At 40.6% G+C, this 144,179-nt stretch overlaps 1 protein-coding gene, 1 long non-coding RNA gene and 1 pseudogene across 24 annotated transcripts; 1 reads left to right on the top strand and 2 right to left on the bottom strand.

Moving 5' to 3' along the window:
• Positions 1 to 8,100: 8,100 nt before the first annotated feature.
• LOC309633778 (NUT family member 2F-like) lies at positions 8,101 to 15,667 on the bottom strand (the record flags this gene model as incomplete). The annotated part of the gene is made up of 7 exons (XM_082403037.1): positions 8,101 to 8,895; positions 9,417 to 9,533; positions 9,935 to 10,315; positions 10,724 to 10,856; positions 11,904 to 12,032; positions 12,983 to 13,697; positions 15,652 to 15,667. 7 exons carry the CDS (start codon positions 15,665 to 15,667, stop codon positions 8,101 to 8,103), a joined length of 2,286 nt encoding a protein of 761 aa, XP_082259163.1.
• A 27,743-nt stretch (positions 15,668 to 43,410) lies between these two features.
• Positions 43,411 to 143,855, top strand: LOC309634345 (nocturnin pseudogene; annotated as a pseudogene). 22 transcript variants are annotated; one of them, XR_014249562.1, is made up of 10 exons: positions 53,187 to 54,067; positions 58,828 to 58,884; positions 76,352 to 76,421; positions 82,574 to 82,689; positions 88,851 to 88,942; positions 90,405 to 90,917; positions 127,696 to 127,806; positions 128,120 to 128,302; positions 140,718 to 140,911; positions 141,963 to 143,855. The product of XR_014249562.1 is annotated as a nocturnin pseudogene (transcript). The 22 variants fall into 22 exon arrangements; XR_014249557.1 differs by lacking the exons at positions 53,187 to 54,067; positions 76,352 to 76,421 and adding an exon at positions 43,417 to 43,549; XR_014249561.1 differs by lacking the exon at positions 76,352 to 76,421.
• On the bottom strand, positions 49,315 to 58,614 carry LOC309634356. Its single transcript, XR_014248013.1, has 3 exons — positions 58,177 to 58,614; positions 55,371 to 55,462; positions 49,315 to 50,487 (listed from the first exon to the last, which is right to left on the bottom strand). It is a non-coding gene; the product is annotated as an uncharacterized lncRNA (long non-coding RNA).
• Positions 143,856 to 144,179: the final 324 nt, after the last annotated feature.

Raw genomic sequence — 144,179 nt, 5'->3', positions numbered from 1 at the left:
CTGTATGAATTCTTTACATGCTTTGGATATTAACCCCTCCCCTTATTGGATAGATGATTTGCAAATATTTTCTCCTATTCACTAGGTTGCCTTTTCACTCTATTGATGGTTTCCTTTGCTGTGCAGAAGCTATGTAGTTTGATGTACTTCTACTTGTTTATTTTTGCTTTAGTTGCCTTTGCTTTTGGTGTCAAATCCCAAAAAGAAAAAAGAAATCATTGACAAGATTGATGTTAAGGAGCTTACTGCCTATGTTTTATTCTAGGAGTTTTTATGGTTTCAGGTCTTACATTCAAGTCTTTAATCCATTTTGAGTTGAATTTGTGTATGGTGTAAGATACTGGTCCAGTTTCATTTTTTGTATGTGGCTGTCCAGTTTTCCTAACACCATTTATTGAAGAGACTGTCCTTTATCTATTGTATACTCTTGGCTCCTTTGTTGTAAATTCATTGACCATATATGAATGGGTTTATTTCTGGGCTCTCTATCTTTTTCATTGATATGTGTCTCCCTTTATACCAATACCATACTGTTTTGATTACTATAGCTTTGTAATATAGTTTGAAATCAGGGAGCATGCATTTTCCAGCTTTCTTCTTCTTTCTCAAGATTTTCAGGGCCTTTTGTGGTTCCATACAAATTTTAGAATTGTTTGTTCTGTTTCTGTGAAAAATGTCACTGGAATTTTGATTGAGTTTTATTGAATCTGTAGATTGTTTGGGGAGTATGGACATTTTAATAATATCAATTCTTCCAATACATGAGCATGGGGTATCTTTGTGTCTTCTTCAATTTATTTCATCAATGCCTTGTAGTTTCAGTGTACAGGTCTTTCACTTCCTTGGTTAAATTTATTCTTATTTTATTCTTTATGATACAATTGTAAATGGGATTGTTTTCTTAACTTCTCTTTTGGTTAGTTTGTTATTAGTGTGTAGAAATGTGACATACTTCTGTATAATGATTTTATATCCTGCAAATTTACTCAATTCATTTATTAGTTCTGACAGTTTTTCGATGGAGTCTTTAGGGTTTTCTATATATTGTGTCATGTCATCTGCAAATAGTAACAGTTTTACTTCTTTCTTCCCAGTTTGGATGCCTTTTATTTCTTTTCCTTGCATAATTGCCCTGGCTAGGACTTTAGTGGTCGTCTTTGTCTTGTTTCTGATCTTAGAGGAAAAGCTTTCAGCTTTTCACTGTTGAATATGATGTTATTTGTGGGCTTGTCATATATGGTCTTTATTATGTTGAGGTATGCTCCCTCTATACCCACTTCATTGAGAGTTTGTATAATAAATTGATGTTGAGTTTTCTCAAAAGTCTTTCTGCATCTATTGAGAGGAGCATATGATTTTCATTCTTCAAGTTGTTAATGTGGTATATCACATTGATTGATTTGCAGATATTGAACCATCCTTGCATCCTAGGAATAAATCTCACTGGATCATGTTAGATGACCATTTTACTGTATGGAGGAATTTGTTGTTTACTCTCCACGTGTTTGTGAATTTTCCAGTTTTCTTTTTGTAATCAATTTCTAGTTTCATACCATTGTAGTCAGAAAAGGAGCTTGATATAATTTAAATCTTCTTCAATTTGTTAAGATTTGGTTTTCGCTTTACATATGATCTATCCTGGAGAATGTTCCATGTGTACTTGAGAAGAATGTATATTCTGTTGCTTTTGGATGGAATGTTATATATATATGTTAAATCCATCTGATCTAACATGTCATTTAAAGCCAATCTTTCTTTATTGATTTTCTGTGTGGATGATATATCCGTTGATGTAATACGATACTCAAGTCCCATACTATTATGGTATTGCTATTTCTCCTTTAAGGCCTATTAATATTTGCTTTATTTATTTAGGTGCTCCTATGTTGGATGCATAAATATTTACAAATGTTATATACTCTTATTGGATTGACCCTTTTATCCATATGTAATGTCCTTCTTTGTCTCTTGTTACAGTCTTTGTTTTAAAGTCTATTTTTTCTGATATAATTATAGATAGCTACCCCAGCTTTCTTTTGGTTTCCATTTGCATGGAATATCTTTTTCCATCCCTTCAATTTCAATCTGTGTGTGTCTTTAGCTGTGAAATGAGTTTCTTATAGGCCACATATAGATGGGTCTTCTTTTTTAATCTATTCAGCCACCCTATGTCTTTTGATTGAAGCCTTTAGTCCATTTACATTTAAAATAATTATTGATAAGTATGTATTTATTGCCATCTTGTTAATTGTTTTCTGGCTATTTTGTGATTTCTCTGTTCCTTTCTTCTCTTGCTCTCTTCCTTAGTGGCTTAATGACTTTCTTTAGTTGTATGTTTAGATTCCTTTCTTGTTATCTTTTGTGCATCTACTCTAGGTGTTTGCTTGGTGGTTACCATGAAGCTCACATTTAACAACTTATATTTTTAACAGTCTATTTTAAGTTGATAACAACTTAAGTTTGAATGCATTCTATAGGTCAAAGTTTTTACTCCTCCCTCCTCACATTTTATGTTTTTGATGACATATTTTACATGTTTTTATGTTGTATATCGCTTAACTAATTATTTTAATTATAAGTCTTTTTACGAGTTTTGTCTTTTAACCTTCTTACAGCTTTATAATTCATTAATCCACTACCTTTACTATATACACTTACCTTTACTGGTGAGATTTATACTTTCATGTGTTTTCTTGTTACTAATTAGCGGCCTTTCATTTCAGCTTAAAGAAGTTCTTTTAACAATTCTTGTAAGGCTGAGTTAGTGGTGATGAACTCCTTTAACGTTTAGTCATCTGGAAAACTCTTTTATCTCTCCTTCAGTTCTGAATATAACTGGGTGAAGTATTTGCTGGGTGAAGTATTCTTGGTTGGAAAGATTTTTCTTTCAGCACTTTGAATATATTGTGCCACTCCCTTCTGAGCTGTAACATATCTGCTAAAAAATCTGATGATAGTCTTATGGAAGTTCTTTTGTATGTAACAAGTTGTACTTCTCTTGGTGATTTTAAGATTCCCTTGTTATCTTTAACTTTGACATTTTAATTTTAATATTTCTTGGTATGGATCTCTTTAGGTTGATCTGCTTTGGAGCTCTCTGGGCTTCCTGTATCTGGATGTCTGTTTCTTTCCCCAGGTTAGGAACAGTTTTCAGATATTATTTCTACAAATGTTTTCTGCCCCTTTTTCTCTTCTCCTTCTGGAGTTCCTATAAGGTGAATGTTATTCCATTTGATGTGCCATAAATCCCTTAAGCTATACTAATTATTTTCATTCTTTTTTCTTCCTTATTCTCTGATTGGATGAGTTCCTCTGACCTGTCTTTGAGTTCACCTATTCTTTCTTGTGCTTCATCTACTGTATTTCTAAGTTCAGTTATTGCGTTCTCCAGTTCTGTGACTTCTATTTGGAACTTTCTTATATCTTCTATTTCTTTGTTGAAGTTCTCACTGTTTTCATCCATTTTCCTTCTGAGTTCAGTGAGCACTTTTATGACCATAACTTTGAACTCTTTATCAAGTAAATTACTTATGTTCATTTCATTAAGATTTTTTCCTGAGGTTTTATCTTGTTCTTTTTTTGGAGTATAGTCCTCTCTTTCTTCATTTTGCTTGACTCTCTGTGTTGGTTTCTACGCATTAAGTGAAATAGTCACATCTCCCAGTCTTGAAGAGCTGTGTGACAGATGAACCTTGTCATTTAACGCTGTCTACTCTTGGTTGTCTCTCAAAACTTTGTGATTGTCTAAGCAGTTTATTTTTAATAGACTTGGCACACCCTCCCAGCAGTTGAGGGTTTGCCAAGACCAGTGAGCATCCCAAACTGGAGGATCTCAGTCAGCACCTAGATTCAGGTTGATAGGAAGCCAGACAATTTGGTAACAGCTTTTAAAGAATACAAATATATTCAGTCCTGTGAGATTGCAAGTGTAAGCCTTGCTGGGCCCCAGAAGCAAGTAATCTGAAGATATTCCCTGGGGAGCAGTCACAAGAAAACAGGGCTTCAGATAAGTGTACAAGCTCCATTCTGGGAGATACCAGTGAACTGCAGTAAGGCAGAGTGAGGGTGGAAAGATGGTACCCCCAGCCTACCTTCCTTGAGAGCACATCCGTAGCCTCTAGATGTGTGCTGAACCTGAAGCCTGCTCTTAAGTCTTGTCCCTACTAGCAAATAGGCCTTTTTCATGTAAAGGCTGGGACTGTGTCTCAGTCTGATGTGTAGTGGTACATCCTGGGGGTGGTATCCTGCCAAGAACTGTCTCTCCAATTGTTACAGTCCCATGGGATGCAGAAAAGAGATCCCTCCTGGCCTCCAGAGCCAGGTGATCAAGGAGCATCCCCTGAGTGGAGGCCACAAAAGTGGGATCTCCCGTCTTGGAGATTCTGGCTCTCTGGAGCACATCAGAAGGAAAGTGTGAAGATGATGCTTACTGGCTGGAGTGAGGCGGTGGGAAGAGTGCAAAGATGACACCATCTGAATGAAGGGGAAAAGGGAAAAGAAAAAAAGAAAAAGAAGAAGAAGAAAAAAATATATATATAGCAAGACAGAGGAAGAGCAGGGAAGAAGGAGCCAGCTGGCTGGAGCACAAAGTTGTCACCTGCAGGAAAGGAAAAAGGGGGAAAAAGATGGCACCTTTCAGCTTTATCAAGGCAGAGAGAGAGCAGGAAGATGGCACCCGCCAGCCTCTGTCCCTGGGGAGTATTCCAGCAGGCCCCTGTTCCTCAGATTAATGCTTTAAAATTGGGAAGCGAGTCTCTTTCACAAAAAGTCAGAGTGCTTTTCAAAGGGCTGCTTCTGCACTTGGCCCTGGGGCAGGTGAGTCTGTGCACAGGCCCTTTAAGAGCTGTTCCTCAGTCCACCACAGCCCTGTGGGTCTCATGGGATGTGCCTTGTTGGTCTTCAAAGTCAGATGTTTTGGGGGTCTATCTCTCAGGTGCCAGCCTTAAAAGTTGGAGTGCCCAGTGTGGGGTCCAAACCCTTCACCTCTCAGGGAGAAGCTCCAGGTTTTGAGCTCCTTCCTGATTGTGTGTCTCCACACCAGGGATGGGATTTATGGAAAAATTGTGTCTCAGCCTTTCCTACCTGTTTTGATGTGGTTTCCCTCTGGTTTTCCTGATGTGAAGGGGTTGCTCCACCATCTTTTAGTTTTTTTCAGAGGAAAGTTTTCCATATGTAGCTGTAGATTTGGTGCGTTTGTGGGAGGAGGTGGGTTCAGGATCTTCCTATGTTGCCACCTTGAACTGGAACCTATTTACTACGTTTTAAATTTTGGTTTTCAATCGGTCAGTTTGTTACTAGTATATGGAAATATGATCAATGTTGTGTATTAATGTTTACGTATAGATCTTATATTCTGAGATCCTGCTACAGCAATTTATTATAATTTATTATGAGTTTTCTTATACATTCCTTGGAATTTTCTATGTAGACAATTATGTCATCTGTAAATAATGACAATTATATTTCTTCTTTTCTAATATGTATGCCTCTGTTTTCCTTTTCTTGCTGCACTACACTAACTAGAATCTAAAGTACTACATTGAAAACTAAGAGATGAGAGTGGACATTCTAACCTTGTTTTTGAACTCAGGGAAAAACATTCATTCTTTCACCATGTCATGTGATGTTAGAAGTAGGTTTTTTGTAGATGTTCTTTATTAGGTTGAGGTAGTGACCTTCTATTCCTAGTTTTCTGAGCATTTTTAATATGAATGGGTGTTGAATTTCGTTAACTGCCTTTTCTGTATTAATTGGTGTGACAGTATGTGTTCCTTTAGACTCAATATGGTAGATTACATTGATGATTTTTTACCATTGAACCAGGCTTGCATCCCTGGAATAAATTCCACTTGGTCATAGTCTGTTATTCATGTGGATTCTGATGGTAGGTATTCTTGTGGATTTCTTCTAGTAGGGTAAATTACGGTTCCCCAAAAAGGTCCGTGTTTAACCCCTCCTATGACAATATGTGAATGTCACCTTGTATGGAAAAAAGGACTTTGCAGCTGTGACCAAGCAAAAAATCTTGAGATGAAGAGATTATCATAAATTTTCTGGATGGGCTATATATAAACACAAAGATTTGTATAGGAGGGACACAGGAAGAGTCAGAGTTGGAGAGACCATGTGATGAGGGAAGCAGAGATTAAAGTGATGCACTTTGAAGATGGAAGAATGGACTAATTCCAAGGAATGCAGGCAGCCTCTAGAAGACAGAAAGGGAAAGGAAACAGATTCTCCTGTAGGGCTTCAAAAGGAACAAGCCCTGAGACACCTTGACTAATAGACTACTGAGCTGCAAAAACTTTCTTTCACAAAGGGTCAAGGAGGGCTGGGAGCACATATGTGCTGCCCACCTGGACAGAGGAGGACCTGTGAGGCTGACCTACAGATTAGTGGAGGTGGAGAGACATGAGCCCCTTTCTTCTCCAAGCTCTTTGCAGGGTCCAGCAGAGAGCCATGCCACCTGTGGAAGCCTGCGGCCCCAGTTTCGCATGCTGATGGTGTAGGGGTCATGTTCAGGGAGTCCCTGTTGTCCTAACCCCCGCCTGGGTCCTGGGGAAGGAATCAGAACTCAGAACCGGGAGAAGAGCCTTTGGCCAGCAGGGAAGGGGGGTGAGGCCCGGGGCAGGTCTACAAAAGATCAGAGCATCTGAGTGCTTTAGGAGGAAGGGGCTTCAGAGGTGGGCCAGCACAGGCTGTGACGGAAGCTAAGCAGACTGGGAGGGGGGGCAGTTCGGGGAGACAGCAGGGGTCTGCTCCCTGCCCCTCATTGTTTGCTCGTCTCACCCTTATGAGCGGGTCATTTCCCCTGCTCTGATGATTCGAAGTCTCTGCCGGCACCCGCAGGACGGTGACTGAGGCCTCCACACTCCTCAGCATGGATCCCAGCTCCCACCCAGATCTGGGGCCGCAGACACCTCTCCCCCACCCCTGCTGCCCCTGTGAGCAAGCTGTTCTTGTGAAACACGGTCATAGTTTGTCAGGAGGAACTGTTTTCTATGGGAATACAAATCAGTGTTGATACCAATACACACACATGTCCAGCCATGGGTGGAAAGGGAAGGGACAGTAGTTCTGGGGTGTCTTTGCACACCCCTAGGCCCCTAAGGCCAGTCCCCACAGCCACAGCCAGATGGGTCCTCCTCCCTCAGTTGAAAGAGATGCTGCTGCACAGAAATCCCACAAGTTCCACAAAGGGGCCCAACTGTCGTTTCCCTTAGACACACCTGTAACAGGTGCCCCATGAATTTCCCCGCGCCCATTCCCCTCGTTGCATCCTCACTGGGATTAAGAGGTAGCTGCCTCAACCACTCTCCACATTGCAATAATCCCAGTGGGACTAGAGAACGCTCCCGCTATGACGAGGCAGACAGTCCTGTCCCCATGGCCAAGACTTTTCCTCTCTGGTCAGGCCACCCACACAGGAAACCCTGGATGAGCGGAGGGTCACCCCAGCGCCATCGCCTGGCCACTTCAGGGAAGCAGAGAGCAGCTCCATAAAGACAAGGGCCGTCTCCAGGCTCCGTCCTAGAAACTGGTTAGTGTCCAGAGGGCTGAGAGGCACAAAAGCAGCTCTCCCTCCCCAGACGGTTCAGGGATGCAGAAGATGCTACAGATGCCCCAGAAGGCCCCTAGCCAAGCAGGCTTTAGAGAAGGGGATGATGAGGGGGTCCCTGGGGAAAGTGAGAGCTATGCGTTCCCAGGGGCAGGCTGAGGAGTCCTTGTCTATGTGGAGGAAAGGTTTGGCCACCTGTAGATCCATAGCTCCTGTGACCTCCCTCACCCTTCCTTCCTCTCAGGTTCGCTCTCTATGGAGCAGCTCAACACGAAGAAGATGACAGTGGCCTGAGAGCATTTCCCACCAAAACTATCTTTATTCACAATTTACATACATCACTCCAAAGGTCCTGCCCACACCCACCTCCCCCACCTCCCTAACCCCCCACAATCGCACTTCCCCTCCCCGCCCTGCTGGTCCTGCCCTCCCTCCCTTCCCCCCACATCCTCCAGGATCAGCACTGGGGTGAGGAGGAGCCCCTAGGCTCCCCTGGGGGCCGCCCTGGGGGGCTCGCCCTGGAGGGCCGGCCCGGCTGTTCCCTACTGGCTGCAGTGCTTCCTCTTCTTCTTCCTCCTCTTCCCTGTGACAAAAGTGTCACGCTTTCTCTTTCTCGGCTGTGAGGGGCGAGCCAGCCCCAGAGCCAAGGCTGGCCTCGCAGAGACCCCGTGGCCAGCCCCGGGGATGGACAGCTTCTCAGCAGCGGCTGGGCGCCCACACAGAGCCCGCTTCCTCGACTTGGGAGCGGCTGGTGGAGCTGGGCTGGGGCCTCTTCTCTGAGGGGAGGGGTCCTGGGGAGCTCTCTGGGCCCCCCAACCTCCAGGGGAGGCCAGGCCTGAGGCAGGGGCAGGACTCTGGGACAGCCAGCAAGGCAGCAGGCTCTGCGGGGAGGCAAAGAGGAAGGCCAGGCTGGGGAGCTCCTCCTCGTCCTCACTGGACGCGTCCCTGGGCCCTCGGGCCTCCCGAACAGGAGACGCCTCTCTGAGAACAGACGCATCCCTGGGTCCCAGTAGAGGGCCAGTGTGCCTTTGACCCTGGGGAGGGGAGGGCCGTCCGGCAAGGAATGGAGAGACCTCCTGACGTCCTCGAGAGGGAACAAAGACTTTGGGCCCGAACGGGCCAGTGTCTGCTCGGATGGGCCTATGAAGAGCCTCAAAATCAATCTCTGGTGGGCAGGCTTCATCACTGACCCCTCGATGGCGGTCTTGGTCGTGCCTCTGGGCACCTTGGCCGGCGTGGGACTCAGATGGACTTGAGCCCATTCCGGGTGCACTGTGGCTCGGGGCTGCCGGCCCACCCTCGTCCTCTTTCAAGGCCAGGAGTCGTTTCTGCACCAGCTGGTAGGAGGGAGGAGGACAGTGACGGCTCCACGCGCACGTGTGAGAGGAGGAGCACTGGGCAGTGGGACAATGGCCCTGGGGGGGAGGAGGGGACGGGTGACCCCAGGACTAGACTCCAAATACAGACACGGTGGCATTCCTGCCATCCTCCTGCACCTTATTCCCAGCTGTGTGTCCTTCCCTCCACTCCCGGCTCCCCATCCTCTCCTTCCTATCACCCTGCACTGTACCCACCCCAGAGAGGGCCCTTCCCCATGCCAGGTCTCCGAGGTAGGGAAGGGATGGACAGAGCCATGTGGGCCTCCTGTTCTGGGGCCCTAGCTCTCGCCTGCTCACTGGGGTCCCTCCGTGCCCTGGTCTTCCTGGGTGTCCCTTGTCTCCCCTGTTCTACCTGCGATCCCTCCCTCCTCTGGCTCCCCTGGGCCACCTGGTTTCCCCTGTCCCCTGGATCACCTGGGGTCCCCCCTCCCCTGGAGTCCCCTGGCTCCCTAAGTGTCCCTCTCCCTCCCCTGGCTCACTTCTTCAGGGGTGAGTCCTTCCTCCTGCTCCAGCTCCTCAGCAAGGGCCAAGAGATCCAGCTGTGGGTCTGGGGAAAGCAATTCTGCCAGGAATCGAGGGTGAATGACTGCCTCCACCTTGGACAGAAAGAAGAGGCTGTGAGCATCCTTGGCCAGGAGTGGCCTGTGACACAAGAAGACCAGGAGGGAAAGTGAAAAGCAGAGACCCACCCCCACTCTCCTCCACAAGGCGGGGATGGTCAGCACACACACAAACACACACACACACACATACACACATGCACATACACAGTCACACACAAAAGAGCACATATACAGATGCACATAAACAGACACAAAGGCATACACACAGACACAAACATATACACACATACACCTGCGTAAACCTCCCCTAACACCAGGCTCAGGAACAAGGAGCTGAGCTTAAGTCCCATCGGCCTGAGCAGAACCCAGATCTTGGGTGCTGAGAGTTCCATGCCCTGGCATCTTGTAGACCCCAGGTTCCAAGCCCAGCCTACCATGGTGACAAAGTCTTCCTGGGAACACAGCTTGTCAATGTAGCTCAAGAGACCCGGGTCCAAGTAGGTGCTGTCCTCTTCCTGCTTCAGCTCATTTCCATCCTCTCCACATTCTGCATCTGATTCGCCAGTGGCTGAGTGGACGGGCCCCACCAGCGCCTCCATGATGTCCACATACTCCCTCACAGCCTCAGGGGGAATCTCCTTGGGCGCCTTGGGCTCCGGGGTCCGCTGGGATCTGTGTGGCTTCGGGTGCGAGGGCTGGGCCCTGGGGCCGCACATCCTGGGAGCACAGGCTGAGGCAGAGCAGGAGGAAGGGAAGGAAGGTGAGGGACTCCCGGTCCACCTCCTGACCACCGACCGCACGTTGGTGAGGGCATTGTTTGGGGGACATTGATGTGGGTGTGGGAGGGGCCAGGACCATCTGAAGCCTCATGCACAGTTGGAGAGGGGAGGTTAGGGGGTCATCTAAGAGAGTCACAAGTAAGGAAGTGGGGAACCTCCAATTTTCTAGGGGTCTCCCCATCAAGCCCACTACTTAGGCAGACTTCGTGTGGGGTCCTTTGACAGGGAGGTGTGAGAGGAGTTACAAAACTGACCAAGTCAATACCCCGTAGTGACAAAGGGCAGCTGAGACCCCACCCCCCCAACCCCCACCTCGGTGGCTGTTTTGGTTGAAAGACCAATGCCCCTGTCTTGAAAGAAAAGGATCCACATGGGGACGGTGGCCAAGCCTAGGCCCCTGTTACCTGTGCCTTCAGCTCCAGTGGGAAGCTGGGTGCCTGGCTGAAGGCGCACTTTCGGGGCTGGGGGCCCCCGAGGATCCAGCTTCGGTGGGGCTGGAGGAGGCAGGTCCTGCGCGCACTGCCTCCACTGCAAATGCTGAATGTGCGTCTCCTCCTCGGCCGCAAATTCCATGAACCTGGGGGGTGACGGAGGCACAGGCCACCCTGAGAAAAAGGCCTGGGTTCTGGAGCCCAACAAAGGCAGCCAAGAATGAGACACTGGGAGAGGATGTGCCTTGGGGCCGTCAAGGCCCTGTGAGGTGCTGTCCACAGCAGAGAGCTGCTCCTGGAAGTGATAACAAGATCTGGGACCCTTCCTGCCTCACCAGCACTGGAGGGCATTCAACAGCATAGACCCAGGTCGCTGAATTGAACCAGGTCAACGGGACACATGGCTGACCCAGGGGGCACCCTCCTCATGCCCCCCATCCCCATCCAGAACCACATGAAGGGCTGACAGCCAGAGGCTGGAACAGGCATGTGTTCCCCACAGGGGTCCTTGCCCGAATCCAGGACCCTGGGCTGGGAATGAGAGTCCTGGAAGATAAACCTGGAGACAGGGCCCAGGAGAGGCTGGACGATGTGGATGCTGAGCTTAGAGGAGAGGCCTTCCTTTCCTCTGAGAGGCACTCGTTTGTTTGCTTTTGTTTCTTAAACCAAGGGGATTACCATGGAGCAAACACTGGAAGGGCCGGAGACCCTTGGGCTGACGACAGCTGGCTTCCCCAGCTTCTTCAGGGATTCCAGGGTACCCACTTAGGCCACTTTTCATAAGGAGAGGGGGTCCCAAATCTATGTCAGTGGCCGCCAGCCACCCACCACTAAGGAAGCAGCAGGCTGGCGGGTGGAGCTCTTTCCCCGGCCCAGCCCATATGGCCAGAGTTGGACCCCTACTGGACTCACAGCTTCACCCTGCCCCGTCCTAAGACCTTCATATCAAGGCAAGGGTAGGTCAAAATCAGGGGAAGGCAGAGCTCCTGGTGGAGGAAGGACAGAAGTCTCAAACTCTCAAGGTGAGGGAGGGGTTTCTGGAGGACAGTAGGGCCCCTGGGCTGCGGGGACCCTGTGCTGGGTGACAGCCCTTCTCCTCTGTCCTCTCTGATGAGCACCCTCATGGCCAGACCCTGCCCTCACCCACTCGCCTCACCCTCCACGCAGCCCCTGGGCCCAGGACGCTGACTCACTTTTCCGCCATCTTGTAGTAGATCATCCGGTCAAGGTTGCTTATGCGCCGCCATTCCTGCACGGCCCTCCACAGTCCCTCCTCCTGCGTCATGCTGGGCTTCAGGCGGGCCAGGGATCGAAGCACTGGGCTGTAAGCCCTCGGGGTCAGTGTCTGGGCACAGCCCAGCCCCCACCTGCCTGACCCCACCCGACAATGTGGACCACACATCACTCAACACAGCATGACTGAGCAACAGGAGGTGAGAGGCGGGTGTCTGGGAGGGCAAAGACAAGCCTTCCCAGCCACTGCTGTCACCGCCTCACACTCACTCAAGGATGACCATCCACTCCCAGGCTAGAGCTGAGACATTTTGCCTTGGGGAGCTCTTTTCCTCTTCAAGGCTGCATTTTCATCATAAAAATCACTATCATCAATGAGGCGTGGCATGTGCCAAGCAATCTGCTAACACTTCATAGATTAGCCCAAGGCGTCTTCGGCACAGTCCTCTGAGTGAAGTGTAATTGTCCCCTTTTTACGAGGGACCGGAGGTTTAGGATGGAAATGCCTGCCAGGCTCACAAGTCTAGTGGGAGAGAGCCCACGCCCTTAGGAGAGCTCTACCATCACCCTGTTCCTCGTGGAATTCTCCACAACGAAGTGGAGGCATGCATAAAGCGCCCTCCTGGGCCCCGCGCTCCTCCCCCTCCTCTGAAGTGACCTCCCCTGGCCATGTACGCTCAAGTCCTGTATGAAGGACACGGCACCACAGGACAGTGCGGCATCCACTCCTTGGCTCCTCACCTTACACCACGACCCTCTCTGACTGCAAGTCTTCAGTCCAGATTACCATGAGAATCATGGAAGAGCAAGCTGGCCAGACTCACAGGGTGGTGGGGCCCGTTGAGATAGGGCACATTTCAGTCCTGATGTCACGGACTGGCAGGCCCACCCATGTGACCGACAATGTGCCTTCTCAGCATGGACATCGCCCTCACACCTTCCTTCCAGTATCCCTAGAAAGCTAACGTGCGAGTCCATCCCCAGTTCCTCTTTATCTAAAAGCTCCCATAAGCTCAGGACCCCCTGAGCGTTCACTCACATGAGAAAGCAGGAAAAAGCTTCTGCATCAGGACTCCGGTGAAAGTGTCTCCGGGCCAGGGGCTTGAGGTGTTGCCAACGTCGGAAGTTACTGTACACGCTCTGGGTGTTAGAGGAGCCATCCTGCGAGGCGTTGGACTGGTTGGTGGCCAGGCGGCCCTCCCTGGAAGTGCCATGTGGCCATGGCCCAGAGTTCACTGGGCGAATGATAGGGGCCAGCTGGGCAGCTGGTGGTGGAGCTTGAGGAGGAAAGCCTGGGGTCCAGCCTCCCTTGCCAGCCTGACTAACTCCAACAGCTGGAGCAGTCACAACGGTCCCCATCACAGGGGTTGCTATGAATACGGGTGCAGGACATGCAGCACTCCTGCTGAGGGCCCCTGGAGCGCTCCAGTTGAGGGGGGCCTGAGTAACGACAAAGGTCTGAGTCTGGGGGGCCTCCACTGGCCTCCCTTGTGACCTGACTTGGACAGTGAGGTTGCAAGCCCCAGGGGCACTGGGGCCATGGCCACCATTAACCACCAAAGGCGTCCTGGGGAAAGCTGGCAGCAGCAGGCTGCTGCCAGGAGGGAATGCTGGGGTGATGGGACGTGGCAGGTGCTGCTGCCAGGGTGGCCGGTGCCGGGCGCCAGGAATGGGTGGAGGGAAGGGCACTGCCGTGAAAGTAGACAAGGAGGCACCGGGGTTCATGGTCACATCCGTTCCCAGCACTGGACATGCTGTTGAGGCAAAGGAAAGGAGTGAATGGAGGAGGAGAATGGGCAAGTGGGACCGAGGCTTTCTGTGGCATCAGAGTGTACATCTCCACAGGTCAGGGACACTTGGACAAGGGAAACTGTGCAGCGTGCAAATGTCTTCAAGTGATTTTCATGCCCTGACCTCCAGTTGAGCATTATTCCACTGGCGACCCCGTGCCCATCCACCAAGGTCCCTGAACCCTGTCTGCCGAGAAGAAATCGCCTCAGCAAGCACTGACTTGGAGAGCCTCCCTAAGGCACCCCCTGGCACCTAAGCCTCACAGGCTGTCTCCCAAGACCTGGAACTGGGTGGACATCCGCTCTGTGAGAAATGCCCCTCAGCCGGCGTACTAGCAGGTAGGGACCTTCTCCAAGGTAAGTTCTAGGCCCCCAAAGGCCCTTTGTGGACAGGCACTGTGTAAAATATTGGGGCCCCACCTCCTCCTCAGTCCTCCTTTTCCTGATGCTCAGTAGAAATCCCCTCTTTCTTTCCTAGCCTCACAAAACAAAACAAAATGCTGGAAAATATCTCTCTAATGGAATCTTGATACAAACCCTTAACACTGGCCCAGAATGCACCTGCATCTCAGAACAACCCACAGCAGACATGTAACATGGGCCAGGTCCTGCCACCCCCTCCCCAGTGCCCAGAGTCACTGTCATCACTCAGGAGTTCTGTTCCTAGGAGGCGGTGCGGGTTGGGGGGGGTCTGAGAAGTAGGTGCGTGTCCCTTAGATTCTGTCATTTCACAGCCAGTGATGGCTGCAGAGGATTAAACAAGGGCCAAAGAATTGTCATGTTACATTGGTCGTGGGAGTACAGACCGCCTGTGGTCCTTCCCCTTCCAGCTCCCAATAATGGAAAGACAATCTAAGAAGCAGGCATAAGCCAGGTGCCATGGCGATCAAGTTGTCTGGAACACATCCTTGTTCAGGAGAACAAGGTACACACCACGGTGCACCTAATTAATTAGAACAGGTGTCATAGGACGTTTAATAATAACACAGAAGATCGTCTTCCTGCCCCTGGGCTACACTCCTTCCCCCTTTAAAAGAGGAAGCAGCCTTCACAGACAATCCACCCATAACAACCCCACTCCACATCTGTCCCCTGTCCATGAAGGAGTGACATGAAATATGAACAAACTCTTCCTCTCAAGGCAGCCTGAGAGTCCACCATGAGATATGGGACGAGATGAAGTAGGTCTGAAGTACTGCGATTCCACAAAAGCAAGAACAATTCAGAGCAACTCAGGAATCTGAGCCCTCTCTTGGCTGAAGTTACACGGTTGCCCATCCCCTGTTGAATCCCAAGCAACAGTTGCCTGAACTGAGAAGTGAGCTCTGGGCTGGGAGGAGTGGACGAGGTGTGGGCTGCGGCAGTTAGAGTAACCTCCTGCCTAGCTCTCGGAGAGGACACTTCACTGCAGGTGTGGCCACACACAGCCCCACTGAATAGTTTTCTCACCAAGACCATCTCTCCCCACGGCCCCCTTAGATACAGTATGCTCCTGTTCAAATGCCTTAGAAAGATATGGTGAGGCAAGCTTCAGGTGTCTCAGGAACACAAGACACGTCTAGGCTTTCCTCATGACCCTCCCTGTGTCACCACCAGGACATCACACACATCCTTACACACACGTTTCAAAGTGGCTTGTCTCCCTTCTAGAAAAAATCAACCTGCCTGCTGCCATCCTTTCTCCATAGCCAGGGCAATTCCTCTTGATCCACCTCCAATGACCCCTCCTCCTCAGTGCAGTCTCAGGTTTCTTCAGGCTCCCCAGTCTCCCCAGGTGAAATGTCCTCGTGTGTCCAGGGCTCTCTTCTCCCTCTACTTCAGTCCAACTGTGTGCCCACCGTGAAGTGTCACGTGTGAACCCGAAGGATGTGAGGGATGGCAGGGTCTCTGAGAACACACCCCCAGCCTATAGGCTTACCTCCTTCTGAAGCCATCCTGCAGGCTTGGGCACGGACTACTGCTGCCTGGTAGCCTCAATGAGAAAAGTCAAGACCAGGACCCAGAGAGTGACCTGCTTCAGCAGACGCTCAGGATCCAAGTGAAGGAGGGGCAGGTTTGAATCTAAACATTCTGCAGTGAGGGAGGGGCAGAGGGCACGTGGGTCTGGGTAGGGTGGGGGTGGGGAGACATTCCACGAGGGCTCTGGCAGGTAGGCAAGAACCGGAAGTTCCTTCCACCTCACACAGTGGCAACACAATTGGCGTGTGCCTCTTTATGCAGTTTATAAACTGTTTTTTTGATTCAAGGCACCGAGGTTGGACTTGATGTTCCCTTCCTTTCACTTCTTTTTCCATCAACCTAGTTTTGTGTCCCTCAACACACTCTGCTTCCTACCTGGCTCTTGACTTACTTCAACAGAGACTAGACTTTCTGAACAAAATTCAGAACTGTTAGTCTGATAAACACTTGGGTATTTATGGCCACATGGAACTGAGTATTTGAAATTAGGATTGTCTCAGCAGATCCAGTGTCTTTGACTGCTGTATGTACATCACTCCTAAGGGAGTGGTCCTTGTGCTCCAACCAACATCCAGCAGGACCAGCCTTACTAATGATCCTTTGTGCTGGAAAGCCCCCGTCCATCAAAAAACCGTCATGCAGCCCCCATGTCCAAGACCAGAATTCACTAAATGTCTTTCTCATAGTATTCCATGGTTGTAAAAGATTTAGTTTTTTACCTTTTAAATGATTTTAGTGTAATATTTTAAGCGAGTAACACCTTCTCATGGTTCAAAATTAAATTGTGCAAAATGGAATATGCAGTGGCGAGTCCTCCTCCCACCTCTTTCCCGTGTCAACCCAATCCTCTTTCCCGGAGGAAACCAGTGTTATCTCTTTCATTAAAATCTTCCCAGAGATACGTCATGCAACTAAAAACGAAGGCAATCTGTTTTCAGTTTTTAAAATGCCTTCATTTTTTTTTCTAGTTGAAAATTCATATATGTTCCTATATATCTGAGGATATTTCCAATGATTGTCTTTGTACGGGTATCGTGGCTCCTCTGTTTCTGCACTAGATTCCTAGAACAACAATTTCTAGTCTCTTACATTTCAAAGACCTGAAAGAATAGGGTGGCTTGATCTAGTAAAGAAAAGTAACAAATGCCTAACTGAATTTGACTTTTGAATTTCACATAAACAATGAATTCATTTTTAGTACAACTTTGTCCCATGCAACATTTTGGACATAGTTTTACTGCAAATTCTTTCCCTGTTTATCTGAAATTTATGTTTAACTCGAAATCTGTATTTTATCTGGCAACACTACCAAAAAATTAGAACATACTAAGCTATTATCAGTTACTCATCCTTATGAGAAAGAGAACTTGGAGTGACGAGACTCAAGTGTGCATCTTGGCTCCAACAGAAAACACAACTGTAAACATACACAAAATCTGCAGGCTCTTTGGATGAAATGGATTTGGAAGAGCCATCATATAGCACTGAACATCTTGGCTTAGTAGGGGTAAGGACAGAAGTAAGGAACAAGAAGGCAGAAAATCTTCTTCTCTTTCCTTATGTTAAAGGGACTAAACATCCTAGAGCCCTGGTTTTTCTAGGTGTTAAAAGTCCACTACCCATGAGATGGATGTGCACCTTGACACAATGCCAAGAGTTTATCCACCAGTGTCCAATCCCCATTCAGACAAGCCCACTTGCATCTAAATCCTAGCCTGCAAGCCCTGCTTACAAGTTTGTTAATTTCCTGTCTGCATTACATACACTTGCTCTTTAGAATCTAGGCTCATCGTTGCATATGGCCCCATCTGCATGGGAATCATGGTAGCATTCCTTTTACAAAACTTGTCTGATTATTATTTTCATATTGAGAATCCATGTCAGTCAGTTTACCACTATCAAAATGATATGAAAGAGTATTCGTGGTTTGTGTTGTGAGAAGAGAGGACTGTTAGGAAACTTGTCAAGGGAGATGAAGGCTGAAAACCTCAGAGGATGGCAACCAAATCTCTTGCGAGACGAGATTCTCTCACTGCTGTAGCTGCAGTAGAACTCCAACTGATTGTGGGGTGTTGGGGAAGGAAACAGAGGTTTAGAAGGACTGTTCCACAGTGTGAAAAAGACTCCTGTTGGTGCTTAAGAAGTTCCTTGCCCCTTGTCAGGAAAAATTGACTCAGAAGAAGATGAGAAGATAAGGTGAGAATATTTCAAGCAACAGCATGGTGAACTTTATATCTAAAGAAACTCCTGTCGGGGACTGAAAAAAAAATAAACAGTTTGGGAATATCGCTCAGTACTGGAGCTTTTACAATGAAGGAAAACTCATATGATTTTCAACCAATAACTTCATACTAGAGGGATGGTGAGGCAAAATATTGTACCCAGGCACTCGAGAAAGGCAGGCTTCCTTGTTGCTTCCTCCCTTTGTTCAGTCATTCAACCAATTATTTACAAGATTCTCACTCATAATTCTGATACAGTATTTGAAGGACTCTTCTCAAGGCCACTGATACAAAAATTGCACTGTGCAAAAATTAGCCAGTCCCAATTCTGCAATCACTTTTGTAATACTTCAAAATCCTACACCCCAGAGACAGAGATAATCAAATTAGCCCAAATGTAATTTGGGAAGAGTAGTCACAGAAGGGAGTATCTAAAAGTCCTTTGGATCATGATCTCTGACTATTCCTGCACAGAGGCTGCGGGCAGGCATTGACTACTGAGAAAAAACATCTCTGGACATGCATCACAAGCCTCAGAAGACAGTTCATCTTCCACTCAATCACGAAACGTTAAAGAAATGAAGAGATACCATGTTTGTGTCTTGTGGAGTTTTCAAGTCTGTGCACTTGGAGGCGCTTAGTGCTGTTAGACGTGAGGGGTCTTCAGAGGCATCCTGTTGAGTGAGAAATGCTCTAATCTTGCAATTGACCAGAAAGAGGATCTGATGATTGAAGTTTCTTTGGGAAGTATTACAAAGTCAGGTCAGTAAGTTGATCCTGCTACTATTTTTGTTGTTGTTGTTGTTTTTAATGCCAACTGAAAGTCTGCAAGATATTACAAAAAAGGAGGGAGGGAAAGGAAAATTGTTCCCATACTACCTGCTGTGTTGAAATTGGCCCAGATTGTCCACTCTCTCTCAAAGTTATTAAAAAAAAAAAAAACCGTACAAAGGAAACACCTGTGAATCAACATTTATTGAAAAACCTCCATGTATTAAATACACTGAGAAAAAATATTCTAGTAGAGTAAATACGTTTGGAAAAACTCTAGGAATGGAGTCAGGAGACAGTATCTTAAGAGTGTTTCCCAGGTCTGAATTCTTTGCTAGAATTGTTCTTTAGCGGAAACTTCAGGCTTGCTAGGAAAAAGGACCTACTGTTTTTTGAAAGGCATAAAGAAGAACCAAGGAACTGCAGTCCAAAGGGCATGAAAGCACTTGCCCCAATTTGAGGCTACTGTGCTTAGAGTGGAGCTCTCCAGAACTCTTTGTAGCTAAGTGCATGGGTTTCAGGTGTGCAATAGAAAAATCACGAGTGCACATCTCACAAGAGCTGGTTTTAAGAAGACACCGTCACGAAGGTTCCCGGCGAGGAGCGTCGCCAGAGATGCTGCGTAGCGTGCCCGACCCTGCATTTCTCTCCTCTCCTGCAGAGACCTCCTGGAACAGATCCCCGCATGCCCCGCGCCTGCACGCCTGCGCACGCCTGCGCACGCCCACTGGGGCGGGGCTCTCAGGCACGTGGACCGCCGTCCTCCAACAGCTCCTGGCGTCTGTTGGGGCAGTTGGCTCGGCTCCAGAAGACAGGAGCGCATGCGCGAGCGCGGAGGTTGGGGCCCCAACGGCTGTCCAGCGGGGGCGGGGCCTGTCATGGCCGCCTCTGGAGTCAATTCTAGGAACCCTGAGGTAAGGGGTACGGGGACTTTTCACCCCTCAGGTGTCACCGCTCTGCGCTGGTGTTCACCCTGTGGGTTATTTGTGCCCTTGTCCGTGTAAGGAGACTCCCCACAATGTGGATTCACGCCCCCATAGAGCTCGATTCCCTTGAGGGGTTTACCCCAGGGTTATTGGCACCACTGGGGAGCCGGCTGCATGAAGGGTTCAGTGATTGCGGGGCCTACGGTGGGGGGTAAGTAGTGTGTGTGAGCTATTAAACAGGTGCCGATCTAGGCTGCGCGTTCTGAAGAGTCCAAAAGCTAGAGGGACGTTCTTGCGAGTTGAAAACCCTCATCTGATTCCAAAGGTGTAGCTCAGGTGATTGGAAAATGAGTGAAGATCGAAGGAACACACTCATGGTTTCACTAGTGTCTTCCTTCTTATCATAAAAACATCAATCAACACTTATGTCCAAACTGCATTCTTTTGTCAGTGATGGGAGCAACTTTGCTGAATGTGGTAATAAACATGTATTTGTAGTCTGATGTCAAATCATGATTGATTTGCAAGCATAGATGGGGTCTGTACATATTTAATTGGTTGGTGGGAATCTGATATGTAGTCAAAGGTGTGGGTTGGTTTTGTCTGTGGATGTTTGTGTCTGAAGGGAGGTCATGCCTGTGTTTTTGTGAGAGTGTGTAAGAGTGAGTGTTGTACTTGGAGGGTGTTGAGATGTGACGCAGGCATACTCAAGGAGTTGGTGGTTAGGTGTTTGTAATTAGGTGTTTGGGGAATATGTTTACATGTGTTTTTATCACCCATGAATTTGGGGATTTATGTGTGTCTAATGGTGGATTTGGAAGGATTATCTGCATATGCATAAGGGTAATGTCAGGAAAAGTAGTGGTGTATATTACTTTGGGTGTCCAGTCTGTTTATTTTGTATATTTGGGGAATGTAGGATGATCATTTGTGTATTCAGGGCACGTTGTATGGTTATGGGATGTTTGTGTGGGTGCATTTTCAGGAGCTGTCTATGTATATTCGGATGTGTAGAGGGCAAGTCTGTGACTATTTTCTGGGACTGGTGGATGTTGTATATGTAGGTATGTTGTGTTTGTATGATTCTGTATTCTGCAAGATGGCAGAGTTAATTCTGTGTGAGAGGTTGGGAATGTGGGGTTATGTATATGCCAGTAGTGTGGTACTGTATGTGTATTTGGAACAAAGGGCATATAGGGTGATATTATTGCATATTTGTAGTGTTCTGGGTAACTGTGGTTCTATTTGGGACTTGTGGAGAGTTATGTGTTAAATGAGTTTGTGTGTGTATTCAAGGGGCATGGCCACTTGGAGGAATATTTGCTGAGGCTGTGCATTTGTAATTTTCAGTAGGAGCCTCTTAAGCGTATGTATTTTGGGAAGTGAGTATATGTATATCTGATAAAGAGGTGGGGTTCTATGTTTCTACAGGGAAGTTGGACAATTGCATTTCTATATATTAGAAATATGTGATACGGGTATTTGTGAGTATTTGCATATGTGTGAGCTGGCTCCTAATAGCTAGGGATAATTTGATATACGGAAGTTGTTTCATAAATGGTTTGCTGGAGACACTTGCATGTATCTTACTTGTGTATTCTAATCTGTGTGTGTGTCCATCATCAGGTTCATGCATTATCAAAGTTTGTTCATAAGGTATGGAGTTGTTAGGAGTATTCAAAGTGTATTTCTTTGGAGAATGCTAGGGTGTTTATACATGTGTTTGGTAGGAGTAAGAGGTGGTCTGTCTATATATTCAGGGTGAGGGTAGAAATATATATATATAAACACCCCCCCACACATATACAGTTTATATGTTGGGGTAGTGGTGGGAAGCTTGTATTCTGGAGAGGTAGCATAACGTATAGTGTTTGGGAGGGGATCTGTATGTTCAGGGCTTGGGAATATTTGCATGTGTGTGTCCATAGGTGTGTGAGAATTGTGTATGTATATTAGTAAGACTGCAGAGGTTGTCGGTGTTTTTCTGTTTTGAGTGTGTCTGAGCATTTGGGGTGTATAGTCATGAGTAGTTTGTGGGTGTGTGTATTTGTGATTTGTGAGTATATCAGGAGGCTTAGAGTCCTCTATGTGTCTATTTCCAAATGTAATGCCTGAAGAATTTAGTGGTGTTGCTTGTATGTGTGTTCTCAGTATTAGTGAGGTGGACTTATATGTACAGTTGACCCTTGAACAACACACGTTTGAACCACACGGGTCCACTTCTAGTGGATTTTTTTTCCAGTAAATACTACAGGACTACTACACGATCCATGGATGCAGAACCACTGCATGGAGGGTTGGCGACCTAACCCCCAAGCTGTTCAAGGGTCAGCTGTATTTGATAAGAATAGGTTATTTGTGGCTGTGTGTGTTTTTGAGTTCCTGGGGCTTCTGGGGTATGTATTCTGGGGGATGTGAGAGTTTAGTTTGTGTGTTTGGAAACCAGTAGACGGTGTAGGTTATGTGTGTATGCAGGAATCCTGGAGTATATGTATTTTAGGGCTGTGGGACTGCATATGGGTCTTTTTTGGGTTGCACATGAGACAGTTGTGTACTTGGTGAGCCTGTGTGTTTAGGTACTCAGTGTGTACATCTGGATGGCATATTGGTTGCACATGTTTGTTTTCAGGCCCATGTTGTGTGTGTATATATAGTTGTGAGAGTGGAATGTGAATATTCAGGGTGAGTAAGGTTTCGTCTGTAAAAATTTAGGTAGTAAGAGGTGGTCTGTTTGTGTATTTATTCAGGGTGAGGGTAGAAATGTACGTGTGTGTTCAGGATATATATATATATATGTATATGTACAAACACATATGTATATGTGGTATCCTTTTGGTTATATATCTGTGATGGGAGTTGAGGGTTCTACTTGGGGTGTAAGTGGATTGTGTGCACAAATTCATAGGTAAAGGTATGGGATGTGCTGGAACTTGTTCATACTATCTTGGGATAGTCAATGGTGCATATCTCTTCCCAGCTCTGTGTTCAGTGATGGCAAGTGGGTAGCTTGCGATTGGTCATGCTGGGAATATTTATACCACGTAGATAGCATAAGTGAAGTCTTTCCCACCTTTCTCGGAGAGTTTTTTAGCACTTACCAGCACACCACTGTTGTGCGTGTTTGGATGTATGTATGTATGAAGCAAGAATATTTGGGCATCGGTGGGTACGTATGGGACACCCATGTGAATTGTGAGTGGGGCATCTGGGGCTATGGGCCCCTGTATATGTGTATTGACCCTGGTAATTGTGAATCATTGCATTGCTCCTATCAGGTTGGTCTGTTCTTTAGGGCCAAAGAATCCCCATAAATGTTGTTGATTCCCAGTAGAAATCATGCAGATGGATACAGGGGTGTCTGTACCTTAGGCAGGTGGACACTCCTTCAGCATTTGGGTGGTCCTAGCATCTGGGTCCCTAGAAGGGGGGGCCTGGTGGACAGATGGCCATGCAGAGCAGAACCTTCACAGGTGTGTTGTTGGCGTGACAGGCAGCAGTCAGAAAGTCACGGGGCTTCCTGGATAGGAGGTCAGATGACCAAGGGCTCTACCAGGAAAATACCCTGAGAATCAGTTGGACAGCTACAGGCGTTACTGGCTCTTCTGGGGCACAGCTGACGTGCAAGAACACCCTCCACATGGGGTCCAGAGCCACGTGTCCCTGAGCCCAACTGCCCCAGGGTGGTGGGAACTGTTGCGTTTCAGGCTGGTCAACTGTATCACTAGGTCTCAACCAACCTGTCTCCGTGGAAACCTAAGTCCTCAGGGATAGGCAGGACCTCTAGGGAGCAGTGAGCTGACAAGGACAGAGGTGAGGAGGCTTTGTCCCTGAGGGAGAGTTGGGAACTGAGACCTGGAGAGCCTGGGGAGTCCCACTTTGAGGAGATATGACTCTGATGTTCCCAAACCCTTTAGACATGTTCTCTGTTCTTTTCTGAAGGCTCATGATGCTTCCAGCAGTGGGAAGCTTATCTCAGTTTCATGTTTCTCTGATAGTATGAACTGACCCTTTTATTCACTATTCCACATCGAGCTGCAAACCCATCAGATGGAACCATGTGATCATTGTGGCCACCAGCTGACCCCACAGCCACCTTGTGCCTCCCTTGGACCCACCCAGGAATTTCTGAGCCTTCTTTATGGTGAGTCTTGTGGCCTTTTCTCCCTCATTGTGAATCCTCCTGCCAATAAAACATGCTGTGAATGTTAACAAAAGGAAACCTCAACTAGAATTGGAGTCTGGAAGGCCCGTAGAGGGAGCTCTCATGCCGTGTCACTCATCATCAATTACCCCAACAGGAAGAGGTCATTTACTGACCCCAAACAGGAAGTGCAACCACTTTACTACCCCAGCTGGAGGAGGGAAGACTTCCTTCCCGGCCAGCAACAAGAAATAGAAAATAGAAATAGCTAACAGAAAATTCCACAGTTCAGCCAATGAGAAGCCATTGTCACCTGAAGTTTCACTTTCCTCCAGTGAACTTTCATTTTTTCCCTTGATGATGACTTTCTTTCCTTGTCCCACCCTCTTTACTTTAAAAGCCTTCTGGGACTTCCCTGGTGGTCCAGGGGCTAAGACTCTGCTCCTCCAGTGCACGGGGCATGGGTTCGATCCCTGGTCAGGGAACTAAGATTTCCACATGCCATGTGGCGTGGCCAAAAAACAAAAAGCCTTCCATGTTGTGTAACCCGTTGGAGTATCTCCCTTTCTATCAGATGAGATGCTGCCTGATTCATGAATCGTTTAATAAAGCAAATTTATTCAAAATTCAAAGTAAATCTTCAAATTTACTCAGTTAAATTTTGTTTTTTAATACATTGGTGGCATTCAGAGGTGGCCACTAACAGTTGAATATGTATCCCTCCGGAAATGTTCTGTATAAAAATATGTATGTGCACTTTTCTAAAATCCACTCTTATGATTCCTCTTGCTAACAGGATGATTTTATGATTAAATGCTTATCTTTTTAAAAGGAAAAAGATAAATATATTGGTGGCAGTGATGGGATCTGAAGCAAATTTCTGATAACATTTGGGACAAGGAGAAACAGGTGTGGTGCCCACAACTCCTTTGAGTTCACTGTCTTTCTTGCCATTCCTGAAGGTTGTTGGTAAGCTCCTCTTGGTTTGAGCTCCATTCTCTTTGATTGAGTTTGTGCTCGCAGTCTAACTGGCTTTCCTTTACAGGACAGGTCAGTTTGGCTGGTAGAGGATTCTCCCTGAGGCCAAACCCCTAGCCTTTCAGAGGGAAATTCCCAGGACACAGTAACATCTCTTGGTTATTGCCAGTAAATTTTTGAGTGGTAAAGCCTAGCCCCTAATTTTGTTCCCTGGATTCCACATTGGGCACTGCTGGCAGTGTAGTCTGCACTTCCCCATCTGTTTGGCATCAGCCCTCAGTTTCCATGCTTGGAACTGTTGGTGGCGGCTATAGTTCTCCATTTTGTTAGGCATCAGTTTGCAGTCCCCATTCCTTGGGATTTGCTGGTTGGATCTTTTTCCTCAGTCCAGGGATCCCTGGGAATTGGTGGTGGTGCATACCAGGCCTTCTTTTGGCCAGGACATAGTAACATCTCTTTGTTACTGCTGATATATTAAGGCGCAGTTCTTTTGTGTGTTCTTTTGGGTTGACAAAGGCTAGCTAAGGAAATGAGATCCTTTATCACCAAAGAGTTGAGAATGCCGGCTTCTGGCACACCTGCTTATTTTATATTTGAGAACTATGGTCCTGGAGGCTGTAGATATTTAGAAAGATGGCAAAATTATACTAATATTGATCTAGAATTACAGTGGTCATCGTGGGGAATGTTCCAGTTAGACAAGATTGTTCATTTAAGGAAAACACTAGAGAGCAAGGGTTCCCAAATTGGACAGGGAGAATGAGATGCCTGCTTTAATTGGTATGTAAAAGTTTACAGAAGGTTTCAAGATTCCAAAATAGCTTCGTTTAGAGACTTAGAACAAAAAGCTAATGAAAAATTAAAGAGACAAAAGGTACCTGAAACAAAAGACCATAGGACAGATGTGACTGCAGAATTAACTCCTACTGTCCCCCCCTTTCCTTTTTCACCTGAGTACTCTTGTTTTACTCATTTTCTGTCTGAAATACTTTTCTATTCCCAAGAGAATATTTAACAATTGCCATTTAAAGTAAAACTAGCTGAGGTTGCAGGTGAGCCCCCTCAGGTGTCCTTTACCCTTTGGTCAAAGACTGAACTGAGAGCTATAGTCAAAGAATTCTCTAAACCTAGGGAGGAACCCCCAACATTTTTTGAAGAATTTAGAGTCACTGTCACGGCCTATGTCCCCAAACTGCTAGATCTTTATCCACTTGTACACATGTTGGTAGGACTGGGGGAAGCCCCAGAATGGACGCGGGAAGCAAAATGACATAATCCCTAGGATGATATTCAAGATCCTCAACCTAAAAAGGCTTGCAGAATAACAACTAACCTTTTATAAGCTATTCCTAAAATCTTCCCTGCTCACACTTGGTCTATTATTAATTGGCCTAATAATGATTGGCCTGTTATTCACTCATACAAACAAAAGAGGGGTGAATCTGTGGAAGACTTTCGAGCCAGTTTGTAGGGTCTCTTTTTACAGCATTTGGGGTTGCAAGCAATAAAAAGGCCACTCAGCCTACTTTAACTGCCCTCTTTGTAAATGGATTATCTTCTGAGATTAGTGGATTGATAAAAGGGCAGAAAATAGGCTGGGAGGCTGTAGGCCTGACTGAACTCCTGACTATAGCTGAGCATTTTGAAAGGACCTTGGAGCAAGATCACAAACAGAAATCCACCAAGCTCATAGCCTTACAGTTACAACAGCTCTAAGGCAAGAGACACAAAATAACACCTAGGCCTCCCCCATTACAACCTCCTAGGGGTCCATGATCAATTCGATGACCCAAAGTTAATGTTTCATTTGTAATCAGTGAGGACACTGGACAAAAAGGTGTCCTGAAAGGTCCTATGCAAACTCTTCACAAATGCTCTCATATCTGTCTCAAAGGGACGGCCCCCCCATGACCCTCTCCCCTAGTTGGCAGAACTCCAGAGGTTCTCTGGTAAACTATTACCAGCAATTACCTTAAACAGCCCAGAGGAAAATAGAATGAAAATTGATGAAAAACTGCCAAATTTTAGTTGATACTGGAGCTATGCTTTCTACTTTAAACCCCACTCTCATATTTTACTTTGAAATCTACATTAAACCCTAACCCTAACTGTAAACATAATTACCTAACCCTTTAACACCCTATCCCTAGCCCTAACCAGAGCTGTGCTTTCTACTCTAAATCCCACCCTCAAAGAACAACAGGTCCCTCTGAGTCAAGAGGATGTTTCCATAGTGGGAGTACCTAATAAAGTTCAGAGAGAATTTTTATCTCAACCAAGATTCCTTTTTGCTATGCAATATAGCCCCAGTTAATCTATTCGGTAGAAATCTCTTTTCTAACTTAAAAGGGCCAGTACATTTTGCCTCCAGTGGAGATCTCACCTTAAAGTTTCCTGATCAACCTGAACCTGATTATTTATGTTCCTTACAATCTGTCCTGGACATAAAAGAGGAAGTTCAGCACAAGTTCTCTAATTTGGTGGAGATGTCTGCAAATTTGGGGGCTACTTCTGACAGTGTTAACATCAGAAGAATAAAAAAATGCAAACCTATAAAGATTCAGATAGGTGTAGCTAAACCTCTCCCTAGGTTTCCTCAACAACTATTAAAGCCTGCGGTCATACAAGGTCTCACACCTATTGTAGAAGACTTAATTTCCCGGGAGATAGTCATTCCTGTACTCGTCCCTGCAGCATGCCAATCTTGCCTGGTTGGAAACCTGGCAGGATGGCGATTTGTCCAGGACTTGGGAGCTGTTAATAAAAATAGTTATTCCCTGTTTTCCTGTTGTTCCAAACCTAGCCACCCTTCTGTCACAAGTTTCAACTGACTTGGAATGGTTTACTGTTGGAGACCTTTGTTCACCTTTCTTCAGCATCCCGGAGACCCAACAGCCAATATCTATATGCCTTTACTTGGAACAATCAACAATATACCTGCACTTTTATGCCTCAAGGGTTCACTGGGACCCCTTCTTTTTTCTCCCAAGTACTTCACCAAGATTTAAGTACCCTCTAGTTCCCTGAGAAATCAACCTTTTTACCATATGGAGATAACCTCCTGCTGTACTCAGCTACTGTAAAGATTCCATAAGGCATTCATAAAAGATTCCATTTATTTCCTGCAACAGTTAGCTGAGAAAGAACACAAAGGAAAAATTACAATTATCTCTAGATACTGTTCATTACCTAGGACATAATCTAAGCACTGAAGGAATTCAGCTATCTCCAGAGAGAATTAGGCTGATACAGGAACTTCCTAGACTCACAACTAAGTGCTAGCATTGTGGATTTCTAGGTTTAGCTGGTTATTGCAAGCTCTGGGTTCCAAATTTTTCTCTGTTACCTCTTCCACTCTATGAACTTATTAAAGATTTAGTCCCTGAATCCTTTGCTTGGGAAGATAAACATAAGCAGGCTTTTATAAGGCTAAAACAAGCAGTGCAAGAGCTGCCTGCCTTAGGGTTACCCAAATGATCAGGTTCAGGTTGATCCGGAAACTTTAAGGTGAGATCTCCACTGGAGGCAAAATATATTAGCCCTTTTAAGTTAGCAAAGAGATCTCTACCTAATAGATTAACTTTAGGTTATGCAGAACCTTTTACTTGATTTGTGCATGAATGGCATAATCAGGCGCCGCGGAACTATGTGAGCATGGTAGTAAACATAGGCCTTTTGCCTATTATAGCATGCAACTTGAGTCAGTTGCTTATGCCTATCTCAGTTGTCTTAAGGTTATAGCCACAACTGCAAATTTAGTGGAAGCCTTGGCAGATTTGACTCTAGAAAATGAAGTTTATTTGCAAACTCCACACATTGTCCACAGTCTTCTTAACTCTGAATTGACAACGTTTCACTGCAAGTGTCACTAGATTCACTTCCTGTGAAATCCTGCTTTCACCACCTAATCTTTATCTTAAACTTTACAACGTTCTCAATCCTGCTACACTACTACCTCTGTCTCACAAAGGTGAGGACCATGACTGCAAGGTAACAAGTGTCCCATGGGAATTCCCTGGTAGGCCATTGCTTAGGACTCCAAGCTTCCACTGCAGGGAGCGTGGGTTCGATCTCTGGTCGAGGAACTAAGATCCCACAAGCCACGTGGTGCAGCCGAAAACAAAAACAAACACAAAACACAAAAACAAAACAAACAAACAGAAAACAATGTCCCATTTTGTGACACCGTGTCCTGAGTAAAGATGTTACCAAGTCCAAGCTTGCTGTGCTTGCCGCACGACAGGCCAATAAGTCGGAGATGAGGTGTTGAGGCAAGGAATATGACTTTATTCGGAAAGCCAGCAGACCGAGAAGATGGCGGACTAAAGTCTCAAAATAACCATCTTATCGGGGTTTGGATGCCAGTTTCTTTTATAGCACAGAGATGGGGAGGAGATGAGGAGGTAAAGTAAAAGGGCCATCAGTTTTGCGAATATCCCCTGGAATGGCCAGCCTCAGGGAGGGGATGTGTTAATTTCTTCTTAATTGCAGCCATCCACAGGTGGGCAGATTCCGTATGTTTCCCTGAACAAAGGCACTTTGGTTTAACATTCAGGCAGAGGAACAGGGTTCCCCGAGGCAGGCCATTATGTACAGACAGTATCCTTTTAGTGAACAAAAGCAGCAGAAGGCAAAAGTTAAAGTCAAAGAAACAGATCCAACGTGTAGTCAGATTTGGCTCCTCCCTGTTCCAATTCCCTACTGTCAATGTCCATTCCACAGTCTTGTGGAAAAAGGGGTGACGGCCCTTCTAATTGCTTCGTCAGATGGAACTTTCCGGGAGTGTCCACCATCGGTGCCAGTGTTCCAAACGTTGTTTTTTTTGTTGTTGTTCCTCTCTGGAAAGTGTCTCCTTTACACCTGTAGCCTTAAAAAAATATTCTCAGCCTAAAAGTTGAGAGTTACGATCTATTTGACGGGAATTTTGAGAGCTTCAAGCCTGGGAAGCAGCGTCTCAAGTTAAGGAATTTAGCAGTTTTCTATGTATGGGAAGATGCAAGAGTCTGGGCTCACTGAAATCATTCATTTGATATGTACCTCAGCTACCCGGGGCCTGTATCCTATATTCTCATATCCTGAGTTTCGTCAGGGCTCACCGGCTCACGTTGGAGGGCTGCAATCGCTAATGACTGATGTGTCAGGCAATATTCCATTTCTCAGATCCTCTCGTCTTGGTCAGGATTTTGACCAATATTTGGGAGACATTTCAGGATCAAATTTTGTCCCACGGTGCTGGGAGGCTCATCCCAGGTCAGGGGAGAATGCTTGATATGCCACTCCAGGTGCTAGTTTTTGGATTAGGCCCTATTGATCATTAAAGATCCTCTGGATCCTCTATCTAATTATGATCCAGGAGACATTTTCCCTTGTTGCTTCCTCCCATACCTAGAATCACACTATTACAATTATTTTATGTTATAAATGTGATCTATTTCCTCAAGATGTTTAGCCATAGACGTATTGTTGGAGGCCTGGTTACATACTGGGTACTGTACGAGACACCAATCTTATAAAATAGACAGGATATAAGTAATGCAGCTAGTAACGTTAACAAAGACACAGTGCAGCAGGGAGACACAAAGAGCAAACAATCTGGAAACAAAGAACAATGATCAGTATAACTACTTGTAATCCAGTTGCAATAGCGAGCGACCAGAGGTACCATAACTGAGTTAGTGAGCCATCCGCTGTTTCAGTGTACCAGCAGTGCATACTTAGACATGCACGGCTTAATCTTTGAGACAAGCATACGCTACTGGCAGGATCAACCAGGTAGAGAGAAAAAGATAAATGTTTCAATTCTGCTTACAAGGGTAAAATTTAACAAATTACTGTAAGTCATAATTAGTTTCAGGGGAGGGTTTTGCTTACACCTGGAAAACACAGATTTAAAACAGTCATTTTTCAGATAGAAACCATAAAAATTATAACCATAGTCACCAGTTTACCCAGTCATGTGCAACTAATCGTTTTTGTTAACAGCTTTATGAAGCCATCAGGTTTCCCATTAGAATTCTTCAAGATCTTACCCGGTTCACCTTTATGGTCTGAAAACCAGAAACTTGTATTTATCCAAAGGTCCCTTCTATAAATCTTCTTGAAGAGGAAGTATTTTTGCAAAGGCATCAGAGTGATACCATAACTGTGTACAATGACGAAAGACTTAAGAAGGCACTTTTTTTGGGGGGGGGTGTAATCCAGATTTTATTGCTTATTATGTCATTCCATACAACTTTAGGTAAACACGTTGAGAAAATATACTGGGAGTATTAAACAGATGATGGCAATATTGATGAAAATGTTCAAGTGTTTTACATAAGGTAGTAAGAGGCACCGCTGCCACCATCACCACGCCCCCCCCCGAAATTTGTACATTTCGTATAAAAAGAGTAAAAATAGTTCATTGGCATTTAACTAGCATTATTCTTTGTAATCTATGAACCACGATATGCCTGAATAATTTCAGAATCTTCAGAGCAAAACAAAGCATTTTCTTCCACTAGCAGACATAGCAGTTTCAGTTTCTTTAAAAAACAAGCAAACAAATCAGCACAACAAAAACTATACACACAACCCCAAAACAAAAAAGTTGGCATATTCCAGTGGTCCGGAATTTTGACGTTTCTATCGCATTAATTCAAGAAATAAAATGTGATTCAGCATTTTAAAATGAAACAAGCTTCTTCACCATAGTTATACTTACTTTATAATTGAAACGATTTAACTGAAGCCAATGTTAACCCAGCAAAAACCATGGCTATAACTCAAACTGCTCTTTTGATAAAGAAACTTCTTTAAAAGTTAACTATTCTTTAAAAACTCAGACCCGAGCTGCACAGGTGTAATTGAGGAACCAACAACTGACTCTTCCAGAAACCACAGCAGCAGTTCTAAGTGTTTTTGAAGCTGGGGAGTATATACAGAATCACTGTAAACGGCACATACGCATCAGTAACTTCCTGCTAAAACAGCATTTGAAAGACTTCTATGTCTATTTTTACAAAGATGAGTGGGCTGAGACATACATTTGGCTACTTGAAAAGAAACAAAGAGAAGGCACGTTTAAATCGGATTACGATGCAATTGACAAAGTAATGTGGTTGCTGCGGTGACATGCAGCACTTTCCGATAATAAAGAGAATTCTGACTGGTAACATTTTACCAGGGCATACCAAATTTTAGGAACTCCATATAATCTGTAGAATACCTGTATCATTTGGCATACAATATAACCTAAGAAGATTTATTGCTTATTTGACAACACTTCCCGTGTAATTCAACATACCAAGTCAACCTAATTAGTTAATATCTCTCTTTGGGGTGTTTCAGGGGCCCTTTGAAGCACCCCAAAGTTAGCTAGAGCTCAAAGGAACTTCATTATAATTTGATTTGGGAAGTTTTGTCCGAAAAATAAGAAAAGGGTTTAAAACTGTCAGATAGGATCACATATCACTGTGAAACAATAGTTATTCAGTTAGCCAAAGTAACAATAAAAGATTTCAAAGGCAAGTACAGAACAGATCTCTTAAAAGGTAGAAAAACTTAAAATCTGGTATCAAAGGCAGTCCAAAATCTTAAGAAACCTTGTCTTCTTAACAGAGAGAAAAGCGAAATTCAAGTTTTGCACCAGCTTACTTTTAAAATTTATTGACTCAATTAAACTTATTTTAAACTTAGTCAATCCTGACCACGTACAGAACTCTTTTATTCAGGGTCCACTTTCCATAAAACTTCTGTCACTTATTTTAGCACAATTCTGACTTTCAAGTGGTCAAATATCTGGAGAGACTAATTTTAGATAGACTTTCCTAAAGGATAAGTATTTTTAAAAGTTCACCTAAATCTCTTATTTCATTTGCATTTTCTTTCCTTAAAAGTTTCTTCACATCAGGTTATTTCCTTGCTGACAAATTTGCAATAGATATAACAAGATTTTATTTAGCTTATAGTAAACCTAGGCACAATAAAAGTATTATACTTAATGTTGATGACTCTAACAGCATGTCTATATTAATTAGATCAACAAACGAACGTTAATACCAGGTCTTAATTAATACTGAATATTTCCCAGTTCACATGAACCTGAAGCTCATTTAGCTCAATTTCTCTTGTATTTAGAATAGTTTGGTTTGTAAGTGCTCACTTTTCTATAAGCCAATTAAATAGAGCTCAGCCACAAATCCACCTCAGCAATGTTATCCAAAGACAAAGACACATACAAGGACACAAACATACAGAGACGTCATAGTTGTCATTTCCAAATTTCAGCACGGAGTCAGGTACAGCCATGTGAAACCCATCAGTTTACAAAAAGAGTTTGGATTCAAATTAGGTTTCTGACAGATGGAAAAAATCAAACTCACCTGTCTAGATGGCTGAATTTTTACAGAAAAGACACTTAGGTTTTTTATTTATCCTTGATAAGTCAATTTCTAAATTACTTTACCCTCTTTTAAAAAGATGCATTTTAAAAAGATGGCAGAGATGAGGGTTCCTGAGAAGACCAGAAAGGACATTTGCATCTCAAAGATACAGGCAAGTTTTTCCTAGGATGACTTTGTTTCCCCTTTGTTTAATATTTACAAGCCTCTTAAGATAAACAGGGAGGGTTTGGGGAGTGGTATCTATTGGAGAGTCAATCAACTCGTTCCCCACTGTCAAAGTTCCCTGGGGCTCCTGTGGGGAAATTAGAATGGGGCGCCTCAAGTCCAAGGGCGTCGCCTGGCCTCTTATAGGTTGTCAGCACAAGGGAAATTGCCCTGCTGTGGAAGTGGCTCCCGGTCCAAATTGGGTGGCCTGTGGAGTCTTAGATGGTGATAACTAAATCCGGCTCCTGTGCTCTGGGGGTTAACACAGAAACTTCTATTTGATCCCCATGGGTAGGGGAAACAGGAGGTGGTGAATATGATGGCGGCATGGGGGGAGGGTGGGCAGTTGGAACAACTGCCGGTGCAGCTTGCTGTTTTGCAAAACACTTGTAACTGCGAGATCCTATAAAAGTTGAGTGAGCCATTCAGGGGCTACCGCCCTTCTGATCCTGTATTTTGGGTCCGCACCCTCTTACGATAGTATATCATGTGTTTCTTAGTCATAGGCTCAGGGCTATGTTTCACCCATTTATCTAATATAGGCCCCAAAGGGCTCTCCTTCAGGGTAGATGGAGTATTTCCCATTGTGTACACCAAAACGCAAAAGACGCAAGCAAACTCTGGCATCAGTGCACACCAAACCAAGACCAAAACCAACGAACCAGTTCCCAAATCGGTTCTGAGGGGGTGTAGTGCTGTAGAGAGCAGCCGTCTGGTCCAGAAGCCCACAGGCAGCTAGGAGGAGCTGTGTTAGTCCAAAGGCTCCAGGACACATAGTCCATTCTCAGCCCAGAAAGAGCAGCCAGGGGGAACCAGTGGGAGGGCTTGACTAATTGACCTTTGTGCCTGCTATAAAGCTTATTATTTAGCTCTTCACCAGTAAAATGTGAAGGGTTTGTACGTGGCTGCATAAATAGGTCTACGAATGATGGACAAGTGTGGTATTTGTTGCCTCCGAAGTGTGAAGAGACCTAAGTAAGACGAGTTGGGCTTGCTATAGTGTGTTGGGGAGCGGAATAGTTAACAGCTGAGGTTTAGCTGCAAGAGGAACTTCCTGGCTTTTAAAGGATCAGTTAATGCCCAGAAATTTAACAGTTGTGGACAGTCCTTGAATTTTCTGTGAGGCAGTAGCCCACCTGGATGTTATAGATGGGTCACCAACCATGTTAGGGCCTCGTGCACCAATCTCCTGAGGGGCTCTGGATTAGAACATCAGTATAGTGCCAGACGGTGCAAGGGGACACCAGGTCTTGCCAGCAAAGACTGTGGGCAATAGCTGGACTGTTAAAATAGTCAGTAGGCAGACGGGTTAAAACATACTGGGTGCCTTCTGCAGTAAAAGTAGACTGCAGCTGGGACTCCTCAATAACTGGTACTGAATAGAACATAATAGCTAGATTGTCACAGCAAAGTAATTCCCTGGAGCCCTTTGGATATCCTTAATTAACTGGACAGTGTTGGAAATGGGAGCCTTAATAGTGGGGATCAGCATTGATATTTCCGTAGTTGCTTATAAGGCGCCACTCATTAATAGCAGGCTTTAATAGCAGCCAAATGGGGGAATTGAAAAGGAGAAATGGTGTGTTTAATGACTTCTTCTTGTCCTAAATTTTGAATTTTGGGCTGCAATCCCACAGCCCCCTGTCATACATGTTATTGGGGGATATTTGCTGTCTTAGGTGGCAGTCGTATGGGCTCCCAATATTCAGCTTCCACCAGGAAGACCAGGGATTTGGGTTTGTTCCAAATGGCGTTGCGGTACATCAAGGCATCCGTAGCTGTAACGGGAAAGGGTAGGGCCAAAGGAGCTACCACCACTACAAGATTTTTAATAAAGATTGTTTCAGTAGTGACAGTCAATGGAAGCTGAATGCTTTCCACTCCCCTGACTATTATGCGTTGTAATCTAACGTGTGGCCCTTGCTTATAATTGGAGGGTTTCCGAGGAAGCACTGTAATTTGAGCTCCAGTTGTCAATGAGAGCCATGAGAAAAGTTGTTTATGTGTGTCCCAAGGATAATTAGAGAAGTATATGGGCAGTTGTCCCAGAGGAGGGCCACGCTCCAGGGATCTGCCAGGTCCCTAAGGCAGAGGCCTTGGCAGAGGTCAGGGTACAGGATTCGGAGAGGTGACAGCTGCCCATCACTCCAGTCTGCTGAAGAGTCTGTAACGCCTGAGCAAAAATTTCTACCTTGTGCTTGGGCTGTCCCAGGGTTATGTCATTAGGGACCCCGATCTCCAGAGCTGCCAATACAGGGAGGTCTGTTAGTCATCCCATGAAGGATGGAGCTGGGTGAAGCACCACCCCTTGGTGGAGACCAGTAAGGGTCCCAGAAGTCCCTATATCCCTTAAGGGTCCTCTGTTGGGTTCCTGGCTGATGGGGCAGCGGGGCCCATGTGCCTTTACTGGCAAGCGAGATTTGGGGCTTCAGAAAAATTATCTTTCTCATATCTAGCTACAACATGGATGCAGTCCAATGCCTGTTGTACTGTATCTGACGTTTCTTTGAATTGTAACAGCATGGCTTTATAATTAGGGGGAACACAGTTCTCCCCCTTCCCTTGGAGAAATGTTTTCTAGAAAAATTTGCATTTCTATCATGGTGTAGTTACATGTCTCTGTTTCTTGTTCATGCTGGTCATCCGATGTTTTGGTGCAGTGGATGGTGACAGGGAATACCTGGAAGGGAGTTTTCCTCTTCCCTGACTCATATGCTGCCACTTCCCGTTTAGGGTGTCCCAGTCAGCCTCGGTGGGGTCAAGGGATGATTTGCAACAGCAGCAAGAATTGCAGCAACATAGGAGGCACTTACCTCAGCGGCATTTGCCCGCTTGGGGTGCCATGATGCCCCCGGTAGAGCTGCCTCTGTCATGGGTTAGGGCTGTGTGGGGAACTCATGGATGTATGTTTGGGGTATAGGATGGTTTGGGGTAATAGTAAAGCTGTGTAGAGACTGTGTATGTGTGATCTGGGGAGAGATGAGGGGCCTGAGTGCCTTTATGAGTGTACGGTTAGTGTAGCACAGTGCGGCTGGGTGGTGGGGCTGGTTCTGGGTGTTTTGAGGCTCAGTGTGCAGGCATTTGAGAAGAGGTAGGGGTATGCATTTTAATGTTTTGTGTGTTGGATCTGTGTGTATTCAGAGTATAGGGGTTATACATATGCTCATCCTGTAGGGTAAGAGTTTAGGGAGTGTATTTTTTTTTTTTTTTTTTTTTTTTAAATTATTTATTTATTTATTTTGGCTGTGCTGGGTCTTCGCTTCTGTGAGAGGGCTCTCTCCAGTTGCGGAGAGCGGGGGCCACTCCTCACTGCGGTGCGCGGGCCTCTCACCACCGCGGCCTCCCCCGTTGCGGAGCACAGGCTCCAGACGCACAGGCCCAGCAGTCGTGGCCCACGGGCCCAGTCGCTCCGCGGCACGTGGGATCCTCCCAGACCAGGGCCCGAACCCGCGTCCCCTGCATCGGCAGGCAGACTCTCAACCACTGCGCCACCAGGGAAGCCCCAGGGAGTGTATTTTTGGTGTGGAGGAATTTGCAGAGACTGGGTTTGTCAGTGTAAATTGGGGTTGCTAGCTGTGTGTGTATAATCAGGGGATGTGACAGAGGCTGTTTATAGTATCTCAAGAGGGAGATGGGTGTATGTTTGTATTGGGGGTGTGAGTTCATCATGTGTTGTGGGGGGAGTATTTAGGAGAAGGTTGGAAACATTGTGTCTCTCTGATGGTATTTTGTGTTTGTCTCAGCTTCTGAGGCATTGTACATACGTGGATGTTCACAGCTGTGGGGGGACTGTATGTGTTATATTTGGATTTTGGGGATTGTGTCTTATATTAAGAAGTATGTGAGTTTGGTTTGGATGTATTTGGCTATTGTTGAAGGGTTTGTGTGTTTGCATTGGGGGGTTATATGGGGTTGGGTGGATTTTTGTGGGATATGAGGATTTAGGTGTTTGATTATCGGGGGCCGTTGGGGGTGTGTTTTTGTATTCAAGACTGTGGCTGTGATTTTATTGGGGTTTGTAGTGCATGTATACTGGAGCAGGAGGGTTCTGGGCACACAGGCATCTGCTTATAGGTAGGGAGTTTGTGTGTTTGAGGATGTTTGGAGCTCTGTGGGGCTGTGTGATGGTGGCACAGGTGACTGTGGGCAGGTGGAGTGTGTGTTGGGCTGGAAGGGAAACTCGAGGGCATGTTGGTGACTGTGAGGTGCCCATGTGAACTCCCACGTGGACTGACCTTTGTTCCTTCTGACCTTCTATGGCTTGTACCCATCCTGATCTTCTGTGGCAGCTACTCCCCTGGAATGGTCAGCAATACTCTGCTCATTCTTAGCCAGATGAGTCAGGAAATGTCACTTCCTCTGGCAGCTGGATGTGTCTCTTGCAAGTGAGTGGTCCTGGAGTCCAGGGTGCAGGACTGGTGGACAGATGCAGAGTGAGGCTGATTCCCATTCCCCCATGAGCCCTCTCCTCAGTGAGGTGGCCAGGAGGTCAGGGCTGTATCTCCAGAGGGTCAGACATGGCCAGTCCTCTCTAGAATGTGCTGGAGGGGCCAACTCATTGAACGGACCCTGCCAAGAGATAAACAGACCCCGAGGACAGTTCCTAAGGGAGAAGTCTATACCTACCCATCTTCCACTTTCTCCTTTGGATGGCCTCTACCACAAGGTAAAAGCTAAGCCCCCTCACACGGCCCTTCTTGGCCTGGTCTTACTGACCGGCCAGTCTCTCCCCACATCCTGGCTCACTCTGGGCCCTCAGGTGATACCATCATGAGGCCCCCCTGCATGTCAGTTCTCACCTCCTTACCTTGGCCCATGCTGCCCTTGCTGTTTGTCCTGCTCTTCCTCCCCCAAGGCTGTGAGTCACCTTCTCCAGGTGGGAAGGATCCACTGAAAATGCAAATTTGGGTAATTACTGCATCACCTGAGTCTCTAGCACGTGCCAGGCACTATGACGCTTGCCAAATCCATAAAAACCCCACAAAGCGGATGTGCTATTAGTTGCACTTTGCAGGTGATGAAGCTGAGGTTCAGAGGTGAGCAACCATGACCAAGTACCCTGTATGTACCAGAATATCAATCAGACTGGTCAACGTATCCAATAAAGCCAAACATTAGTCTGATCAGGACGCCTAGATGCCAGGCTGTAAAGGCGCAAAATATGTCCCAGCAAGAGAAGGAGCAGTGCCAAGTACCCCAGCAAAGAAGCAGAGTTCATATCCTGCTTTCTTAATCAAAATAGCTGCAGATCAACCCACAGTTTCCTAGTCTGTTAATAGGAGGAAAATACCAATGTGCGTTGTCCTATAAAACTACCTTAAAATAATATGTATGATCCCGAGTGCTTTGGTAATGATCCCAAATCATCATCATGAAGTTGGGATACTTCTTCAAACACTGCAAGTCTTACACACTGGCATATAGAATCTGTCAAGTCAGTTCTTTGGGTAATGATGGTAGATAGAAGTGGCCCAGAAGGACAGAAGACAGATAATAGAGCAGAAACTATTTGTCCAGAGGTGACAATGGGTCATAGCCAAGGTTCAAGCATTACTAGGGAGGTGGTGAAAATAGTAATGGGCATAGAGTGTAATAAGTCAAGGATATCTAAGGTAGTTTCCAATGAAAGTTTGTGAAAGACATATAACTAAAAAGATAATAGGCTGGGAGGTGAAATAGTACAAAACATTTGATATATTTTTTACAAGGATAAAAGAAGATAGAAATGAACATTAAAGAAGTAGGTCAAATAGAAAAACTGTAAGATGGTAATAACCTCACAATATGATGAGGCAACTTAGATTTATTTTGTTTAAATAAATTGGTAGCCTATATTTAGAGTAGTTTTAAGTTTAAAGAGAATTTGAGCAGAGTATAGAGTTCCCATACACCCCCTCACATCTATTCCCCAAACCAAAGTTTCCCCTATTATTAACGTCTTGCATTAGTGTGGGGCATTTTTTACAATTGATGAGCCAAAGTTCATACATTCCTATTAACTAATATCCATAGTTTACATTACAGTTTACTCTGTTGCATATCCTATGGGTTTTGACGAATGTATGACAAGCATTGACCATTACAGTATCATACAGAATAGTTTAAGTGCCCTACCTTTTCCAGGATGTCATATAGCTGAAATCATACAGTATGTATCCATTTCAGTTTGGCCTCTTTCATTTAGCAATATGTGTTTAGGGTTCCTCCATGTCTCTTCCATTTAGTACTCTTATAGCTCAAGCTGCCATAACATAATACTATAGGCTTGGTGACTTTAACAACTCACAGTTCTAGAGGCTTGGAAGTCTAAGATCACGGTGCTGGCCAATTCAGTGCCTGGTGAGGGCTCTCTTCCTGGCTTGCAGACAACTGTCTTTTCACTGTGTCCTCACATGGTGGAGAGAGACAGAAAAAACTCTCTGGTTTCCTCTTACAGGGGCACTAATAGAGCCTAATCCTCATGACATCATTTAATCTAATTACCTGCCAAAGGCATCATCTCCAAATACCATCACTTTGTTAGAGCTTGAATATATGAATTTTGTGGGGACAGAATTCAGTTGATAGCCTCATTCTTCTAACAGTATAAAATATGACGAATAAAGAAAGCTCATCATTAAATTATCTCTTTTCTAGAGTTTCTGTCCCCATGTAGTTATCAACTCCTGGGTAAGATAGCCTAGGAAAGCAAAATTTTAAAAAACACATGAACAAGTTTTGTTGAATCTCAAAATGATTTGAAGGCAAGAAACAGTGTTTGAGAGAAAATTGGGGAACCTTACTTGCATAAGAAAAGGTGATATTCCTGTTCAGAGTTGAATGCCATTTTGGAGCCAGTCAAGCCAGGCTGAGGAAGCACATTCTAAGCAGAAGCAATAAAAATTGTGTGCAAAGAGCCAGGCTTGTTCTAGAAATTAAACAAGCCCCACTGTGAATGTGGAAGAGTGAATGAAGGGATGAGAAGCAGGATAGGTGAATGGAAACTAGGTTACAGAGGCCTATGAGTACAGATGGGCATATGCATGTAAGAACACTACTCATGGCAGGGAAAGAACCACCTGGATGTATCAGAAGGAACAAGTTCTTAACACTCACAAAGGGAAAAAAAAAAAAGAAAGCCTGGTCTTCCCAGCTAGAATGGAAAACTGTTTAATACATGAGTATTCAGAATAGTTTTCAATCCTGAAATGTGGGGAAAAACTTAACATGGTCTAAACATTACTTGGGTTCCACCTAAAAAGCTTAAAAGCAAGACTCAGAAGGATAAAATTATTTTTAAGTAATTTAACTGCATCCCAGAACAAAGTTCAAGAATATGTACAGAAACACTAAAATATTTAGCACCAGAAAAGGAAAATCTACAGTGACTGTCATCCAATAAAAAAATTACCAGGTATATCAAGAAGCAGGAATATAGAACCACAATGAAGGGAAAAAACAACCTAATTAAAACTGACCCAGAAATAGAAAAATTAAAGCATTAGTAGACAACAAAACTAAAGTAGATATTATAATTATATTTCATATTTTCAAGAAGCTACAGGAGGGATTGGACATGTAAAGGAAGGTATTTTTTATAAAAGCAAATCAAAGTTTTAGAGATTAAAACTAAAATAGCTGAGATTAAAAGTACATTGGATAGAATTAACAGTAGATTAGACATTGCAGAAAAGAATTAGTTAACTGAACAAAAAGCAATATACATTATTCAAAATAAACACACAAAGAAAAGAAAAAAAACTTTAAAAAGATATGAATATCAAGAGAATGGGAAGTCAAGTCATAGATGGGGAGAAAAAATTTGTAAAAGACAAATCAGATAAAGGATTGGTATGAAGATATACAAAGAACACTTACTGCTTACCACTAAAAAAAGAGGACAACCTGATTAAAAGTGGACAAAAAATCTAAACTGACACCACAGTAAAGAAGATATAAAATATCAAATAGGCATATGACAAGATGCTCAACACCTTATGTGTTTGGAGAACTGCAAATTAAAACAACAATGAGAAACCACTATGCAGCTATGAAGAGGACAAAAATTCAGAACCCTGACAACACCAAATGCTGGTGAGGATGCAGAGCAATAGGAACCCTCATGATCGCTGTAGGGAATGCAAAATGGTACAGACTCTTTGGAAGACAGTTTGGCAGTTTAATAAAAGAGTAAATATACATTTACCATAAAATGCAGCAATCAAGCTCTTTGGTATATACCCCAAAGAGCTGAAAATTTACGTCCATACAAAAGCCTGCACATGAATGATTGTGGCAGCTTTGTTCATAATTGCCAAAAATTAGAGGCAACCAAGGTGCCCTTCCATAGATGGATGGATTAAAAACAAACAAACAAACAAACAAAAACCTGTTCCACATTCATACAATGGAATATTATTCAGCAATAAAAGGAAATAAACTACCCATGAAAAGACATGGAGGAACTTAAATGCATATTACTAGGTGAAATAAACCAATCTGAAAGGGCTACGTACTGTATAATTCTTAACTATATGATATTTTAGAAGGCAAAGCTATGGAGACCGTAAAAAGATCAGTGGTTGTTGGGGGTTTGGGAGGAGGAAGGGAAGAGTAGGTTGAATAGGTGGAACCCAGGGGATTCTTAGGTCAGTAAAAGTATTCTGTGTGATATTACAGTGGTGGATACATGTTGTATTAGTCAGAATTCTCCAAAGAAGCAGAACCTATAGAATACATGCATGTGTTTGTAACAGGGAATTAGCTCTTATGATAATGGAAGCTGAGAAATCCCACAGTCTGCCATCTGTAAGCTGGAGACCCCAGAAAGCTAGTGATATAATTCAATCCTAGTCCAGTGGCCTGAGAACCAGGGGAGGTGGTGATATAAATTCCAGTCTGAGGTCAGGAGAAGATGAACTATCTCACCTCACACCATGAGGCAGGAAAAAGGGGCAAATTCTTCCCTCCCCCAGCTCTTGTTCTATTCAAGCCCTCAACAGACTGGATGATGTCCACCCACATTGGGGGGGGGCAATCAACTTTACTGAGTCCACCAATTTCAATGCTAATTTCACCTGGAAATTCCCTCACAAAATATACCCAGAAATAATTGTTAATCTGGGTCCCCCATAGCCAGTTAAGTTGACACATGAAACTAATCATCACAAGTCGACCCTGTGTCAACATGACACCCATATGCATCTCCTCAAATCTTACTTAATCCCCAAATAAGACAATAACAAGGTCTTAATTCCACTTAATATGATACAACAATTCTGAGTCCAATCAAAATACACTAACCCTATCCCCAAAAGAGGAGGTAAATCCTTGTGATATAACTTAAAGTACTATAATGTAAAATTAAGAGTACTTACCATATTATGATATAAAATCAATACAACTCATGTTACATAATAAGGGAATATGAGAGAGAAAAAACAAATACACACTTAACACAAATATATTCATAGCAAAAAAAAATGGTGTACTCATGACAATTACAGTCCTGGTTTCTGTAAGTGGTCAGTTATAGCTGGTCTTTGTAACTACTTTCTTCTACCCATTCTGTATTCTTTCTATCTTCAGCAAGCACCTCAGCAGATCGTGGTTCTTCCCTGGTGGGTGACCAAATCCTTCCTTCTTGAATAGTCTGGGTCATTAGTAGCCCTGCCTAGACTGGGTTGTTGTAGTTTTCCACTGAGCTTAATCAAAGAACATGGTAATACTAAGGGATGCCTTAAGCGATCTACTATATCCAGATACACTTTTCCTTACTTCCGTGTGGAAGAGTAGTCCGCAAGCAGTATCCTTGTATCAACAAACACTTTCCTTTCCTTCTTTGTCTGTTGATTCAGAGGCATGAGGAGCCCAAGGTAGCTGGGTGTTAGTCTTAACTCCCAGTTCTTTGGAATCATTGCTGTGTCTCCTGGTAGAAGCATTTTCCCCTTTGGAACTCAGACCAGCAGAGCATAAGGTCACAGGAACAAAAAGCAAAAATTTGATAGTGGGTCACTAGGGATAATACTGAAGAGTTGAAAATAACTCTTCTCATTTTTGTCCCTTAAAATTCCTGGACCCGAGAATCCTAGCTATGGAAGAAAGAAGACCATATATTGGACTCCAATTCAGAGCATATACAACCCTCTGGAGAACCTTGCCCTGGGACAAGCAGAGGTATTGTCACATAGGCAGCCCTGTAACTGAGTCTTCAGAAGGCCATTCCACCATTCTATCCAGCCTGCTGCTTCAGGTAAGACTAGTGAATTCCAAGGGCCCATTGCCTCACTTCATCTGCTGTGAAATGTATTCCTTGATCTTGAGCAATGCTTGCAGAATCCCATGACAATGATAAGTCATTCTGTAAGATCATGGATGGTAGTTACGCAGAAGTGACGTATGCAGGAAAGGCAAATCTGTACCCAGAGCAAATGTCTATTCCAATAAGAACAAAATACTGCCCCTTGCACAATGAAAGCTGTCCAGTGTCATCAGTCTGCCACTGACTAGCTGGCTGATCACCCGGGGAATAACACCATATTGAGGGCCCACTGTTGGTCTCTGCTGCTGGTTGATTCTTTTTGATTGGGAATTCAGTAGTGGCTGTAGCCAGGTCAGCCTTGATGAGTGGAAGTCGATATTGCTGAGCCCATGCGTAACCTGCGTCCCTGTCACCATGGCCACTTTGTTGATGAGCCCATTGGGCAATGACAGGGGTGGCTGGGGAAAGAGGCTGACTGGTCTCCACAGAACAGGTCATCCTATCTACTTGAGAATTAAAATCCTCCTCTGCTGAGATCACCCTTTGATGATGAGCATTCACATGAGACACAAATATCTTCATGTTTTTCAACTATTCAGAGAAATCTGTTCACATACCTCTTCCCCAATTTTCTTTATGACCAACTTTCCAGTCATGCTTTTTTCAATTCCTGACCACCCAGCGTGTCTGACCATTTCTCCTTCCAAGTGTTTCTCCCTCAGCCAGGTGCATGGCCTCAAGTTCTGCCCACTGGGAGGATTTCTCTTCACCACTGTCCTTCAGAGATGTCTCAGAGAGGGGCTGAGGGCAGTAGCTATCCACTTTTGGGTAGTGCCTGCATATTGTGCAGAACCATTTGTAAACCAGGCCTGCCTGAGTCTCCCTCCGTCAATTAATAGTAGGGAAGTCCCCTTGACGTCATAGGTGCAGGCTGGGAGAGAAAAGGTAGTGTAGCCGAAGTGAGGACTGTGGGCCTTTGAGCTCCTTCTTCATGGAACTTACTTGTGCCTTCAAGACCTGCTCTGGCCTGATCACATATATGCCACATCCATTTGACGATGGAGTGCTGCTGTGCATGGCCTCTGTTATGGCTTGGTGGTTAAGATTCCACTTAGTTCATGCTGGGCAGCTCAGGTCACATGGTAACTTGATGGCCCAAGGTTAAGTGTTCAGTCTCTACAAAGTTCAGTAGCAGACCTCTTGTTTCTCAAAAGGAGACTAGTTACCAAAATGATGGAAGGGCCTTGCTCCACAGTTCTTAAGGCCTGTGCTTTGATTCACCTATGCGGGCCTTCAAGAGGCTCCAGACAGCATCCTTATTTGCCACAGACACGTCAACACCGTTGTGTCTTCTGGATCTTATGGCCCAAGTGGCAAAGCAGCTTGCACTGCAGCCTGGACCTGTTACACAGCCTTCTCTTGTTCTGGGTTCCAGCCTAAACTAGCAGCTTTTGGAGTCACTTCATTAAAAAGTCTGGAGTAACACATCCAGATGAGGAATATGTTGCCTCCAAAACCCAAAGAAATCACTAAGAGCTGTGCCTGTGCTTTGGTTGTAGGAGGTGTCAGAGACGACAACTTATCCTTCACCTTAGAAGGGATATCTTGACATGGCTCATACCACTGGGCCCCTAGAAATCTCACTGATGTAGGAGGCCATGGCATTTTGTCTTATCTATTTTCTGTCCTCTGACACATAAATACCTTACCAACAAATCTAGAGTAGTTGCTACTGCTCGTTCACTAGATCCAACCAGCATAGTGTCAGCAGTGTAATAGACCAGTGTGATATCTTATGGAAGGGAGAGTCAGGTGTATTTTCTAGCAAACTAAATAATGGCATCAGGCTGGAAAGTTGATATACTCATGAGGTAGGACAGTGAAGGTGTATTACTGGCCTTGCCAGCTGAAAGCAATCTGCTTCTGGTGGGCCTAATGGACAGGGATGGATAAAAAGGCATTTTCCAGACCAAATCCATATACTTACATACCATTTACCAGGGTGAGTGGTAACTTTCTCAAGCAATGAAACCACATCTGCAACAACAGCTACAATTGGAGTCACCACCTGGTTAAGATTATGATAATCTACTGTCATTCTCAAGATCCATCTCTCTTCTGCACAGGCCAGATAGGATGTTGTAGGAATCACCACCCCTGCCTCCTTCAAGTCCTTGATGCTGGCCGTAAACTCTGCAGTCCCTCCATGAATGTGGTATTAAATTTTATTTATTGTTTTCCTAGGTAGAGGCAGTTCTCCTGGCTTTTACTTTGTCTTTCCCATCATAATAACCCTCCCTCCACAGGTCAGGGAACAAATGTGGAGAATCTGCCAGCTGCTAAATATGTCTATACCAAGTATACATTCCAGAACTGGAGAAATAACCACATGATTGGTTTGGAGAACCATTGGGCCCATGGTGAGACAGAACTGAGCTAAAACTCCATTAGTCGCTTGACTTCCATAAGCTCTACTCTGACTTTTGGGCCCCTGCAATGTTTTAGGTCTCTTGGAATTAGTATCATTTCAAAGCCAGAGTCCGTTGTTCCCCAAAAGGTCTAATAATTTCCTTTTCCCCAATGCACAGTTACTCTGGTAAAATGCCAAACATCATTCTGGGGAAGGCTGGGGCAAGAATTGACAGTATCAACTTTCAGAGTGCACTGGGGTCCTTCCTCAATGGGGCCCAGCCTCTCCTTCATTCCAGGGGTTCGGGATCCATAAACTGGCTCATGTCTAGGAATGTATTGAAGGGATGTGACTCTCTGTTTTTATGATTTAGGTTCGACTTTTATTCACTTGACCTAGAACTTTTCTGCTTATACAGAGAAGTACAAATTTAGTAGGCTTCCTATCTATTTCACTTCTAGGAACACCATGATCAATTAGTCAACACCGTAAGTCAGCATGAGTCAGACTATTCTGATTGCTGCTTTGACTCTGCTGTACATTAAGGTAACCATGTCCACTTTGCCTTCAGTGGTTGAATATTGTCACTTGGCCCCTACCACCTCAGGATTCAATTACCCTCTTTGCATTTAGGTTTCCCAATGCAGTGACTGCATTTCCCACTGTGAGGTCTGATCTACAGAGAAAGCAACCATAGAGTATTCAAGGTGTCAACTGAAAAAAAATGCGCAACTTAAAAGTTGAAAATTATGTTGCATTTGGAACCTAACTGAGGACTTAAGCCTGGGATACAGCCTCTCAGATAGCTCTGGGGACAGTTCCAAAGAGAAACAGAATATATAGGAGTTTTGCCAAAAAAACCCAAGTAATCAAACATCAAAACTTTCCTGCTAATTAAAGGAAAACCAGACATCTCAAGTTAACGATTTTAACACTTTTCTATGTATGGGAAGATGTAAGAATCTGGGCTTAATACAATTATTCCTTTGATATGCACCTAAACTATCTAGGGTCAGTATCCTGTTTTTCTACATCTTAAATCCCCTCAGGGTGCACTATCAGGGGTGGCTGCAGTGGCTGGTGGCTTGGTGGCTGCAAGATCCTTTGTTTACTGGTATGGCAGGTGACATTCTTTGTCCACAAAGGATATTGGGGATCCTCTCATAGATTTATTCCTCACACTATTGATGGAAGGTAAAACTTCTGGAACCCCCCAGTCAGGTGAGCAGGTTTTAAGTAACAAATCTACTCTAACATTCCTCTATCCCTAAGCCTCTGAAGTTCTTCTCTAGCTTAAACGGAGGCAAGTCCAGCATTTCCAGGGTACTCATGGGGGGCCACCTTTTGGCCTATGTTTCAGCCAACCAACCAACAAAACTGCTAGAGCCCTTTCTAATTCCTCAAGCTGCAACAGTAAATGCAGAAGCCCTATTTAGTGAGCCCATACATTCAGCCTCCTTCAACCTTATAAGGAATTCCTTCTTCCATTTTCCCACACCTTTAGTACTTATTCCCACACATTTCCCAAGATTTTGTCTGTGTAACTTAGAAAATGGAAGTCATTATTTTGGAATGTAATGCACTTCCTCATGAGTCACAGATTGTATCCCACCTTTAGGGACCTGCTGAGCTTGAGTCTAGTTAAAGGTCCAGAAGTAAGGCGGGGTGGTAGGGGTGGGTCCTGAGGAGACTAATAATTATGTTACATGACAATTGCGTCAGGGGAGGCTATGACCCTTTCCTCAGGCAATGCAGGGTTAATCCTCTCAGAAGGAGATGGAAAGGCTGATACCCTGTATGTAGAGAGGCCGCTTCCACTGGGGTTGAGGAAGCCATCTCTGCTGGGGCTGGGGAGGCCAATACCACTGGTGATAAAAGATTCATCACAGTTTAGGGGCTCAATATCCCCAGCTTCATCAGGATCTTCCCACGGGTCCCCATCCCAACTTATAAGATCCAGTTCTTTCCCAATCAATGCCCTCACATTGATTCAACAGTAGATGCCCTTCAAAACTGGGAGTTCAACTTGCATTGTAATTCAACCAGTTGCACGATGAGGTTCTGTGCTTGATTTCCAGCCGTGTAGCTACAGGAGACAGTGGTCTCCTTCAGGGCACATGGTCATTTATGTGGCACTTGAGCTGGGAGTTCAAATCACCAAGTTCATCCTTTTCTTTCAGTGACATAAGAAGCAACAGAACAACATAATTATATACACTGCTTTTCCAAAAATGTTCAGAAGTATCATATACGTTCATCCCAGAGAAATTAAATTTTATGTCCATGCAAATATCTCTACATGATTGTTTCTAGCAGCTTTGTTTGTAATAGTCCCAAACTAGAAACAATAAAAATGTTCTAGAATAAGTGAATGGTTAAACAAACCGTGGTACATTAATACTATGAAACACTACTTAACAGTAAAAAGGATTAACTACTGATACATGCAAGTACTTGGATGGATCTCAAAAAACATGCTGGGTGAAAAAAGCCAACATTTGAGGTTGGTGTTTGAAGGTCACATATTATATGAATACATTTATATAGCATTCTCAAGATGACAAAGAAGGAGACAGATAAGTGGTTGCCAAGTTTTAGGGATGGTGCATGGGGGCCAGGGTGGGAGGAAGCTAAGTGTGACTATATATCGGGGTAACAGGAGGGAGATCTTTGTGGTGATGGAACAGTTATGTATCTTGATCTTGGTGGTGGCAACACATGTGATAATGTGGCACACATATACCTTGTAGCAATGTCAATTTCCCAGCTTTGATAGTATCCTATTGTTACATAAAATGTAACCAATTAGGAAAACCGGATGAAGATTACTTGGGGCTTTACTGTCCTATTTTTGCAACTTCCTGTCAGTTTATAATTATTTCAGAAGAAATCATTAAAAAAAGTAATGTGTTCAAATAAGAAAAAGTCTATATAGAAGTGTTTTTATGAGGGTGCTAAACTCTTCAAGACAACTTCAACTTTCAGGCAGTCATTTTATCATTTGTAACATAAGAGAAGCAAAAATTGTATTAGGGACTATATCTTGGGGAAAATTTCATGTAATTTTTGACACACTGTATTAGAAACATTCGTTTCTGCTGAATAATATTTGCTAACTTTTGAGATAGGTTAACCACAGGTAGATAAGTCTAGTAGCCAATGAATAACATTAACAGAAAGGCAGTGTCTTAAGATACGTGATATCATGCTCTATGGAATTTTTCATTAATTTAGACAATTTTGTAGAGCTCCGATGTCAAGGTAAGTGACAAGTCCAAAGCTGCTGAAACCTAATGAGAATTACAAGAGGTTACATGGTAAATTGTGGCAAACTGATTCCAGCGGTCCCCAACTTTTTTGGCACCAGGGACCAGTTTCGTGGAAGACAGTTTTTTCCACGGAAGCAGGGGGGATGGTTTAGGCAGTAATGTGAGCTACAGTGGCGGGCGTGATTCAGGTGGTAATGCAAGCAGTGTGGAGCAACGGATGAAGCTTCTCTCTCTCTCTCTCACCCACTGTTCACCTCCTGCTGTGCCCCCTGGTTCCTAACAGGCCTCGCACAGTGGGTTGGGGACCCCTGGATTAAGCGATGAAAATAAAGAGTTACAGAGCTGGTATAGAATTTAAAGACTGCACAGTGACATATTGTTTGAGAGACTCTGAAGTGATTTCGTGGTGTTTCCAAGTTTGCTGGGGACTGGGGACCAGGCCCAACCCAGACTATTTGGCCCCTGTACCGTGATCTTCCCTGAGAGCCAGGCTCTGTTGCTTTCCTGCACACTCCCCGCTCTTTCCTCACAAGTTGTCTTCGTAGCACTGTGCAGCTTTAGCCAGATTTCAGGGCACAGAGAGCCTGCCTTGAACTGAGAGCATCTCTCCCACACATGCGCTTGAGGGCAGCCTGGGCTCTGCTCAGCTCTGAAGAGTCAGTCTTCAATGAACCCTATTACAGTTAAGGAGCTTCTCTGTAGCTTAAAATACTTGAGAAAGAGGAAAGAAAACTATTTTAGAAAGTATCTAATTGGAGCTATCCCAATCATATTTTTCATCAATGACTTTTGGGATTCCAGGCTTTTATAAGCGCAATGATTCTGACACATTTGTAGGGAGAAAAGAGAGTGTTCTTTCCTACTTTAGTTATACTCTTTCAGTCACTGTAGTTTCATATTATTGAATGTACAAGACCAAAAACATCCACATATTCATATTCGCATTTGGAAAGATGTGCTTTAAAAATGTTTCTTAAATGCATTCTCACTATCAAAGTCACAAGAATACCTTCTGCAATAGGGAGGAAAAGGTGACTGTTATTTCTCTGTAAAATCAAATATGATACAGACCAAGTGGTAGGCATTCAATGAACGTGGTCCCCGAGACCATGTGTGGTGGTGATAAAGCCCTGGGATGGGAGTGCTGGCCAGGTCCTTGGTCTCTGGGTGAGTTCTCTTCATCTGCTCCATTAGAGGACTGGTCCAGAGTCCTTTCAGCTTACGCATTCAATGATTCTGTCCCACTAGTTCTTAGGCAAAATAAAACAGAACAAAACAAAACAAAATCAATAAAAACCACTTAAAAAGTAAATGAGAAAACTCTGCCTGACCTAATGTGAAGGAGTCACTTACTGTTCCCTATTTTGAATGGTATCCTCGTAATACCTATAAGTGGTTATCTATCTGGGTATTAAAATGTTTTCATAAGGACCTGCTGTACAGCACAGGGAAAACACTCAATATTTTGTAATAACCTATATGGGAAAAAATCTGCAAAAGAACATATATATGTATATGTGCATATATATATATGTATGTATAACTGAATCACTTTGCTGTACACCTAAAACTAACACAACATTGTAAATCAACTATACTTCAATAAAATAAATAAATAAATTTTAAAAATTGTGTTTTCATGAGTAGATGCTCCATGAGCGAGCTGCTGGCAGGGGAAAATGCAGTGTGCTGCATCCGTGTGCTTTTTCTGTGCCAAGTATTATTTGAGGAAGGAAAAAAACCTGCAACAATTCTGCTTTTGCAACATGACTTGAATCACCAGAATGTCTAGAATTCCTGTGTTCTCAAGGTGCTATCTTTCAGTTAGCATGGAATTAAGGAGATGAGGGGAATGGAAGTCTAAAATTCAGTCCTTAACTGTGAAATGCTTATTAATGGAGGTACATAAAGCTTAATATATTGGAAAGTGTGTGGACTCGGTCATTTAGTAAAAAATATTTGGGGCTTACTATGTGACAGGCACCGTGTGACTTGCGGTGGATGTGTAAGGCTTGGATGGTGTTCCCAGGAAGCTCAATATTTAGTGTGGCATCTTCACTCTAGTTCTGCCAATAATTAACCATGTGAGCACTTTGGAGGCTGTTTCATCGGCACTAAAAAGGAAAATGACAGCACAGGGCCTGAGTCTCTCAGGGGTCCCTGTTTGCTTCTATGAACCTGCTGAGAGTAAGGAATGTATTCATGTGTCAATTGGAGGATAAACTGTTACGTTCTCTTCTTCTTTTGATGTATGTACATATGTATGTATGTGTTTATTATTTATTGATTTAACTGAAGCTTAGGATTCTTTTTTTAATTTGGTTCTTCAATTATACTCTAAATAGAATTTGTTTACAATAGGCTGTTCCTTGACAGCTTTCTTCTGGGAAGACATGAAAATACAACAATTAGGTGTATCAACTCATTCAGAATGACAATGAATGAAGGGAGCAGATTCCCCTTCTCGGTGCCCCTGGCAGCCAGTGTGAGGGCCTGAACCTTGGGCTCAGCCATTGGGATCCTGCAACCCAAGACTGAGAGTCGTGAAACAAGTGGGGAAAAGATTAAGAAGCAGTCGGATTTTATTGTTGTGATTGCAGTTGTGGAGTTCTTGGGGGAGGGGGGCACCACAGCAGGCAGGAGCAATGGCCTGTCCAGCTATATGGATGGGTCCAGGGCAGCTGAGCTAGAGCTCTTCAGTGGCAGAAGCAGTACCCTGGGTCACATCTTTCTTTTTTCTTTTTTTTTTTTTTTGATTGGTATCATTTATTTTTGTTAATTAATTTTTATTGGAGTATAATTGATTTACAACGTTGTGTTACTTTCTGCTGTACAGCAAACTGAATCAGTCATACATATACATGTATTCACTCTTTTTTAGATTCTATTCCCATATAGGTCATTACAGAGTATTGAGTAGAGTTCCCTGTGCTATACTGTAAGTTCTTATTGGTTATCTATTTTATATATTGCAGTGTGTATATATACATCTTGACGATTTCTATGACACGTTGTTTTATAGGACCTGACTATTCTTCTGAACTAGTGAACACTTCCACTTTCACTTGTGAACCATTTAATGACCTGCTTACAAACCCTTTTCTTCCTGTCACTAAGTGACGACTCTGATTACTTAGAGATGGTCTGACCCATAGGAGGGATGCGTCCACCAGCTGGCACAACAGTGGCTCCACTGAATTAAAGCTGATGCTGCCCCTGGCATCCTGGGCTCTGCTGATCACTAGGGAAGCTGGGAAAAAAGTGTTATGAGATGGGTGGGAGAAATCCTTTCTGATGATCAAAGGGATCTTGTGTCCTGCCTCCCTACATCTATAGCTTATGAAAATTCAAGAGGCAACAACACCACATTGGCTGGGCTGTGAAGGTCTCAGTTCCCTCAGAAATGAAGGTCTGGATCATGTCACCAAGTGAAGACACCAATGAGCCTGGTGCTGGCTGAGAACAAGGTGACCATGGAGCAGAGAGTGGCTGAGGGACGTCACAGTATCACGAATGATGCAGAAGCACATGCCTACACATGTTTCCTTCCATGCTCCATAACTCATTTTCCTCCCCCATCCCTTTCCCTTGTCAGACCATTTTATATAGACCACTGTAGTGATGGTTACATTCACCATTACTCTGTGGGTTTCTGATGATGTAGATGTGCCTGTGACCATCTTAGAGGAGGATTAGACAACATCCAGAGACCCTAGGATTGGGGCTGGATGCAGAGACTTGAGGTTTTCTGCCTTTGGTGAGTGGGTGGTACCCTTCCTTATCTGAAAGATAATTGTGTTCAGCAAGACTTACAATTTCTGGAATTTGAAGTGTGTATGTTACTGACCAGGGTTCTTGGCCTCCTTAATCAATAGAAATTGATCAGAGACCAGACAAGAAATTCAGGCAAAGCTTTATTGGGACCCCTGCTGCAGCAAGGGGGAGCGAGAACAAGCAACAGGTTCCCTTGCTCGCTTCCTGGGGGTGGGGGTGGGGGCAGCTGGTTCCTTATATGGGGGGGAGGTAGTGGTGTGTCCCGGGGTTGGGCCGGAGGGGTGGCTTAGGTGGTCTGCCCACCCCTTTGGTGGTGCTGAGTGCAGGGGGCATGCGCAGAACCCAGCCTTTGCTCCCGACCCCCGTTTTTGCTTCTAGCTCTTCAGAAGTGGCAGTTGGGCTTTTTTGGTCTTTCTGTATCTTTTGTCCAGAATTTGCCCCAACTGTGCATGCACGCAGTTATTTTTAGTCCCTTATAGTTTCTTTGCATTTTGTTGCTCTAAGAGACATTTGTCCAGGTGCAAGCACTGCAGCACTGCAGCAAAGGCTCCCAGGTCCCAGCCTGTTTCATGTACATGAATAGATGTAAATCTGGGAAACTGTGCTTGTTATTTTTCGACTGTCCAGCACCCACCCGCCCCTGACTCTGCGGAATTAACCCAGATGTGATTTCCTATTGAGAGGCAGCGTGTTTCCTGCTACTGTGGAAACCACTTCACCTGCAGATGAGAGTGGGGCTGTGACCTGCACTCTGTGTTAAGCAGGTTGTTGTTCTTTTCTTCCACCCTTTTTCTTCTCCTTCTTCTTCTTCTTATTATTATTTTGGGATAAGAACACAACGTAAGATCTATCCCCTTAGCAAATTTTTAAGAGCACGTACAGTGTTACTAACCAGAGGCACTATTCTGTACAGAAGATCTCTAGGACTTATTCATCTTGCATAACTGGAACTTTGTTCCCTTTAACTAACACCTTCTCTTTTCCCCCTCCCCTCAGCCCCTGCCAACCACCATTCTACTCTGTGCTTCTGTGATTTGACGATTTTAGATTCCTCACGTAAGTGGTATCATGTAGTATTTGTCCTTCTGTGTCTGACTTATTTCACTTAGCATAATTTTTCCACATTCATTCATGTTGTCACAAATGGCAGGATTTCCTTCTTTTTTAACACTGAATAATAGTCCATTATATATATCTCACATATCTTTTATCCATTCGTCTGTTGATGGACATTTAGGTTGCTTCCACATCTTGGCTATTGTGAATAATATTGTTGCAGTGAATGTAGGAGTGCAGAAATCTTAATGAGATCCTGATTTCAATTCCATTAACTATATACCCAGAAGTAGGGGAGGTTCCTCAAAAAAAACTAAAAATAAGAGGATTGTTAGCTCTTGGTTGGTCCTGAACAGGCAAAAATAAAGGGGGCGGCAGGGTCCAACCAAAAGGCAAATATGGTCCTGCCCCCTCACCCACTCCCACCCTTGATCCAGGGGTATTTGGTTTCTACTTATTTCCCAAGCCCAGTCCTTCAGCCTCTTATTGATTCTGTGAGCCCATAAGATGCTTTAATAAATTCTCCGTTTCTTAAGAAAAATTGTCCAATAATGTTGCTCCCAACAAAGAATTATGCTACTCCTTACTGTCAAAAGGAATTTTAGCATTTATAATTCAGAGTTTACTGAATTGCAGTATAGTGCAGGCCTTGTAGTTTCATTACGAAGGAAATCCTGGTTTACTCCATTAAAAATCTGTGACCTAAAATAGAAGTTGAGTCAGATTTTTATTGACTCAAGCAACAAAGAAGAGTTCTGTTCTTGTGGCGTTTTGATAAATGCCTTAAGAAACTTAAGGATATCAAAGTGATTTAGAGAATTTCAATAACCTTCCCAAAACATGTTCATACATGCTATCCTTATTCTAAATTGAGAAATGTGTAATGCAGTTGTATTATTTTGTGTGTTGATATTAATAATACATAGAGGTCTTTCTTTACTTTCTGATCATGAAACTCCACCCCTAGGGAATTCTGGCCTTTCCATGAAAACAAAATTCTCCATAAAAAGCTGTGGGGTGGGACCCTGGGATCCCACTCCAGCAGATGCCTTTATTTGATTTGATTACTTGTGTTGTTCTTCATCCCATTAGTTCCTTGCAATAAAAATTTCAAATGTTGCTTGTGAGACTGAAATGCCAATTAGTTGAATCAGATGAGAATCTGGGTCAATGATGATGAGTCCTTATACCCTTCCCACCTCCTAGGGTGTGAAATAGGCAGTTATGCCACATGGTATTTCCATATAAACTCTATCAAAACATAAGCTTATAAGTAATGACAAAAACTGAGACAATGACTTACCTCTATAAAATATATTTTGAGATAGAAAGATATATGTGTAAGTCCAGCTGTAAATTCAGGCTCAATTCTGAAAGATGATTATTATTCAGACCCTGAAAGAGTTTTTTGTTTTAATTTATTTTCTTGAAGTATAGTTGACTTTACAGTGTTGTGTTAATTTCTGCTATACAGCACAGTAATCCAGTTTTATATATATATATATATATATATATGTATATGTATATATATATACGCATATATATATATATATATATGCATTCTTTCTCATATTCTTTTCCATTACAGTTTATCACAGGATACTGAATATAGTTCCCTGTGCTATATGGTAGCACTTTGTTGTTTATCCATCCTATATATACTAGTTTGCATCTGCTAATCCCAAACTCCCAGTACTTCCCCCCACCCCCCCACATGGCAAGCACAAGTCTGTTCTCTACAGACCTTGAAAGTGTTTTGAATATTTTGGATTAGATAAACAGGAAAACAAACATTCCATATTCTATCAAGAAGGATGAGAAAAAGGAATCAGGTAGATGTGTTCCAAATTTTGAAATTTTAACTTCAACTAAATATGAATGCATATCCTGTGCTTCCCCTCAAACAGATTTACATTTAATTGAGAGTAGGAGGAAAAATTCTGTTCTGAAAGAGACAGAGACTCTTTATGGGAATCGAGACGATTACTTCTGAGGGTGGGAACAGTAATAATAATAGTTGAATCTATAAAGATCCTGCTATGGCCAGGCATTGTACCAAGTCTTTCACATGCGTTAATTCATTTAATCCTCACAGCACCTCTGTGAATCTGACATATTATTATCCCCATTTTACAGATGAGGAAGCTGAAGCACAGACAGGTAAATGACTTGCCCAAGTTCCACAGCTTCTGTGAAAAGCTAATTTTCAAAGTAAACATTTTAGTGCTATTTGACTTTTTAAACTATGTGCCTCTATTAATTTTGTGGCTAAAATTTTAAAATTCCAATTGAATAGAGATTTTTTGCTTCCATTATATTTTTTTCTGGAAAAAATATTATTAAGTTTGCCCCCAAATACCACTGAATTATAAAGTTGCTTTTTACCATTATACATCCAAAACTTAATGCAAAATTGAGATCTAAAGGTAATAGGCAATATTTTATATTGGTGTTTGTAATATCAGGGCACAAACTTTTAGAAGTGACTTTGTTAGCCAGCCCTCCTGTAACTAAATCTATTTGGAAATCTCAGCCTATTATCTTAAGGTGTCTTTAAAATGAATTATCAGAGTGGCTGGGTACATCTGTACTGAAAACACTATTTGTCTAATTGCTTCTACTTAAGTAAACATTACATATTACTAGAGATTTCAAATTGATTTTAAATTAAATAAGATCTAGTAAAACAAAGAGCAACATAAACTGTTTTAACTTGCCCCTTGCTTTTTTTTTTTTTTGCCAAATTTCTTATTCCTTTTTTAATTGAGATATAATTGACATATAACATTAGTTTCAGGTGTACAATATAATGATTTGATATTTGTATGTATTGCGAAATGATCATCACAATAAGTCTAGTAAATATCCATCATTTCTTTCTTGTGATGAGAACTTTTAAGATCGACTCTCTTAGCAACTTTCAAGTATACAGTAGAGTATTATTAACTGTAGTCACCATGCTGCGCACAACACCCCCCGGACTTATTTGCTTCATAAATCAGAGTTTGTACTTCTCGACCCCCTTCACCCATTTTGCCCACTCCCACACCCTGCCTCTGCCACACCAATCTCTTCTCTGTATCTATGAGTTCGGTTGTTTGGGGGCTTTTTTTGGTTTTCTTTTATAAAATGTCAAAAATGTCCAAAATTTGACCAAAATTTTGGTCAAAATTTCGGTCCATTTTATAAAAGACAAAGAAAGGCTGTGGAAATGTTCCAGATTAAAGAAGCCTAAGCAGATGTGACAATTAAATGCAAAACCTGATTCTAGCCTGGATCCCATACTGGAAGGGAAAAAACAAATGCTATAACGTCCTTGATGTTAATAGATACAACAAAATCCCTGTAGTCTCAGTTCTAAGTTGCCTCAAAACCCAGAAGAAAATGACCAGTGATCTTAGGTTCTGTCCTGCTGATTGGTTTCTGTATCAATTAATTCATAGATTCAATTAAGTCTTCATGCAGTGCAATGCATGAATATATATACAAGGCAACGGACTAGATGGAGAGAGGGCAACAGAAAGTCCTCTTTTTCTCCAAAAGGTGCTCGAAGTCTCGAGTTTCACCAACACGACCTGCCAACGCATTTAGTCACTCTTCCTTAACGGTATTCACTGCCATGTAAACATTGAGAACTTTGGTGGCTTTCACGAATTACTCGTGATTTTTCCAAAAAGCTGTCTGAGACTATTTCTCTAGTCCCGAGGAAAGTCACTCACTTTACAACCCCGCCCAGTGTCCAGATTTACGGGCATTTTCCGAAGCCAGCTCACTGCAGGGGGATCCTTTCCCCAAACTGGCAAACTTCATCCCACAACCTGCGTCAGGGCGTGACAAGTGACAGCCAGTGCCAGGCTGGTGGCTCACGGAGCGGAGGGGAGGCACCGCCTGCGGCAGCACGTCTTCGCCCCGGACCATCCTGGCGCCGCCCGTCCCCACCGGGCGGGGGCCCCCAGGCCGCCTCCCTCCCCCGGCCAGCGTCCCCCCACTCGGGCCTGTTTCCTCAGTCCCGCTCAAAGAAAGAGCTACCGGCCACGAAAGGCAGTGTCAGCACAGGTCCCCAACCCGCCCGTCCACCCGGAGCGGGGCTGGGCGCCGGGACTACTCACCGTCCAGGAGGAGGGCCGGCGTCCAGGCTGCCAGGCGGGACAGCGCTCCCGCTCTGCGGTCACCCACTCGCCTCAGGAACAGCTGCGCCTCGTCCCCTCGGCCTCCTGCAGCCGCAGGGCACAGCCACGCGCCCGTTCCGAGGCTAAGGGCCTCTGGGGGAACTGAGGGGGGCTGAGGGGACAGCTGAGGGCACAGGAGGACAGGAGATAGGACAGGTGAGGGAACAGGAGATGGGACAGCTAAGGGGACAGGTGAGGGGACAGGAGACTAGGGCGGCCGCCTGAGCGCGCGCGGTCCCACAACGCCCGACCCTCCCAGGAGGGGCCGGGCCCCCCACTGCCCTGGTGGCGCGCCGGGCCCCGCCCACGGGCCCGCCCCTCCACGCCCCGCCCCATCGCGGGCCGGCCCGGGGGCGAGGCGGAGCGCGCGGGGAGCCACCTCCCGAGGCGGGGCCGGCGGAGAAGCGCGACCTTTGACCCGCGGCGGGGCTCCGTGGGAGGCGGCGGGCGGAAGTGCGGGCAGCGGGTGGCCATGGAGGTAACGCGTGATCCCGGGGGCCGAGGGACCACCGCCCCTCCCCGCCTGCCCTCCCCGCCCGCCGGGGTCCGCACAGCCGCATGTGACCGGCTGGCTTTCGTTGTGTTTTGCAGGAGCCTGTTCACGACGGGGTGGCCTCGCCGGCCGCTCCTGGGACCGGGAAATCCAAGGTAAAGAGACGCCGGAGCGGCGGGTCCTGCCGGGAGGGGAGGGGGCTCCCTGGGGGACAGCTTTCCTCCGGGCTCTCGGCCTGAGCTGTCGCGGTCGCGCGTTTAGTCCCTCCTCTCGGAGCTCCCTGGTGTGAAGCCTGAGTTCGTCTCCTTGCCGCCCCGCTCAGCGCTGCTGAGAGATTCCGCAGTTTCCCAACGTTAGACGAAGCCGTCTGGTTTGTGAGGTCCGAGCGGTGGGCTGGCGTCCCGGGCTCGGCTCTGCTGGCGCCTCCGCTGATGTGAGCACAGGTCACCGCTGGGGCCCTGAACGGGCGCCCAGGAGTTGGGGACTTGCCGCCGAGGTTTATTGTTTCAAGCTGACTTTGAGCGCCCCTTGCTTTTGTTGTTTTGTTTTGTTTTTTCTTCTTTTCAAAGAGTTTCTTACTGATTTCTTCAAAGGAAATCAGGAAACTCTACATGTTTAGATAAAGTTCTATCTATATCATAAGACCCAGGACTTCAGATGAAAAAGGTTTTATAGATAATCCTCCTCCTCTTGAAATATTTATAATAATCCAGGACATACCTTCTGGTCAATAATATCATCTAGATAAATACTATTTTTAGTTTTTATTACTTATTCAGTACCTATGGAGTATTACATAATGCAGTGTAGTCCAATTTATATATGAAATACAAATTTAAATAACAGAATTTGGTGTATAGTGCACCTTTATTTCTTTTAAACATAGACATATTTTAAGAGGTGAACTTTATCAACTTTACATGGACATATCTTTTTGGAAGTGGAGTATTAAGTTTGAATAGAATAAAGGTTTACAAATGGATATTGGCTAATATATGCATTTATATATATATACATATGTTATGAAAATAATTTTGTTTTATTCTCTAAAACATCACATACATGTTTTCACCCTGGGAATCGTTCCTATGTAAGTCAGTGCCTTAAAATATATATGCTAATAAACAATATTCAATCTGCTACAAAAATAATTTAGTTAAATTTTTAAATGAACTTACCTTCTAGTTACATCATTTCAATATTTATAGATTATAGGAATGAAGTACAGGAAACTGAATTTTACCTTATAGGGAACTTGCATTCAGGAGCACCATCAATTTGAGCCTGCAATGATTGTGCAAATATGTCTAAGAAAAGAAGCATGCACTTAGATGCAGAAATTCTTCCATCTTACAGCTTACAGTGTTTAAGAAGTTGATCTATATGCATATATAATAAGAAAGCTTTTAAAAATATGCCTTTGAAATTCAGTTGTTTATACAAATATTTTTAGAACAGTAAGTTTGAAGAATATGACAAGAATTTAGAGCACCAAAGTGTTTTGTTTTGTTTTTTAATTGCCAGGTGGTTAAACATCTTTGTCATAAAGCTACAGTAAGGGCACTCATGTGAAATGTACATGTGTGAGGTGTAAGAAGGGATCTCCTCTCTTGGTTACACTATTGCCAATAGCTATTTCAGTCTAGTGAATTCAAACATAATTGGTGGATGCTCCAAGCTTAGAGTCCAAAATCATCCACATGTTTTTGATTTAAATCTCCCAAGATCTTAGATAATACTAAAACAAGGGTGGGAAGATGTTATATGGAGAACAAATGGAGCACAAGTACAATGAAATGTGATTTTTCACTTGATGAAACAGAGGTGAATTAGAAACTATAGAAGAGAGTGTACAAAATACCCCAAATAACAGCGATCTAAAGTCCCTATTAAAAGCTAGCTTTTCATAGGATATTTTAAAAGAATCAGAAGAAATCATTTTTTTTGGTTTTAGTTCTTCAGCCTTTTTTTTTTGTTGTTGTTCCTCTGTATGTGTTGTGTCTTTTATTTTCTGGATATTTTAAAGATTTTCTCCTTATCTTTACTCATCAGTAATCTGAGTATGATGTGCCCAGGCTTGGTTTTCTTTGTATTGATATTTATCATGTTTGGGGTTTTCTTTTTTTTTTTTTTAATTAATTAATTAATTTATTGATTTGTGGCTGTGTTGGGTCTTCGTTTCTGTGCGAGGGCTTTCTCTAGCTGCGGTGAGCGGGGGCCACTCTTCATCGCGGTGCGCGGGCCTCTTATTATCGTGGCCTCTCTTGTTGCGGAGCACAGGCTCCAGACGCGCAGGCTCAGTAATTGTGGCTCACGGGCCTGGCTGCTCCGCGGCATGTGGGATCTTCCCAGACCAGGGCTCGAACCCGTGTCCCCTGCATTAGCAGGCAGAGTGTCAACCACTGTGCCACCAGGGAAGCCCCCGAGTTCTTCAGCTTTTTTATAAGATAGCCTCAATTTAAAATAATTACACTCATTAGTTTCACTCAGTAAGAGAATGCAATTCTATGCAATCGGTTTGTCAGACATATATCACAAAATAAAACAACCGAATAAAAGAATTGAGCATCCCTTCTCCAAACCGTCTTCCTCTCTGTTGCTCTCATGTTCCCTCTTTCTAACACCTAATTTCTATCCGTGGCAAGCCCTCCACCTCGGGTGACGCTTACTGTGTGAGTCCCCATAAACCAGACGTCCATCTGTTCTTTCTTTCTTTCGATTACTTCCGATGATAAAGCCACTCCTCTGTTACTGAGGTGGTGGCAACAATGGATATTTGTAGTGCGCTCCATCTTTTGTATGCCCTTCATTGAAGGCTGCTGAGTTGGTAGCTTCACGCAGGAGGATGCACTCTTCGGCATTTGTACGTGTGTGTTTGGGGAAGAGGGTTTTGTCATCGTTTTCATTCAAAAAGAAATGCTGACAGCTTCACTCCAAATGAGTAGTGTATACTTTTCCATGTCATCAATATTGACATTTGGAAATCGTATTCGTTAGTCCGTGATCTGGAAGGAAACTCTTTTAATGGCTCTTGGCCCTTGCATCTGTGATTCTCTTGTCACTGAAATCTGTAAAAAATTGATATTAACTCTGAAATTTTATACTTTTAAACATTATTGACTTCCTGGGAAGAAGTCATATGTTAGAACCTTACAGCATACACTTCAGCTATAGAAAAACTATTAAGTGCTGTTTATTTAATTTAATAACACAGATCTAGGCCATTGAATTTTTTAGCCAGATTTATTAAGATATAATTCACATATGATTATAACTCATCCATTTAGAGTGTAAAATTCAGTCGTTTTTAGTATATTCACAGATATGTGCAATGATCACGACGGTTAATTTTAAAACATTTTTGTCACCTCAAGAAGAAATCCCATACCTATCACCCTACTATCCCCACAAGCCTCCTAGCCCTAAGCAATCACTTACTGCATTTTTGTTAAATCTCTAAAACCTTCATGAATCAGCACTTTGCTACAAATCTACAACTCTCTCTGCCACTATTTCTTTAATTAGAAACTTTTTTTGGAGCAGTGTTTGGTTTACAGAAATATTAAGCAGATATAGAGATTCCATTTATTCTATTCTCCTGCCAACGCCCCATTCCCTTTTCCCCAATTATTAACATCTTGCATTAGTGGTACATTTTTACAATTGATGAACCAATACTGATATATTGTTGTTAATTAAGTTTTACATTAGAGTTCACTATTTGTGTTGTACGTTCTATAGGTTTGGATAAATGTATGATGACATGTATTGACCATTACAATCTCATACATAATAGTTTCACTGCCCTAAAAATTCTTGTAATCTACCTGTTCGTCATTCCTCTCTTGTCCCTAATTCCTGGCAACCCCTAATCTTTTTAGTGTCTCCATAGTTTTGCCTCTTCCAGAGTGTTGTAGAGTTGGAAGATTTTCTTCCATGTTATCTTCCAGAAGTTTTATAGCTTTGTGTTTTATATTTAGATCTGTGCTCTATTTTCACTTAATGTTCGTGAAAGGTGTAAGGTTTGTTTCTAAATTCACTTTTTTTTTGCATGTGGATGTCTAGTTATTCCAACATTGTTTGTTGAAAAGACTATCTTTGTTCATCATATTGCCTCTGTTCCTTTGTCAAAATCAGTTGACTGTATATGTCTTGGTCTGTTTCTGGGCTTTCTATTCAGTTCTATTGATCTATTTGTCTATTCTTTTGCCCATACCACACTGTCTTGATTACTGTTAACTTTATAGTAAGTCTTGATTTTGGGTAATGTTAATCCTCCAACTTTGTTCTCTCCCTTCAATAATGTGTCAGCCATTCTGGGTTTTGACAGACTTTAGAATCAGTTTGTGAGTATCCACAAGATCACTTGGGATTTTGATTGGGATTAATTAAATCTGCAGATCAAGTTGGGAAGAACTGACATCTTAACAATTTTGATCATCCTATACATGAACATGTAGTATCTCTCCATTTATTTAAATTATTTGATTTCTTTCATCACAGGTTTGTAGTTTTTCCTCATATAGATATTACACATATTGTCTTCGACTTATACCTAAGTATTTCATTTTTGGGTGTTAATGTAAATGATATTGTGTTTTTAATTTCAAAACCCAGTTGTACACTGCTGGTGTACAGGGAAGCAATTAATTTGTATATGTGAAAAATGTATCCTGCAACCTTGCTATAATTGCTTATTAGTTCTCAAAGTTTTTTGTTGATTCTGTGAGATTTCCTACATAGATGATCATGTCATCTACAAAAACAGTTTGATTTCTTCCTTTCCAATTTATATACTTTTAATTTCCTTTTTTTGTCTAATTATATTAGCTGTGAATTCTAGGACAATGTTGAAAAAATGTGTTAAGAGGCGATATCCTTGCCTTGTTCTTTTTTATTTATTTATTTATGTTTGGCTGTGTTGGGTCTACGTTTCTGTACGAGGGCTTTCTCCAGTTGCGGCAAGCGGGGGCCACTCTTCATCGCGGTGCGTGGGCCCCTCGCTATCGTTGCCTCTGTTGTTGCGGAGCACAGGCTCCAGGTGCGCAGGCTCAGTAGTTGTGGCTCACGGGCCTGGCTGCTCCGCGGCATGTGGGATCTTCCCAGACCAGGGCTCGAGCCCGTGTCCCCTGCATCGGCAGGCAGATTCTCAACCACTGCGCCACCAGGGAAGCCCCCTTGCCTTGTTTTTTTTTTTTTTAAATTTTATTTATTTATTTATTTATTTATTTATGGCTGTGCTGGGTCCTCACTTCTGTGCGAGGGCCCCCCCCGGCCGCGGCAAGCGGGGGCCACCCTTCATCGCGGCGCGCGGGCCTCCCACCACCGCAGCCTCTCCCGCCGCGGAGCACAGGCTCCAGACGCGCAGGCCCAGCTATTGTGGCTCACGGGCCCAGTCGCTCCGCGGCACGCGGGATCCTCCCAGACCAGGGCTCGAACCCATATCCCCTGCATTAGCAGGCAGATTCTCAACCACTGCGCCACCAGGTAAGCCCCCTTGCCTTGTTCTTAATCTTACTGAGAAAGCATCTAGTTTCTCACTAATAAATATTATATTAGCTGTAGGTGTTTTGTAAATTCTCATTATTAAGTTGCAGTAGTTCCCTTCTATTTCTAGTTTACTGAACGTTTTTGTCATGAATGAATGCTGGATTTGTCAAATGCTTTTTCTGTATCTATTAATAGGACCATATAGTTTTTCTTCTTTAACCTGTTAATATGATGAATTACACTAGTTGGTTTTCTTATGTTGAACCAGCCTTGTATACCTGGAATAAATCCCACTTGCCCATGGTGTATAATTCTGTTCATACATAGTTGGATTTGATTGACTAATATTTTGTTCAGGATTTTTGCAACTATATTCATTTGTCTGAATTTTTCCTTTTTTTGGTAATGCTTTGTATGCTTTTGGTGTTAGGATAATGCTGGTTTCATAGAATGAGTTAGAAAGTATTCATTCTAGTTCTATTTTTAGAGAATAAGCATACATTTTCCCTAAAATATTTGTTAAAATTCACCAGTGAACCAATCTGGCCCCAGTGCTTTCTTTTCGGCAGGTTATTAATTATAGTTTCAAATCCTTTAATAGATACAGGCCTATTGAGATTGTCTGTTTCTCCGTGTGTAATTTTGGTGCTGGAACAACTGGACAGCTACATGCAAAAAAAAAAAAAAATGAATCTAGACAAAGACCTTAGACTTTTCATATACATTAAATGGATCATAGAACTCAATATAAAATGCAACCGGACTTCATTAAAATAAAATAATCATAAAGTAAAATGTAATGCCCCCGGTAAGCCTTTTGAGATTCTTAAATCATGTGTTTCTCCCTAATTATGCCTTAATTTCACCTGGTTTATACCTCTGCAATATTTATAAAAGAAATCTTGCATGTTATATGTACATGCCTATCAACTCCATTGGACTGTGACCTCGTTGAGGGCTGGTAGGATGTGTCATTCATCTTTGGTGCCAGTTCAACATTTGTTCTGGTACAAAATAGTAAGTAGAACATATCCTTTGAATTGAACAATGCAGAGTTTTTGTTAACTTAAAATTCAGTTTCACAGGCCTACAATTACTAAACGGTATAGGGACACAAAACTCTTTATAACTAAAACATTCACGAGTCCATTTATGAAATCAGTGTCCTCTCAGCTCTCCTTTGCTCATCGTAGTGGAATTGATCCCCACCCACCAGGTCAGCTGTTTGATTAGTTCTTTTTGATAAGGGAATGGTGCCAATAACCACTAATCAAAACAATTGCAATGAAGTTGATTGCAAGGGAAATAGTCCCATCAAAGGAGTATGATTAGACTTGATAAAAGAGGGGCAAAGGGAAGGGAGAAGGCAAAGCAGAAGTGTACAAGCAATCTCCCCAAGTAAGGGGGAAGACCAAAAAGAAGGAAGAGTGGGGCAGTGGTGGAGGTTCTCCCCAGGGTTCTCTCCAGGCAGACAGCGGGAACAAGCAGGGCAGGGAGGTGGTGGTGAGTAAGGACACCTCAGTGTTGTAGGTGTAAGGACACCTACAGTATGGAGCTGCAGGCTTAAACTTTCCAGAATAAATCTCAGCTTTGGATAGGAGCCTGTTATCAGACCCACCCTCAAATCACTAGGCACTAACTATCCTATGGAAAAGGGCAGAGTCCAAAATTTTGATTAAAAATAATATATGAGCTTAAAACAAATATAAGCCTACATATTTTTAACAGAGAAACTTAACATATCTACTAGATATTGGGAAATCTGAGCTCTTATGAACCCAAATAAAAGCAGGGAAAAGATAGCAGAGATACTGTTTGAAAGTGACCAGTTTTTTTGGTGTGTATGTCCATGCAGGTAGCCCTTATTACTTTGTGTGCCCATGGTTTGTTGACTGGTGCACATTGTGCTACTCACAATTGCTCCTTGTCAAAGTATCATTTTCATAAATTAAACTCATGACTCTCATGCAAATGTAAAATGAGTATATGGCACAGATTTAATGAACCCATTAATAAGAGAACTGGCATGATGGTAGTGCTGATTCAAAAGAACTAAATGGGGTAGAAGCTTTTCGAGTAGCTGGAAGAATTCTTAAATAGGATTACTGATTTTAGAGAAAAAATAGCTAATGTTCTGTAGGGAAAATCAGCTAACATTCTGAATTTTGGAAATTGTATTTTTCATCAGAAAGGAATCATTTGCATCCCTACTGAACAGACATTATTTGTATTGCTATCTGACAGAAATCAAGGTACAAATTAACATCAACCCCTTCAGAATTACAGCATACCTTTATCAATAGTAAATAACAAGTTACACAAAGATGCAAAGGTACATGCCTAGAGATTCAGATAATCCGCAGGCAGGCCTGATAATCAAACCCTAGCATAACTAAGAAAGAACAGGCAAAAGTCTCTTTAGTTTTTTTCAGGCTTTTGGATAATTTTCCTTAACACCATTTTACAAAGGTTTTTCTCTTCCGTATCTTACTGATGTCAAGGAGACTAGAATTACTGGGAAGGGTATTCTCAGATATAGTATCAAGTTATCCCATTGTAAAAAATACCAAAAACCAGAGTTACAGAAAGATAGAGAAGATGAAAAGGCAGAGGGCTATGTACCAGATGAAGGAACAAGAAAAAACCCCAGAAAAACAACTAAATGAAGTGGAGATAGGCAACCTTCCAGAAAAAGAATTCAGAATAATGATAGTGAAGATGATCCAGGACCTTGGAATAAGAATGGAGGCAAAGATTGAGAAGATGCAAGAAATGATTAACAAAGACCTAGAAGAATTAAAGAACAAACAAACAGAGATGACCAATACAATAACTGAAATGAAAACTACACTAGAAGGAATCAATAGCAGAATAACTGAGGCAGAAGAACGGATAAGTGACCTGGAAGACAGAATGATGGAATTCACTGCTGCGGAACAGACTAAAGAAAAAAGAATGAAAAGAAATGAAGACAGCCTAAGAGACCTCTGGGACAACATTAAACGCAACAACATTCGCATCATAGGGGTCCCAGAAGGAGAAGAGAGAGAGAAAGGACCAGAGAAAATATTTGAAGAGATTATAGTAGAAAACTTCCCTAACATGGGACAGGAAATAGCCACCCAAGTCCAGGAAGCGCAGAGAGTCCCATACAGAATAAACCCAAGGAGAAACACGCCGAGACACATAGTAATCAAAGTGGCAAAAATTAAAGACAAAAAAAATTATTGAAAGCAGCAAGGGAAAAACGACAAATAACATACAAGGGAACTCCCATAAGGTTAACAGCTGATTTCTCAGCAGAAACTCTGCAAGCCAGAAGGGAGTGGCATGATATACTTAAAGTGATGAAAGGGAAGAACCTACACCCAAGATTACTCTACCCGGCAAGGATCTCATTTAGATTTGATGGAGAAATCAAAAGCTTTACAGACAAGCAAAAGCTAAGAGAATTCAGCACCACCAAACCAGCTCTACAACAAATGCTAAAGGAACTTCTCTAAGTGGGAAACACAAGAGAAGAAAAGGACCTACAAAAACAAACCCAAAACAATTAAGAAAATGGTCATAGGAACATACATATCGATAATTACCTTAAACGTGAATGGATTAAATGCCCCAACCAAAAGACATAGACTGGCTGAATGGATACAAAAACAAGACCCATATATATGCTGTCTACAAGAGACCCACTTTAGACCTAGGGACACATACAGACTGAAAGTGAGGGGATGGAAAAAGATATTCCATGCAAATGGAAATCAAAAGACAGCTGGAGTAGCTATACTCATATCAGATAAAATAGACTTTAAAATAAAGAATGTTACAAGAGACAAGGAAGGACACTACATAATGATCCAGGGATCAATCCATGAAGAAGATATAACAATTATAAATATATATGCACCCAACATAGGAGCACCTCAATACATAAGGCAACTGCTAACAGCTATAAAAGAGGAAATCGACAGTAACACAATAATAGTGGGGGACTTTAACACCTCACTTACACCAATGGACAGATCATCCAAAATGAAAATAAATAAGGAAACAGAAGCTTTAAATGACACAATAGACCAGATAGATTTAATTGATATATATAGGACATTCCATCCAAAAACAGCAGATTACACGTTCTTCTCAAGTGCACACGGAACATTCTCCAAGATAGATCACATCTTGGGTCACAAATCAAGCCTCAGTAAATTTAAGAAAATTGAAATCATATCAAGCATCTTTTCTGACCACAACGCTATGAGATTAGAAATGAATTACAGGGAAAAAAACGTAAAAAGGACAAACACATGGAGGCTAAACAATACGTTACTAAATAACCAAGAGATCACTGAAGAAATCAAAGAGGAAATAAAAAAATACCTAGAGACAAATGACAATGAAAACACGACGACCCAAAACCTATGGGATGCAGCAAAAGCGGTTCTAAGAGGGAAGTTTATAGCTATACAAGCCTACCTAAAGAAACAAGAAAAATCTCAAGTAAACAATCTAACCTTACACCTAAAGAAACTAGAGAAAGAAGAACAAACAAAACCCAAAGTTAGCAGAAGGAAAGAAATCATAAAGATCAGAGCAGAAATAAATGAAATAGAAACAAAGAAAACAATAGCAAAGATCAATAAATCTAAAAGGTGGTTCTTTGAGAAGATAAACAAAATTGATAAGCCATTAGCCAGACTCATCAAGAAAAAGAGGGAGAGGACTCAAATCAATAAAATCAGAAATGAAAAAGGAGAAGTTACAACAGACACCGCAGAAATACAAAGCATCCTAAGAGACTACTACAAGCAACTTTATGCCAATAAAATGGACAACCTGGAAGAAATGGACAAATTCTTAGAAAGGTATAACCTTCCAAGACTGAACCAGGAAGAAACAGAAACTATGAACAGACCAATCACAAGTAATGAAATTGAAACTGTGATTAAAAATCTTCCAACAAACAAAAGTCCAGCACCAGATGGCTTCACAGGTGAATTCTATCAAACATTTAGAGAAGAGCTGACACCCATCCTTCTCAAACTCTTCCAAAAAATTGCAGAGGAAGGAACACTCCCAAACTCATTCTATGAGGCCACCATCACCCTGATACCAAAACCAGACAAAGACACTACAAAAAAAGAAAATTACAGACCAATATCACTGATGAATATAGATGCAAAAATCCTCAACAAAATACTAGCAAACAGAATCCAACAACACATTAAAAGGATCATACACCACGATCAAGTGGGATTTATCCCAGGGATGCAAGGATTCTTCAATATACGCAAATCAATCAATGTGATACACCATATTAACAAATTGAAGAAGAAAAACCATATGATCATCTCAATAGATGCAGAAAAAGCTTTTGACAAAATTCAACACCCATTTCTGATAAAAACTCTCCAGAAAGTGGGCATAGAGGGAACCTACCTCAACATAATAAAGGCCATATATGACAAACCCACAGCAAACATCATTCACAATGGTGAAAAACTGAAAGCATTTCCTCTAAGATCAGGAACGAGACAAGGATGTCCACTCTCACCACTATTATTCAACATAGTTTTGGAAGTCCTAGCCACGGCAATCAGAGAAGAAAAAGAAATAAAAGGAATACAAATTGGAAAAGAAGAAGTAAAACTGTCACTGTTTGCGGATGACATGATACTACACATAGAGAATCCTAAAACTGCCACCAGAAAACTGCTAGAGCTAATTAATGAATATGGTAAAGTTGCAGGATACAAAATTAATGCACAGAAATCTCTTGCATTCCTATACACTAATGATGAAAAATCTGAAAGAGAAATTATGGAAACACTCCCATTTACCATTGCAACAAAAAGAATAAAATACCTAGGAATAAACCTACCTAGGGAGACAAAAGACCTGTACGCAGAAAACTATAAGACACTGATGAAAGAAATTAAAGATGATACCAACACATGGAGAGATATACCAGGTTCTTGGATTGGAAGAATCAACATTGTGAAAATGAGTATACTACCCAAAGCAATCTACAGATTCAATGCAATCCCTATCAAATTACCAATGGCATTTTTTATGGAGCTAGAACAAATCATCTTAAAATTTGTATGGAGACACAAAAGACCCCGAATAGCCGAAGCAGTCTTGAGGGAAAAAAATGGAGCTGGAGGAATCAGACTCCCTGACTTCAGACTATACTACAAAGCTACATTAATCAAGACAATATGGTACTGGCACAAAAACAGAAACATAGATCAATGGAACAAGATAGAAAGCCCACAGATTAACCCACGCACCTATGGTCAACTAATCTATGACAAAGGAGGCAAAGATATACAATGGAGAAAAGACAGTCTCTTCAATAAGTGGTGCTGGGAAAACTGGACAGCTACATGTAAAAGAATGAAATTAGAATACTCCCTAACACCATACACAAAAATAAACTCAAAATGGATTAGAGACCTAAATATAAGACTGGACACTATAAAACTCTTAGAGGAAAACATAGGAAGAACACTCTTTGACATAAATCACAGCAAGATCTTTTTTGATCCACCTCCTAGAGTAATGGAAATAAAAACAAAAATAAACAAGTGGGACCTAATGAAACTTCAAAGCTTTTGCACAGCAAAGGAAACCATAAACAAGACGAAAAGACAACCCTCAGAATGGGAGAAAATATTTGCAAATGAATCAACGGACAAAGGATTAATCTCCAAAATATATAAACAGCTCATTCACCTCAATATTAAAGAAACAAACACCCTAATCCAAAAATGGGCAGAAGACCTAAATAGACATTTCTCCAAAGAAGACATACAGATGGCCACAAAGCACATGAAAAGATGCTCAACATCACTAATTATTAGAGAAATGCAAATCAAAACTACAATGAGGTATCACCTCACTCCTGTTAGAATGGGCATCATCAGAAAATCTACAAACAACAAATGCTGGAGAGGGTGTGGTGAAAAGGGAACCCCCTTGCACTGTTGGTGGGAATGTAAATTGATACAGCCACTATGGAGAACAATATGGAGGTTCCTTAAAAAACTAAAAATAGAATTACCATATGACCCAGCAATCCCACTACTGGGCATATACCCAGAGAAAACCGTAATTCAAAAAGACACATGCACCCAAATGTTCATTGCAGCACTATTTACAATAGCCAGGTCATGGAAGCAACCTAAATGCCCATCAACAGACGAATGGATAAAGAAGTTGTGGTACATATATACAATGGAATATTACTCAGCCATAAAAAGGAACGAAATTGAGTCATTTGTTGAGACGTGGATGGATCTAGAGACTGTCATACAGAGTGAAGTAAGTCAGAAAGAGAAAAACAAATATCGTATATTAATGCATGTATGCGGAACTTAGAAAAATGGTACAGATGAGCCAGTTTGCAGGGCAGAAGTTGAGACACAGATGTAGAGAATGGACATATGGACACCAAGGGGGGAAAACTGCGGTGGGGTGGGGATGGTGGTGTGCTGAATTGGGCGATCGGGATTGACATGTATACACTGATGTGTATAAAACTGATGCCTAATAAGAACCTGCAATATAAAAAAACAAACAAAACAACTAATACTAAACTTTCATTGGGTTATTTGTATGGAAATATGTTAATATAAATGTTTCAGACATTACATGAAATTTCTAAAAATCTTATATTTGTATTTGTATGGAAATATGTATGGAAATATGTTAATATAAATGTTTCAGACATTACATGAAATTTCTAAAAATCTTATATTTGTATTTGTATGGAAATATGTATGGAAATATGTTAATATAAATGTTTCAGACATTACATGAAATTTCTAAAAATCTTGTATTTGTATGGAAATATGTATGGAAATATGTTAATATAAATGTTTCAGACATTACATGAAATTTCTAAAAATCTTATATTTGTATCTGTATGGAAATATGTATGGAAATATGTTAATATAAATGTTTCAGACATTACATGAAATTTCTAAAAATCTTATATTTGTATCTGTATGGAAATATGTATGGAAATATGTTAATATAAATGTTTCAGACATTTAAAAAAAGAAAAAAAAAAAAAAAACCAAAAAACTAATCTTGAAGCTATCCACATGATTAAAGAAAAACTATACAATTTTGAGTGAGAGCAGAAACTGCTCTTAGAAAGCATAGTATTAGTGAGTTCTTACAGGCTCCCAGGTAGCTACATCATCAGAGAGAAGGAAACACCAGAAGAGGTATTTTACCCATGTTTGGTCAATACGAGGGAGTGCAGAATTGCTTTTGGCACAGTCTAGAGGCTGACATTGATACCATGCCAGAGACCCGTAAGCATGTTGTGCTTTCTCAAAGGTCTTCTCTGTGAGCTGAGCTGCCTTCGAACTTAGAACATGAATTGTATGGTTTTACCTTGAACAAGATTCTGGAAATAGTTTATAAAATAATATCTGCATATAGGCCTCACCTTGGAGAGAGCTCATGACATTCCTGGGCACTGCAGTGCTACCAGATACCATGAGAAATAGAGGCAGGACAAGAATACCAAGGGAGGGTTGCTCAGCATAGATGACTGATGTGACCATTGTGATGATCTGACCAACTCCAAAGTTCATTCCCATGTCACCACTAAAACATTTTTTCCCCTTCATTGCTGATGTCTGAGAGGAAATTTCTTTCCTCTACCCTCTTAGGTTTATTCGTAGGGGCCTGCAAAGTAAACTGACAAACGACAGAATAATGGAAGAAAAAACATAAATTATTTTAATTAATATTTTCTGTGTGAAAGAGTCCAACAGGAAGGAAGTGAAACTGAAAGAAGTAGTTAGACTTGGGGGCTTAGATTCCATTTTTAAGAAAGGAAAGGGGGTTTGGAGGAAAGTGAGTAGGAAATATATGGGGAACCTGATGGGAGATAAGCGCTATTTTCATAAGGTTTGTTTATGTAGACTCACCTCAGTGCCCATTCTCCACCTTTGGTGACAAGAGTCACTCTCTTCTTCCTGGTTCGGGAGAGGGGGGCCCCGGTCTCAGGGAAAATTCATGCCCTGCTTTTAGGGAGAAAAGGGGAGGGAAGATTTCTTCCTGCATCTGCTGATTTTCAATTGCTTTCAGCTCAAAACCATATTTATGCCAAAGTGGCATTTTCTGAGGTGGCTTTTTTTTTTTTTAATTTATTTATTTTTCGCTGTGTTGGGTCTTCGTTTCTGTGTGAGGGCTTTCTCCAGTTGTGGCAAGTGGGGGCCACTCTTCATCGCGGTGCGCGGGCCTCTTATTATCGTGGCCTCTCTTGTTGCGGAGCACAGGCTCCAGACGCGCAGGCTCAGTAGTTGTGGCTCACGGGCCCAGTTGCTCCGCGGCATGTGGGATCTTCCCAGACCAGGGTTCGAACCCATGTTCCCTGCATTGGCAGGCAGATTCTCAACCACTGCACCACCAGGGAAGCCCTCCCCAAAGATTTTTATTGTTCCTTTATAAACTTGACCTCCCACCCCTCTTTGCTCTTCCCATCAACTGACCATTAGACATGATGCCATTAGACATCAGGTTAATTTGCATAGAGAATTTTATATAAATAGAGTCGTACAGTATATATTGTTTTTTGCCTTGTTTCTTCCTCTGCATGATTATCATGTAATTAATCCACATTCTTGCACTTATCTATAATGTATTTTTTTTTATTATCGACTATTCTACTATATGGATTTACCACAATTTGTTTATCCTTTCCCTTACTGATAAATATTTGTGTTGTTTCCAGGTTAGGCATTATAAATAGAACATTTGCTATCATTAATCTTTTTAATTTTAGCCATCTAACAGGTGTGTAGAAGAATACCATTGTGACTTTTGTTTGCATTTCCCTAATGACTATCATATAGAATAGCTTTTTATGTGCTAAATTGTGTTACATATATCTTTGGTAAAGTGTCTATTCAAAATTTTTGGCCACTTTTTCAAAAGGTGGGTTTTTAAATTTGTATTATTATTTTAAAAAATTAAAGTATAATGACACACAACATTATATTAGTCTCAGGTGTACACATAATGATTCAAAGTTTGTATATATTGCAAAATGATCATTGCAATAATTCTAGTTAACATCCGTCACCATACATAGTTACAAAATTGTTTTTTCTTGTATTGACAACTTTTAAGATTTACACTCTTAGCAACTTTCAAATATGCTATACAGTATTATTAACTATAGTCTCAGTGCTGTAGTTGACATTCTAATGACTTATTTATTTTATAACTGCAAGTTTGTACCTTTTGATCCCCTTTACCTATTTCATGCATACCACCATCCCCCACCTCTGGCAACCACTAATTTGTTCTCTAAATCTATAACCTTGTTTTGTTTATTTGTTTGTTTCTGTTTTCCTTAGATTCCACATATAGGTAAGATCATATGGTATTTGTCTTTCTCTATCTGACATATTTTTCTTAACATAATGCCCTCAAGGTCCATCCATGTTATCTCAAATGTCAAGATTTCTTTCTTTTTTTATGACTGAATAATATTTCATTGTGTATATATATATATATTTTTATACATTCATTCATCAGTGGACACTTTGTTTCCATATCTTGGCTATAGTAAATAATGCTGCAATGAACATGGGGGGTGCATATATCTTTTCGAGTTATTGTTTTTATTTTCTTTGTCTAAAAACCCAGAAGTGGAATTGCTGGATCCCATGGGAGTTCCAGTTTTAATTTTTTGAGTAACCTCATACTGCTTTTCACAATGGCTATACCAATTTACTTTCCCACCAAGAGTGCAGAGGGGTTCCCTTTATTCCACATTCTTGCCAATGCTTATCTCTTATGTTTTTGGTGATAGCCATACTAACAGGTGTAAAGTGATATCTCCTTGTGGTTTTGATTCCCATTTCCCAGTAATTAGTGATATTGAGCATCTTTTATGTGCTACCTGTTGGCCATTTGAATACCTTCTTTGGAAAAATGTCTTTTCAGATTCTTTGTTCATTTTTTAATTGGATTATTTGACTTTTCTGCTATTCAGTTGCATGAGTTCCTTACATATTTTGGATATTAACTCCTAATCAAATGTGTGGTTCGCAAATATTTTTTCCCATTCCATAGGTTGCCTTTTCATTTTGTTTATTATTTCCTTTGGTGCTCAGAAGCTTTTTAATTTGATATAGACTCACTTGTTTGTTTTTTATTTTGTTGCTTGTGCTTTAGGTGTCATATCCAAAAAAATCATTGCCAAGATCCTTGTGAAGAAGGATTTTTTTATGTTTTCATCTGGGAGTTTTATGGAAGCCTGGTTTCAGAGCTTACATTCAAGTCTTTAATCTATTTCGTGTTAATTTCTGTGTATGGCGGAAGACACTGGTCTTGTTTTATTCTTTTCCGTGTGGTTGTCCAGTTTCCCCAGCACCATTTCTTAAAAAGACTGTCCTTTCCCCATTGTATATTCTTGGCTCCTTTGTTACAAATTAATTTACCATATACATGTGGGTTTATTCCTGGTCTCCCTATTTTGTTCCATTAATCAATGTATCTTTTTTTTATACCAATGTATATCATAGTTTTGATTACTATAGCTTCGTAATATAATTTGAAATCAGGGAGCATGATGCCTCCAGCTTTGTTCTTCTATCTCAAGACTGGTTTGGCTATTTGGGGTCTTTTGTGATTCCATACAAATTTTAGAATTTTTTGTTCTATGCATGTGAAAAATACCATTGAAATTTTGATGAGGATTGCACTGAACCTGTAGATTGCTTTGAGTAGTATGGACATTTTAACAATATTAATTTTCCCAACCCATGAGCACAAAATATCTTTTTCTTTGTTTCCTCTTCAACTTCTTTCATTAATGTCATAGTTTTCAGTGTACAGGTCTTTCACCTCCTTGGTTAATAAAAGTGTGGGCATCCTTGTCTTGATCCTGATCTCAAAGGAAACTCTTTCAGCTTTCCACCATGGTGTATGATGTTAGCTGCGGACTTGTTATATAAGCCCTTTATTATGTTGAGCTATAGTCTCTCTATACCCATTTTGTTGAGAGTTTTTCTTAAATGAATGTTGAATTTTGTCAAGTGCTTTTTTTCTGCGTCTATTGAGATGGTCATATGATTTTTATCCTTCATTTTGTTAATGCAGTGTGTCACATTGATTGATTTGTGGATATTGAACAATCCTTGCATCCCTAGCATAAATCCCAGTTGCTCAGGTATGTGATTCTATTAATTACTGTAGAATCTTGTTTGCTAATGTCTTGTTGAGGATTTTTGCATCTATGTTTACTGTTCATCAGGGATTAAATCTTTGGGAAAGAAATGGGTGATCCAAAATGATTAGGTTATAAAACATGTTCTTATTAGATTCTTGTATTTATTTTTATTAGTCATTATATGAGCCATTTATTGATTTTATTTTTTTGGCATCCTTTTCTGGTTTTGGTATCAGGGTAACGCTGGCCGCCTAAAATGAGTTTCAAGGTGTTTCCACTTCTATTTTTTGGAAAATTTTGAAAAGGATTGGTATTAATTCTTCTTTGAATGTTTGGTAGAATTTACCAGTGAAGTCATCTGGTTCTGGACATTTTTGTTGGGATATTTTTGATCACTAATTCAATCTCTTCTTGGTTTGTTCAAATCTTATTATTGGGTTTTAAGAGTTCTTTATATGTTCTTTATAGATACCAGTTCTTTATCAAATATGTTACTTACAAGTATTTTCTCCAGTCCATGGCTCCTATTTCGATTTTCTTCACTGTGAATGCTTTTTTCAAAGAGCAGACATTTTTATCATGATGAAGTCCAGTTGATTGATTTTTTCTTTTATGTATTGTGATTTTAGTGTCATATCAAAGAAATATTTGCCTAACCCAAGGTCACAAAGATTTTCTCCTATGTTTTCTTGTAAAAGTTGTATAATTTTAGGTTTTACAATTAGGTCTACAATCCATTTTGAGCTAACTTTTGTATAAAGTGTGAGATATGAATGAAAATTTATTTTTTGTTTACACAAGGATCAAATTGCTCCAGGACTATTTGTTGAACAGACGATCTTTTCTCTACTGAGTTGCCTTTGTAGCACAAAATCAAAACTATTATATCATGAGTTTTGCCCAAACCCAGTCAGATTCCCATCTTGAAAATCCACCTTAAACCATTGGAGTTCAGACCCCTAATCTTGTAAATATGTTCCCACAACTCCTGCTTCTGATAACTGCTAAGATTCTGCCAAGGTGGTGTTCTCACTCGCTGATGGAGGTTTAAAAAACTTAGCGGTGCTTCATGGAGAGATAACCAACTGACAAATTCCAACCCAATTTGATAATTTTTTTTTTAATTGAAATAATTATTTAAGAATGTGTTTAGATAGGAGATATTATACTTTATTAGGGTTCATTTTGTCAGGTGTGATTTCACAAGGAATTTTTTTATCATAACTTAAGACTTACTGTTGTGAAAACTATTTGACAGTAGCTTTTGAAAAGCACAATTAGTCAAATTTGCACTTAAAATTATAATTCTTTTATTTTTAAATTAGAACTGTTTATCCTTTAATATTTAATAAGGGCTTCATAGGAGTGCTTCTCACTTTTATTTGTTTATTCATACAAAAATTACTTTTGGGAAACATTAGTTTGTAACACTGCAACAAGAAACTACAGGAACTATAGGACTAAAAACAGTAACATTTGGTCACAGCAACTCGTGGCAAACATAAACTACAGCTTAGAGACCACGATGGTATAGATTAAATCTTTGGGATAGAAATGAGTGATCCAAAATGCATTAGGTTATAAAACATATTCTTATTAGATTCTTGTATATATTTCTGTTAGTAATTATAACTATAAGCCATTTATTGAAGTCTCATGATATTTCTAGCCGTGACCATTTTCCAGGAAGTGTTTTTATAAAATACACGTGATTTTATTCTCATATTAAAACTGTGGATACTGAGGGCTTCCCTGGTGGCGCAGTGGTTAAGAATCCGCTTGCCAATGCAGGGGACACGGGTTCGAGCCCTGGTCTGGGAAGATCTCACATGCTGCGGAGCAGCTAAGCCTGCAACCTACAACTACTGAAGCCCGCGCCTAGATCCCGTGCTCTGCAACAAGAGAAGCCACCGCAATGAGAAGCCTGCGCACCGCAAGAAAGGGTAGCTCCCGCTTGCCGCAGCTAGAGAAAGCCCACGAGCCCAAGGCAACCAAAAATAAAATAAATAAACATAAATAAATTTTTTTTAAAAATGTGGATACTGAGATTTAGAGAGCTCTGGTGAGGAGCAGAGCTCCAACGCCTTCCTTGTCTCCTATCCTGTTGGGCTCTGTACCCTGTCCTTCCCTAGGTCCACAGAGCCTCAAGTCTATTGAAACTGATTTGGTCCTCTCTGCTCAATGTCAACCTGCCTGTTTTCTTTGTTACTTCTTTGCTCTAATACACTACCCAGATCGTGGCTTGGAGGATTTGTATGCAGGGTTATTTACCATCCACAATTAGGAAACCCCTCCCCGTGTGTTCTTCGGTCTCTGGCCATGGCGTTGGCAGTAGTCTGGCCTCACTCTCACTTATCACTGAGCCTCTGATTGGAGTCCTGGCGGCCGAGGCACCGTCACTCATGACAGCACAGCCTTTCTCCTTCGATACTTTCATAATCTGAAAATGAAATGCACATCTTTCACTGGTAGATTAGAAATAGAATTTTCTTCTCTACTTTTCGTTTGCAGACTAGGTTTTAAAGCCTCAAGTGACTGTGTGAACTTTATCTTGTCTCTGCCAGCCATCTGCATCAGCAGCATGGGGTGACTTTGGTTGCCAGACCTTTCTCATGCGATCCACCCATCAAATGGCTTCAACCCAGGGTCCCAGGAGTGTGCTGGTTTCCTGAGGAACAAAATCCTATCTTCCAATAGAACGCTTACTTCCAGCTACTCACTGGCACATACAGAGTCATACAGAGTTTGTAAACCTAGCTTTTCTTCTTACTACTTGGAGATTAATCCTATAATGCCCTCATTCTTCCAGAACAATAGTTCTCCACATGAGAATTAAACAATTGCTTCTTTAAGCCACATTGAGCCACATCTGGCAGGAAATGTTGTACTGAAAATTGGAAGATCTAACTGGTGGCTGGATTTGACATCGCTGAGTCTTTTGTAATATTCTCTGCTTCATTTTGCTGAGAAATGAAAGTTTGCATTAGGTGGTCTGGAGTTGTGAAACACAAATGTGGACATATGGAAAAAATTCTCAAAGCTCTTTTTATTTTTCTTGAAGTGACAATATTGCCTTATGTTTAAATCCATTGAGTAGAATAATATTATTTATTTAAAAGCCTACATATTTTCAGCTTTATCATATCAGGCATGCCTATGGAAAGAAGCCTTTCATCAGAGAGGGGAAATAGTGAGTATTTAGAATGACAATTGTAATTTTAGCAGTTTAACTGGGACTTTTTATTTTTTATTATTTGGTTAAAGGGCCAGATAGTAAATATTTAGGCTCTGTGGGCCTGCAACTACTGAACGCTGCCACTGCAGAGTGAAAGCAGCCTTGGACTGTACTTAATGAATGGGTGTGGCAGTGTTTCAATGAAACATTGTTTAGACAGGAACAAAGCAGATTTGGACCTCATGCCAGTTTGTTGACCCTTACCCTAGAAAAAACTCTGAGTTTCACATTCTTTTTTTATATCCCCATGACCCTCCTTTCTAAAATCATCTGCCATCTGTATGGTGCAGTGCAATGTTAAGTTGCCAGATTTATATTTGTTGATTGTAAGTATGTCTCCCAAACTATATATTTATATGAAATTCAAATTTATCTGGGCATGGTGTATTTTACCTGGCAACCCTATCCCAGTGACCCTTTTCCCACATATTCCACCTTAATTTGGAGCTTGATGTCCTTCCCTAGATCAAAATCTTCTTTGGAAAATGTCTGAAGTTCTTAAAGATCAGCTGAGGGGGAATTTAGGGCCACACTGCCTTTCCTACAATTGCCTTTGTTGCATGTTAGGAACAATAATGAAGGAAAAGGAACAAAGTTTTTGTCTCAGGCTAAATACAAACACATCTGTACTTGTGCAAGAGAGGTTTGGTGGAGCCGTAATTTCCTTTCCATTCCCTGAACATCTGCCCTGGTCACAGGTTACCTCTTGTTTCTAGGTAAGTGAATCCTGATGGAGTCAACATGGAGGACGATATTCAGAGAGGAGGGGTCTTAAAGGGACACCTATAAATTGTTTTAAATTTTAATGTTTGGTGGCATTATGATATGATACAGAAGAGAACCTACCTAGTACAGAGTAAATGCTTCAGTGCATACATGTTCATTATCATCCCCTAGTCCTTTAACATCCCAATTATTTCAATTCATTCAATATAAAATATTCAAAGAAAAATTCTGCCCATATCCTCTGTACTTGCTTAATAAATAAGCATCATTAAAGTTAAAATTTAGAAGAATGAGACTATACAAGTCACAAGATCAAGGTATTATTTCAGTCATTCTAAATGATGTTGGTATTTGAGTTCAATTTACATTGCACGCTGGCTCTGAAAGGGGCAGAATTATTTTCCAGAAAATGTTGGCAAAGATCTGCCAGGCTGTGAGAAGTTGGTTCTCATGTACTCTGGGCTGTGAGAGAACACTGTGTCTTTTCCCATAAACACGAGGGAAGGTGAACGGGCTCTGGGGACTTCTGATGGGGAAGATAATGAAAGGTGCCTTCATACCTCAGCTGTTCAGCACCATTAACCTTCCCAGTAATTGAAACACACAAAAGGGGGTGGTAAGTGAGAGGCGTCCCTCTCGTCTATTACCTGGCAGGTACAATTACTTAAGCCTTCAAATAAAGGAACGACTTTAGGTTCCTTTTCAACCATTCTTTACACAAAAATCAACCAAAGCTTTTTGTTTTTTAACTCTAATGTTATAATCATTTCTTTCTTTTGATTTGTGCCTGTGGATTAAAGCATACCCAGCTCAATAAGGTGGGCATTTGTTATTTAATTAATGTAACTAATAAAGTCCACCATGTAGAAAAGGTTACAGCAACAAAAAAAAGAGGTCTTAAAGGTTTACCATAGGAGACCAATTTACGATTCAAAGTGGTTTTAGACTGACAGGCAAAAATAAGATTTCATTTTCCACATGGAAATGAAAAATACAAATGCAAAATTTTAATCTAGTTCAAGCTGAGGAATAACATCATACTGTAATTACAATACAAGGAAAATGAACCTAATCCTATAAATGTGTGTATGGACATGAAGGAAACTAGTTTTCATCAGTTATGTCAATGACATAACAATAGAGCAATGGAAGTGTGTGTGTGTGTGTGTGTGTGTGTGTGTGTGTGTAGGGAGTTGTTATTAACACTTCTCTATGCGAATTATACATGTACATATAAGAATGTATTTCTGTGATAAGACAAGAACATCTAGAAAAGCATTTTAAAAAGTAGTTATCTTTGCAAAAGCTAAAAGTTCCTATAATTAAAAAGCAAGTCATCCAGCTCATGTCACATACTCACAGTATCATCCAGTGGCATTTATATCAAAACTTGCTATTATAAGTTAGATTCTATTTGCTTTTGAATCTACTTGAATTATGCAGCCATTATTTGAGCTAAATTACAAAAATGTTAACTGTTTCTATTATCTAAATCAAGATGAAACAGAAAGATATTTCAAAGTTTCTGATACAATTTTTTTTCTTTTTTAAAGGGGAAGAGGAGGAAATGAGGAGTCTTTTTTTTTTTTAATTGATTGATTGATTGATTGCTATGTTGGGTCTTCGTTTCTGTGCACGGGCTTTCTCTAGTTGCGGCAAGCGGGAGCCACTCTTCATCGCGGTGCGCGGGCCTCTCACTATCGTGGCCTCTCTTGTTGCGGAGCACAGGCTCCAGACGCGCAGGCTCAGTAGTTGTGGCTCACGGGCCTAGTTGCTGGGCAGCATGTGGGATCCTCCCAGACCAGGGCTCGAACCCGTGTCCCCTGCATTAGCAGGCAGATTCTCAACCACTGCGCCACCAGGGAAGCCCTCTGATACAATTTTAAGTGAAAATGGCGAGAAAGTGAAGCTGCCAGATGGCAAATATTTAATTTCTGCTCAGTTTTCTTCCATCACGAATACCCTGTGCTGGGCAGAGACTGAGGTCTAAATGGTCCTCATTCTTCACGCTCCTGGATTCACCCTCTTTGCCACATGGCTTTTCAGCTCCTTTTACTGAAGAGGCAGAATCTGTTCTCCCGACCCCTTGATCCCGAGTTAGGTTATGAGATTTACTTCGGTCAGTGGAATGCCAGCTGATGTGACACACGAAGATCAGAACAGACTTGTATTTTTCTGCTTCTTCTCTTAGTTCTGTGCCACCGCGGTGAGAGGTGCCTGGGTTTGTTTGCTGCGCAATGATACACAAGTCCAGTCATCTCAGATGGGGCCATTCTCCATCAGCGGACAACAGCCTCCCCAAGGCAGGTGCGCAGGAGACCAGAACACCTGCTGAGCCAAGAGTGTGGTCTTGAGACCCCTGAGCTCAGTAAAGTGGTGTCTGCCACTGAGGTTTCTGGTTGATTCACAGCATGATTATGGCAGTAAATAACGGATATTGCTGCTTATGTTTTTTAACTCCCATTTTTCAGTTACATTTCTATTTGGAATAGTGTGGTAAAGTAGATGTCAATGGATTCAGTGTTTTTCTAGAGTTTCTGTATTCCTTTTTAAAAACAGCTTTGAGATATAATTCACCTACTGTACAATTCACCTACTTAAAGTGTCCAATTCAATTGTTTTTTTGTATATTCACAGAGTTGTGCATTCATCTCCACAATCTATTTTATCAATTTTATTGATAAAAAAAATTTTGGAAATTTTATCAATTTCCAAAAAAAAGAAATCTTTCTTTTTCTAGCCTACAAGTGTCCCATGTCCCACAGCCCCAAGCAAACACTCATCTACTTTCTGTCTCTATAGGTTTGTCCTTTTTGACATTTCATATCAATGGGCTCATATAATATGTGGTTCCTTATGACTAACTAATTTCACTCAGAGTATTTTCAAGATTCCTCTACATTGGAGTACTTCATTCATCAGTACTTCAGCCTAAAAAAATATCACTGGAATTATGGAATAAACTTAATCCTTAAGGGTGTATTTTTTTAATTAACCAGCACTATTACGAGTTCTCAGTCTTGTTTTCAATTTAAAAAGACTTTTAATGATAATCATTAAAATGCTTATGGTTGAATTTAGATTCAATTCTGTGCAATAAACTCAAATTGGTTATAACACAATAAAGGCCGTATATGAGAAGCCCATAGCTGATGTCATACTCTGTGCTTTTCCTCTAAGATCAAGAATAAGAGAAAGATGCCCACTCTCGCCACTTTTATTCAACATAGTATTAGAAGTCCTAGTCAGAGTAATTAGGCCAAAAAAAAAAGGAAATCAGCAGCACCCAGCTGGAAAGGAAGAAGTAAAATTGTCAATATTTGCAGATGACATGATATTATATATAGAAAACCCTAAAGACTCCACCAAAAAAACACTGTTAGAACTAAGAAACAACTTTAGTAATGTTGCAGAATACAAAATCAATATACAAAAATTGGTTGCATTTCTATATGCTAGTAATAAAACAATACCACTTACAATTGCATCAAAAGAATAAAATACCTATGAATAAATTTAACCATGGAGGTGAAAGACCTGTACATTGAAAACTATAAGACACTGATGAAAGTAACTGAAGAAGACACAAATAAATGGAAAGATGTTCTGTGGCTCAAAGATTAGAAGAATTAATATTGTTAAACTGTCCATACTACCAGAAGCAATCTACAGATTCAATTCAATCCCTATCAAAATTCCAATGGCATTTTACACAGAAACAGAGCAAAAAAATCCTAAAATGTGTAAGGAACCACAAAACACCCTGAATAAGCAAAGCAATCTTAAGAGAGAACAAAGCTGGAAGCATCATGCTTCCTGATTTTAAGTTATATTACAAAACTATGGTATGATATTGGTATAAAAACAGGCACATTGATGAATGGAGCAGAATAGAGAGCTCAGAAATAAACGCACACATACATGGTCACTTAATTTATCACAAAGGAGCCAAGAATATACAATGGGGAAAGGACAGTCTGTTCAACAAATGGTGTTGGCAAAACTGGACAGCCACATGCAAAAGAATAAAACTAGACTACTACCTTACACCATACAAAAATTAACTCAAAATGGAATAAAGACTTGAATTTAAGACCTGAAATCATAAAACTCCTAGAAGAAAACATATACGGTAAACTCCTGGACATTGGTCATGGCCATGATTTTTTGGATATGACACCAAAAGCAAAGGCAATAAAAGTAAAAATAAACAAGTGAGACTACATCAAACTAAAAAGCTTTTGTACAGTAAAGGAAACCATCAACAAAATGAAAAGGCAACCAATTGAATGGGAGAAATATTTGCAAATCATGTATCTGATAATGGGCTAATATCTAATATATATAAAGATCTCGCACAACTCAATAGCAAACAAACTAATTAAAAATGGGCAAAGGATCTGAATAGACATTTTTCCAAAGAACACATTCCAAAGTTGACCAACAGGTATAGGAAAAGATGCTCAACGTCACTAATCATCAGGGAAATGCAAATCGAAACCACAATGAGATATCACTTCACACCTGTTTGTATGATTATCATCAAAAGATAAGAAATAACAAGTGTTGGCAAGGATGTGGAGAGAAGGAGACACTTGTGCACTCTTGGTGGGAATGTAAATTGGTACAGACAGTATGGAAAATAGCATGGAGTTTCCTCAAAAGATCAAAACTGGGACTACCATATGATCCAGCAATTTCACTTCTGTGTATTTGTACAAAGAAAATGAAAACACTAACTCCAAAAGATATATGCACACCCATGTTTATTACAGAATTATTTACAATAGTTGAGACATGGGAACAACTTCAGTGTTCATTGATGGGTGAATGGCTAAAAAAATGTGATACACACACTGGAATACTAGTGAGCCATTAAGAAAAAGGAAATTTTGCCATTTGTGACAACATGGAGGGACTTCGAGAGCATTATGCTAAGTGAAATAAGTTAGAGAAAGATAACCTATGGTCTCACTTATATGAGTAATCTTAAAAAGAAAAAAAAGGAGCTCATAAATACAGAGACCAGATAGTTGGTTGCCAGACTGGGGGGGTGGGGATGGGGGTGGGAAGTAGGTGACATGAGTGAAGGGGGTTCAAAAGGTACAAATTTCCAGTTATAAATAAGCCACAGGGATGTAATGTATAGCATGGTGAATATAGTTATTAATACTGTATTGCATATTTACAAGTTGCTGCAAGTAAATCTTAAAAGTTCTCATCACAAGAAGAAAGAAAAAAATCTGTGACTGTGTATGGTGATTGATGGTAACCAGACTTACTGTGATGTTCATTTTGCAATACACACAAATGTCCAATCATTGAATTGTACACCTGAAACTAATATAGTGTTCTATGTCAATTATACCTCAATAGAAAAATTCTTAGGTCAAGATCAGATGTTGATTTTAATTTTAAATTAGAAAAGGACTTTTAAGGATCCACTCAACTCTGCCTCCCTCTTCCTACCCCAAAGAAGTAAAGAAAAATTGTGACCTTTTATGCCTTTCATAAAATTAGAAATTTTGTTTAAAGGGTATAATATATCTCAATTTTAAAAGTTTAAAAAAAAAAAAGAATTTTTTTTCCTGGACACTCATGTAGTTGATGCTGTGAATTTATCCTTCTTTGTGATATGATAGAAGGAAGTTCTAGAATCTCCCTTTTCTCTATATGTATGCACCTCAGCTGCTGCCGTCAGTGGACATGTGTGCAAGATGATATTGGAGACTGTGGTGCTTGAATTGGGTAGAATGCTGGACAGCTGACTCTGCACTTCATTTTAACGTTAAGCCTCTCTGATTCTACTTGTGCCAGAATGTCAGGAAAAGTGTGTTGTTTATGCGCAATCCTGTGAAATGTTTATTAAGCACTTTTGGAAATACCATGCAGTATTGTTTTTATACTTCAAGTTCTTAGTTGTGGTTTGTTCTATCTTAGATACCAGTGTTTGTTAGTCCCCAAAAGTCCTCCTGGGTTGAAATGGGCTGAATTGGAAAGAAATATTATAAGCAGATAAGGTAGGGGGTCTATGGAGAAAGAAAACCAGGCATGGCTTTCTGGACATTAGAGAACACCTATTCATTTAGTACAAGCCATTTTGTGATCTAAGCCTGGCCAGAGTGCTTGCCCTTGAACAGGTCTCAGTAATTAAGGATCTTAAGGGAAAACAAGAATGCTGACTGTTATCAGGCAAGAGAAGTAGCACTAGTAATAATGTATCAGTTGTAAAGACTTCCAGTTCTGTTTCCATGGTAAAGATGAGCCTGAAGCACTCAACCACCAGGTCAGAGGGAACCTAAGGGATGATGGCGTTGACCTTTTCTGATCCTCCGGATTTCAATCAACTAAAGCCTGGGCTCTGCCTACCTCCCAAGCCCTTTCATGAATATACATGTACCCTTAGCTTAAAACTTTCCGAGTTTTGCTGTTTGGGGAGACACTGCTTTGGGAAAGATCCCTGGTGCTCTACTTACTTGCTGCAAGTAACAAATCCTTCCTTCTCTCACTCTTTGTCTTGGTTGTGTCTTTTGGCTCGACACCCACCAAGAGGCGAACCTAGTTTTTCGGGTAACAATATGAGGCTGACTATTCTCTAGCTGAGATTTATGTAATTAGGTGCATAATCCTTTGGTTGTTAAAACCGGGGCTTCCAAGGGCTAGTTATAGGGAACATAGCTCATCAGAGATAACCTGCAAAGACACCGTGCAGTGTGTTTTTTATCACACATGTGACAATCCTTCTCCCTGCAGTCTGTCTCTCCATAATTGTTCTTCAGGATTTGTTGCCTGGGGGCTTATGGGAAAAATGACTCCTAATAGAAATACTATTATATTTTATTCACAGTATTCTTTCAGAGGATTTAATGATAAATCTGTTCCCATTACAAGAGTAAAGTTAAATGTATTCCCAGATTTAGATAAAACACGCAGAAATAATTTACAGGGAGAAAACTGCTGAATAAAGAAGAAAAATGAATGGAGTCATGTTTTGATCTATGGAGAGCATTGAGAAAGGATTTCATTCGGGTGGGGTGAGTTGATCCTTCCTCTTCTCGGTAGGGAATCCTGAGTGCACAGACTGCTCCCAGGTGAGCAGGAAAACAGAAGACTTTGGTCAGGAAATGCCAAGAGTGTAGTTTCACTTAGAATATACTTTCCTAGGCAGCCTGTCTGCACTTACACATATGAGGGTCCACACACTTCTGAACATCGGAAGTTGATTTCTTGTCTTTTACTTGTGACGTGTGCTGATTTCAAGTTCTCTTTTGTGTTTGGTGTGAACTCTGCAGACACATACATATATGCGCGTGCGTGATTTGTGGGGTTTGAATCATCACTTATAGAAATGTGCAAGATCTACACATTTTCTTCACCTTTCCTTTGTTTTGATTTTTTAAAATTTAATTTAATTTTATATTGGAGTATAGCTGATTTACAATATTGTGTTAGTTTCAGTTGTACAGCAAAGTGATTCAGTTATACATATACATGTGTCCATTCTTTTACAGATTCTTTTCCCATATAGATTATGACAGAATGTTGAGTAGAGTTCCCTGTGCTATTCAGTAGGTCCTTGCTGATTATCTGTCATCTTTCTTACATAAAAGAGCAAAGGGCTGTGGAAACAGGTCACAGAATGCAGCGGACTGCCCCTGGCCTGCAGGGATTTAGCTTGGAGGCCTTGGCGGTCCCGTTAGGCATCCTTTCTCCTCTGAGCCTGGAGCTCTAGCATCAGCCTACCTGATCCAGCGCCCTGTGGATGAGCATGGTGTTAAGTACTTGACATTCATTTTCTCCTGTAACCCTTGGATCAGTTCTCTGCTGGTAAGACTTCTATTATCTTACGAAACAGACAACGAAGCTGAGGATCACAGATGCTGAGCAGCTGCCGGGGGTCTCACGGGTGGGTACCAACTCCCAGGGCAGCTCTGGGGCTGGTACGTGGAATGCTCAGCAGTTTCCATCCCTTTGTGGGGGTTTCAGGCCTATAATTTCATCATGGCTCTATGACTGGCTATCATCACCATTCTACAAACAAGAAAAGTGAAGCACAAAGCCACGAAGTCTCCAGCGAAAGAAGGCAGCTGGAAAGGGGTAAAACCAGGAGTCGCCTCAGCTGTCTGCTAGCAAGTCCCTGCTTTGGGCCCTGCTTTGCCTGGTCTCTTCAAGCCTCCTCACCTGGGGCTGCCCTTGTCTTGGAAGATCATGTAATAGCCCCAGTGCTGTCCAGTGGTCAATGCTGTGCACTGCACAAGGACATCTGCCTGCAAATCTCAATCCCTCGTGGGCTGTTTCATCTCTGACTTGGAAAATCCATCCTGAGTGTCTGCTCAAGTAATTTACCAGCATTGTCCTTTTTGGTTTTAATTGACATCAATTATTGAGGCGCCTTCTAACCCATTTTAAATGGATTTCCCATGAACAACTGAATAGAGTTTTCCCAGGTGACAACTTTTCTGTTTCAGAGACCTGAGGGCCAGTGAGAAGGGGTTTCAGAGCTCAGCTGACCTGGTCCAAGTCTGGCTTGCTTTGTGACACATCCATTAGACTCTCTGAGGTTAGTCTGTCTATCCATTAAATGGGCAGAGTAACATTTACTTCAAAGGAATGCTGTGACCATTTATTTAGATTACACACACACACACACAGACTGTCTGTTGTATAGGCTTTAAAAAATATTAGACACTTAATGTAAATCATTAATTTATATTTGCTTTAAAAATTAGAAATACCATATTCAGGTTCTGGGACATGTATTAGGCACTAGGAAAATGTCTGACTAATAAATGAAGGTCACTCTACCGCTTGTGGCTTTTTTCAAGGTTCTAAATGCACCCTCCGAGCAAGCTTTGCTCAGTGTTTCCCGGGACTGCTGATTGATGGGGTGGGTGGGAAGAGTTCCTGATTCCCAGGGGCCCTGAGTAGGAGTGGAGAAAGCTGGAAAGTTGGGATCAGAATCTACATATTTGGGTCAAATTCTACTTGTAAATTCTGTGGCCTTGCCAAGCTATTTACATTTTCTATTCCTGTTTTTGTTTTTTACCCAGGTTGCAGAATAGAAATAATAAAAACAGCTTTTCTGCTTTGTTCTCAGGCATATAATGCCCTACTCAAGGTTAAAGTTACTTTCATATTCTGATCACTTTGGATGGTGCAAGAATGCCTGGACACTGTTCCTAAGTCTCAGCACATTTGTCATGAGTCTGGTCACAGTTTTAGGAGAGTATTGATCCTAGTGATGCCATGCTCATACCTCCTTCATTTACATCTGTTGGCAGCCTCTTTAGGAAGTAGAGGAGGCCATGTGACTTACCTCAAGGTCATGGATCTTGAAATCCTTCTTCCTCCATGGGCCATCAGGCCTCTATCTGTATACTCTGAAACAATTTATCTATCTATCCATTTATTTATCTATCCATTTATTTATTTATTTAAGATGCCTTTTAGATTCCATCATTTTTCAATATGAACTTTTGGGTAATTGTATTAAAGAATTTGAATGGAAAGGAATACACATACAGTATATAGAAGTTGATTCAAAACTCTTCATTCTTCAATTAAGTGTATTCAATTTACCTACTTAACATAAGGTCACTTCCCTGATGGTATCTGGAGTAAGATTCCTTCTCCCAGGATGCCAGTTTTTAGTTTTATATATCTGCTGACCACAATTCTCAAATCTCCAAGTAGGAATATACATAATAAAATGCTGACATTATAGTAGAAGTCGGGTCGGTGTTTTAATTAATTATTTTTTAATTTTAATTTTTTCCAGCTTTATTGAGATGTATTTTGACACATAACACTGTATATATAACCGTATATATTTCGAAATGATTACCATAATAAGGTTCTTTAGGTTTTTATTTTTAAATGTGAATCATTAAATGAGTTGAGAAAACAAAAGCAGTCTTTTTTACAACAGTTCTCAGTACATGTAAATATTTTCTTCAAACCGGTTTAGTTACTTGTCCTAACTTCTTTTCAACCAAAAGAAAAGAAACTCACATTTTTCCTAGCATCGGTGTTAATGCTCAAGCATCATCAGCGTGGTGAAGCTCGGTCTCAGACTGAAGTCCACTGAACTGCTCAGCTGTTCAGAGTGGGAAACCTGCCGGTGAAGGAGCTAGGACCGCGGATTCGGATTCGGATTCGGAGCGAGCGCAGGTTGAAGACCTTCACCGACTTGACTCGCACTTCCTCCCGCCACCGCCAGGAGCGCCCGGGACGCGTGGAGCTCGCAGCGCGGTGGGAGCGGGTGGGGGTGGGGGTGGGGTGGGGGTGTGGCTGCAGGTTGGGGCTCCCGCCCCGCCGGCTGCGCGGGTTCGCCGAGCCCGGAGGAGGGAGCGCTAGCTACCCCGAGCGGGAGGGAGCTTGCAGACTCCGGCTCAGAGCAGCTGTCTGGACACCTTGGGTTTTGGGGTGGGGAGCCCCGGCGACTGTGAACATGGACTCCGCCGCGGGAGCCTGTCTCAGGATGCTCTTTCTTTTGTCTGCCCAGCCCTGGAGTACATTAGCAGCAGGGAATACTTGTGAGTACAGCAAATCTTTTAAAACTTATACTGTCAACTGAGAATTCGTGTTTTTTAAAAAAAATAATTGAATTTTACAAATGGAATCACTGGTCTGCTTCTGAAAATGAGGCATTTAAAAAACATCGCAAAGTCCCAACGCTTGGATAGGATGGTTTACAATGGTTTTTCCACTTGTCAAGTCTGTAATACACAAAGCCTGTTTTGACTTGTCTGTGAGCTGAATTTTGTCTGTGTGCTGTTGTTTTGAATATTCATTGAGAAAGCTCAAGTTCTAGTAAAACCTAAAATTAGCATGAGAATATTGAGGCGGAGAGAGACCAGAGAGAGAGAATAGCAGGAGATGAGGAGAGAAGAGCATGCCAATATGTCATTTATTTCTTTTTACTATGAATACATTTTGGAGGATTTATGTCAGAAAGGAAATCGTTGGCCGACCTGGCCGGGTCCTGCATTAGCGTAGATGTTTGCAGTCGGCGCCCTGCGGAATCGGGTACCAAGAAGTCGGGCGCTGCAGCGGCGGGCAGGCTCCGCAGCAGAGCCCAGGCGGCAAACCTGGTGAGTCCGCAGAATTACGAGAAGGATCGACCCCTCAGAATTAGAAGGCTTTTGCTTACAGGAAAAACATACCCTGCCATTCAGGTTCATTTGCAAGTGCACATGCTTGTATATCGTGATGTGCTGTGTTTCTCATTTTGTTGGTTCAGTGAAGATGTGTTAACCTCTCAGTTCTGGACTGGCAATGTGAGTCTGATCTAAAGATGCTAGCCAAATTGATTCAGCCGACCTCAAGGCATTTTAATCTGGAAATCGGAAAAAGTTTTCGAAGTGTTATTCAGATTGAAATCTCCATCATAGGGCTTTTCTTTCCTTGAGGGATTGGAAGAAAGCCCCCTTAGTCCTACATCCACACCCCATCCCCCTCAAGAATTTTTTAAAAATCAGGTTGTAGGGAGTAAGGCAAGCTATTATGCATTTCAATAAAGTGCTAGTAGGCATGTTAGAAACCGACCTTGCTGCTGGGGGTGGGGTGGGCTGGGGAACTCTGCCCTTACCAGGAAGTTTGTGCTAAAGTGAAAAGCATTTTGTACAAATAGTTACCCTTCCAGCATTCATCCATATATGCCCCGAGGCTGTGATAAGTTTGTGTTGTCATCATTTAGTTTCAGCTCATTTAATGCCATATTATATGAGTCACTCCTGAAAATGAGCCTTAGTCTCCTTTAAGAAAATACTGCCCCGTGTTTCAGACAGAATTTTAATTTAGCTTTGGGCACAGTTTCCATGAATTAATTACAATGGAGGCATTTACATGAAAGCCTTAGGTCCTGCAGTAAAGCATTTATCACTTTGCTAAGAAATTAAAAATGTAGTACTAAATGATTTGCTAGTATAAAAGAATTGTAGAATAACTTAACCTAGTACACTGAGGTGCAATTAAAAAGTCACCAGAGGTCACTCTTACTTAAAGGAAACATGGCTTCAAAAATCCTTCCCGTATCAGCAGAGAAGCAGAGTGCTGTGCTGCCTTTCTTGTCTCCTTAGTTGTGATTACAGGATATTGCAAGATCAGTTATTTTGATATTTCTTTATTTTCTGTTTGTATTTTATTCCCTGAAATCCACAGAGGTATCATGTTCTTCATACTGAGCATCTTTTTTAAGAGTCACATGCTCTGAGGTGCTCCATGTCTGAATCTCCAGGCAGATAGCCTTTTCTGAATTGAATATATCTCTAAGCTCAGTTCGTCTGGGTCTCTGGCTGACTCTTCAAATGTCAATGCTAGTTTTCACTTTTCAGCCTCTGTTTTATTTAGATGTGTTTAGTACTCTGATGAAAAGTTCAGTAAGTTAAAAGTACCTATGTAAATTTGCATGGCTAAGAAGATTTTAGATACTATAGAGTCCTTGATCACCGCAAAGCTGGCTACTATAGTTGTTCAAGTGTCAAGTATATATTTAAATGTCTTTGCAGACTTAAAGATTCATAGAGGGTACACAAACTGTGTTTGATAATTGCTTGCTGATCTCATTTGACAGTATCCTTTGTGGCAGTAGAGGTAATTATAGTCTAGATTATAGACTATTATATTCTATATATTATAGTATTATAATATAGATTATTATAATAATCTATATTACAGTATAATATTACATATATTACTATCGTATTATAGTCTAGATTACATATTATAGTAATATGTAATAGTCTAGATAGTCTATATAGTCTAGATTACATATATAATTACTATTATATATAATATATATATTATATATATTACATATATAGTAGTCTAGATGATAGTCTAGATAGTCTAGATTACATATATAATTACTAATATATATAATACATATATTATATATATTACATATATTATTATTATTATAATATTACATATAATACTATCATATTATAGTCTAGATTAGCTAATTTGACCAATTGGATTTTTCCTTAACTCTCGAATATTTGGGAGGTGTTTGTTTGTATGTGTAGATGTATATACAAGCAAGGTATTTCAAACCCATATTTGAAATTTGTTACTACATAAATCAAGGTAGAGGGTTCTTTTAGTCCTGTCCCATCATTTGAGAAATTCTAAAGAGGAGTTTGCCAGCAGGATGGGATTTAGGCTACCAACAAGAAATCACGAACACCAGCATTTGCTCAAGTCTTTTGATCGCCAACCTTTCATTCCTAAGAAGTGTTTTAAGAACTCAAGTAATCTTTGCAGACAAGACTTTAAAACTAACAAAAATGAAATATTCTTAAGCCCTGATAAAATAATGAGAACTGTATGTAAATTTTTAAAAAGGTAAAGATCTTCTCCCCAAAAGGATACAGTGACATTTTTCCTCTATTTACAACTGGTTCTCAGTAGTAAATTAGTCAGACGGGGGGCGGGTGGGGGGGGTCAACCTGGGTGAGGTTCTGGCATAAGACATACTCTCATACAGGACTTGGTTGAAACATTTGACATCTCAGAAATTATCCATGTTTTGACATGAATCTTTATAATTAATGGGAAATTTTAAGTCCGGAGGAGTCTACACAGGGCGAGAGTAATGTTTCTAAATAGCCAAAAACATGGGCTTTTTTTTTTTTCTCTTATTCTCTGTCTTTTTGAAGATAAAACAAGTTGAATGGACAGCATCCTCTAGGACCTGATATTTAAAAATTGTGCATCTCTACTTGGTCTGCCTTCTAGAACTCTTTGTACTTAGTCAAGATGAAAGTGTTATTCTAATGGAGTTATCCTCTTAAATGGAATGCAAGAGGAAAGTTAGAATATAGATTCCAAGTTAGAGCCCTGTTTTCCAGAAGTTGTTGTGCAGACAGTGGTTGGTTTGCTCACTTCCTACCATGAGCCACAAGTGGAAGAGGGCAGTAGCTCTCTGTTTTAGGATTATCCCTGTGAATCTACTATTTGTTTATGAACTTTCAGATCTTTTGGGGGGGGGGGGGAGGAAGAAGAGATATAATCTGAATAAGAAAATGTCAGTATTTTGATTGCATATTTAGTATTGTAAATCTGTCTCCTGGATCGCATGTCACTTTGAGGAGTAATGTTCACTCTTTCCCGATTAAGGAACAACACAATTGGAAGTTAATTTATAGCTGAATTATTTTCCCCATATAAGTAAAGTACCAGCTATAGCTAGTAGCTGCTGTCCTCCCTAACTCTACTCCCCAGTGAAAAGAAAAAGGACTGAAGCCAGTGTTAGACATTTCAGCCGCTGTTGATGGTGATTATTTGACGTAAATGATGATATTTATAGACCCAGGGGTTCAATTTAGTGAGTGTTACACACTCATCCGCACCTTGTTAAATCTCAGTACTTGTAATTTTCTCTAGAAGTCTTCTTTTGTTTCCTTCCCCTGTCAAAAGTGCCCTTCTTGTTGTGAGAATAAAAGATGTATTTCTGGCCCACTCCAGGTGGGGCACACAACTTGAATCACTGTTCTAGGAGTGGTAATCAGGATTTGTTTTTATCCAACAATGTCTCCTCCCTGTTATGTCCTGCATATGTATGAGAGGTCTCTGCCCTTGGTTGGGGGAGCAGATCAAGCCCATTTTGTTGGCCAGCATGGGAGACAAACATGTGCTCTTCATGTAATACCTAGTGCTTGATCTAGGCAAATATATTAGCACCTCAATTTGAAGATTTGTATCAGATTTGAATCCTTTCTTCACTGGAGCAATGGCTCCTTATGTGCTAAAGTGTTACTGTATCATCTTTAATGAAAGTTTATTAATATGATCCTCTAATAGATATTATCACACAATATTATTCTTTGAAAAGAAAAATAACATACACAGTATAATAGTGAGACACTTGTTGTATAAATTATCCTAACCCAATAACATGATTAACCTTAAGAATTTGGGATAAAAATACATGAATTGCAGAATGGAGGAACTGAACATAATGCTACAACTGCTAAGAAGTATAAAATCGTGAGAATTGATTTAAGTGAATGTCTAATAGTGTGTTTATCCAATGTCTCTTCTCAAGGGTATTGTTTGTCAGAACTCCTGTCATTTCAATGGGCACAGATTCTTTGTAATTATTTGCTAAGTGTCATCAACATATTCTATTGCTATGTGAGCACAGTCAATCTCAAGTAATGCCATGTGTGCTAAGACAATACAGTCCATAAAGAAGTTTTCACCTTGGGTAATATGGACTAAAATCCTGCTACTGTTTTAATTGGTGCAGGCTTCTTTTTGTCTCAATAGTGTGCTTAGTGGTTTTCTAGAGTGAGTCGAATCCTCCAAGTTAATCAGGATTATCCGTGTGAATCTACTGTTTCTTTATGAATTTTCAGATCTTTGGGGAGGAAGAAGAGATATAATCTGAATAAGAAAATGTCAGTATTTTGGTTGATATTTAGATTGAATTACTTATGTCTACCTATTTCTGAAAGGCATTAGACCATATGTAATATGTTCCTTGGTTTAGGGAGGGAGCCTATCAGAAGATGTGCCCCTGGAGCAGGTGAATGGGGAATCCATTCGTGATTCAGTGAAACATGTTGGGGAAAATGAGCATAGAATATGGAGAGAGGTATTTAGTAAGCACTGGAGATTGGACTTGTTGGAAAGAGTCTTCAACAAACGGGTAAACGGACCGTTTTTTTTTTTAAATCATATTTGAATAAACTTCCCAGAAATACTGAGGTCAGAATATTTTTGAAAACTTCGGGAAAACAACAACATTTTTTTCTCCAAAAAAACTTACAAAGTCCATGTGACTATCAACACAGAGTGACAGGCAAGGCTAGAGCTGTGAGGGTCCTGAAGCTTATGCAACTGGAGGAGACTCTTTAAGCAAACAAACAAAATGACCCTAAAGACACATTATCAGTGGCCCTCCCACGCCTGAAAGCCTGTTCTGGGGAGAAGACTGGAGCTCAAGAATGTCTGCTCCTTTGAGTTGATTTGGAAAAAAAAACCCAAATCATTCAAGAGTACTAAATAAAGGACATATTCACTGACAAAAATCTCAATTAACTGAGCAAATTTGAATTTGAATTTTTCCCTTTAAATCAAAATCAGAATTTGAATATAAAAGTATACTTATAAAAGTATAAAAGAGTTCAAACAATTTGGAATGAATAGATCCAGGGTTTACCTGCAATTCTAATTCTAATCCTGAAAAACAAATATGAAATTAACCTCTGGATCTTCTTCCCACTTAACTTTTCAGAGCCTTTAAAGGCTTGGCTTCAACATACAAAGTTCTTCAGAGTAACTTCCAAAGTGTCCCCACTCAGTCTGCCTACCTGGGGCCCGTTGCGGTGCTGATTGCTATAGGCTCTGTTGCATCATATTGAATAACTTTTAAAAACTGAATTATTTATGTCTACCTATTTCTGAGAGGCAGGAAACCATATGTAATACGTTCCTTCAAAATATCATACTTGTTTTTTCCAGTTTGAGTTCTATGGCATAAGGTTAAAATCTGTGTGCTAATTAAAGTTATACACAACTTGTAAATACTGTAAAAACTAACACAACATTGTAAATCAACTAGACTCCAATGTAAAATAAAAAGTTAAAAAAAGAGAGGGTATGATAGAGTGACCTTTTGACATTATGCAGGAACATTGTTTAATAGGCCCACATGATTGTTTAATTACCTAGAAGAATACACCCATGTTTGACTTGGTCATTTACCTTTTGATTGGAGTTTAGACGCTGAAATTGATGATTTCTTTTTTTTTTTTTTTTCAGATACATATGGTAACTACAAAGGTTTTATTGCCCTGTAGGACATTGATCAGTTTTTTTGTAACCTAGCAATCTCATTCTAATGTTCTTCTATAAATGCCTGTAAATTCCTAGTTTCTCAAAATGCTCTTTTACTGGATTAGTCATAAATGAGTTTATGATTCTTTGGCATGCATTTGTTCTATATTTGTACGTGTTGTGTTTTTAACTTTTTGAAAATAATGCTTTGACATAGAGATTGCACATGTCTGGTAGGTGTACACATAACCTTGTGTGATAATACATGTGCTTAGTTTGAGTGTTGCTTTACAATAAATTTCCTTTCTGGTTCATTAGAAACTTTACTTTTCAATAATAATATAGGGAGTCTGGCTCGCCATAAAAAATAAAAATATTCTCCTTAGTTTCCAGGTAATGGGTATTTTCAGTGTACTGATTTGAAATAGAATTGAAACATAAAGTACTTGAAATTTTGAGTAGTTTAAAGTTAGAAACTATATAATTTTTATTTAAATATATGCCCGTTTAATGGACCAGTTTAAAAAAAAAACCTCCCTCCAAGGCTGTTAATCACAAATGAAAAAATGATATATTTTATCTAGGCTATGGCTTTTATTAAGTTTTTACTCGGTAGTACATCAGGAAAAGATACTCATGGAGGATGTGCTAGTTATAGCTAACTCATGGAGAGAAACTTGAAAAAAGTTTGTTTTTTAAACTGGCAAAAACGATCCTTTCGGATGAGTCATTTTAGGGATATGGTAAATGGTGTATCAGATATTTAAATTTATGTGTTCCTAAGTTGTATCACCTGTGGTTCCATCTCTGGCCTTAGTGGCTGTCACCTGTGGAGAAGGAATTTTTATGCCACGTGTTCACTGGACCACTGTGGGAGGAAGGGGCTGGTGAACCTTGTTTGGCATCAGTGGCAGTTTCGATAACCTCAGAAGCCACTTAACGCTGTGGCGTAGACCTAGGGTCCCCACATGGCTCGTTTCAGTAGCATCTCATTACTTGGGGTGTTCGAGACCCAACAGAGGGTTTCTCTGGAGCTTAGGAGCAAGCAGTGACATTGCTGCTTGGATGATGCAGGAGCGACCTGCTGCCTTGAGACATAAGACCAGGTGCCACCTGCAGTTCTCAAGGTGGTAATTAGTTTTTATTTTAACATTTCTAAATCCTCAGGCAGCCAAAGAGCTTGCTAAAGTTTAGCTAAATACACTCTTCCTCGGAGTGGTGAATTGGTGGGAGAAGTGGCAGAATGAACCATGTGTGTGTACGTAGGTTTGTGTGTCTTAAGGGAGGCTGGTTGGGTAGAGAGACCTGCTGAAGGAATTAAAAACCACTGTCAATAGTTGTAAGAGAGGCACAGATTGGATTAGGTGACGATCCAGTTACGTGGGACTGAGCTATTTCTTACTTGTTACCATGCAGAACGGATATTCTCCACTTTGGATTTCTGAGCATGTGAGCAATCAGGAAATACAAAGCCATCTGCCCTGACCCAGTTGAAGCCCAGTTGAAACTATTGGCTTCACGTGTCGGAGGGGTTTTGTGTTCTAGGGTATTGCTGTGCCGCCACCGTTAGAACCAGCAGCACTTAACCTGCCTCTGAGGCCTTGCCAGGTCCTGGTTCCTGTTACTACAGTTCTAAGGAATGGCTGGTAGGCTTTTGATTTAAAGGCGAGTAGATATAATAAAGGGAATCTGATTAGCATGCGAAAATAATTCAGTAATTTGATTCAGGTCAAAGAAAGTAATTTTCATATAAACTTCTATTATGGAAGAAAATATTTTAAGAACTGTTAACTATTTTAATGTCTCAGATTTGGCTGATGTAAGAAAAATAATATGTTTCTATAGACATCTGTTCAAATGTTTGGAGATTATCAAAATTAAGGATTTGTCATATAGCTTTACGTTTGCTGTGTCTTTGATGATTAGAAACTTGAGAATAAGGACATTGCTATACACTAAAAGTATAATAATACAACATAAAAAGAAAAATATAGCTGTGTAAAGTCATCAAGCTGGCTAGCTGCTGTGTGTCTGTGATTCTTAGGCTTCTCTGCAACGTTGTGTTAATTCATGGAAGTTTTCTTTTTTTAATTAGTTAATTCATTCATTCATTAATTTTTGGCTGTGTTGGGTCTTCATGGCGGCACTGAGGCTACGGGCTTTCTCTAGTTGCGACCAGCGTGGGTTACTCTTTGTTGTGGTGCGCGGACTTCTCATTGAGGTGCCTTCTCTTGTTTCGGAGCATGGGCTCTCGGCGCAAGGGCTTCAGTAGTTGTGGTGCGTGGGCTTAGTTGCTCCGCGGCATGTGGGATCTTCCTGGACTAGGGATCGAACCCGTGTTCCCTGTATTGGCAGGCGGACTCTTAACCACTACTCCACCAAGGAAGTCTCGATTCACGGAAGTTCTGATAAGAAAACCTGTGAGCCTTGACATTTCAGAGCACATCCTTCTCTATGGTGTGAACCATGCCGTCATTGCGAGGGGTTAAAAAAATTGGGGGACTGAAAGAGGATATGTTGACTAGAGTTTAGTTAAGGTACGTATAAGAGAGTTTAAGGGAGCAAACGCCAAATTACTCTTTGCTTTCTTAAAGTGACAAGGAACATTTCTGAAAAATATTTTTTCTGGCCTAAAACACAGTAGAATTGACAGATCTCAGAGTCAATTACCTATTAGAGGTAAGTCAAATGATCTATTTTGAACTATGGTACAAGGTTAACAAACATATTGATTTTCCAGTTTATAAGAATAAATTTTGGATCATAATTATTTACTATTCTTTTGTCATGATGAACTACTGATCTATTTTAAGAAACCTGAAAACCTGATCTTTGGGAGATTTGCATCGCTATGGACTGATTTCACTTGTTCTTCTTCTAAGTGATAGGATTCATTTGTTGGAAGATAGGCTGCATGTTTGCCTAGGAAAAGTTCCTTTTCCTCATGGATATTGCTGCAAGGTGAAGCAGGAGTGGGGAGATACATCCTGCAGGCTATTGCGCATTTGAGCATGAAAAGGACATATGTTGTATCTTAATCGCCATCCCAATTCCCTAGGGATGAGACTGGCTTACCCACCCTCCCAAGGCCTCCTTGCCAACCCCCAGCATCAACATGCCCAGAGCCTTCATGAGCATCTTCTTCCATTTTCTTAGATGGAGGTGATGCCGAATGACTTCCTGGGTTGACTTGCGTGGATTTGGCCAGCCAAAGAGGTGTCCTTCCTCCTTCACTACTTCCTGTGGGATCCATCCCCCTGAGGTCTTCCACTGTTATTCCATTTCCCAGGTGTAAGAGGGACTGAAGTGGGAGGATGGCGGTGAGAATGAAAAAGTGACACTGCACACAAAGAACACTTTCAGGACTTAATGGTTGTTTGATTCTATGTGGAGTAATAAGAAATGGAAGTGTGAAGGACTGGGGTATTGGCAAGTGACTTCAACAAAACGGGGAATTGTTGGTTCACATCATTTCATTTCAGGCAAGGTTAGATCCAGATGAGGCTGTGCCATCAGGATCAGCCTCTCTTCATGTTTCCGCTCTGTCTTCCCAGTGTCAGCTTGATGCTCAGGCAGGAATCTGCTTGGTAGCTCCATGTCCAAGGTCGACCTTCCTAATCACAGTGATAGAGAGAATGCTTTCCTCTATTTGGACTTTGGTCCTTATTACCCTGAAGCACTAAGCATGTATTTATTTGTTTATTCCCTCAACTCAAGCTCCAAGAAAGCAGAAACTTCCTCTTTCTTTTTTGTTGTTATTCCTACTTCCTAATCCCCAGAGCACAGGGATGGTCCTGGAAGACAGTGGGTTCTCAATACATATTTGTTGGATAAGTAAAAGGGTGACTGATTCTCTTTCCCCAAACATCCAGCAAGATCCCCAGATCTGACTTCCACTGTTTTGTCTGTGTTGTGACTGCTCTTATCCAGCTACTGTGACAGGAAAGGTTGGCCCTCATGACCAGTGGTGGAGCCAGGAAGCGATTGCAACTTGATCCTTGACCAGGTGCTTTGACTGCATCACTTTGACAAGAAAGCAAAATGCACAATCCATTTAGGTAATTAGTTTAACATCTATTATGAAAAGCACTAGCTTTCAGGCTCTTACCGGCTTCATAGAACAGATGCTTGGTTACATGTCTCCCTCCTTAATCAGATTTTAAACTTCCTGAAAACACAATCGCGCTTCTTTGTTCCTGCAGTGCTTTGCTGATGGTACTCAGTAAGTACCAAATAAATGGAGAAATTAATATATTTTAAATATGCTACCTTGAAAGTATATAGAATATCTGCAGAATCCCCCTGTGTATTTTATAATCATTTTTTAGGTGGCCTAATAAAAATGAATTTTTATGTGACTACCCCTGAGCTCTCTACTAGCCAACTGATTTGTTCATGGAAGGATCCATTGGCTGATTTTGAGTGTTTTGTTTTCTTCCAGTAGGAAAATGCCTGACATAACTTCTGACCCAAGGCTTTGATAAAAAGCATGGTGCCTGTTCTAAAAGTTGCTGGGAAGCCCTGAGGGAGAGCTTGAAAAGGCCAGGTGTCAGGGGAACTACCAAAGACCAACAAGCAGCAAAGAGGAGGCCTTCTGGCAGGTATTATTAGGCAAGATGACTGTTATCTAGGGAGCTCTTGATCCAGTCTGATCTCAGCAAGGCTCCGTATTCAGGAGGAGCCTGAAACAGAGGTGCCTGGGGGCAGTGTGTAATTGGCATTCTCCACAAGCCTGGTTCACAGTGTCTACCTGATACTGGAAGCAGCATCTACTCCAGGTGGGAAAGGCTCACTGCACATCAGGGCAGAGGGCCTGCAGGTGCACAGGTGGCCATTGCACTTCAGTGTAGGTGTCCAGTTGTCTCCTTGACACCCATGAGGCTAAATTCATTTGGGTCACAGCTGCCTCTGGGAGTGAGAACCATGGACTCTGTGTCCAGTAACCTGGAACATCAAGTGGAAGCTCCCATTGTGCTTGCAGACTTGACCCCCTGGTCTAGGGTGAGGCATTTCTGAGTCTATTTATGGCTGGCCATTATTGTCAACAAAACCTGTTACTATCTTTGAGAAGTTTTATGACTAGCTAGCTCAAAGGCATGACAAAATGCACATGCTATCACTTAAAGACTACCTCTATTTTCAAACAAAGATCGTTCGTATTTTCAGAATTACATAGAAGGGCCCAGTGGAGGTATATAAATGAAGATGCTTCCAGCAGCACTCCTTCAAACAGCATAAAACTATAAAATTCAACAAGATGTACTAACATAATGAGTCACACTTTCAGATAGGCAGTGGAGTGGAGTGGTTATGAAAGGAATGTTTGGATTAGGTTTCTGCTTCCACTGATTAATGCCAGCTGTGTGACCCTGGGTAATTTGCTTATCCTTTCTGTGTCTCAGCTTCCTTGTCTCCAAAAATATAAATAATAATTATAACCCATCTCATAGACTTGTTATGAAGATTAAATTAATTAATATATATAAATAATGCCTGGAACATAGTAAGTCCTCAGTGAATTTTAGCCATTACTATTGCTCCTGTTGATCTCAAGTGTAAAATCAGAAATGTGACTTTGGTCCATGACCTTGGGTAGAATAATCAGATAAGGAATTTTAGGGAAAGGCATTTATACTGGGTATTTCCATTATTCAAAGTATTATCACTAATACTGCAAGATTAAGACAATATCACAAAAGAAGAATATTTAAAAATAAGTTTATGTCATAGAATTAGAAACTCTAACAGTACATTGATATGTTTCAGCTTTCTGTAATATTATATCTCTCTAAGCAATAAAGCTTTTCAGATTAAGCTATTTGGATTAAATTGTCACTAGCAACTTTGACTTCTTTCGGTTTTATATATTTTTCCATTAGCTGAAAAGGACTCCCCAGATCAAGACAACATGCTCCTGAAACATATACTGCTTGTTATCTGGCTGTTTTTTATGAAGTCTTCTAAGACATATAGTATCTGACCATCAATATGGGTTGTTTGACATTTACGATAGTGAAATGAGTGTTAGTGTCCAAGTCAAACATATTTTGTATGCTTTGGAATGTCATCTCACTTAGAATGGGTATGAAAACTTTGGTGTGGATCCTTGGAAAGAGAGCATTACTGTTTGATTGTGAAAGGTTAGGTTTAGCCCCATCTCTTGAATTTTCTCATGTCCCCTTTTCTTCAGTCATCCCATCACTGACTTATTCAAACCCTCTAAATCTCTGGCATTTACTATTGTTGTCTTCATGATTTTCCTGTCTCTACCTCACCTCCTTCTGATCCATTTGCTATCCTGCTGCCAGAATAATCTTTCTAAAGACCACTTACCTGATGATCTTGCTTTTCTGGGTAAAGATTTTCGAATCTTCCCTCACATCACACACACACACACACACACACACACACACACACACACACACATTTATTCCTTGAAAGGTCCCTTCCCTTCACTTACTGTTCCTAGTCCCTCCTTTAACTGACCCTAAACTACAACCACCACCTAGCTACACTGGCATTCTTCCATCAGGACTTTCAGTTACCCCTCCCTCTACTTCTGGCACTTTCTCTCCATGTCTTGTCTTCCTGTTGAATATAGTCATCTAGGCTCTTACAGATCCATTTCCAGGAAACATATGCTCACAATAAAAATAAAAACATAAAATGCAAGAGGAAGAATCATCAGAAATAATAAACTACAGAATTAGACCAAAATAAATGTATATATTGAAATAGATTTAGGATATAAAATTTGTTTTATATGTATAAAGAAATAAAAGAGTAGAAGAATGGAAAGAATAAGAGACTATCAAAATGATCAAGTAGAATTGAAAAAGAGTAGTATTGAGAAATGAAAAATGTAATCACTGAAATAAAGAATTTAGTGAATGCTGAAACAGCAGATTAGACACAGGTGAAGAGAGACTCAACAAATTAGAAGACACATTTGAAATAAATAACCAGCATGCACCACAGAGAGATGAAGAGATGGAAAATATGAAAGCCATGTTAGGGGACAGGGTAAAGCGATTGATTTTTGTATCTGATCTGAGTTCTAGAAGGAAGAGCATGTGGGAAAAAGAAATACTTAAGAGATAATCTATGGGAATTGCCCAGAATTGAAGAGAGTCACCAATGTTTAGATTCAGGAAACCTCTCAAATCCCTAGTGATACAAAGGAAAATAAATTCCCACCCAAAACAACACTTTATATTGGAACTGTAGAACACCAGAATCAAGAGATGTTAAAAGCAGATAAAAGATAAGTATAACAAATAAACAAACAAAATCAGAGACAAGAACTGTTAAAGTTCTGAGAGGGAATAATTACCAACCAAGAATTGTAGACTCATTGACTTTCTCTTTCTTTCTCTTTGAAGAATGAAGGTAAGATAAAGCCATTCACAGAAATATAAAATCAAAGAGCATTTAAGGCCAATTAACCTTCACTAAAGAAGTGTTAATGGATATACTTAGCAAGAAAGAAAATTATTACAGAGGTCAGTTATGAGTACTTATAATCTAGTAGCTAGAAACAAATGGCAGGTCCTCAGGTAGAATCACATATTTGAACAGTAATAAAGCTGCTTGTACAACAACATCTTTATGAAGTTGATGGAATTCAAAGGAAGAAGACAAGATAAATCTAAGTGAACAATTGAAAATATAGTTGGAAAAGGCTTACCAGACTTAAAGCATTCTAAGGTCCCTGCATTATTTTGTTTAATTTTAGGCTTTGTTAAATTGTTCAGCAGAATGCAGTGTAAAATTTTAAGGATGACCACTTAAAGAAGAGTAATAAGACATATACATTTCAAACCAGTAGGAAAAACGGAATGGGATGGGGGTAGATTTCAGTCTGTTCAACAGAAAGCAAGAAGAGAGGGGAGGAGAAAATAACTGAGAAAAATAGACAAGCATAAAATAGAATAAAGTGAAGTGATAAGGATATAGAGATTTGAATAAATTATTTCCAACTTTGATTTTAAGGATATATATATAACAGTTAGAAAATATTATGCAGGCTTTTCAATTACATGTGGAATATTGACATTTTTACTTAACCATAAAACCAGTTTCAATCAATTTAAAAGAATTAGTAACATAAAAATAAAATTTCTTAAAACTGAAAAGCAATAATGTATCTCACTTATAAAAGCTCATATTGTGCTGAGTTAGATGAATGGAAAACACTAATTTAAAAAAAATACCTAGAAACATGGTCACATTTTAAACCACCAAAAATAATGATATAAACTTATTTGCTATAATGGAATGAGAGCTAGTTTAACTTCAGCAGAGCTGTAATACAAGAAGCAAAAAGAAATATAGAAACAAGTATAAGTTCTGAAGGAAAATAACTTTTTTAAGAGAAACTATTATTTAAACCATCGTAAAACATGAGTGGAGAGGATGAAGAGGGAGACTAAAATCTTGCTAATGTTCTTTGAGACATAAGTAGAATTTAACCATGGACATTGTTTAAAAATTGAGATAAAGTATTGCGTTATAAATAGAAGGATGATCAGTAGAAAATAAATTAAATGTGATATTTTGTGTGCTTTTCAAAATCATGAAACTGATTTTCCTCCTCAGAAAAAGTCCTGTTTTCTGTTTCATGTTTTAATATGATTGCATGTTTTTTCATTCATTGTTCTTTCATCTGATAGTGAGAATATTCTTGGTTAAACAGTGAAAGTTTGTTTGTACTTTAGAATAGGTGTATGAGGCTGTTTAAGCATGTGGATTTTTTTACCCAATCTATTTTTTTTATAGACTACTGTTGGCTTGCGGAAGCAGACCTGTGAAAACTGTTAAGGATGATGAGTAGCACCACTGGGTGGATTTGGGTGACACAATATAATTCATGTCCTTAACATCTTACTATTATTATACATAGAAACTTTCACCAATTATTGTTGCTGATAAATAACTGAAACATTTTCCTGTAAGTGATTAAAACATTTGTCGATTTCTCAGATTTTTAAATAGAATGAAATTGGCTCTTATGATGCATTTTCTATAAAAATCTGGAGTTCCTTTTAGGTTAACAGATTTGTATCTTTTATAAACTAATTTTAAGTTCTAGAATCTTATATAATGCTTATATGTAGTCTTATGTATAATATACATATAGTCAGGTTTACAAAAGAGGAGGCCATTTCCATACCTGGTATAATTCAACAAATTCTGTGAATTTTTAATTTCCACTTGCTGCGGAATTAAAATGTTTCACCTACTATTTGACATGAGTGCTGTACACCAGCACAGTTTGGAAGTTTTGTACAGAAAGAGAAAAAAACACCCTCTTCAGAAAAATTTTTAAAGAAATGTTTAGTTGTACCTTGTGAAAATAATACCAAATAGCTATTTTATCTTTTTTTTTTTTTTTTGAGAAATATGGACATTTTTTTTATCATCTTTTTTGGAGTATAATTGCTTTACAATGGTGTGTTAGCTTCTGCTTTATAACAAAGTGAATCAGCTATACGTATACATATATCCCCATATCCCCCATATCTCTTCCCTCTTGCGTCTCCCTCCCTCCCACTCTCCCTATCCTACTCCTCTAGGTGGTCACAAAGCACTGAGCTGATCTCCCTGTGCTATGCGGCTGCTTCCCACCAGCTATCGGTTTTACATTTGGTAGTGTATATATGTCCACGCCACTCTCTCACATTGTCCCAGCTTACCCTTCCCCCTCCCCGTATCCTCAAGTCCATTCTCTAGTAGGTCTGCGTATTTTTTCCCGTCTTGACCCTAGGTTCTTCATGACCATTCTTTTTTTTTTTTTTAGATTCCATATAAATGTGTTAGCATACGGTATTTGTTTTTCTTTTTCTGACTTACTTCACTCTGTATGACAGACTCTAGGTCCATCCACCTCACTACAAATACCACAATTTCGTTTCTTTTTTAGGCTGAATAATATTCCATTGTATATATGTGCCACATCTTCTTTATCCATTCATCTGTCGATGGACACTTAGGTTGCTTCCATGTCCTGGCTATTGTAAATAGAGCTGCAGTGAACATTGTGATACATGACTCTTTTTGAATTATGGTTTCCTCAGGGTATACGTCCAGTAGTGGGATTGCTGGGTCATATGGTAGATCTGTTTTTCGTTTTTTAAGGAACCTCCATACTGTTCTCCATAGTGGCTGTATCAATTTACATTGCAAGAGTGTTCCCTTTTCTCCACACCCTCTCCAGCATTTATTGTTTGTAGATTTTTTTTATGATGGCCATTCTGACTGGTGTGAGATGATATCTCATTGTAGTTTTGATTTGCATTTCTCTAATGATTAATGATGTTGAGCATTCTTTCATGTGTTTGTTGGCCATCTGTATATCTTCTTTGGAGAAATGTCTGTTTAGGTCTTCTGCTGATTTTTGGATTGGGTTGTTTGTTTTTTTGATATTGAGCTGCATGAGCTGCTTGTAAAATGTGGAGATTAATCCTTTGTCAGTTGCTTCATTTGCAAATACTTTCTCCCATTCTGAGGGTTGTCTTTTCGTCTTGCTTATGGTTTCCTTTGCTGTGCAAAAGCTTTGATGTTTCATTAGGTCCCACTTGTTTATTTTTGTTTCATTTCCATTTCTCTAGGAGGTGGGTCAAAAAGGATCTTGCTGTGATTTATGTCATAGAGTGTTCTGCCTATGTTTTCCTCTAAGAGTTTGATAGTGTCTGGCCTTACATTTAGGTCTTTAATCCATTTTGAGTTTATTTTTGTGTATGGTGTTAGGGAGTGTTCTAATTTCATTCTTTTCCACGTAACTGTCCAGTTTTCCCGGCACCACTTATTGAAGAGGCTGTCTTTTCTCCATTGTATATTCTTGCCAACTTTATCAAAAATAAGGTGACCGTATGTGCTTGGGTTTATCTCTAGGCTTTCTATCCTGTTCCATTGATCTATATTTCTGTTTTTGTGCCAGTACCATACTGTCTTGATTACTGTAGCTTTGTAGTATAGTCTGAAGTCAGGGAGCCTGATTCCTCCACCTCCGTTTTTCTTTCTCGAGATTGCTTTGGCTATTCGGGGTCTTTTGTGTTTCCATACAAATTGTGAAATTTTTTGTTCTACATCTGTGAAAAATGCCAGTGGTAGTTTGATAGGGATTGCATTGAATCTGTAGACTGCTTTGGGTAGTATAGTCATTTTCACAATGTTGATTCTTCCAATCCAAGAACATAGTATATCTCTCCATCTATTTGTATCATCTTTAATTTCTTTCAACAGTGTCTTATAGTTTTCTGCATATAGGTCTTTTGTCTCCCTAGGTAGGTTTATTGCTAGGTATTTTATTCTTTTTGTTGCAGTGGTAAATGGGAGTGTTTCCTTAATTTCTCTTTCAGATTTTTCCTCATTAGTGTATAGGAATGCAAGAGATTTCTGTGCATTAATTTTGTATTGTGCTACTTGACCAAATTCATTGAATAGCTCTAGTAGTTTTCTGGGAGCATCTTTAGGATTCTCTATGTATAGTATCATGTTACCTGCAAACAGGGACAGCTTTACTGCTTCTTTTCCGATTCGGATCCGTTTTATTTCTTTTTCTTTTCTGATTGCTGTGGCTATAACTTCCAAAGCTATGTTGAATAATAGTGGTGAGAGTGGGCACCCTTGTCTTGTTCCTGATCTTAGAGGGAATGGTTTCAGTTTTTCATCATTGAGAAAGATGTTGGCTGTGGCTTTGTCATATATGACCTTTATTATGTTGAGGTAGGTTCCCTCTATGCCTACTTTCTGGAGGGTTTTTATCATAAATGGGTGTTGAATTTTGTTGAAAGCTTTTTCTGCATCTATTGAGATGATTATATGGTTTTTATCCTTCAATTTGTTAGTATGGTGTATCACATTGTTTGATTTGCGTATATTGAAGAATCCTTTCATTCCTGGGATTAACCCCACTTGATCGTGGTTTAGGATCCTTTTAATGTGCTGTTGGATTCTGTTTGCTGGTATTTTGTTGAGGATTTTTGCATCTATGTTCATCAGTGATATTGGCCTGTAGTTTTCTTTCTTTGTGACATCTTTGTCTGGTTTTGGTATCAGGATGATGGTGGCCTCGTAGAATGAGTTTGGGAGTGTTCCTCCCTCTGCTATATTTTGGAAGAGTTTTAGAAGGATAGGTGTTAGCTCTTCTCTAAATGTTTGATGGAATTCCCCTGTGAAGCCATCTGGTCCTGGGCTTTTGTTTGTTGGAAGATTTTTAATCACAGTGTCAATTTCAATGCTTGTGTTTGGTTTGTTTATATTTTCTATTTCTTCCTGGTTCAGTCTTGGAATGTTGTGCTTTAATAAGAGTTTGTCCATTTCTTCCAGGTTGTCCATTTTATTGGCATAGAGTTGCTTGCAGTAATCTCTCATGATCCTTTGTATTTCTGCATTGTCAGTTGTTACTTCTCCTTTTTCATTTCTAATTCTGTTGGTTTGAGTCTTCTCCCTTTTTTTCTTGATGAGTCTGGCTAATGGTTTATCAATTTTGTTTATCTTCTCAAAGAGCCAGCTTTTAGTTTTATTGATCTTTGCTATTGTTTCCTTCCTTTCTTTTTCATTTATTTCTGATCTGATCTTTATGATTTCTTTCCTTCTGCTAACTTTGGGGTTTTTTTTTGTTTTTCTTTCTGTAATTGCTTTAGGTGTAAGGTTAGGTTTTTTATTTGAGGTGTTTCTTGTTTCTTGAGGTAGCATTGTATTGCTATAAACTTCCCTCTAGGACTGCTTTTGCTGCATCCCATAGGTTTTTGGTGATCGTGTTTTCATTGTCATTTGTTTCTAGGTATTTTTTGATTTCTTCCTTGATTTCTTCAGTGATCTCTTGGTTATTAAGTAGTGTATTGTTTAGCTTCCACGTGTTTGTATTTCTTACAGATTTTTTCCTGTAATTGATATCTAGTCTCATAGCGTTGTGGTCGGAAAAGATACTTGATATGATTTCAATTTTCTCTAAATTTACCAAGGCTTGATTTGTGACCCAAGATATGTTCTATCCTGGAGAATGTTCCATGAGCACTTGAGAAGAAAGTGTATTCTGTTGTTTTTGGATGGAATGTCCTATAAATATCAATTAAGTCCATCTTGTTTAGTGTATCATTTAAAGCTTGTGTTTCCTTATTTATTTTCATTTTGGATGGTCTGTCCGTTGGTGAAAGAGGGGTGTTAAAGTCCCCTACTGTGATTGTGTTACTGTTGATTTCCCCTTTTATGGCTGTTAGCATTTGCCTTATGTATTGAGGTGCTCCTATGTTGGGTGCATAAATATTTACAATTTTTATATCTTCTTCTTGGATTGATTCTTTGATCATTATGTAGTGTCCTTCTTTGTCTCTTGTAATAGTCTTTGTTTTCACGTCCAAATAGTTATTTTATCTTTATATATGTATCTAATGAGATACCTGAGAATGCCCTGCTTTATTCAAGAGTAATCTAATTTTTTATTTACTTGTTCAATATGTGCGTGCACGCATGCGTGTGCATGCACACACACACACACACTTCCTAAAATGATTGGGTTTTCTACTCTTGTAACAGCAGTGGCCTGTATTTTTGAATAAATATGAACAATTAAACATAATGATTGTTTTATGGAAACTTTTTGGTCAGAGACCCAAGTTTTCAGTGAACTGTTGCTATTAATAATTAAATAATTTTTAGGTAAACATTACATTAAACAGCAATGCTATATTGTAATAGTGTACCTCAGTAGATTAAACCTGAAAATATTTATCAGGAATTAATTGTTTTAAAACTTTAGGTGTCATTTGGATCCAAATTCTAAAATATAAAATTTTCCTTTTTCCCCTATATATTTTGTGTATATTCTTGGAACTCTACAAAGAAGTTACTGTCTTGTTTTTTTTCCCCTCTGGCAAAATGAGAAAAGGGGTATTTTATGGAGGGATCATTAACAGGTACTTGTGCTTTGAATGGATTGATTGTACTTGCTGCCTTTAGCTATGAACATCTTTTTGACAACTGTCCCCTGTTGAATATCTTGGAGAAAAGAAGGAAGAGAGGAAAGGAGGAAGACAAGGAAGAAGGAGAGGGTGGGAGGAGGAGGGATGGATGGACAAAAGGAAAGTATTTCCAAATTGCAAGACAGCGTATGAATGGAGTTTTATCCTAGTTAGACAAGCTTTTTGAAACTCCCAGTTGATTATTTAAAGCACCAAATACACATTTCTTTGCAATGATGTGTATTCTCTTTTCTCATTCTACCACAAAGCAGTGAATCTTTAGCTTTGGAGTATGTTGGTTATTTTATTTTAAATTTTTTCCAATGAAAATGCCCAAATTACCAAACATAGTGTAAAAATTTCTTGTGTAACTTAAATCTTGTCCTAAAATTTTAACAATTGTTATAGTATTTATGGATCAAATATTATAGTATAGGTGTTATTTTTTTGTTAAATTTTGTAAGTTTTTAAAGTTACATGGACTTTTAGAAGAAGCACACCTGTAAATATAAAGGAACATCTAACCCTTTCATGTTCATCACAGGTTTTTAAAAAATTAGTGCAGCAGTTTTTAACTCTTCTACAATCATATAATACAGAAAGAAATACATAATTTTGTCTCCAATTTTTAGTGGAGAAAATTGAAGGATAAAAAAAAATCTCTAAAGTTTCAAAATAAATTATTCACTCAAAAAATATTTATTAGGGGGCTTCCCTGGTGGCGCAGTGGTTGAGAATCTGCCTGCCAATGCAGGGGACACGGGTTCGAGCCCTGCTCTGGGAGGATCCCACATGCCGCGGAGCAACAAAGCCTGTGAGCCACAACTACTGAGCCTGCACGTCTGGAGCCTGTGCTCCGCAACAAGAGAGGCTGCGATAGTGAGAGGCCTGTGCACCGCGATGAAGAGTGGCCCCCGCTTGCCGCAACTAGAGAAAGCCCTCGCACGGAAACGAAGACCCAACACAGCCAAAAATAAATTAAAAAAAAAAAAAATTTATTAGGTCCTTGCTCCATGAAGCAACTTATATAGCAGCAACATTTGTAGAAGAAAATTATGTGATTTTGGCAATTACAGTAGTTTGGTAATTCACGTGAACAATGTATGAACAGAAAAATATAAAATTGCACACTTTTTTTATTGAGTAAATTTGACTTGTAACATTGCATATGTTTAAGGTATACAGTATGTTACTTTGATACATTTATATATTGTTAATGTGATTGCTGAAGTAATATCACATTATATAATTATAATACACATGATCACGTTATATAATTATAGTACAGTATTACTGTCTATTTATTATACTGTTCATTAGATCTTCATGGCTCATTTACCAGTTCTTACAAGTTTGTACCCTTAAAGACCATCCCTCTTGTCCCTGTCCCTGGTAACCACCGTTTTATTCTGTTTTTCACAGGTTTAACTTTTAGATTTCACATGTAAGTGACATCATACAGTACTTGTCTTTCTCTATCTGACTTACTCTCTTTGCATAATGTTGTAGCAAATGGGAGGATCTCTTCCCTTCTCATGGCTGAATAACATTCCACGGTGTATGTATACCACATATTTTTTTACCCATTCATCCACTGATGGTCTTTTGGGTTGTTTCCGTATCTTGGGTATTGTGAGTAATGCTGTGATAAACATGGGAGTGCGTATATCTCGTCAAAATCCTATTTTCATTTTCTTTGGTTGTATACCCAGAAGTGGAATACCTGGAGTATACGATAGATCTACTTTTAATTTTTTGAGGAGCTTCCATCTTGCTTTCTATAGTTGTTAGACTAATTTACATTCCCACATCTTCACCAGCATCTGTTGGTCCTTGTCTTCTAGATGATAGCCATTCTCACAGGTGTGAGGTAATGTTTCACTGTGATTTTGATTTGCAGTCCACTTAGGATTCGTGACGTTGAGCATCTTTTCATGTGTCTCTTGGCCATTTTGATGTCCTTTTCGGAGAAATGACTATTTACTTCTTCTTCCCATCTTTTAACCAGATTGTTTGTTGTTTGTTATTGAGTTGACTGAGTTCCTTATATATTTTGGATATTAATCACTTATTTGATAAATGGTTTGCAAAATTTTTCTCCCATTCTGTAGGGTGTCTTTTCATTTTGTTAATTAATTTATTCTTTTGATGTGCAGAAGCTCTTGAGTTTGATGTAGTCCCATGTTTTGATTATTTTCTTTTATTGTTTATTCTTTTGGCATCATGCCCACCAAATGATTGCCAAGACCAATATCAATAAACTTCTCCCCTAACATTTTCTTTTAGGATTCTTATGGCATCAGGTCTTATGTTTAAGTCTTTGACCCATTTTGAGTTAATTATTGTGAGTGGTGTGAGATAGGGGTCTACTTTCAGTGTTCTGCATATGTTTCTCCAATTTTTGCAGCACCATTTGTTGAAGAGGCTATCCTTTCTCCACCGGGTATTCTTGGCTTCCTTGTTGAATACTAGTTGACCGTATATGCCAGGGTTTAATTCTGGGCTCTCTATTCTGTTCCGTTGGTCAATTTGTCTTTTTTCCCCCCAAGTACAATACTGTTTTTCTACTATGGTTTTGTGGTATAGCTTGAAATCCAGAAGTGTGGTATCTCTGGCTTTGCTCTTTTCTCTCAAGATTGCTTTGGCTGTTTGAGGTCTTTTGTGGTTCCACACACATTTTAGGATTGTTTCTTCTATTTCTGTGAAGAATGCCTTTGGTATTTTGGTGAGGACTATGTTCAATTTGTTGATGGCTTTTAGAACTATTGATATTTTAACAATATTAACTCTTTGGATCCATGAACATTTGTTTGTGTCTTCAATTTCTTTGATTTTGTTTGTGTCTTTCCATTTGTTGGTGTCCTTGATTTCTTTCAGCAGTTTTGCAGTTCTAATTGTACAGATCTTCCACTTCCTTGGTTAAATTTATTCCTAAGTATTTTATTTTTGATGCTATTGTGAAAGGGATGGTTTTCTTTATTTCTTTCTCAGATGCTTTATCATTAGTGTAGAGGAATGAAATTGAGTTCTGTACGTTGACTTTGTATCCTGCCAATTTACTGAAATTGTTGATTAATTTCAATAGTTTTTTGGCTGATTCTTTGGGATTTTCTATATATTCCATCATATCATCAGCAAATACTGACAGTTTTACTTTTTCATTTCTGATTTGGATCTATTTTCTTTCTTTGTCTTGCATAAGTGCTCTAGCTAGGACTTCCAGTACTATATTGAAGAAGAATAGTGAGACTGGGCATCCTTGCCTTGTTCCTGGTCTCAGAGGAAACACTTTCCATTTCTCTCCATCAGGTATAATGTTACCCTTGTGTTTGTTATACATGGCCTTTATGTTGAAGTATGTTCCTTCTATACCCAGTCTGTTAAGGGTTTTTATTATGAAAGGCTGTTGTTTTATGTCAAATGCTTTTTCTTTCTCTATTGAAAAGATCATGTGATTTTTATTTTTTCTTTTATTGATGTGATGTGTTGGATTTATTGATTTGCATATGTTGACCCATCCTTTCATCCTAGGAGTAAATTCCGCTTGGTCATCGTATATACTTCTATTAATGTGTTCTTGAATTTGGTTTGCTAATATTTTGTTGAGAATTTTTGCACCTATGTTCATCAGGGATATTGGTCTATAGTTTGCTTTTCTTGTGGTATCCTTATCTGGCTTTGGTATCAAGGTAATGCTGGCCTCATAGAACAAGTTTGGAAGTGTTTTCTCCCCCTCAATATTTTGAAAGAGTTTGAGGAGGATTGGTAGTACTTCTTTCAATGTTTGGTAGAATTATCCAGGGGAGTTTTCTGGTCCTGGAGTTTTCTGTGTTGGGAATTTTTAAATGACTGATACAGTGTCTTTACTCATTATTGGTCTGTTCCTACTTTCTATTTCTTCCTGATTCAGTCATGGTAGGTTGTGTGTTTCTAGAAATGTATCCATTTCTTTTAGGTTGTATAATCCATTGGCATATAATTGTTCATAGTAGTCTCTTATGATTCTATGTATTTCTGTAGTATCAGTTGTAATGTCTTCTCTTTTCATTTCTAATTTTATTTATTTGACTCTTCTTTTTTTTCCTGAGTCTAACTAAAGGTTTGTCAATGTTGTTTATCTTTTTGAAGAAACATTTTGTAGTTTCCTTGATCCTTTCTATTGTTTTTCTGGTTTCTATTTCATTTATTTGCATTCTGATACTTACTACTTCCTTAGTTCTGCTAACTTTGGGCTTAATTTTTTCTTCTTTTTCTAGTTCCTTGAGGTCTAAAGTTAGGTTGTTTACTTGAGATTTTTCTAACATCTTAATGTATTTATTGCTATAAACTTTCCACCCAGATCTGCTTTTGCTGCATGCCATGATATTTGATATGTTGTGTTTTCATTTTCATTTGTTTTGAGATATTTTTTATTTCCTTTTTGATTTCTTCTTTGACACAATGGTTGTTTAGACGTGTGTTTACTTTCCACATGTTTGTAGATCTTCTCATCTTCCTCTTGTTGTGGACTTCTAGTTTCATACCAATTGTGGTCACAGAAGATAGCTGATATGATTTCAGTCTTCTTAGGTTTGCTAAGATTTGTTTTGTGACCTATATCATATGATCCAGCCTGAATGTTCTATGTGCACTTGAGAAGAATGTGTGTTCTGCTACTGTTGGATGGAATTTCTATATGTGTCTATTAAATCCATTTGTTCTAAGGTGTGGTTCAAGTCCAACGTTTCTTTGTTGATTTTCTGTCAAGACAATCTATCCATTGCTGATAGTGGGGTATTGAAATTCCTGCAATTACTGCATTGTTGTCTATTTGTTCCTTAATATCTATTATTACATACTTGTATATTTCAGTGATCAGGTTTTGGGAACGTACATATTTATTATTGTTATATCTTCTTGATGTAGTGACCCCTTTACTGACCTTCCTTGTCTCTTCTTACCTTTTTTGGCTTGAAGTGTGTTTTGTCTGATACAAGGATGGCTATACCCACCTTCTTTTCATTTCTATTTGCTTGGAATATCATCTTCCATCCTTTCACTTTGAGCCTATGTGCCTTTAGAGCTGAAATGAGTCTTCTGTAGAGAGCATAGAGTTGGACCTTGTTTTTTCAGCCATGCACCCACTATGTGCCTTTTGATCGGTGAGTTCAATCTGCTTACATTTAGGGGTGATTATTGATATGTAAGAATTTACTATTGCCATTTTATCTTTTGCCTTCTGCTTATTTTGTCTCTCTGTTGTTCCTTTTTTCTTCTCTTTCTGTCTGCCCTTATAAGTTGGTGGTTTTCCATGGTGATTTGCTCACTCTCCCCTTTTTTATGTTTATGTTTCTGCTCTAGATTTTTGCTTGTGGTTACCATGAAGTTTACATAAAACATCCTACAGGTAAAATAGCCCCTTTCCTGCTGATGCCAGTTTATCTTCATTCACCTATAAAGGTTTCATCTGCTTACTCTTCCCCTTTTCTATTTTTAATGTTAGAAATGATCTCTATGCTGTGATTTCATTACCAAGTTGTAGTATCTATAGCTATTTTTAATGTTCTTTTCCTTTAACCATTATATTATAGTTAAGAATTTAATATACTGTTCTAGAAAAGATATACAGTATTCTAATTATGAGTATTTATCATCTTAATCAGAGTTTTGTGTACTTTTGTCTTTTTGTTTCAGCTTGAAGAGCTCCTTTCAACATTTCTCATAAGGCAGGTCTAGTGGTGGTAAACTCCCTCAGCTTTAGTTTGTCTGGGAAAGGCTTTGATTCTCCTTTATATCTGAAGGATAACTGCCACATATTCTTAGATGGAAATTTTTATCTTTCAATATTTTGAATATGTCATTCCACTATCTATCTCCTGACCTTCAAAGTTTTTGCTGAGAAATCTACTGTAGCCTAATGGGGGTACCTCTGTAGGTTGCTGTCTTTTTTTTTTTCCCCCCCCGGCTGCCTTTAAAATTGCTTCTTTATAATTGAATTTTGACAGCTTCATTAAAATGTGTTTTGGAGGTCTTTCTGTGATGAGATAACAAGATATTCTGTTAGCTTCGTGGATCTGTATATTCATCCCTTCCCCAGATTTGGGAATTTCTCAGCTATTATTTCTTTAAATAAACTCTGTCCCCTTCCCACTCTCTTCTCCTTCTGGGATGCCCATTATTCTTACGTTTCCCTTTCCAATAGAATCAGATATTTCTCATAGGCTTCACTTTTTAAAAATCTTAGCTCTCTCTTTTCTTCCACCTGAATTATTTCTATATTTCTATCCTTGAGCTTGCTAATTCCTCTTCTACCTGATTTGCTCTATTTCCAGTGCATTGTAATGCATTCTTTATCTCATTTATTGAGTTCTTCAGCTCCCGAAATCTGTCTGATTCTTTTTTAGAATTTTAATCTCTTTGGTAAAGTATTCCTTCTGCTTGTTATTTTCATTCCTAATATCATTGCATTGCCTTTATGAGTTTTCTATTGAATTTCTTCATAACAGCTATTTAAAACTCTTTATCAGTTAGATCACAATATTCCATACCTTTGGGTTTGGCTACTGGAAAATTGTCTTTCTTTTTTTTGCGATACCGTACTACCATGATTCCCTAAATAAAAAATGGAACACCATTTTTATTTAGGTAAGACTTTGTTTACTTTGATCCTAAGAATGCAACAGGTTGGTAGTTAGGAGCCTTCCTTTCCAGAAGGTGGCGCTATGGCACAAGTTTTTGGTTTCTCTTACCAGCGTTAACTAGCGGCTTCTAAGATTGGGAACCCACACAGTTAAAACAAAACAAAACAAAAACAACAACAACAAAAACAACGCGTGGTGGCAGAATGTGGGCGCAGGGGGGAGGTGTGTACTTAGCACTTGGGGCTTTGTGGGTGTCCATGGCCTGGTAGAGGTATCCTCAAGTTGGGATGGGGGCGGTGTCCCGGGGGTCCTTGGGTGGTCGGTCCCCTTGCCTCCAGGGGCAGACAGCAGGAGACATTTTACTTCAGTTCTCTTTGTCTGTCTACTTACCTTTCCTTTCCCTCTGCCCATTCACTGCAGTCTCTCCTCAGAGAGAGCAACTGGTCCCGCCAGCTGTAACACACGTGGCTGGGCAGACTTCCAGTCACTGCCTTCATCCTCCAGCTCCTCTGCCAGAAAGGTGGTGCTGGCTCGCTGCCAGAACAGCAGCTGCCTTCTGTGCTGTCACAGCCTCCTGCCACCAGCTCTGCAGCCACTTACCTCAATCCCTGCTACCTACTCCATGGTCCAATCCACCCACTTTGGATGCACAGGTGGATGGATCTCTTGGATGTCGTTGTATGCTGTGGATAGGTGCTTTTTTTTTTTTTTTTTTTCTGGTTATGGACGTCCTAATAGTTGTAAATCAAAGGAGAGAGAGAAAAAAGGAACGATTCACACTATCATGATACTGACGTCACCCCAAAACTGCATATTTCATTGCTCTGTGACTATTTCAACAATTTGAGTAAGTTGTGTGGAATATTAGACTTTGCCCCTTAAATGGATATTTCAGATTTATATACAAGCAAGGAAGTTTTCCAGTTAATGAGCTATGGATAGTGAAAGTCTTTTTAAACTAAATATTTAAAGTAATATCAATACTAATATGAGTCAACAGCTGAGTTTCCCAAGTGCATCTTTCTGGGCACTAGCGTGATAGGGCTTCAGATTTTTGAAAGTATGTCTTTTACACTGCCCAACTCTCCAATTCTGGTGTAATAACCACAGAACCTAATACAGATACCAGGGCTACTCATATGAAAACTGCAATTTAGTGCACACTCCTGGTGGCCACGTTGAGGGTCTCTCCTGGCACAGTTGAGGTTTTCATCCACTGCAGAGATCTCTCAGCTCCTGTCCCGAGCGTTGTACATTTCCTTCTCTGAAGAACAGAATGTGTCTGCCTTAAGTACACAAATAAATCCTCTCACTAAATCAGAATTTCAGGGGCAGGGATGGGGAATTGCCCCTTGGGTATCAGTGTCTGAAAAACTGCTGTGTCTATTTCTCCCCTGAATTTCATTGCACAAAATTATACAATCTTGATAAATCTAGAGATGTTACTTCTAACACAGACATGTTCTCATCTTTCCATTTGTGAATTATTTTTGAAAAATATCTGAGTGTGTTGGATTGCTGAATTTTACTGACATGCCCTGTTTAAGCAGGAATGAGAATGCCTTCTGAAATGAATACTTCATTGGCAGTCCCTTCCTATTAGTGAGAACCCCTCTTCTCTATCTGTATTTTCCTGGGTCCCACTATCACATACCTACCCCACGCCCAGCCTGGAAATTAAGACCGCATGATTTTTCTGTTAGGATGAACTTGGCTGTTTCAATGTTTTAAGCTCAATATATGTCAGGGTTGAAATATAATTTAGATATGGAGATTTAAGAAAGTTACTCTCGGACTTGTGATCAATTTAATTCAGCAAACATTTATCAAATGCTTACCATGTGCCAGGCACTGTGATGGAAGCTGAAGAAATAAAGATAAATAGTGGTTCTTTAAAAAAAAAAAAAGTGCTGTTCCTGTATGAGAAGCAGTATGATTCATTAAACTGGCACAAGTTATAACTTTAGAAATACTCCCACCACTGGGAATCTGTTCCTTTTGTCGAATATAATTTTTCAGCAGTCATGAGTGAATAATAATTGGGATAATTAAAATTGACCTTTAAAACAGATCTAAATCCTTGTCTGCTTAGGGTGCTGAAGCAGGACAATCCATGAAAAACTACAGCCATTCTCCCTCCAGATATTTGATTCCTCTGAAGGCTGGTAGAGTCACACACCCTTGCACAATTTTAAAACCATGAAGGGATAGAACTCAGTTTTATAAATGGGCTCCAGGATGTATAACTGGGGAAAAAAAACCCTGAAAGTTTCTCTTCTTTCTCAGTAAGTTATTTAAATCATAGCACTTATTTTTAAGTGAATACTCAGGGTAGTTGATAAAGAGAAAGCCCCCCTGCCCTTTTTTAAAAATAAACTTTATTTTTTGAGCAGTTTTAGGTTTATGTAAAATTGAGCAGAAAGTACAGAGATTTCCCATATACCCCCTTCCCTCACACATGGTTATTTAGCCTCTGCCGTTACCAGCATCCTTCTCCAGAGTGGTGTTGATACTTTTTTTATTTTACAATTGGTGAACCTGTGCTGACACATGATAGTCACCCCAAGTCCATAGTTGATGTTTCACTCTCGGTGTTGTACATTCTGTGGGTTTGGACAAATGTATAATGACATGTATCCAGCATTATATTATTATACAGAATAGTTTCACTGCTCTTAAAATCCCTTGTGTTCCTCTTATTCATTCCTCTCTCCCATCTAAACACTGGCAACCACTGATCATTTTACTGGCTTCACACTTCTGTTTTTTCCAGAATATCATATAGCTAGAATTGTATGGTATGTAGCCTTTAAAGACTGGCTTCTTTCACTTAGTAATATGCATTTGGGTTTCTTCTGTGTCTTTTCATGGCTTGATGGATCATTTCTTTTTATTACTAATGTTCCACTATATGGATGTACCACAGTTTGTTTATCCATTCCCTACTAAAGGTGTCTTGGTTGCTTCCAAGTGTTGGCGTTTAATGACTAAAGCTGCTATCAACATTTTTGTGCCTGTTTTTGTGTAGACATAAGTTTTCAACCCCTTTGGGTAAATACCAAGGAACAGATTTTGGATTGCATGTAGGAATATGTTTAGTTTTGTAAGAACCGGCCAAACAGTCTTCCAAAAAGGCTGCACCATTTTGCATTCCCACCACCAATGAGAGTTCCTGTTGCTCTACATCCTTGCCAGCATTTGGTGTCATTAGTGTTCCAGATTTTGACCATTTTCATAGGAGTGTAGTGGTATCTCATTGTTGTTTTAATGTGCATTTCTCTGAAGACATATGATGTGGAGCATCTTTTCATATGCTTCTTTCTCATCTGTGTATCTTCTTCGGTGAAGTGTCTGTTAAAGTCAGCTTAGGACCATTTTTTAACTGGAGTTGTTTGTTTTCTTATTGGTAAGTTTGAGTTCTTTGTATATTTTGGATAAAAGTCATTTGTTCGATGTGTATTTTGCAAATATTTTCTCCCATCCTATGGCTTGTGTTTTCATTCTCTTGACTGTCTTTTGCAGGGCAGAAATTTTTAATTTTAATAAAGTCCATCTTATCAGTTCTTTTCTTCATGGATCGTGGCTTTGTATCTACAAAGTCTTTGCAGAACACAAGTTCATCTAGATTTTCTCCTATGTTATCTTCAAGGAGTTTTATAGTTTTGTGCTTTACAGTTAGATCTGTGAACCATTTTGAATTAATTTTTGTGAGGGGTAAAATGTCTGTGTCTAGATTCATGTTTTTGCTTATGGAAGTCCATTTGTTCCATTACCACTTATTGAAAAGACTATCTTTGCTCTATTGTATTGCCTTCGCTACTTTGTCAAAGGTCAATTGATTATATTTGTGTAGGTCTACTTCAGGGCTCTCTGTTCTGTTTCACTGATCTATTTGCCAGTTCTTTTGCCAATACACTGTCTTAATTACTGTACCTTTATGGTAAGTCTTGAAATCAGGTAGTGTCATTCCTACCACTCTGTTCTTCTTCAATATTGTTTTGGCCGTTCTTGGTCTTTTGCTTCACCACATAAACTTTAGAATCAGTTTGTTGATATCCACAAAATAACTTGCTTGAATTTTGATTGAGATTGCCTTGAATCTATAGATCAATTGGGAAAAACTGAAATCTTGACAATCAATATTGAGTATTGTCCATGAACATGGAGTATCTCTCCATTTATTTAGTTCTTCCTCAATTAATTGCTCAGAGTTTTGTAGTTTTCCTCATATAGATCTCATGCATATTTTGTTAGATTTATACCTAAGTATTATATATTTTTTAGGTGCTAATGTAAATAGCATAGTGTTTCAGATTCCTAATTCCACTTGATCATTGCTGGTATATAGAAAAACAATTGACTTTTGTATTTTAACCTTGTATCCTGTGACCTTGCTATAACCACTTATTAGTTCCAGGAGTTTTTGCATAGATGATCTTGTCATCCATAACAAAGACATTTCTTTCCTAATCTGTATCCCTTCTATTTCCTTTTCTTGTCTAATTGCATTAACTAAGACTTCTAGTAGGATGTGGAAAAGGAGTGGTGAGAGGGAAAATCTTTGCCTAGTCTTGATCTTAGTGGGGAAAGTTCCCAGTTTCTCACCATTAAGTGTGGTGTTAGCTGTAAGTTTTCGGTAGATATTCTTTATCAATTTGTGAAAGTTCAACTCTATTCCTAGTTTACCAAGAGTTTTTACCATGGATGGGTGTTGGATTTTGTCAAGATGCTTTTCTTCATCTATCGATAGTACCATGTGATTTTTCTTTGTTAGCTTGTGGATGTGATGGATTACATAAACTGATTTTTGAATGTTGAACCAGCCCTGAATACCTGGGACAAATTCCACTTGTTTCAGTATGTAATTCTTCTTCTATTTTTTAAAAATCTGTTAAAATTTTTATTTTATTTTACTTTATTATTTTGTTTTTGGCCACACCGTGTGGCTTGTGGGATCCTAGTTCCCTCACCAGGGATTGAACCCGGGCCCCCTGCAGTGGAAGCATGGAGTCCTAACCACTGGACTGCCAGGGAATTCCCGGTAATTCTTCTTATACATTGTTGGATTTGATGGCTAATATTTTGTTGAGGATTTTGCATCTGTGTTCATGAGAAATATTGGTCTGTAGGTTTCATTTCTTGTAATATCTGTGATTGGTTTTGGTATTATGGTACTATTAGCCTCATAGAATAAGTTAAAAAGTATTCCTCTGTTTCTATCTTCTAAAAGGGATTATGGAGACATGGCATGATTTCTTCCTTAAATGTTTGGCAGAATTCACCAGGGAAGCCCTCTGGACTTTGTGCTTTCTGTTTTGGAAGGTTATTATTATATTATTAAAATAATTATTTGAATTATTGTTTCAAATTTTTTAGTAGATATTTGTCTTTCTCCGTCTGACTTATTTCACTTAGTATGATAATCTCCAGGTCCATCCATGTTGCTGCAAATGGCATTATTTCATTCTTTTTAATGGCTGAGTAATATCCCATTGTATATAGGTAGCACATCTTCTTTATCCATTCATCTGTCCTCAACAAAATACTAGCAATCCAAATCCAACAATACATTAAAAGGATCATACACTATGATCAAGTGGGATTTATCCTAGGGATGCCAGGATTTTTCAGTATCTGCAAATCAATGGCTGTGATACACCACCACAAGTTAAAGAATAAAAACCATATGATCACCTCAATAGATGCAGAAAAAGCTTTTGACAAAATTCAACACCTATTTATGATTAAAGACTCTCCAGAAAGGGTCCTAGAGGGAACATATTTAAAAATAATATAGACCATATACAACTAACCTACAGCTAACATCATACTCAACAGTGAAAACCTAAAAGCATGTCCTCTAAGATCAGGAGCAAGACAAGGATGTCCACTCTCACCACTTTTATTCAACATAGTTTTGGAAGTCCTAGCTGTGGCAAACAGAGAAGAAAAAGAAAAGGAATCTAAATTGGAAAAGAAAGAAGTAAAACTGTCACTGTTTGCAGATGATATGATATTAGACATAGAAAATCCTACAGGTGCTACCAGATAACTACTAGAGCTCATCAATGAATTCAGTAAAGTGACATTTTCTTTGCTGAGGAATTTTTAGTCTACTTTAGAACATAATGCATATTGAAAAGATGCCATTTATATACAGTTGTGTATAAACTGGATTTGAAAGTTCTGAAGAAACTAAGAGCATGCATCACCAAGGAGCTGTAGTAATCCAAAGAGGTTTGTCTGGGACTGTTTTTTATTTATGGAGGGGGTAGATTTAAGTAGTTTTAGGAGGAGGTCAAGGGTCTGGAAAACACTCAGAGAGTGTCACTTAGATTGAGAGGATTAAGGCAACTATGTTTTCCCCAGCTATGGGAAGTTCCAAATTTCTAAGATTTTACCTGGAGAAAAGAATATATATATAATTTTTAAAAACAGAAGCTGAAATATTGTTTAATGATTTCAGTATAAAGCTGTTCTGTTGGCAGGACAAACAATAGGCCATTGATTAAAATGATGTTACAATAGGTACAACTACTGAGACAATGTTTGCTCATTTAATACATAAGAACGTATTATAGAAGCATGCACACAAGGATGTGCCGAGCACTCTGATCTGAATCATACATAAATCATGAACAATTACGGTGTGTCTGTATTTTCTATAAGACACGTTACAATGGATCCTCAGTTTCCCTTTAGAGTTCCTAAGCTTTTCTGAGAACATTTGAGCTTCTGAGTACATTTGCACTTTTGAAGGAATAAGTGCATTTCAAAACTGAGATTATTTCATAGAATAATTTCTTATTAATATGAGTGTTATTATGAAGAGAAATAAACTTGCTTTAGCCTATTGAACTGTAATATTATCTGCCTATTTTCATTTGTTAATTCTTACAAGATTATTACTTGTACTCACCTCATTTTCCCCCTAAGTGGTAAATAGTTGTACTTTTCAGTTGTTTTGCCATCTCGTTTGTTAAAAACAATTATTTATGAATAATTGTTGTAGCTTTGAAGCATTTCAGGATTCATCTTTTTTTTTTGGATAGAAATAGTATGTATCAGACTATTGATAAGAATAATATTCAGTGGAAATCAAATATTTTTTAATGATTCCAGAAAAAGAAAATTAAGTTGTGTCTTAACAATTTTGGCTCCAGGAATCGTAGTATAAAATATAGACATTTCAGATGGAAAATAATGGTTAAGGAGATTTTTGGATGGCATCTGAGACTTCACCTAACTTGAATGTAATTTAGTTAAAACCACAGTGAATGTACTGAAAACACTGTCCAAACACAGAGCTGCTCTTTTCCAAGTACCTTATTGGACATGGTCACGTTTTTTGATCACGTGCATTCTCAAATTTGACTGTGTGGAAGTGAATTGGAACAACCAATTAGGGTTGTAAAGAAAATGATCACTTTTAAAATTGTTTCTCAAAGGCAAAGATGACTTCATAAGAGCGAGTACATCTTACTCTTTTTTTTTTTTTTTAAAGACTAAGATTCATATGCCTTCTTTTGAGAAAAGAATAAAAAATGAGAATATGGCTTGGAACGTTGAATGCTGCCTTCTATATCTCTCTATAGGGAAAACGTCCTTATAGAATATTTTGAAGAAGCTTATGTGATGACTTGTCTTACCATACTGAAAATAATAAAAGCAAACACTATTAATCCTCATAGAAACCCTATGAATTGTGTGATTCCCCTTTGTCCAGTTGTGTGATTCAGTTGTGTGACATCCTCATTGTACAGATGAGGTAACTGAGGCTTAGGGAGGGCCAGTGACTTCCCAAGAGTAGGCAGCTTGGTAAATGTCATGCCCACACCCTGTCTGGCTCCAGAATCTACACTTGGTCCTCACTGTTTCCAACCCAGAAAGGAGAGACCCCAATACGGTGAGATGAGAAAGATGTGAGCAGAGGGGACTGAGTGGGGAGCGTCTGGGGAGACTCAGAAAGGAAGGCGTGCTGGGGGGGGTGGGGGAGGCTGGGAAAGGAGCAGGCTTCCCAAGCTAAACAGTTGATGGAGATAATCTTCACTTACCCTCCACCAGCTCTGTGACTTTGAGCAGGTTACTTAGATCCCTGGGACCCCTTTACCTAAAGGGGGAATGATGCAGGCCTGGTCTGCTCAACAGGCAGAGAAATTGTCCCCTGAGAAATTGTCACGTTAACATTCGAGTTAGCACAGCTGACTGTGGATTGTGGATAATCCCAATCTTCTGGAATTTTCTGAATGGCTAATAATGCCCCAGTAATGTCTCAACAGCTTTGTACTTGCAGTGCACACACTCACAACGGGTGTTTCTTTGCTCTTCCTTGTGCCAAGGACCCTTCGGGCACTTTGCTGAAGCCTGACCCCTTCTCACAGCAATGCTTGTAAATGCATAAAATGTATACATAGGGTTACAAAGTAAATAGTTATATTGAAATGCTGATATCAATGTACTAGAAATTGTAACATAGTGGTTTCTTAGTTATTAGCGCATTAAAAAACAAGATCTAGTGGTGACTTTAATAAATACTGTTATTTTGAAGTAAAGGGGACCATAAACAATATTTCTAGATGTCTTGGACAACGATTGCTATTAAAATATCTGTAACTTATGTTGGTAACATATGCACGGGCACTGGTGAATATAGTCTGGTTTGTCTACATTTGTGACTGAAGAATATGCTAAATTTTAGCTAGAGGTTAGTGAAAATAAAGATGTAATTTTTTTCTATTCATCTCAACAGACCCCCTATATCATATTTGTACCACACGTTAAGAACCCCTGAGCTGTGTGGTTCACTGCTTCAAGTTCTGTGAAAAACCCTCCTGAGCTTTGATTGAACTTCTAATGAATCTTTAGATCAAGCTAGGGAAAACCAGTACCTTAAAAGTAGTCTTCCTATTTGCAATCATCGTAGTCTGAATTTATGTAGTTTTTCTTTAATGTCTTTCAATACAATTTTTATAATAATCTCCATAAATGTCCTGCAAATTCTGTAAGATTCATTCTTAGATACTTTATATGTTTTGTTAGTATTTGCTATCCTATTTAATTTAATTTCTAACTATGGATAAGTTTAGAAATACTATCAGCTTTTGTATAATGAATTGTTAAGCTAGCCAATGACTTTCAGAATTTCTACCTCCATAATCATATCATCTGGAAACGATAACGGTTGCTCTTTTTTATCCAATTTTGTGCTTTTAATTTTTAAATTTTCTCTTACGTACTGATAGGACTTTCAGTGCAATGTTCAATAGAAACGGTGGTGTCTGTGAAAGTGTTCTTTCTGATTTTCAAGGAAATACTTTTAATATTTTCCCATTTAGGAGTGACGTGCTGGAACCAATTTTTAGCAGCTAGCAAGAGCCAATCATTAACTTTTCATGAATTTTGCATGAAAATACAATCATTATTAAAAATTAAATTATATAAACATAATTAATTAAATCATATTAAAACAAAAGTAATACATTCTGAAAACTCACCACTTCCTACTTTATTTTATGTCATCTTGCTGTTATCAGTGCTCTTGAGGTTATTTACATACCTTGTGTCTGCGTGGTGAAAATACTATATAATGATTCTTTTTCCAACTTCCTGGTCAGTGACATCACGCTGCTAGCTTTGAATTGGCCATGGTACGAGTATTTACACCATGGAAAGTGGCAAATGCTACCAATCAGGGTTTTTAATTTTCCTTAAGAGCCTGTTGTTCAACGTTTACTAACACACCTCTGATCAAGACTGATGTTTGCCACAGGCTCTAGCATTTTCCTAGCCTGTTAACTAAAAAGAAAGGAAATTAAGGAAGAAGAAAAGGGAGGGTGGCAGGGAAATAGGAAGGAAAGGAAAGTAAAAGGGAAGGAAGAAGAGAGGAAGAGAGGACAGGAAAGCTTTAATCAGTGTATTAACCCGCACGTGGTGTTTCCCCCGAGATAGCTGTGACGCTCCTCTGGCGTCTGCCCTGCCCCGGGCTTCCTTCAGCAGCTCCTCAGAGCGGTCCAGCAGCCACGGCCCTGGCTTCGCAAGCCTTAATCGCAGAGACGGTGAGTCTGCAGCTGTCTTCTTGTCAATCCACGCTGATTCTTTCCCAGAGAGAATTATTTTCATTTTTAGTTCATATTCCTTCTTATAGGTCAAAACTTAATTATATTGAGTTTAATGAAACTGAAGAAAGCAGCAGGTTCATCATATCTGCTAGTATTCCTCTGCTAGCTTTCTTCTTGCTTATGATCCATTTTTTGGTTTGTTTTGATATCTTCCTTCCCTATTGATTGCCAGCAAATGATCATCAATAAGATTTATGAGAAGGGAATTATTGGAGTCTAGATTTTTTCCAGGGTTATCATCCCTTTTTAGTTTTAGGACCGGCGACAGAAGGGTGACTAGTCAAGTGCGCTGGTCATGAATAACTACAACAACACAAGAAGGAGCCAGTGCTGCAGCCACTGGGGAAGCCTGATGTTTGCAAGATGTGAAGCTGCCAAAGGATGTCATGGGAAAATGACTCCATTCCCAGGACTTGGCCTGGGAGGAGACCAGGTGAAGGCTGCTACTGAAAATAAAGATTCCCTTCCTATTAGTGGGAAGGGAGTTAATGACTTACTTTTTGGAAAGATCCGTTTTTGCTACTTGAATGTTGTCGAGTGAATTACCTCTTCTATTGCACAAATACTAATTCAGTGGATTAAATAAGTGAATACATACACTTCAAATTCAAATGCTTTGCTACTTTTTTTGATTAACTTTTATTGGAGTATGGTTGCTTGACAATATTGTGTTAGCCTCCACTGCACAACAAAATGAATCAGCCGTACCCATACAGATATCCCCTCCCTTTTGGACTTCCCTCCCACTTAGGTCACCACAGTGCATTAGGTAGAGCTCCCTGTGCTATACAGTATGTTCCCATCAGTTGTCTATTTTATACATAGTATCAATAATGTATATATGTCAATCCCAGTCTCCTAATTCCTCCCACCCCACCCCTTTCCCCCTTGGTATCCATACATTTGTTCTCTACGTCTGTGTCTCTATTTCTGCTTTTGTTTTGCTACTGTTTTAAGGGATAGATTTTTTAAATGAAAGATGAATTCAGAAAGTAAAAGTTAAAATTAACTGTGTCCCATGTAAACGCACTGCTGTAAATTCTGGAGATACTACTAAGGAATTGAGTGTTTTCCTCCCTTTCTTTGACATTTCTAAGATCAGAGTTAAAGTCTAGCTTGAACTTTACTGTGTCCTTAAGGATCAAATTTGGGAACCTAGTAAGTGATCAAATAGATTGGCAGGGAAGGGTAAGAACACAGGTGAAGAATTTCAATGAGCTCAGGATGGGAAGGCATGTCCATTAATTGTCCACCTTCATGGTCTTTTCCCAGGAAAAAGCATTTTGTGGCCAGATATTTACTCCTCAAAGCATCATTCATAATCATTTTTAGCACCCCAGTAAAAATATATTCTCATTGAAACCAGATTTCAATGAGATCAGTTATCAAATTACCCATTTTCGGTCTGGTGGTTATTCTAATATCAGCTTAACATCTAAACTTTCCAGTGGTTTCCCTAAAACTGTAAAAACTAAATAAGCCATATTTAATTAATTTAAAGTGGCCCGAGGGGCTTGTGTGTTGTGTTTCTAATTTGCATGTGTAGAGTATCTTTATGATTCAGGCCTCCAGTGCTATCAATATAGTGGCACTGGGAAGTTTATAAACATTAGAAGGGAAAATCCTGAAGCTTAAGATGAACTTATTTCCATTATATTTAATTAAAAAACTAATAACTCAGAATATTATAAGCCATCATTATAAAATGGTAAGTACAAAGCTTATCTTTTATATTTAAACTACTCTCTTTGCAAATTTAAATTAATTATTTTAAGAGTGGCAATCAACTGATGAGGGTTTTTTTTTCATGGTTGTTGCTACTCTGATTGCATATAGTGTACATTTCACTAAATATCCCTAGATATTACCACCTGATTTCAGACCCATTTCTAAAGCATGCTTTAGACAGCACAATTTATCAATATTCCTTCTGAAGGATTATCTATATATGTTTTCTGTTAAAAGCCAGCATCCCAGAGTCTTTATTGACATTTCCTTTGCCTTGGTAAATGCTGGAGAACATATTAGTTCACTTTAGTTTAGATGATTATGATGTAAAATGTGGATAGTATGAAATGTGGATGAATATAATGAGGGCGATGATTCTTCATATATAGTAGTTTTAGCTTTTTGGAATATTTTGTGTATGATCTAGTGAGGAAAATCATGTTCGACTCCCTGATTGTATGGTTAAAATTTCCTTGGTCTGTGTTGTGGTATTTGGAAGTTTTAAAGAAGGTGGTCTGTCTTACACCCCTAGTTTCTTATTTTGCCCATAAGGCATTGCGCTTCTAGAATGTTCATTAAGAATTAGAAATGTCTCAAATATCACAGCTTCCACCAAGAACTTTATACATAGCAGCTGATCAATTCATCTACCTGATACATAAAGGTAGTAAGAGAATAGTCTATACATAATTTTTGATTGTATGTGTGTGCATATATATAAATTTGACCCACTGTATATAACCCCCCAAAGCCAAATAATTCAAACTTTAAGACATTTTATGATTTTAAAGTACTTCATTGATTCAACACATAACAAATGTTAATTAATTGACTAGAACTTATTGCACATTTCATGTTTTCTCTTTTACATATTTTTTACTTATGCAGTTTATGTATTTATTTTGTTTTCTATTAATTTATGAAAAGTAGTAAGATATTTCTTAGGAAAGACTTTGCAATAAATAGAAGAAAGAAGTCTATGAAGGATATTAAGAGGAATGAGCGGAGAAGTTAGGAGGGATCCAGGCGTTTCTAGGGACAGGTGGGCCAAAGCAGAGAGATGCAGACCTTGCATCTTTGAAAACCATGATTCCTGAGCATGTTACCACCTGTTTGCCAGTGTTTTCTGTGAGCTCCCTAATGGAAGTGTTGGTTATTGTAGAGATAGTAATGGGCTAGTATCATCACTCAACATTGGACTAAGTGCTCCTGGAGTTTACTTTTGAAATTTCTAGTCTGGTTCCTCTAGCATTCCCATTTTGAAGTCTGGGATTGGGTTCCAGATAATACATTTAACAAAGTATCCCCTCTGAGGTCATACACCTTACCTTTTTATACAGAGAAACACAAATTACTGGAAATGCCTGAATGTATAATTTTTCTGAACTGATGGATTTTTTTTAAGGGGTAAAACACAGACACGTACATGTATTCATATACCTATTCAAGAAAATTGATGCCATTAGATAAAAATGTAAAGTTCTTGAAGCTTTACATCTTTACAGTCAAATTGGGTTTGACTATTCATATTAGCTGAATTTGTTTCCATCAATATTAAATTGATATTTCCTAGAATTACAAGTGACCTAATATTTCTCATGTAAAATCAAGATTGCTGAAATCTGTGTATTCTAAATAAGAACATGCTATAATATTGACTTCATTTTTTTCTTCTCAAAAATCTCCTAAAGGAACTTTATGCAGTTTATTCAAGTTTATTCAAAACAAAAGTTAAAAAACCAAAACCAAAAGTAAAAAAACTACCTTAGAGTAAATCATGCTGGACTTTCATTCTAGATCTTGCATGTGAGAATAAACTTTTGTTTTTACAATTATTGTTACTGGAGGTGACCCTTCATGAAACTGGCTTTAGCATTTTCAGATGCTGCTTTCCAACTCCGGATAACATGTTCTTTTTAGCCATGTGACGTGTTCTCTTTAGTCACCGCAGGCATGGTGGTGAGATAAGTGGTCTGGCCAGAGCTGATTGAGATTGATTAGGAGGAAGCGTACACACATTTTGTTCTCCTTTTTTGTTCCCCCAAAGTGCTTGCATAAACAATCATCCCCAGAAAGAGGGACAACTCCATTCATGGCCCAGATGCTGAAAATCACGCCCTCTAATGCGGCAAGCCACTCATCACTGACAGCACAAATGAGACTGCTTTAAATTTAACTTGATCAAAAATGGCATATCAGATTACTATATTGTGTATTGCAAACAGAAAGTAGATGGAGACAAGCTGAACTGACTGGATGTTTTCTTTTCTCTTTGTAATTCTTCACCTTTCCCGTACCGAGACGTTGATCATATTTCCTCACAACAGACTTATGTGTTGGTGGAGCCAGGAAAGATTTTGTCTAATGCTCCCAATACAATTGATGGCTGAGCATATTAGCAACAATTCTCAGCGTTAAGATATTTATTTCTCACTTTAGGAAGTACATTTACTAGTACAAGTTAATACTCCAGGTTTTAGCAGGAAATAAATACACATGATTAGATTACATTAGCAGAAAATGCTTAGGCCTGGGCATCAGACACTAAATATTTTCTTATAACCTGGAACGTCTGATTATTTGGACTCTGCAATATCCCAAATAAGCTGTGATGTAAAATTCACTGTTTTTTACAAAGAAATGTTAGAAAATGGAAAGAGTGAATAATAATTTAAAATATCTAGACGTATATCAACTCCTGATATAAATCAGAATATTACTGAATACATCAAAAATGTTTGATGCAAATCTTATAATAATAAACTTGTCCCTCATATTTTTTCATAAAATCGTAGTTCTCCAGTCTTTCTATCTTTTATTCACAGGCTAGGTGCCTGGTAGAACTGGTCAGTATTCCCAAATACTAGTCTGAGCAATTCAGATGGCAATAAAAGGGCTTGCAAACCAGATTTTTATAAAGGCATATGAATGTACTGGGGAATTTTTGCCTCTGGATGTCAGATTTTTCATTCTGTTTATCTGTGCTTCCTAAAAGTTTTTAGACCTATTAGGGCCAAGACACATTCTTTATCCGAATTTTCTTAACAAATGATCCTGCAGATGCAACTGTGGGTATTGAGTGCAGTGGACAGGCCAAATGTAATAGCATCCATGTAAAATACACCCATGTACTAAAGCACAGAGCACTGTCTTGGTGACCAGGCAACTTTATTAAATCACGGCATGATGGTAGCATGTGAGAGGAGAAGCCCCCAAATCCCAGGGTTCGTGCAGACCCTGCCGTACAGTTGTCGCACAGAACTCATCTGCTCAGATTTTCCCATGGTCCTTTTCAAGGTCTGGAGTCTCCAGGTTACCTCCATAGAACCTAAGATGCTAGATGAGACAAACCAGAACAAACCAAACGTGTTTTTCAGCGTTGTCAACAACCTTCAGGGAGGCGATGTTGTCATTTCTCTCTACCAAGTAGCCCAAATTATAGCACTACCCCCAGAATAAGGCAATCCTCAGTCTCTTTTGGATTCAGTGGACTCTTTTGAACGGGTGAGCATCTTCCAGGGATGCTCAGATTTCTTTGTTCCTGCTTCTTTCCAAGACAGTGTTTGGGTTTACAGAAGGGCTGGTGCCCTCATGGAGCTGGATGGTGGGGCTTCTCACGTTGGGGCTCAGCTCCTTGCTATCTGCTGAAGGGAGTTTGTCTGCTTTTAACGCTGAGGGTTACTTGGCACCTGCTCCTGAAGCCTGTGGTGGATTTACCTCTTGGTAAGACCGTGTTCCCAGGGAACAGGTCATTGTCCCCTCCGGGATCTTTGCGATGTCACTTCTTGCCTCCCTGAAGGCTGACCATGAGTCTCATTTGGTTTCCAGCCTGAGCAGCCTTGGTTACAGGTTTAATTTGCCTTTGCCAAGTTGACCTTCTGTTCAGATCCAGTCAGACTCTCATCTCACTTCTGTGCCCCCTTTTGATGGCCTGTGGGCAGTCTGGTTCACCATACCAAGGGGAAAAAGATCGTCAAATGGTTTTGTCCTGGCAGTTTAGTCCAGAAGTAACGTATCACTTCCACTCAGAGCTTGTTGGCCAGAGCTGGTCACATAGCCCCACCCAACCACCAGGGGGCGTGGAAATCGCAATCCTCCAAGTGCCTGGAAGGTAGAAGAAGGGAAATAGTTGGCAACCATTAGTAATGACTACACAGCCCCCTACAAGGTGATCTCCCAAAATTCCAAATGGAAGCCAAGACAAAGCCTTTCCACAGCTTGCTTATTCCTCTCACTTTTCTGATCCCCCTGGGACTTCGTTCCTGAGCAAGGTGTCTGAATCACCCTCCCACCACCTTTTACCCTTCCTCCATTTCCTCTCTTTCCCAAGATCGTCTGGGTTCCCATCTCTTCTTCCTGCCAAAGAGGGAGACATCACACGTCCTGTTTCCTATTTTCTTAGTTGGTCTTTGCCCTCCCTGGCTTCTCTAGGGCTTCATGGGATAATGATCACCGGCTAACAGGATTTACCGGAGAGGAATGAAAAACACAACAGTTTATCCTTGCAAAATTATGTCTGTGTTTATAATCTGCCCAGTAAGTATCTTATGGTGGCCACAATTTTGCCATAGTATTTTTCCAAGAGTCAGTACTGCCTATGACGTACTTGGCAACTTCCCAAAAGGTATGTGGAAGCCCTTCTAAGCACTATCCAAATTCAAAAATAGTTGTCTAGCAAATTCCACTCTGTTCTTTTCCAAAGTAATCACTTTTACATCATGTATAATATACAGAAATGTTCATGAACGTTATTTATTTAACAGTATGTATCCTTGACATACACCATGATGTCTTTGTTTACTCCACTTTTAATAAATATTATTGGCATCCCTATGGAGATATATTTTATCCCATTACATACTGCTTTACTCATCCAATGCAATTACATTGCCTCTTGTAGGGATATTCCCTTTTTCTTGTTTGGAGTCACTGATGAAAGACGTACCAAGTGAGGTGACCTTCAATCCTGCCAAAGGGGTGAGGTTCAATTAGCAACCTTTCATGAGGCATCTGGGATCACTAATGATCAAAGCACACAGGAGTCTTGAACTTCTGGTTTAACTTGTGGCACAGAGACTGGTCCAGGAAGACCACAGCCAGTGACAAAGGCTAATGGAATATCTCAGTGGACCCTGTGGTCAGCTACTCCCACCTTTGCTCTGAACATTAATGAGGAGCTTCTGGACTAGGGGCTGACTGGAAGATGGTATTTCAGGGGTTCCCTGTTCTCTCTGTCCTGTGATCCTTGCAGTAGACTCTTCCCTTGTTGCCATGTTTCCTCCAAGGAAATCCAGTGGAGCAGGCTTTTCTCCGACACAAAATAATGCCATACTTTGCTGGGGATGAATGCCTACACCCCAGAAAAATGCACCTTTGTCAGTAGTATTTACATTTTGTGATGCTCAGACCTCATCCTTTTTGCATTCTCATTTTACTACTCTATTTTATATAGCAGCTCGTCTGTACATATCTCTTTTTATCCAAGGCTTCCACAGTGTGCTTACAAATTGTAATGAATTCAGCTACATAACATCACTAAAGAAAATGTAAGTTTTACCATCAATGGACTTTTTTTCCAAAGGCTTCTGGCTAACTGAGCAGTCAAGTATGGATGGATAATTTAGTACTCATGGTTTTATTTCTAAGCATGTCACCCTTGCATTTCCTGACATGATCCTACACTGAATTTAATTAAAAAGAAAAAGGAGCTCTTGCCTTAAGAAGAGTAACGGTGTGTCCCTGGGAAGTGGTGGGGGCCTTGGAGCAGAGCGCCTGGCCTCCTGCCCTTCTGGGCATCCTGGATTCCCCACTGCTCTCTACATGTCAGAGGGAGATGCAGCTATTCTGAGTGGCCTCAACAATGATCTGGAATCATATCTGTTCTGAATAACTCAGGGGGCCTCTGAAAGATGCACAATGATGCTTTTATAGAATTAGACCAGATCTCAGAGCTGCATCTCTCATAAACATGAAGATTTCACGGGAGATGCACAAATAAACTTGGTCATACATTTTATTCAGTCATGCATGAGGTATTTAGTACATGTTCGGATGGTTTATAGGCTTGCTGGGCAATTCGTATTTTATTTCTAAGGTGAGAAATTAGCAAAATCATCTTATAGTCTTGTCAATACAGAACTTCAAACACATAAGAACTGCAAAGCCTGAGATCAACTCAGATCTGAATGCCTCGCTACTGTGTGTTTCTTTAAAACTTGGTCAGGAGTGTCTATGAGAGAAGCAAAACAAAACACACAGTAGCAATGGATTTTTGTTTATTTTATGCAGAAAGAGCTGCAGCAATGAATGTTAATTGCCAAGGGCATTGAAAGTTGTCCCTCGGGACACTGCACACAGAACTTAAGGGAGTCACGTGTGAACAGTCACACTGTACTTTTTTTCTTTAATATCACTGGCATTTAATTTGAATCACAAATTAACAAGTATACACTTATTTTTTATTTAATTTTAAATTGTCTGTTTACAAAACCATTATAGGGTATGTCTGCATTTAGTACAGGAATCTGTTTTACAATTAGGCAGCTCTGTGTGATTCTTTCATTATGGATGCACTTTTTGGAAAGCTACCTGTTGTCTCCTGCTCAGGCTGCTAGCAGACTGCAGGAAGCACAGCAGAAAGGGAATCAGAGGTTACCTAGACAGGTCCAGAGGGAGGATTTCTGCATTTTTTACATCCTGATAGCTAGAAATGGTATATGTAGATAGTTGGAATTGCTCCTTAAGAAATCAGAGCTGGAGCAAATGCTTAAATTTCCCTCAGCAATGTAGGCAGGGTTGTGACAAAAACACCAATATATAAATCCCAGAGATCTCTGAGTGGGATGGTCAGGGAGCATCCCCAGGGTCTGCTGCCCTATGGCCCCTTTTTCCTGGGAACATCTGTTACTCCTGCTTATCTCACCCTTTCCCCACTCACCCAGCCCCGCCTGGAATCTGGAATGAGTTTTCTGTGAATTACGATGCATTTAAGTGAGGAAAGAAATACACAGAGCTTGATGAACTCCTATTTGAGACAATGTAATGAAGATCTTGGAGGGAAAGTTCCCTTGGTTACAATTTCGATTTAGCCATTTACTTGCTTGACATTTAGATGCCCTGGAGATAGGTTAGTCTGTTCACTTCAGATTATCCCACTTGACTTTGCTCCCTTCAGTATCTTTCTGCTCTGGACCTTGTTCCAACTTGAAGAAGGCATGAGCTATTCTCCTTTTCACCTCTGGGTAATTTCCACCTCTGGGTAATTTCCCCCTCTGCACAAAGCTGACACTCATTATGACAGTGCATGCCCCGTGGCCACCAGGGGCAGGGGTCATTTTCATCTTGATCAGTGAGCAGAATAATTAAGGCCCTCGCTGAGAGTTTCCTGTTCAGCCTTTCCTCTCCCCAAAGACACAAGTCACTGCCTGTGTCTGAGCCAACGAAAGGGGGGGGGGGAACAATCACACAGGGATAACTAGAGACAGAAACCTTCCAATATATCTGCCAGTATATCACTATAAAAGACAGTCTGGTATTGATAAGCAAACAATACTGAATAACTGACAAATCGCAGGGATATGTTCTTAGAAGGGGTAGAGAATGAAAAGGGAGCTAAGCTTTAATAAAATACCCTCACCCGAACCTAAAATGATTGTTTTTTGCTTGTCTGCAAAGCAGAGACTGTAACACCCGTCCCACTTGCCGGGTGCATGGAGGAGTTGTGAGGTAGCACTTAGAGCATCTGGGAGGGTCCTGAACACATCACATGCTTGTGACAAGTTTTGGCTTTCCTCATTTTCTCTCCTTTATCTAGTATAAAGTGGCAGGTAACGGGCCATTCAGTAATGAAAAGACTGCAATGCCCCACACTCTGGATGTCACCCCTCTTTCACCATGACTGTCTCCCGTCTTGCGATCGTGTATGGGAGAGAAAGTATTGTGCTAGATGCTCTAACACAGCTTCTTGTTGAATTCTCATTGCAGCCCTAAAGCATACCTATCACACTTTGCTGGGAGGGATGTTTTGTGTTCAGTGTCCTAAGCTGTGGAACCTTGTTCTGTGCAAGTCAGACCCTCTGGACATGTTTTCCTTTGTATGAATTGTGACACTTTATTCAACTAAGGGGCTGAGGCAGGAGACAGGACGGTGACAATGGAAAAAGACAGTCTGTGGTGTGGTCAGGGGAAGAGCTGGGTGGGAGGGCAAGTGCCTTTCTTGTGGGTTCAGCACTGGTGACTCCAAAACAGTAATTGCAAATCCCTGGGCTCTGTTTCAGGGGGTGTTGGTTCCCAGGGGGAATTTACTGAAGATTTGCAACATTGAATAATGCAGGCTGATCAGTTTCAGAACCACTGCTCTGCAGATAAGAGCTGGTGGGGCGGCTGTGCTCAGGCGTACCCACTTTAATGTTGTTTCAGTGTATTTTGTTTTGTTTTCCATTACAGAACAGTGTCTCCCTTACCCATCAGTAAAACTGTTCGGGGCTCCCTAACAGTCCTCAGGTTACATTTGTGCATTTCCCACTTTTTCCAGTCATTAGAAAAAAGGGCATCTACCCCGGTGGACTGCATGCATGGGCGAATGCACAGTAATTCAGCATCATCACCCTACAGGGGTCTGGGGATTACGCCGTGGCTGTGTTACCCAGCTGAAATGAATTGCTTTGCAGCACAGGGAATTCTGCAGTTTCATTACTTTATCAGAGTACCTACTTAATCAGATAGCTTAATTTGCATACCAGTAGCACCTTCTCACCACAGGTAAGGAATGTGAAATGTTCAAGGTTGATTACCTGCAGATGGTGAAGAGTGGTTGACAGAGACGTGGCTGCATCTGTGGGAGAGGCTGGTCCCAGGGCAGATGCTGGAAGCATGCCGATGCTTTTTACTCTGTTGCATTTCTGTACATGTGGTACCCGTGTTGATGATACTTCCTGCTTCAAGAGAGATTAAAGATGACAGAGAAAGATTGTGAAATGCAAAAAGAAGAAGTATCTTCAGTACATTCTTTACAACCTTGATACTAAGAATACAGGACATTTACCAGTTTCGCAGAGATTGAAACTGATTCATATAAAACTTCAAATGTAGAACCTTTAAGTTAAAATGATCAGCTAAAAGCCAACACCTAATTTCTGCCTTCTTTTGGCAATTATTATAAAATTACAGGCAGTTGCAGAGTAATGTTACTTGGGACTGTTAGTTAACCCTCAGCTAGAACCCAGAAGGACTTATCATTCATCAAACATTAGAAGGGACCTTTGCACAAATCAGTAGAAGTAGCAAGAAGGTGTTGGGTGGTGATCAATCTTGTTATTAAAGACAAAGAAAGACTGAAAACTATCACAGGTTGGAAGACACTAAGGAGACAAGGTGACTAAATGCAATGTGGGGTTCTGGAACAGAAAAAGGGAGTTAGTTAGTGGAAAAACTGGAGACATCAAAAGAAAGTTTGTCGTTTTGTTACCATTGTACCAGTGTTAATAGCTTAGTTTTGATCAAAATACCATGGTGATGTCAGATATTAACATTAGGACACACTGAGTAAAAAGTAGACAGGAACTCCCTATCCCATCTTTGCAACTCGTTTGTAAATCTGAAATTATTTCAAAATAAAAAGTTTCATAATGCATTACAGAACAGCCAGAGTTGTGGCACGTTTAAGATGTGGATCAAAGGAAAAGACATTGTGCTTGTGGTTGAGAGGAAATTTTGGAATTTTGGAATAAAGATTGCAGGAAATGAGGAAATCTTAGAAAGAATTTGAGTTTTAAAGAATTTGTAAGCTTTAAATTTTGCTAAGGGTTATACACGTAGTGCCGTTAGCAGAGGACATAGTGAAGCAACAGATGTGCCCACTTGCTAGTTTCACCTCCACACCCTGATGTAAGCGCTCCACTTCCATTTTCCTTTGAGCTGTCTTGTAACCATGTCACACACCTCCTGACATGTACTTGGTCGTAACAGCTTTTGTAAACAGGACATGGATGTTAATAATAGCCCCTAATAAAAAAGATAATAAATGTTGTCTAAAGTGTCAGACCTTATTATGAGAGCCTCAAATTAGATGTCAGGACAATGGGGAAAATTGTTTTTAAAGCTAGTTTTTTTGTGTTAGGGACTGTTTACATGACACTGTGTTTTCTAGACATGGATAATTAGCAAAATATCAGTTCCAGAATGCATTTCAAACCTGTTTCCCAATTTTTATATTGCATAATAATTTAAATTCAGAAAATTTAATATGACATCTAAATCTAAATTCAAAACTCATGTTTCTGTTAAACTAGAAGAACAAAATATATCAATCATACATTCACAGGTATCCCTAATTCTTCGGTGTCTCACAGGCACTGGAGAAAACAAAGCACAGTAATTTCCACTCTGCGCCTATTGTCTTGAATACCTGAGAAACTCCTCCCCATTCACTTCCTCTGGGTTCTCGCTCACCCTCCTTGCTGACTTTTTAGAACTCTCCCTCCCTGCACAGAAATCACTTTCACCTCCACCCCTCCCATATTGCATTTCAAATTGTTCTTTGAAATGTCTGCTTCTCCTATGAGTCTGTAAGCACCATGAGTGTAGGGCTATGCCATAGCCATCTTTGTTATCCCAACATTCCACATTGTACTTCCTCATGCTGGGAATCCACAATTAAGGTTTTCTAGCTTTATTTTCCAACAAAGGAAAGTTTGTTATTTTCCAACAAAGGAAAGTTTGCCCTTTGTTTATGTCCAACAAAGGGCAAGTCATGCATTGAAGCCAGTAACGACACTAGTTCCAAGCACTGATGTAATGGCATGATGTTTAGTTGTCCACCTATTACATTAAGCAATTTCACTTAGCGGGACACCCCAATACCAGAGAGTCAGGGGTTATGAACTAAGAAACAAACCAATTAATATAGGCTTCATCCATTTACATTTAACCTGTGTTTTTATTCTGTGTTTGTGTGTGTGTGTATGTGAGTGTGTTTGTATAATTCTGGGGCATTATATAACGCAGAATTTGAAACTATGATTTTCATAAATCTTATTTATGACCCCATTCTTACAGGTTAATATAGATTTCAAAGATTTCTCTGTCTTTACCGGTTTTCTTCTTTTTATTCCCACAAAAAGGAGCTGGTGGCTGGTCTCCCCTTGTGTCAAATAAATACCAGTGGCTGCAGATTGACCTTGGAGAAAGAATGGAGGTCACAGCTGTGGCCACCCAGGGAGGACACGGGAGCTCCGACTGGGTGACCAGCTACCTCCTGATGTTCAGCGATGGCGGGAGGAACTGGAAGCAATATCGACGAGAGGAAAGCATCTGGGTATGTGCTTTATTGAAAAGCAGTCTGTCGGAGTATGAATTATGCCAGTTACTGCATGTTGCTGCCCATCTGTCAGATCAAGTATAGAACCAGAGCCTCCTAAGTTACTTGAAAGTGTTTCCACTGAATGTAAGCCACATGTGACGTTCCAGAAGACACCGTCCATGGCTAATTTATGAAATAAGTAAAACAATTTTATAATGTAGCGAAATATTGAAAATGTCTTCCCATTCTTCCTTTAAATAGTGTGAAGTCTAAGGAATAAATAAGTCACATACGACTGATTTTATTTTTGTTTGATAACAAACACAATAGTTTATATTGCCTCAGCATTTTTAAATAAAGCGAATTCATTTTCTCTGTGCCCTCTGATAAACTGAAATTTCTGAAAGACCCTGAACATGTAAAAATAGATGTAATGGAGAGTCTCTCTGTGGAGGACTTGTTGAGGGATATGTTGAGTTCCTGCTCCAACAGGAACTTGGGCACCATGTGGCCCCTTGTAATTTATGGACAATAGATCCCTAGGATTCTTTGGAATCATAACTATTTTACATCAGTGACATAGTTTCTACTTCTGATTACATATCCATGCTTCTTTTAGAAGAATTAAATTTTGTTTGCTTAACTTTTTGAATATTAAAATTTATGTAATTTATTCTATATTTAGCATTTCATATCTTTAAATCACAGTCTGCTGTGAATGAGAAGCTCTAAAAGTAGAGTGTTGTAAAGGTCTGCAGCAGGTTTGCAATTGGCTGATGGGGTGTGGCCTGAAGAAGATTCATCAGGTGGAGAAGAAATTACTTTTTTCTTCTTCTTAAAAATATAATTTAGATGGTTGCCAAGAGCCAGGGGAAGGGAGTAATGGACTGTAAGTGTTTTAATGGAGACAAAGTTTCAGTTTGAGAAGATGAAAAAGTTCTTGAGATGGAAGGTGGTGATGTTTGCACAACAATGTGAATGTTAATGTCCAGAACTGTACACTTAAAAGTGGCTAAAATGCTAAACTTTTTGTTATGTATATCTTACCACAATAAAAAATACACAGTAGTCTTCGCGTCGCAGCAGCCGCAGCATCAGCCGCTCAGTCTCGGGCTCGCCTGCCCAGCACCTTCTCCCGGGCCGCGGCGGGAAGAGAAGGAGCCCGGGAGCCTCCGCTCGGACGCTCCAGACAGTCTGCTCGACTCGCCCGCGTCGGCGAGGCTCGCGGGTGGGTTGGGCGCGCCAGGGGCCGCGGCGGCGGCGGCGGCGGCGGCGCCCGGCATGTATCAGAGCCCGCGGCGGCTCTGCTCCGCCCTGCTGCAGAGGGACGCGCCCGGCCTGCGCCGCCCGCCCGGCCCGCCGCCGCGCCGCCGCTCGCCCGCGCCCGCCGCCGCCCCGCGCCTTGCTTCCCCCCGGCTCCTGGCGGCGGCCTCGGCGGCCCGCGGCGTCGCGAGGTTGTGCTCCCGAACAGCGTGTCCCATGGGCAACGGCACGAGCAGGCTCTACAGCGCTCTCACCAAGACCCTCGACGGCAGCCCCGCCGCCCGGCACCCGGAGTATCTGGTGGCGCCCGACCCGGAACAGCTGGAGCCCATTGACCCTAAAGAGCTCCTTGAGGAGTGCAGGGCCGTCCTGCACACCCGGCCTCCCCGCTTCCAGAGGGGTTTCGTGGATCTGAGGGCCGACGGCCCCAGTAGTAGCCACGCGCCTATCCGGGTCATGCAGTGGAACAGCCTCGCCCAAGCTCTTGGAGAAGGCAAAGAGAGCTTTGTACAGTGCCCTCTTGAAGCACTCAAGTGGGAAGAGAGGAAATGTCTCATCCTGGAAGAAATCCTAGCCTACCAGCCCGACATACTATGCCTGCAAGAGGTGGACCACTACTTTGACACCTTCCGCCCCCTCCTTGGTAGACTGGGCTATCAGGGCACGTTTTTCCCCAAGCCCTGGTCACCTTGTCTGGACATGGAACACAACAACGGACCAGATGGCTGTGCCTTGTTTTTTCTCCAAAACCGATTCAAGCTCGTCAACAGTGCCAACATCAGGCTGACGGCCATGACGTTGAAAACCAACCAGGTGGCCATTGCCCAGACCCTAGAGTGCAAGGAGTCCAGCCGGCAGGTCTGCATCGCCATCACCCACCTGAAGGCTCGCACGGGCTGGGAGCGATTTCGATCAGCTCAAGGCTGTGACCTTCTCCAGAACCTGCAGAACATCACCCAGGGAGCCAAGATTCCCCTTATCGTTTGTGGGGACTTCAACGCAGAGCCGACAGAGGAGGTCTACAGACACTTCGCGTCCTCCAGCCTCAACCTGAACAGCGCCTACAAGCTGCTGAGCGCGGACGGGCAGTCGGAACCTCCGTACACGACCTGGAAGATCCGGACCTCGGGCGAGAGCCGGCACACTCTGGATTATATCTGGTATTCCAAGCATGCGCTCAGCGTGAGGTCAGCCCTGGCTCTGCTCACCGAGGAACAGATTGGACCCAACCGACTACCGTCCTTCAATTACCCTTCAGACCACCTGTCCCTAGTGTGTGACTTTAGCTTTAACGAGGAACCTTGATGGACATTTATATAAATGCTTGTCTGTGTCTCTTTAGTCACAAGTCTTAACCAGGGACGTTTCAGGAAGCTGAAATAAGATAAGAGGTTGACTGAGGAAGGCTCCCCAGTTCCTCTCACTTCACTTTCCATGTTTCCAGCATGCCCTTGGGGAAGGAACCCCATTTGCTCACAAACCTTTTCCATTAAAACCTACAGCGAAAAAGGTGTTTGCACTCCAGTTTCGGTTTGTATTGTTTTCTTTCCCTTAGCATTAATAATTACATTTTGATCATTTAAGGGCATTATCCTTGGCTTTGTTTGGAAGCTTTTTTAGTTTGAGGATCCTGTATTAAAATAGACTTGCTCGAGTCCCCTGTAATTAACAAGTATGCAGGAACAATTTCTCTAGACAACATTTCAAGTTATTTATTTGTGGTTTTTTAAAAATATCAACAAGTTATGCATGGCAATATTTATTTTTTTTTATATCTTTGTGTAAAATTAAGTAAATAAATTATAGCATTATGAACATTTAAAAACCATGCAAAACATAAGTTATAGAGTAATTTATAGTCATCTTCTTAAAGCGTTAAAGATGTTCTTACTTGGGGTCTAATAAAATAGTAGTGTACAAAGGAACTGTTTAGGCTGGAGGGGTTTTTGTTTGCTATTTAAGTGGAAATATCAGTTCTCCTTGATACATTCTTCACAAATCCTTGCTGTGCCTCCGTGTC

The sequence above is a fragment of the Balaenoptera borealis genome, assembly GCF_965194805.1.
Source record: "Balaenoptera borealis genome assembly, chromosome: 8".
Classification (NCBI taxonomy): Eukaryota; Metazoa; Chordata; class Mammalia; order Artiodactyla; family Balaenopteridae; genus Balaenoptera; species Balaenoptera borealis.
This window is presented reverse-complemented; position numbering and strand designations above follow the sequence as displayed.